Raw genomic sequence first — 142634 nt, 5'->3', positions numbered from 1 at the left:
GGTACAAATCCCAGCTCTGCTACTCACTATCGCTGTGGCTGCTCTGTGCCTCAGTTTCCCCGTCTGTAAATTTGCAATGATTATAAAGGTACCGGTCACACAGCGTCCTTGTAAAGCCTCAGTGCTCAGTAGATGTTAGCTTTTACTGCTCTTTGTTTGTGTGGCGATAATGACTGTCACTTTGCTAGCACTTCCTTCAGCTGCTCTGAGTGCTTTGCTTCTCCTCACAATTCTATGATGTCAGTACCACATTGTGCCCGGCTTACAGAGAGGCGAGGACAGCTGGCAAGGGGAAGTTGGACCGGCTGAGGCGCCCGGCCCTCCGGCCCCTCGACTTCCTTGTGCACCTGTGCGGCCAGGCCAGGGAGGTGCTCATTGACCCATCCGACATGAGTGGGATGAAAATGAGAGGTAATGGTGCCAGAAGGGAGCACCAGATGAAGAGTCCAGAGGCCTGGACTTCACCCAGACTCACTGTGGGAATCGGAAGTCATGAGCCTCTCTGGCCCTTAAATTCCTTAGACCTGGAGCAGAGACCTGGACCTGGAGAGACCCGGCCGTCTCTATGTTCTTGATACCCCTCTCCCTCCTGACCCTTTGTGGGTGAGCCAAGACTCACACCCAGGCCCCTGGACTCCATCTACAGTGCTCACCTGACACAGGGCTTATAAGATGGGATTGGAAAGACACTGTTAAGAAGCCACCCGGCGCCCCTTTGGAAAGAGATGTGTGCGGCTGGAGTCTCCTGCTGGGTTTCCACCAAGAACACAGGCAGGTGCGCCTGGATGGCTCTCGGGGACAAAGGAGGCTCACACATGACAGGCAGAGGGAGGAGGGCCGGCACAAGGCAGCAGGCCTCTCGTCCCTGCCTACAGTTTCTATGCATGGCTCCGTGCACCGGTGACAGACTAACACGGGTCACTGACCCCTTTCACTGCCATCCTACCTGCCCGGATACAAGGTCCCGGAAGGCTGTGTGTGCCAGGGGACACTGCTGCCTCAGTGCTTCGTGGCCTGGGCCACTGAAAGTCCCTTCTACGGTCTGGCCTGAGTGCCTCACACTGGAATCCGAATTTGGTCTGGACTTGGGGGAAACAGCTTCTGATTTCTCGCCCCTGACCCAGCTCTGGTGGGATCCCAAGGGCACTGGGGGGTGGCTTTTGTCCCTCCCTGGGCCTGGGTCTTCTCATTATGCCTTTCTTGGGGGATAAAGCAGGTCTTAGAGGGGCGCCGGGGTGGCTCAGTCAGTTGAGCGTCCGACTTCAGCTCAGGTCATGATCTCACGGTTCGTGGGTTCAAGCCCCACATCAGGCTCTATGCTGACAGCTCAGAGCCTAGAGCCTGCTCCCTGTGTCCCTCTCTCTGCCCCTCTCCCGCTCACAATCTGTCTCTCTGTCTCTCAAAAATAAGTAAACATTAATCTTCCCATGAACCCCAGAAATCTAGCTCCAGGTCTGTGCTAGACATGTCTTCCCCCAGCACACGTGTGTGCACACATCCCCATCCTGCACGGTCGCATGTACGTGTACAGGCTGGGCGGCCACACTGTATGCACACACTAGGCTTGTGCCATGGCACTTGCACACGTACCAGTCAGCACATGTGCTGACACTCAAGTACACACATGGGCACATTTCCGTGAATTCTCGGGCTTACACGCAGACACACACATGCAACAGCAGCCACTCACACCAACCTGTGCCCACAAGACAGGCACGCCATGCACACGCACATGCGTGGTAGACAGGACATATGCCCTCACTCATTAGAACTTGGTCAGACGTGATCTGGGGGCCAGGGACACCCGGCCCAAGAGATAAAATCCAGGTCCCCGTGGGGTTTTGAGTTCACAGATCCACACACACGGACACACGGAAGACCCCAGTAGCACACCTCTTACCGTAGCTCAGTGCAGCCTTGTTGAGCCTGACCACTGTGCCTGGCAGGGAGGCACCGACCGCGAGCAGCAGCAGGGACAGTAACAGGCCCAGCCTGCATGCCGGAGCCATGGCTGTCCTGGCCCTTGCCCCCCCCGAGATCTGTGGGTCAGGGTGGGGACAAGCATCAGAGAACTTGTCCTGAACGTGCCCCCCCCCCCCACTCCAGCTGTTTGATCCCCACCCCAGCCTGGAGGTCGCAAGCCCTGAGTGGTGATCCCAGCCCTGCCCAAGACCCTTGCATGTCAGTTTTGCATCTCTGCATTGGGAGGTATCACCTTCCCAGCCTGCTTCCTCAGGAACCACAGCAAGATCTTGTCTGGAAGTAGCCCCAAGGCCCAGAGAAGACATGGACTTGCCTAAGGCCACACAGCAAACTAAGGCTGGTGTAGGACCCAAGCCATGCCAGAGGAGGCAGAGGAGATTCCTGGTTAGGGAGATCAAGAGCAGCTTCTGACCCCGAGGAGAGAGCCCGAGCCCACCACCCCAAGGCCCAGGGCCGTGCTTCCTGATGCCAGGAGTCCAGCGCCCTGTGACAGCCCATCCTAGGGTCCAGCTGCTTGAACCCAGCCAGGGGAAGACCCGGGGTGGCTCCTGTCCTCATCCTATCCTGGACCAGGTGAGGAGTGTCCTAAACGCAGGCCTCTAGCATGGCCCCCCAGCCCCTCCAGCCCCAGCCCAGCCAAGTGGACGGATCTGTGTCTGACTTAGCAACGAGGGGCCACTGCTGAGATGGGCTCGTGGAGGCCCAGCGAGGTGGCACTTGCCCAAAGTCCCACGACAAGACTGGGGACGGACCCTTCTGTAGAAGGCGCTTGGAAGTAGTATTCCCATTAAACAGATGGGGAAGTCGAGGCTCCACCCTGGAGGGGTGCCAGCCCCATTCCCATTCCTACCTCAGGTGGTTTTCTGGGACTGGTGGATTCTCAGCCCTTAGCAGGCGTGGGAGCTGTTTTATGAGGCTCTCAGGTATGCAGCGCCCACTGCGAAGGGACCCAGGGAGGGGCAGGTTTGCTTGTGGATTGTGCGTGTTTTCCCTGCAAACATGGCCGTTGCCAAAATGTTTCATCCTCTCTGTGGTGGGGCTGCCACGTAACCGGGCTGCTGCCGAGCGCTGCAGGACCCTGGAGGTGGCCGCCCTGGGCCCCCTCAGCCAGGAGATCTCTGGAAAGAGGGCCGCTCTTAGGAGGGCCCCCTCAGCACCCCAGCCGGGCCTGGCCAGGTCCAGGAGGATGTGGGTGCCCCAAGTCAGGGATACCACTCACTGCCCTCTCAGGCCAGGGGCTCTAAGCTCTCTCAGAAACATGGCCCTTTCAGCAAGAACAGGGGGCTACCTGAGCCCTGACCCCAGTCACTGACTGAGCCCTGCTCCTGGCCCCACATTGAACCCTAACTCAAAGGGCAACGGATGAGAGGGTGCGTGGGTGGCCGAGTCCTTACTACCTACCACCTCAGGCTCTCTCCAAATGCGTACTTCCCTCGTCATGGATGTGGCCCACCGCCTCTTCCTGCATTAGAAACTCCAGGCTCCACCTTGGCCATCTGGGGCCCACGGGCTGTGTGTCCACATGAAGAAGCTTGTATATATATGTATATATGTTGTATGTATATGTGTTGTATATATGTATGAGGGTTACGTGTGTGTGTGTAGTCATGCATACACATGTGCGTTACGTAATAATAACATCAGAGGACAGTGTGTGTGTATGTGTGTGTGTGTGAGTGTGTACCTGAAGTGGGCACGTTGGCATCTTGGTTTATGATGTTACCTGCCCGTTTACATGAACCCACGTGAGTGAGGTACGGGGTTTTGTGTACGGTATGTACACGTGAGCTTGGTATACTGAGTGTGTCTGTGAGTGTAGGTATCGGGTGCAGGCGTGAGTACGTGTGTATGATGGGTGAGTAGCTGACTGCTTCCTGGAACTGGGAGGCTGTGATGTGTTTGTGTGTGTGCATACACACGCCCACGGGAAGTGATAGCATAACCGCGGGGAAAGCCCCTCTGTTCCTCTGTGTGGATCAGCTGGGGAGGCTCCAACTCCAGAGCCCTGCACGGCTCCCACCGACTCCACGCAGCCCAACACCAGGCCCAGAGCCACGCCCACCCCGGGCTGGATCCCCACCAGGGCCCACAGGACTGGCAGGGACCACAGACATCAGTGAGCCCTCCCCTGAAAAGACAGAGCCCCCCTGCCCTATGCATATGCCAGCCACAGGCTCCCTAATGCCCTACTCCTGGCCTCAGGGCCTCGCTGTAGCCGGGGCAAACAGCAGACTCAGAGGAGAGGGACACAAATATTGACCAAAGCCACTCTCGGTGTTTGCTCTCAGCACAGACACTTCCTCTTCCTCAACACATCCAGCACGGGGGATAATGACTGACAACCTGTGGATACAGATGAGGGAGAGTCTCACCAGCCCCTCCTCCCTACAGCAATGGCGAGCGTGGGCAGGCACCTGCTATGTGCGTGGGGTTCAGCCAGCCCCTTTACCCTCCTCCCTGGTGATGGGAGCTGGTTCTGCTCACCTCTGTAGCCAGTGCCTGGAACATAGTAGGTGCTCAGTAAACATCTGTGGAATGAATGCATGCACGTACAATTGAAAGACCCTTGGAACAGTTATAGGGGCAGCATTTCAGGGCTTCCCCTTCACCGGGTATTCTTAAGGGCACTGTATTCGTTTCCTATTGCTGCTATAACAAATGACTACAAACGTCGTGACTTAAAACACAGCTTCCTTGTCTCATATCTCGGGAAGTCAGAAGCCCAAAATGGATCTCGCTGGGCTGAAGTCAAGGTATTGGCAGAACTTTGTTACTTTCCTGAAACTCTAGGGGAGGATTCATTTCTCTGCCTTTTCCAGCCTCCAGAGGCTATTTTCACTGCATGACTTATAGTCTCTCACTCCACCTTCAGATCAGCAAGTTGGGCTGAGGGCTCCTCGTGCGGCCACCCTTTCCCATCTGCTTCCCTCCAGCATGTACAGGACCGATTCCACTGCGTCCGCCTGGGTGACCTAGGATATTCTCCTATCTCAAGGGCAGTTAATTAGCAACCTTAACCCCATCTGCTAGTGTCAGATCTTTGTTCTGGAACCTCACACATGAACATGTTCTGGTTTTAGTATGCCGGCCTCCCTGAGGGCCCGTTACTCTGCAGACCGCAGGAACTTAGCCTACAATTTGCACAACGACCAGCAAGGGGCACAAGTGAGTTCCTTTTAGCTCCACAATCCAAATAAGCTCTCCATAGGCAGGGCTGACGGAGACAAACATATAGCCAGACATTTCCACTCTGCTCTGCTTTTATTGTTCTCCAGGAAAAGTAGAACTTGATTAAAACAACCCCATATACACTATTTTGTGTATTTTGCCAAAGCAGGTGGTGAGGCTGGGAAGCGGGAGGCAGGAAGAGGTCTGGGGGCATGGCCTGGGTACGGGAGCCTCAGTTCTCACCCCTGCCCAGGCCCTGAGATCCCGGTGTGGCCTTTTCCATCTGTGGCCTCAATTTCCTCATCTTAAAAGTAGGAAGGAGGTCAGAATGGGCTCATCCGAGGGGAAGCTCTGGAGCCAAGCTGGAGACCGGGCAGAGCCCCCCGCCCCACCCCCTGCTCTGTGAGGTCACAGTGCCCACGGCTCCACTTGACTCGGCTACATGCCGCATGGTACCTTCCAAGGCACGCTAGGAGGTGGCAGCAGTGACTGCCTCTGCCCCCTCGCCGACTAACGGAGAGCCTCAGCACCGCTTCCTCTAGAGTTCCCAGACCAGGAGATTGATGCCGCGGTTCTCCAGGAGCCCCGGGGATCCGTGTAACCCGCCTCAGGATGCCAGACCCAGGAGGTGAGGACGGCAGCCCCCATCTCTGCCCAGTTCTTTGCGGTGTACAAAATGCTGCCCCTTTGCCCTCTCCTTGGAGGTGAGCGGGCATCACCAGCTGCCTGTGACAGAGGCAGCTGCTGAGGTCAGAGAGGTCTGACTGTGGCTTTCCTAAAGTCTCCCAGCCAAGCGAGTGGTGGGGCAGTCACCCTTCAACACATGTTTATTGAGCACCTACTGTGTGTGGGCACTGAGCAGGGGGCTGCGGGCATAGGGCTGCGCCAGGTGGACATGCTTCCTGCCCTCATGGAGGTCACAGTCCAGCAAGGGAGACGGTAAATGGACGCACCTCTGCTGTCCGTCTGCCTACTCTGGGCCCCCAACATGGGGTGTATGTCCCAAGAGAGTATACAAAACAGGGGAGCCAGTCAGTTAAGCCTCTGACTTCGGCTCAGGTCATGATCTTATGGTTTGTGGGTTTGAGCCACGCATCGGGCTCTGTGCTGACAGCCAGCTCAGAGCCTGGAGCCTGTTTCAGATTCTGTGCCTCCCTCTCTCTCTGTCCCTCCCCTGCTCACGCTCTGTCTCTCTTAAAAAATAAAATAAAAACATTAAAACTCTTTTTTAAAAGTGGGTATACAAAACAATCCCTCTAGGGATTTGGGCTGGCATACTAAAAAAAATGAGGGCGCAAAGCATTAGAACCTCAGCGTATATTTTTAGCTCATCCTCTTTTAATTCATAGTTCTTGAGAATGTACAAATACTGGAAAAAGTAAATAACATGTTAGCACAGTTGTACACATACATATGTACATATGATATTACATATATAATGGTCCCATAAATAAACATAAACACAGCGGGGGGGGGTATGATTATCACTGTTGGGGGACCATGGCCTAAAGAAATAAAGACAGTTTGTTATCTCACATACCAAGAAGTCCCAAGATGTGTGTGGCTCCAGAACGCGTTAATTCTGCAGATCTGCAGTGTCTCTTGAGATCCAGGTCCCTGCTGTCATTTGCTCTTCCTGCTGGCCTCCTGGCCGTCACAGGCGGCCACCACGGTTCCGGGGGCACAGGGAAGCATGGCGGCATAGGGTGCGCGGAGGGTGGGCATTGCTTCCTGCGGGTCTCACTTTAGCAATGAGAAAGCCTCTCCCCCAAGTACCAGACCTCCAAACCCAGCGCACCCCCACAGCTCACCCCGCGGAGCTTCCCCTGGCGCCTGCCACAGCAGAGAGACCCGGACAAGGACAGCAGGGCTTAGAGCCATCGGGATTGCCTAAAATCACACGGGGCGGGAGCGGCCACGGGACCTAAGTCAGCCTTCCGCTGGCCGGCGAGGGGAGCAACTGGCTTTGAGGTGATAGCAGCACACTGGGTCCCCTCCTCAAAAGAGACTTGCGTTTGGGGTTGGTCAGACCCGGGTATGTCCCTGATTCGCAGGCTGGTAGTCTTGGGCGAACCTGTCTGCAACTCAGTCTCTCAACGTAGAACGTGAGGACACCATGTTTCTTGCAAAATTATCAGATGCAATTGTGAGTCTTGTTACCCCCAGGGCGGCCCAGCGAGGCCGGAACACCTGCAGGATGGCGGGGGACGCCGTGTCAAACACACGTGAGCAGGGAGGGAAGAGGGGAGCCCTGGGGTCTTCGTGAGCAGTGGGGGGCGGAGGCTCAGAGATGTCAGATGGGCAGCCCAGAGTCTCCTGGCAAAGGGCAGGCTAGGGGGCGGGGATGGCCGCAGCGAGCTCTGGGTGTCTGCAGGCACTGACGTGACAGCCCCGTGCTCTCCGCAGGTGATTCCATTGTGCTGCCCATCCGCATCAGTACCCCGGCCCCGAACCTGGCCCAGTGCGTGCTGGCGTGTATATGTACGTATGTACTGAAGAGGCGCCCTGGCCATCAACGTGGGCCTGGGGAGAGGGCCCAGCCTCAGGCCAGGCAGACCTGGGTGGGTAAGGCCTGCACTGGGCTGCAAGGGAGGGAGGGAACCCTGGAGGTCTTCCCAGCAAAGGTGGTAGGTGTGTCATTCCTTTGGTGGTTGGAGAGAGGGAGCAGGAGGGAGGCGTGCTGCTTGGAGGAGCTAACTGTCAGCCCTCCCTACTCTCCTGCCAGCCTGGCCCCTGGGCCGGGAGGCCACTGGTGAAGCCACGGAATGGTGTGATGTGGTGCACCCTTACTTCGGGCACGTGGTCTGCCCACCCCCTAAAGATCAGCCTTCTATGTTAGTGTTCACCCACTCGCCCCTCCGTTTACTCATCACTCGGTCATTTCTCCAGCCCTCTGTCCTCGTATCCATCTGTTGTAATATCCATGCACCCCATTTGTTCACTAAGGGAGCCATCGGGTCACCCATACCCTTATTTGTTAATACTCACACCCATCCAGTTACCCACCCACCCTTCCGTCTGCCCATCTTCTCATCCGCCTTCCTATTCATCCACCTTCCAAACCATTCTCTCAGCATTCTTCTGTCCGTTCACGTATCTCCCACCTACTCGTCCATCCTGAATCCCCACTTTTTACTTAGCTCCAATGGTGGGCAGCACTGGGCACCGGGGATGAATGGGACACGGACCCTGCCCTTGAGAAGCCCCCAGTGTCTGGGAACGGGCATTGGCACATCCCAGACTTCGTGTGCTCCGGAGTCACTGCTAGGTGGTTGTTAACTGCCGGGCGCAAGCAGTGCCCACCTCTGGGCCCTGCCCTCCCTCTGAGCTGGTGTTTACCCGGGAGCAGAGCAGGGCTACCCTGGGCTCCATTACAAGACTGAGAGGGTGTCCCAGCGTAGGGCACCGCCTCCTGCAAGGCTTGGTAGATGAGAACACGGCTGCAGCGACTCCTGCTCTCCTGCCTCCTCTGCAGCCTGGATCACCTGTCTGGCCTGCTTCCTGAGGACTCAGGCTCACCACATCCTGTTCAACAACTGCAGGTGGGCAGGGGAAGGCGAGGGGAGGGTGGCGGAGGCTGGGAGCATGCAGCCCGCTACCATGGCAGCCTCCTCACTGGTCTGAATGTCCCCGTGATCACCAGACCAGATCAGCCAGCCCAAACCTGGATTTTAGCGTATTCCCTCGCCTCAGAACCCACTATGGCTCCCCAGTGCTCTAGCACCTTGGCCTGCAGCCTTCTGGAATCCTGCCCCGCCTTCCTTTCCATGCTGCCCTCCCTCTGCATCCTGCTGTGGACCCACTGGCCAGCAAGACGAGGCTCTCCCCCCCGGGCCCGCCGTTCCCGCCCCCACCTCAGCACCTTGGCGCATGCTGTTTTTATTTCCTGGAATGCCTGTCCCATCCTTCCCCTTCAGTCGTCTGTCCCACACCAGCCCCTCCCAAGTGCTGCAAAGCTTTCCCCCTCATTCATTCATTTAGAGCGTGCATCCTAAACATCTCACTGCCTACTCTGGGCCCAGCCTTGACCCTCACCACTCCTGGGCTCCCAGAAAGGAAGGCAGGCAGACACCAAACCCAGTGTTAAGGGTGGGGGTGGGCAGCGCTGACTCTGGAGGTCATAGGAGGAGGGGACGTTTGTCCGAGCTGAACTCCGAAGGGTGCGCTCACCAGGACAGACGGGAGGGAACAGCCAGTACGTAGCTGGAGACAGGGTGTGAAGAGGATGGGGTGGACCTCAGTGAGTGGATCTCTGATGGCCCCACATGCTGGGGTAAGAGCTCCCTTTCCTCGGGAAGGCTGTGCGGGCACAGCACGAGGTCAGCATCATGGAGGGGGTATCACTTCCCAGGAGGGTCCTGCCCTTCAGGGATAGAAGAGGGCAAGGGCCAGGCCAGGACTTGTTAGCCTATGCAAAGCCCCACTTCACCTTGACTGCTGCTTCTCTCTCTTCCAGATGCAGGCTGCTCTTCCAGAAGCTCATGGAAAAGACAGGTGTTCTCATCCTCTGTGCTTTTGGTATGTCTCCGGGGCCCTGGCCCATCCCAGGTGGAGGTGTCCCTGTGCTCTCGCCCAACCTGGGGAGGGAAAGAGTGAAGGCTGTGGCACTATGTGACACTGGGCAAGACACGGCCCCTCTATGAGTCTCAGTTTCCCCTCTGTCTAATGAGTGTTGCTGTGAGGATAAAATGAACTGATGACCAAGGACATTTTTTGAAAACTACAAAAAGCATTGAAAATTGTAAAGTTCTCCAACCACGGTATGATCATTATTACACATTTCTGATCTTCCGTGACACCTCCCACGTCACAGCTTTGCTTTCTCAAGCAGAGGAGTCTCCTCCCTCCCCTCAGTCAAATACACTGGCCCAGCAAGCAGGGGAGCGGGGTGGGTGGAGAGAATGTCTTAAGAAATTAGAAATTCCTAGGAAACTTAACCCAACAAATAAGATTTTTTTAAATAACAGCTTTGTTGAGATACAGTTCACCTACCAGAAAGATCACCATTTTAAAGTATACAATTCAGTGGTTTTTGGTATATTCACAAAGTTTTGCAGCCATCACCATTATCAAATTCCATATTTTCACTACTCCCCCCAAAAATCCTCACCCATCCCAGACAGTCGTTCCCCATCCCCCCTCACCGCAGTCTTAGGCGACCAACCACGAATCTATTTTCTCTGTCTCTATGGATTTGCCTGTTCTGGACATTTAATATAAATAGAATCATACAATATGTGGTCTTGTGACTTTTTTCACTTGTCATAATGTTTTCAAAGTTCATCCGTGGTATAGCATACATCTGCATTTCATCCTTTTTTATGGCTGAAAATATTCCATTGTATGGACATGCCACATTTTACCTATGTATCCAACGGTTGATAGACATTAGGATTGTTTCTGCTTTTTGACTACCGTTAATGCTGCTGTGGATGATCCTATAAAACGTTTGTGTGGACATGTGTGTTAAATTCTCTTGGGCATCTATTTAGAAGTGGAATTTCCGGGTCTTGTGGCAATTGTATGCTTAACTATCTAAGGACTTGCCAAACTTTCCCCCAAAGTAGTTGCACCATCTTACATTCCTACCAGGATGTATGAGAGTTCCAGTTTCTCCACCTCCTCATCAATACTGGTTATTATCTGTCTTTTATTTTAGCCATGAAGTGCGGTACCTCATTGTGGTTTTTGTTTCATTTCTCTAATGACTAATGATGTTAAGCATCTTTCCATGTGCTTATGGGTCAACTGTAGATCTTCTTTGGAGAGATGTCTAAATTTCTTGACCCATTTTTAAATTGGGTTGTCTTTTTATTTTTGAGTTATGAGAGTTCTTTGTATGGTCTGGATATAGGTCCCTTATCAGATACACAATTTGCAACTATTTTCTCCCATTCTGTGGCTTGTCTTTTCTCTTTCTATTGATGGTGTCCTTTGAGGCACAACTTTTTAAAATTTTGATTGAAGTCCAATTTATCTGTTTTCTTTTGCCATATGTACTTTGATGTCAGATGCAAGAAACCAGTGCCTAACTCAAAGCTATACAAATTTACTCCCACTTTTTCTTCCAAGATTTGTATAGTTTTAGCCTTTACATTTAGGTCCATGATCCATTTTTTTTTGAGTTAATTTTTGCATCTGGTGTGAGGTAAGAGTCCAATTTCATTATTTTGAATGTAGATATCCAGTTGTTCCATTTATTGAAAAGACTATTCTTTCCCTTATTCAATTGTCTGGCACCCTCACTGAAAATCAATTGGCCATAAATGTGAGAGTTTACTTCTGGACTCTTAATTTTACTCCTTTGATCTATAGGTCTACCACTTTGCCAGTACTGCCCTGGATTAATTGCTGTAACTCTGTAATAAGTTGAAGTCCAGAAGTATGAGCTCTCTAACTTTGTTCTTTTTAATTATAGTCCCTACACTTCCATACGAATTTTAGGATCAATTTTTCCATTTCTTAAAAATAAAGGCCTCAGGTATTTTGAGGGAGCTTGCATTGATTCATAAATGAATTTGGGGAGTCGTCTCACCTAAACAATATTAGGTTTTCCACCATGAACATGGGCTGTCTTTCTATTATTAATAGATATCTCTATGTCATCTTTAATTTCTTCTAATGATGTTTTGTATTTTTCAGAGTGCAAGGTTTACACTTATGTTGAATTTATTTCAAGTATTTTATTCTTTGAGATGCTAATGTAAATGGAATTGTTTTCTTATCATTTTCAGATTATTTATTGCTTGTGTTTAAAAATATAACTGATTTTCATACACTGATCTTGTATCCTGAAACCTTGTCATTTATTACTTTGACACTGGGCAAAACACTCAGTCTTAGATACTCTAAGGTTCTATGTGCAAGATTATGTCATCTGCCTTTTCTTTCTTTTTCTTGGCTAATTGACCTGACTAGAACCTCCAGGACAATGTTAAATAGAAATGGCAAGAGTAGACATAATTGTTCTGTTCCTGATTTTAGGAAGAAAGCATTCAGTCTTTTACCATTAAGTATGTTATTAGCTGGGGGGCGGGGGATGTTCATAAATGAGCTTTATCAGACTGTGGGAGTTCTATTTCTGGTTTGTTGTTTTATCATAAACAATGAATAGGTTTTAAAGAGTTTTAATAATGGCTTGAATGGTAGGATTTCAGGTAACACAGAGATCATAAAATGCAGGGAACACCATCCCATTTTCTTCTCTTCATCGATTATCCCCAGTAGAATTGGAACAGGGGCAAGAGAGGGGACATGGATTATTTGGTTTACATGAGACACTTTACATATATGATATCATTTGATCACGAAGTGGATATTACTGTTATTCCCATTTTAGGAGGAGGAAATTCCCAGAGGAGGAAATTGAGGTCTAGGGAGATTAACTAAATTCTTCCAAAGTTGCACAATGTTAGTAAGTGCCAAAGCTGGGATTTGAATCTAGATGCCTTAACTCCAGAGCCTCAGCTTTTAACCTTCTATCTTAAATGGCCCACTCTCATTCTCTTGGCCCCACAGCATTCTGGATGTTTTCTATGCACGTACCATCTAAAATGGAAGTCTGGCAGGTAAGTGTGTGCTCTCTTCAGGCCTCAGCACTGACTGGCCTCACCCCAACTAGCTGTTGCCTACAACAGCTTCTCACTCTGACCACATCTGGACCTTGATCAGTTCCTGACTCATCCCAGCCCCAAACCTCTGTCTTTGCAATGCCACCCACCTGGAACCTATCTCTCCCACCAAAATGTGACTTTAAAAGACCAGACACAGTAGTCCATCCTACAGAATGGCTCTCCTGTCTCTCCCTCCCAGAGGTGACCTATCTTTCCTTTATCAAGGCTCCTTCCTAAAGCAGAATAGTGAGGATGGAACACAATTCTCTCTGTACTCAAGGAAGTTTGTTCTTCTGCTCAAATGAAATGAGACCATTTGCTTTGTGGATCCTGGGGAGAAAAGAGGAGGAAATCATGGCTAGAGCTCCCTGTCAGAGGACAGCAAAGAGTCTTAGAATGCCTAAAAAGAATGAAGATCTGATGAACTTTTCCCTCCCTCTCCCCTTTTCCCCTTATAAACTCCTTCATATCCTTCAAGATCCAGCTAAAATGTCACTTCCCCCAGAAATATCAGGTGAAGGTGGTGACATTCCCCTTTCCTCCCACAATTTTCTCTAATCGTGAATGCAATCATGACTATTTTCCCAACTATTTTGGGAGCTATTGAAGGTAGAGCCAGGTCTAATTCACTCCAGTGATGTCCACCTTAGGGTCAGGCAGAAAGTTGCCACTATCAGTGTTGGTTAACTGGATGATCAGTGTTGGTTAACTGGAATGGAGGGAGAATGGATGGGAAAATAGAAGTGATGGATGTAGGGATAGATGTATGGATGGATGGAAGACTGAATGGATGAGAAATGGACAGATGGACAGATGGAAGGGCAGAATAGATATATGGATGGGTGGATGGATGGATGGATGAATAGACAGATGGTTAATGGGAGGTTGGATAGATGGGAGGGTGGGTAGATGGGAGGATGAATTGATTCGTGAAAGGGTCAATATATAAGGTAAGTTAGATGAGTAGGAAGGTAGATGGATGAGGAAGGTTGGATAAATGGAGGAATAGATGGGTAGGAAAGGGTGGTTGGATGGGATGTGGATAGTTGGAAGGGTGGATGGATGTGGATTTGGATGGATGGATTTAAAATGGAGGATATACTGGATTTTGGATAGATGGTGGGTGAGTGGATGGATGGAAGAGTAAATGGGAAAGCAGATGAATGGATGGATTTATGGTTGTGGGAGAATGAATGGAGGAGTTTCTATTGGGCCCAGATGAGGCCATCTGAAAAAGATCCCTTGTTTCCTCAACACCCTACCAGGACGACAGCATAAATAGTCCACTGCAGAGCTTGCGGTAAGAAGAATCTACTAAATAGTCTTATTATCACCCAAAAACCAGAACTGCATCAAGGACCTGTAATATATTGGCTAAGAATGTATTGGCTCCACAGTCAGATCAACCTAGGTTTAAATCCCAGCTCCCATACTGCCTACCTGGCTAAACTTTTGCAAGTCACTTCACCTGTCTAGGCCTTTGACTCCTCATTTATGAGATGAAGCATAACATCCATCTTGCTCTGGGTAATTATGAACATTAAATATGTCAGCTGTCCTGAATAATTACTGGTCTATAGTTCACACTCAGCAAGTGGAAGCTGAGAAGAAACTTTAACCAACAAGATACCACCTGGTGGCATCATCCTTAATTGCAAGCAAAATACTCAGGAATATTTCGAAGGAATAAGTTGAATTAAAGATATTCCAAGTAGGAGGAAGACCATGAGTAATGCTTTAGAGATAAGAACCTACTGGGTAGGGCCAGGATGGGCCCAGAAGAGTAAGGAAATGTGTAGCTAGTTCTCTGTAGGCTGATTGGTGAAGGTAGAAGCTGAGGGTGACAATAGCAGCATCACAAATCAGTCAGTCCATGTTCTACTCCCTCCTTGTAAGAATGTACCAGGAGAAGGTGCGGCATCACACTGGGGAAATCCAGGACCTCCGAGGTAACATGACCCAACTCATTGCCAAGCTCCAGTTGATGGAAGCCATGTCAGATGAGGTGAGATACTGGCCATTCCACTCCAAAACACCTGACTTCTTTGATGACCTTTTCCCTATTTCCCAAGTTTTGGTGGAGCACATCCTCCAATAATTTCCTAGGAAAGAGTGAAATAAGAGGCATATTAATTTGTTTAGAACTTGCACATTTGAAAGTATTTTTATTCTACCCTTTCATTTGATTGATAGTTTGGTTGGGTATAGAATTCTAGATAGAAAAGATTCCCCTGAAAATTTTGAGAGAATTCCACTATTGTGTTCTAGTTGTATTGTTGCTGTTAAGAAGTCTAATAGTTCTCTTATTATTGATGCTATGAGTGTGATCTGTTTGTTTGTTTGTTTGTTTTTTAACCTCTGGGTGTTTGTATGATGTTCTTTTTATCCACAATGTCACATATTTAACCTGCTTGGGATGGGGTTGCTGAGCTTATTGGATTTATAGTATTTTTTCAATAGTTGTTAAAAATTCTTAGCTATTATTTCTTAAAATATTGTTTCTTGCCCATTATCTATGTCCCCTCCTGGAACTCCAGTTATATCTATGCTAGATTGTTAGAATGTGTTCCACACAATTCTTATGCTATTACCTGGTGTGCTTGATTTTCATCCTTTTTCTCTATGTGTTCAAGTTTTGATATTTTCTATTCACATTTCTTCAAGTTCACCTATAATCCTGTATTCTGTCCTGTCCAATCTACTGTTAAAATTTTCCATTAAGTTCTTAATTTCACATACGGCATTGTTCTAGAATATATAGTTGATTCTTTTTCATAAATTTTAATTCTATGATGAAATTCTCCAACACCTTACCTATGTCGTCCATTTTTTCTTTTCTGTTATTGAACTTATTGTCCTAGCTATTTTTAAATCCTTATCTGCTAAATCCAATACCTAGATCATCTATGATCTTTTTCTATTGTTGTTTTTCTTTGGAGTATCGATCATATGGTCTTGTCTTTTCATGTCCAGTAATTTTTCAGCGTTTTTCTGGACTTTGTATACAAAAGAGCTCTGTGCTCCAGATAGGTATAACTTCAACTAGAGTTCCCCCTGAGGAAGACGAATACCCTGATCACTTCTATCTAGATGTTCATTGAGCTGTTTCAGACCTGGATTGCAATTTGTGTAAGATTTGGTCAGAAGGTTTCAGCTTAATCCTTTAGTGCCCTTACCATGAAGCTTCAAATTTTTGGTAGATGTCTTGATGGGAAAGACTGACCATATGTCTGAGGCTTCTCAAGTCTCCAATTAATTTTTTTTAAGTTTTTGTTTGTTCTAAGTTTATTTATTTAATTTGAGAGAGAAAGGGAGTGAGCACGAGTGGAGGAGGGGCAGAGAGAGTGGGAGCCAAGCAGGTGCCACACTGTCAGCACAGAGTCTGATGCTGGGCTTGAACTCACACACTGTGAGATCACAACCTGAGCCGAAATCAAGAGTTGGATGCTTAACAGACTGAGCCACTCAGGCGCCCCTCTCAAGTCTCCAATGTCGTCTCCTAGCCCTGCATGAGTGCAAAATCTCCCGCCCTAGTGGTAACCTTCTCTGCCAGGGGCAAGCGTGGATTCTCAGGCTCTGATTGTGTCCATAATTGGTGTAGTGCCCCCAGGTCCAGCTACAGCCTCTCTCTCAATATTCACCACTCCTTCTAGAGCAGCAGTTCTCAAAGTGTGGCTCCCATACCAGCAGCATCAGCATTACCTGGGAAAATGTTAGAAATTCAAATTAATGGGCCCCCTCAGACCTACTGAGGGTGGGAGCCAACCATCTGCATTTCAACAAGCCCTGCACATGATTCTGATATATACCAAGATGTTTGTAAGGTTTTAATCTCTCGCTTATTTTGTTTTGGGGTCTCCTCATGGAAAGGGGCTTGGTTTCCAAGCCTTGTGAGACTGGAAGTTTTAATACGTCTTTCAGAAGCTCTCAAGTTAGCTCTTCAGCCTCTTCCATAGTTCTGGGTTTCAGTTAACATCTTATGGGGAAAACTGTTCAGGGTTGAGGCTCATCAAGTCTCCAATTTTGTCCTTTTAGTCCCATGTGGCTATTAAAATCTTTGCTGCTATCTCTGACTCCAGACCCCCTGTCCTTAACTTCACTGAGACTCTGGTCCCATCTGTGACCCTGTCGTGTGCACTGGAGGCACTGAGTAAACCCAGTGGGTGGGGCAGGGATGACACTGTGTCACCTGGGTGGTCTTGTGCCAGGACCAGCCATGGCCTCCACAGGCAGGGGTAAGCAGTCAGGGACAAGGGGCTACCTGCAGCCACCTGTCACCTGGTGCCAACGCACATGTGGGCGGGTCTGTAAGAACACACAGCACACGGCTTGTGTGTGTTTTCTGCCTTCTCAGCAAAAAATGGCCCAGAAAATCATGAAGATGATACAAGGAGATTATATTGAAAAGCCAGACTTTGCCCTAAAGTCTATAGGTAAGCAACTCCCCCTCACCGCCCCCACCCTACAATCCACCTGCCTCAGGTTCCTCAAAAACTCCTCAGTGAGTGGATTTCAGTTCTGGTCTGGTGTCCTCTCTGCTCCAGGGAAGTTCATGCTCAGAGCTAACCGTCCCCCGCCCCAGATAACTTTTTTTGCTGCAATTTTCTGTTTCCTCTGTCAGTCTAAAGACTGGCCATATAAAACACCCACACAGGCCCAGCTGTGGTTGGGAATCAGCGTTGCAGAAAACCGAAGCAGGGGGCTGGGATGGGAAGGACTGGGCAGAGGCCTGTGCGGGAGAGTGTTTGAGTTGAGGCCTGGCGAGGAGGGAAAAGTGCTCCAGACCCAGGGAAACCCACGGGAACGGGCCCCCTGTGAGGGGCACAGCAGGAGTGGGGGGGGCGGCACATGGAAGGAGGAGCGGTGGGGGCGGTCAGGCAGCACCCGCTGCTCCGGCCGAGGGGCACGTGGGGTCGGAGGCCAGAGGCTTAAGCTCTTGGGGCCTCAGTCTCCCCCTCAGAGCCAGGCTGTCCTCCTCTGTGAAACAGGCATAACACCAGCCATGGCAATGAGAACGAGGCTGGCTGGAAGACCTTGATGTATTAACTCATTTCAATCTCACAGCAACCCTGTGAGGTAGGTGGGTGTTATCATTATTATGGCTTCTATTATTCTTCCCCATCACCCAGGGAATGTCTGAAGTTTGGAGAGGGCCAGTGACTCTGGAGTGTTCGCCCGGCGCAGAGTCACTGCCCAGTTTGACACCCTCACTCCCACACAGGGGCCTCTATCGACTTTGAGCAAACGTCCAGCACATACAACTACGACAAGGCTCGCTCCTGCTGGAACTGGATCCGGCTCTGGAACTACGCGCAGCCCCCCGACGTGATCCTTGAGGCAGGAGGGGTGGGGGGTGGGGGGGTCAGGGTCCTGGGGCCAGCACCCGGAAGCAGACACTGGGGGTGCACACAAAGCGGGTGGGGGCCCAGGGGGGGTCTAGTGATAGGAACAGGAGAGGGAGACGCGAGGAGGGCAGGAAGCAAGAATAGACAGCAGGAAACACTGGCGGGGGGGGGGGGGGCGGGGCAGGAGCAGGGGCAACTGTAAGAGGGCCCTGCAAGACTTGAGAGCCAAGGAACCCTCACAGCCCCAAGCAGACCCCTGCCTTCCCGGCACTGGGCCGACGGGAAGATTCATTCTTACTGCCAGCAATCAGGGGAGCTTCCTGGAGTTGGTGGCGCTAAAGGAAGCTTTGTAGATGGAAGGATCTGGCTCACCCAGGAGGCAAAGGAGGTCTAGGGAAGCCAGGGTGGGATGAGGAATTCACCTTCACCCACCTGCCCAGCATATCCTCTCGCATCTGCCCCGTCCAGCCCAATGTGACACCTGGCAATTGCTGGGCCTTCTCCGGTGACCGAGGCCAGGTGACCATCCGAATGGCCCAGAAGGTCTACCTGTCCAACCTGACGCTGCAGCATATCCCCAAGACCATCTCGCTGTCGGGCAACCTGGACACCGCCCCCAAGGACTTCGTCATTTATGTGAGCGCCCCCGCGGGGAGCAGCGCTTAACTAAGGGGACAGCCTCATCTGGTGGGGCTCCAGGCACCCTGTCTGCACAAGCAGGCTAGAGGGGCTGGAGGAGGCTTGGTTAAGGCTGAGAATGACCAGCTTCCGGGGCTGATCATAGCCTTTAAGGATAGGAGATAAACAGCCGCTTTATTTCAACCTAAGCCTTTCAGAGCCAATTCAGTCTTCAGAGATATTGATAAGGACACTGAGGTCCAGAAAAGGGTCAGGGAAACACCCAATCCTACAACTCAGTGTCATAGTTAGAAGAGAGCCCTCAGCCTTTTGATCCCCAGTCCAGTGCTCTTGCCTATCCATTCCTCTGTGCTGCACTGGAATGGTGCCCAAAGAGATAGGGAGTTCCCCATCCTAGGAGGTATGCAAGTCTCAGCTGGAGAGGGGCAGTACCCTCTGAAGGCCCTGCCCATACCTGACACTTTCTCCTTGGTTCTGATTCCACAGGGCATGGAAGGCTCTCCCAAGGAGGAGGTGTTCCTGGGGGCATTTCAGTTTCAGCCGGAAAACATCATTCAGATGTTCCCACTCCAGGTGCCAGAGAAAGGCTGCCCGTGATGAGCAATAGCGAATGTGCCCCACGTGCAGGGCCTTCCCCAGGGAACCCCGGTTCTTCCCCCATCAGCCTTGCAGTGCACACTTGCCACTAACTCCCTTGACAAATGAGGAAACGGAGGCTCAGAGCATGGAGCCACTGCCAGGGCCAAAAGGGAGGCCCCCGAGGAGACCCGTCCAGCTGCTAGCCGTGCGTCATCTCCCTGACCTGCTCAGGAGTGCCTCCGCTGCAAGTCCTCCCACGGACAGGAGATCTTGAATGGGGGACCCACTGGGCCAGGGTTGCTGGCTTTCAACTTAGCATCTCCATACTGGGAGGCCCTGTTGTCAGCACCTGATCTAACCACAGCAGGGGAAACTGAGGCCTGAAGGGAAGGGAGTCGGGGACAGAAGCAGGACACGGGGGTGGCTGCCAGAATGGCCCTGAGACTCAGTGGAATGTCTACACTTTGGAATCAGGCTGACATGGACACAAATCCTGACGCCACAAATCTGCATGATCTTAGACCATTCCCTTCATCTCTGGGCCTCTGTTTACCTTTGTATAATTCCCTGGAACATTAAGAGCATCCAGTGAGATCTCAGAGGCCAAGGCCTCAGCTTTTGCACCAGGCTCTATCCTCTCTCAGGGAGGAGGCATGCTCACCAAATAGCTACTACAGGCCACCTAGCTCCAGGACCTTGCTTCATGCTCACAGCAAAACTGGAAAGCAGATATTACCCTTCCCCCAACCCATCTTAAGGGGGTGGGGGGTGGGGGGTGGGCGGGAACTGAAGCCCCAGGAGGGACAGAGACTTGCTCTGGGGTCCCACAGCCAACTGTTCAGGGCCCCAAGGCCAGAATACTTTCCCCATCACAGTATATCCTTCTTTCTGACCTCAGCACCTTCCATCCCAGTCCCTGAGTATCAACTTCCTGTGTGGCTTCAGGACAGTTCATTCCCTTCTCTGAGCCTCAGTTTCTCCACCCATGAAACAGGAGGGTTCCCTTCTACCCCCAAACACCCGTCTGGACAGGCAGAGTGGAGGCCACCGGCCTCATGTCTGTGACTCTTCCAGAATCAGCCTGTCCGAGCATTTGGTGCCGTCAAGGTGAAGATATCGAGCAACTGGGGGAACCCACGGTTCACCTGCCTGTACCGAGTGCGCGTGCACGGTTCTGTGACCCCACCCGCCAGAGAGCAGGCGGATCAGAGCCCCTACCCGGAGAGAGATTAAAGTTTATTCTTCACAGTCCAGCCCAAGTCTGAATGTCTTTCAGCTCCAAAGAGTGAGGATAGGCCAGCATGTGATGTCTGAGGCCACATTTAGCAATTCTCAGTCGTGTCCTAAGTGTCCAGGCATCCTCACAACAGCCCCATGGGGCCCCATTTCACAGATGGGGACAGTGAAGGCTCTGAGAAAAAATTTGCCAGAGCTCACAACTCACAAAGGGCAGCACCAGGATTCAAACCCAGGCAGTCTCATACCTGTACATATGTCATCTCCCCAGCTTCAAGTCACACTCTGCCCTGGACCCAGGGGTGACTTTGGGCAAGACCCAGCCCTCCAGGGCCTCACTCTCCCCATCTGTACAATGGGAACAAGATGATGGCTGTTGTATTAGATGAGATGGGAGATGAGAAGTCCCACCCTGCCAAGCACAGAGTATTTCAACATCACACAGACCATTTACTCCATTTACCTGGAGCCTGTTTCAGATTCTGTGTCTCCCTGTCTCTCTGACCCTCCCCTGCTCACGCTCTGTCTCTGTCTCTGTCTCTCTCTGTCTCAGAAATAAAAACATTTTTAAAAAATGGGCAAAGGACTTGAATAGACATTTCTCCAAAGAAATATGCAAATGGCCTATAGCACATGCAACATCACTAATTATTAGTGAAATGCAAATCAAAACTCCAGTGAGATCCCACCTCACACCCATTAGGACGGCCACTATAAAATAAAACAAAATCAGCACTTATTGTTGATGAGGATGTGGAGAAATCAGAACCCTTATGCACTGCTGATGAGAATGTAGAATGATATAGTCAGTGGAAAATAGTGTGGTCATTCCTCAAAATATTAAAAATAGAATTATCAGGGGGCACTTGGGTGGCTCAGCCCATTAAGCATCCAACTCTTGATTTTGGCTCAGGTCTCCATCTCTCGGTTTGTTGAGTTTGAGCCCCGCCCCGCGTTGGGCTCTGCACTGACAGCAAGAAACCTGCCTGAGATTCTCTCTTTCCCGATCTCTCTCTGCTCCTCCCTCGCGTGCTCTCTCTCTCTCTCAAAATAGATAAAATAAACTTAAAAAACATAGAATTACTGTATGACCCAGCAATCCTGCTTCCAGGTTTATACCCCAAAGGAAAGCAGGGTCTCAAGGAAGTATTTGAACACCCATGTTCATCACGCATTGTTTGCAACAGTTAAAATATGGAAGCAACCCTAGCGTCCAACAGCAGGTGGACAGATAAAATATGACGTATACGTACAATGGGATATTCTTCAGCTTTAAAGAGGAAGGACACTGACACATGCTGCAACATGGATGAACCTTGAGGACATGCCAAATGAAATACGGCTGTCACAAAAAGACAAACGCGGTATGTATGATTCCACTTATATGAGATACTTAGCCAAATTCACAGAGACAGGAAGTAGAATGGCTGCCGGGGGCTGGGGGAAGGGGAGAACGGAGAATTAATGGTCTCATGATAGTTTCGATTGTACAAAATGGACAGAGCTGTGGAGACGGCTGGCGGAGACGGTTGCACATTATTACGAATATAGTTAATACCACTGAACTGTACATTTTAAAAGTCAAGATGGTAAAGTTTATATTACACATATTTTACCACAATAAAAATTTGGAAAAAAAAAAAAAGAAATACCTTAAGTCCTTTAACGGAGAAAATCTGAGAAACTTCAGAAACAAGAAAATCCTATAAATTCTGATAGCACATTCCGTCTTCACTGTATACTATTAAAATGCAGGTGTAAATTTTTTAAAGCCTCTGTTCCCTGAAGCAGTCACTCATATTTTGCATGCATTGCCTGTGCCTCAGCTGAGTCTCACCTGTTCAGCATTTACTCACGAGCTTACAGAAATGCTGAAAACAGTGCCTACCATGACTCCGTCCACAGAGCTCTCAGCACAGAGCGTGGCACACAGTCGGTGCTGGGTAAATGATCACCAAGGCAACTGTCAGCCTCTATCGCCATGCAGGTGATAGGAGGCCCGGTCCTAAGCAGGGCCCCAGAAGGGGACAGGCTGGCCAAACCGGAAAGCGCACAGGGACTGGAGTCTGCCAGGGAGGGAATTCATACAAGGGGCAGGCAGGTGTAAAGGCTGGCGGAGGTCCAGCTGGGCATTAGAAGGACGGATAGATCGGAAATGTGCTTGTCTCCTGGGAGGTGCCGTTGGACCGGCACCTGCCCCGTGCCAGAGTCTGTCCCTCTGGCCATCTGCCAGACTCCTCACCAGCACCTGGCCCCGGGACCTGCCATCCGAAGGTCTCCATGGGGGGATGGGCTTCCAGGGGTCACCTCAGACTCTTGCCACTCTCTGGCTGCTAGTGGTCGGCAGTCAGTGGACCAGGGCAAGTACCCAGCCTGGAATTATTTCTGTAGATTTCATGAGACCCATTCTTGGGGTACCTGGGTGGCTCAGTCAGTTAAGCATCCAACTTCGGCTCGGGTCATGATCTTGCGGTTTGTGGGTTCGAGCCCCACATCGGGCTCTGTGCTGACAGCTCAGAGCCTGGAGCCTGCTTCACATTCTGTGTCTCCATCTCTCTCTCCCCCTCCCCTGCCCATGCTCTGTCTCTCTCTATCTCTCAAAAATAAATATTTTTTTTAAAAAAAGAGAGAGAACCATTCTTGTTGTTAAAAAGCCGTTCCATATGGAGGTTTGATGAAAAGCAGAGTCACAGACTCCTCACTTCCTCCTCCAAACGCCCCTCCCAGCCTCACTCTGCTGCTCTACATGTTTTCTTCCAGTAATTGGTCTTTTAACTTTGTATAAAGTGTATTTTGTTCAGCAGAGACTTTTGAAAATTTTCTGTAGTTAAATCATCTTTTCCTTTATAGATTCTAAGTTGTATGCTTCTCAGGAAGGACCTGCCCCATTCCAAAATTAGAGCAATATATCCTACTCCCTCTTCTACCAATATTATATGTATTACATTTGTAAGAATAGATACGTGATAGACAGATGATGGATATGCTCTTTGGTGCACACACGCAAGGTTCCAATGTATAAAAGCTCTTTAACGCATCTGGAATTTATTTTCGTGTATGGCGTGAGGTAGGGGTCTAGTTTAATTTTTGCTAAATTGCTACCCAACGACCACAGTATGGTACCATTATTGGACAGACCATCTTCCCTCTGCTTGCAGCCAGACTCTGTGCACAGCCTCTGGTCTCTTCTTCACTTCACCGAGCCCCCCGCCTCATGCTGCACCAACACCACACCTTCCGAATTACTCCAGCTTTGGAGCACGTGTTGGTGTGTGCTGTCGCGAGCACCTCGCTCTTTATTTCTGTCTCTCAGATTCTTCCTCTGTCAGGCAAGCTTTCCAATCAGCTTGTCCGTCCAGTTGCATTATTTTTTCTAGCCGCTGGGCTTGCAGGGGTCCTGTGGACCCATGAACGGAGAAGACGCCCCTTGCCCATTCCTGCAACGTGGAATCTTCTCTCCATGTCTTCCGATTTTCCTTCAGCAGCTTTAGTAATGTGTCATTGCTTTCTTGTCAGATTTAATCCTGGATATTTTACCAGCAGTAGGGTGACTGTGGATGGGACCTTTACCCTCGGTGACGATTTCCACAGTTAGAGCAGCTATGGAGGAAGCCCCTGCTGTTTGACACTCATGTGGCGCTCCTCCCCTCCACGGTCCCCACCATCTGGAGGATTCCAGTAGATTCTCCTCAGTGTCCTGGAGGGACACTCACATCACCCCCACAAACATTCCATAAAGCACAAGTGTGCTCACTCCCACCCCTCCTCTCGTCCCCCCAGCACCCCTGCAGACGAGAAACTGGGCCCAGGAGAGGCAGAACCACTTCCTCAGGCCACACAGTCAGTTATGGGGGAGCTGTGACACCAGCCCGGCCCCCGGGCCCCAAAGCGCCCGCTCTCCCTTCAACCCTTCCCACAGCAATTTCAAATTCCAGCGCATTTGGGTGAACGGACTATGGAACTATGAGTAGAGGACAGGATTCCTGCATTTTGTCCCCTCTGGGCCCTGAGAGCTGTCCGGCCCCCTCATCCCACCCAGGTCCCTGTGCAGTCACAGCAATGGCCTGAAAGGGTGACGCCTGAGACATGTGACCCACGGGGAGTCCTGTTCTTCAGGAGGGGCACCCGCTGCTTCAGCCCAGCCCCCCGCCTATAAGATCAGGCTTCCTTTATTCACCATGGTCTCCCCTTCACCTGCTGCACAGCCCATTCTCCAAGGTCGATGGGCTCTGGGTTGGGTGGCACAGTCCACAGGGTGCTTAGAGGCACTGATAAGGAGAGAGGCCCTGAGAGAGACCCAGCCTCATCCAAGACCCACTGCACAAACCTATTCAGCCCAGCAGGGGGCCAGGGGCTGTCTCTTCCCTGGAGGGGCTCCTTGCTTGGTGGCATCCTGCAGAAGAACAAAGGCCACCTCTAGGCCTCGCTCCCCCTCACCCCCCGCCAGGTCCACAGTGCATGGGGCTGCCCACCCGCCACCCGGCCCACCCATGGGACTGGAGCAGAGGAGTGGGCAGCCGGCCAGGGTGGGAGTCCACTCTGTCGCAACCAAGGCAGAACCGGAGGTACAGAGTGCCAAACCTCTCCGCTAAGGCCCCCAGAATGGCGCCTCCGCCTCCGATAAGCCTAGCTCCAGCCTCAGGATTTGAGTTAATTCCACTAATCCCCGGACACCAGGCCAAGTAGGGCAGATGGGATGGGCCTTGGCTTCTCCAAGGCTCAGAAACCCCAGGGCCAGTGATAATACAAAGCCCTGGTCCCCACCCCTGCCTTGTGCTCCCTCACTGTGTAACTGGAAGAAATCACCTTGTTAGCCTCAGTTTCCCCATATGCACCCAGGAGAGGCTAGTCCCAGCCAGAGGTGGCCTGAGGCCCCCCAAATGCTGGTCCTCATTGACTGTGGTGGTGGGTATGAGCCCCTCGCATACAGAGTGAAGGAAGTACCACATTATTTCCTCAAGTCAAATCTGGCTCCAAGCTCCCGTGCATTTTTCAGGTCACTGTCACCCTATCAGGACTCTGGGGATGACTTCGCCCAAAAAGGAGGAGCCAATGCTGCTAGTATGCCACCAGCCAGCCATGTGCCCGAGTGAGGGCCTGGACCTCCAGAAGGCCCCTCTGGGTCAGGACAGAAGTTCCCAGATGGTTCTTCCCACTCGGCACAGATGTGCCAGGTGCCATTCCAGGAGGCTTGGAGACCCTGGGCTTTGCGAGGCTGGGTGAGCATACAAAGGACAAATGACAAGCACCCTTCATGGAGGGCAGGCCCTCCTGGGCCTGGAGCTGGGCACCTACTGTGTGCCTTCATGTCCACACGAGGGAGGTGCCATCAGAGGAATGGACGGGAACGTGGCCTGCGTGTGGTCACACGGCTTGTGAGCCACAGAGCCGGAATTCAAGGCTGGCTCTCTAGCTCTGGAGTCCCTGCTGGAGGCACATCTAGGAGGGGAGGGCTGGTAGTGACAGGGGTCCGTGGCCGTGGGTCCACAGGGAGGGTGAGGCAGGGGGTGCTGGGCCCCCGCAAGCTGGCGTGGCTGGTTCTCTCCCACCGCCCCTGTGAGAAACTGAGGGAAACCCCCCCACACCCCACATGGGCAGAGTTGGGCCAGAGCAGGAGGCAGAAGTGGATGCTACCCAAGGAAGGACTTTCTAATAGGCCAACTCTGTAGGGACAGAGCCCCCGTCCCAGGAGGTTTGCGAGCCCAGGTGGGTGTGGGGTTACTCCCCAGCCCAGAACCCTGTGGATTCTCAGACCTGGTGTTAGAAGTGGCTCCCTCTTCCTCCTCCCTGAGGGGCCCTCAGCCCCGGACTGTCTATCGAGTGCCACCCATTGGATGTTGGCATTTCTTATTTGAATCACCAGGAGGGGCTGCTTCACCTTTCAGATGAGGCTGGAAGAGATTTAGCTACTGGCCCACGGTCACCTAGGCAGCTCGGGGCAGAACCAGGAAGGCATGCCAGAGGCCCTGGGGGCGGGGAGGCAGGGGTAGGGGTCGGCCTGGCCTGGATGCAAATCCCATTCTGGTTTCTGTGCTGGGTGACCTTGGCAAGTCCCTTCCCCACCCTGAGCCACTATTCTTCTATAAAATGGGAGGAAGACCACCCACCTCTCTGGGAGCTCAGGGGCCCTTGCAGTGCACAGGGCGTCAGGACAAACACCAGGGATGTCAGTGAGATGCCTCCCTTCTCCACACTTCACTCCTGCAAATGGGTCCAGCCTGCCTCCACCTCCTGAATACCTCCCCCTGCCTCACCCCTCTGCACAGGGCTCTACCTTCGCTGCTCACAGCAGCCTCCTTCCTGACTCCCCTCCATTCTGACCAAACGCCTCTTACCTGGAGTAACCTCCAAACTCGTGATCCGCAAGGCCCTGCCTGCCTGGCTGACCTCCTCTCCTCACCTGCTCTCCCCTTCCACCACCACCCCTGCTCGCTCTGCGTCAGACACCTTGCTGCTGCTTGAAACCGGCCTCACTCCTGTAGCAGTGATGTCTCGGCGATGCCGCTCCTGAACTTCTCTGCCCTTGAACTTCACCCAGCTGGCTGCTCAGTCCTGCAGGTCGCCACTCACCTGCTCAGAGATACCTTCCCTGGTCGTGTGTCCAAGCTAACTCTCTGTCGCCTCCCACCTCGTCATTGCCTTGAACCCCCTACCCCCAGCTATTTATGGGCATCTACATTATTTGATCATTTTTACTCTGCTCCCTCGTTTGCTGCATGTGAGGCCCGTGTTCGTCTTACCCTGCTGTGTCCCCAGAGCCAGCACAAAGCCTCTACATGTGGGCGCTCCAGAAACAAAGTCGGTTGAGTGAACCTCACACAGGAGGGGTGCTGACACCCTGAACTGCCCAGCGGTGGGGACAGCACAGGCTCAGACTCTGGGAATCTGGTACCAAACAAGGGCATTTACTTGCAACAGGGCACTGGGGTAGCATGAGGCCCATTAAGGATGGGCAGGGTTGGCACGGCCTGGCTTCTGCCAGGTCTCAAGGGGACACTCCCTGAGGGTCCTCACCAAGCCTAGGGCCAGTAGCATTCCCTGGAGAGCATGGGGCTCACCACAAACGGGCAGGACCCTCAGGAGGGAGGCCTGGGGTCCAGCCACTTCCCCTCTGGGCCTCAGTCACTGCACCACTAGAGGGCATGCTGCTTTCTGCCCTCTGGCCTCCTCTGGGTGATGCGAGGTAGGAAAGGCCTTTAGAGACGCAGCGAGCTGTCACTTGTCACCCAGGAGGACTGAGGTGTGGCAGGCCAGGGCCCTAAGACAGTCCCGAGCTCTTGCACGCAAGCAGGCCAGGAGTCAGGGGGTGCCCATGCCTGGGGGCTCACTTGGGTAATCTTCATGGTGACGCCACCAGCTCAATACCTGGGACATGAGCCTGGGTCCTTGGCACCAGGCAGCTGGCGGGACTCGGCTGCCCTGCCCAGCTCTCGGCAGTGGTAAGAGATAGTGCCCCTGTGACAAGCCAAGCCTGTCACCTGCCCATCTCCCCGCCCCAGGATGTCCATGCTTCTGCTTTCCTCCATGTGACAGATGAGGCCACTGAGGCCCACAGAAGCACAGTAACCTGCCCATGTCACACAGCAACTCAGGATTTAGACCCAGATCAGTCAGGCGTCAAAGCCTGTGTTCTTAAGCCACAGGACACAAAGCCCACCTCCCCCCAAACCCTACAAGTGGCATCGGGACAAGTGTCTATACCCTGCAGTGGGTAGGGAGGGGTCCCCTGTCTCAGCAGGTTTGGAAGAACATGTGGCTTCACCCAAGTTCCTGGGAGTCTGGCAACAAAAGGGCAGGCAGGAGGTAGGTCTGGAGACTGATGTGTCCATGGTGACCATGAGTTTGCACTCAGACGTCATACACTTGACTTTGAGGACGGGGTCCTGCAAAGGAGGGCGGGTCAAGGCAAAGAGGCTCCAGAGTGATGCCCCATCCCTCAGGGCCCTCCCCGGCCTCAGTTTCCTGTGGGATTTCCCATGATCTGCCTAGAGGTACAGCTCCCTGCGCCTGCACTGTGTGGCTCTCAGCCACTCGCACCTCGGTGGGGAAGGGTCGAGCAGAGCCTTTCCTAAGGGCTGCTGAGGCAGGGATGGTGAGGGAAGGAGCAGGAAGATGGGGTGCCCCTGTGCACCTGGAGACTGAGCAGCAGGACCAGAGAGCCACTGGCCACTCGCTGGCTTCCCCAGGGTCATATCTTCATAGCCACCCAGCTCTCCTCCAACACTCCCTGCTCTAGCGCCAGAGTCCCCAGGGGCGGGCCCAAAGGGCACGGAGGGCCATCCACCGCCGACCTCAAACTCTATGAGGACCCAGAGGCTCTGCTGCCAGGTCAGGTCCCCTTCCCCTTCCCTCCTGGGAATTCGACCACCAAATGTTCATCCTCATTTTGTAAAGATGGAAACTTAGGTTCTGGGAGGTTTTGTCACTGGCCTCGAGTCATTGCAGGAATGAATAGAGAAGCTAAGATTTGAGCCCAACTTGGTCCTGCTCTGTGGCTCACATTCCGCAGAGCCTCAGGTCAATCCTGAGACACCACTGATTCCCGGGTCCTTACGGTGCATCCCACCCCTCACTTCCAGCACCTCTAATGCCTTAGGGAGCTGGACAAAACCCACATAACTCCTCAGAGCCTCAGTTTCCTCATCTAATAATTAGAGAGCAGAAAAATGCCCATGAGGGCGGAGTCCATGTAATATGCCCAGTCAGGGATAACAGGTGGGTTTTCCTCACCTAATGATGTCCCTTCCTGGACCCTCTCCCCACAAACACCCACGCACTTGAGACTACCTCTTCTACCACCGCCTTACCCTCTAGACTCCCACAAACCTTTCACCACTTCCCAGCCCCCCAGCAGAGCCCCAGGACCCACTTACCAAGGCAGGGACATCCCGAAGATAACATTCTTAAGTGAGTCATGGTCAGGGCGCTGTTGGGGACAAGCCAGTGTTGCTGTCTTCAGGGCCCAGGACCTCATGGTGCAAACCCATGTCCTGCCCTTTCCCAGGCAGGAAGACAGGGTGCCCAGGGCCAGGGACTCCAGCCCTGGCTAGTGAGATCAGCTGACTCGGTGGCCCTCACTGCAGCCATTCCTTTGGGCAAGTCTGTGAGCTACCTCTCTTCTTGCTAACTCAATAGTTGTGTGTTTTTTTTTTTTTTTACACAGACTATTGCCCTTTTTATTTAAATAAATTTGTTTTTAAAGGGAACTGCAGCTGCCTAGTGTGAATGGAAAATCTCTACAGAGAATCATTCTCTAGAGATACAAAGCAAACTGAAGAGTGAATAAACTTTTCCCAAAATGTGATTAAACTGTAGCTGGATGCTAAAGGCTCTGACCTGATTGCTCACCCTCTCCCCCTCTCTCCCTCTTCCTCCCTCCCCCTCCCTCCACCTCCCTCTTTAAAAAGGCAAGCAGTGAACATTAGAGCTATTTTTGAAGTACTGCCAGCACCATAGACTTTCTTTTCAGCTTCATGAGAAGGATTAAAGTAAAATTGAAAACGAATGCCTCTACCTCTTCTGATCAAGGGGAAAGAGAAGATACAGATTACCAATATAAAAATTTACACAGGACATCACTACATATCCTACAGACATCAAAAGGAAAATAAGGGAATATCATGAACAATTTTATGCCAATAAATTCAACAACTTAGATGAAATGGATATATTTCTTTAACATAAGTAATGAAAACTAACTCAAGAAGAAATAGAAAATATGAATGTTCATTATCAAAGAAAGTAAGTTTCTAGTCCAAATGTTTTCACTGGTAAAATCTATGAAACATTTAAGGAAGATATATCAGTTCTGACAACATACAGTCATGATTAAAAAGCCTCAATAAAGTAGGTTTAGAGGGAATATACCTCAACATAATAAAGCCCTTATATGAAAAACCCACAGCTAACACCTTTTATTCAACATAGTACTGGAAGTTCTAGCCACAGCAATCAGACAAGAAAAAGAAATAAAAGGCATCCAAATTGTTAAGGAAAAGAAGTAAAATTCACTGTACTTGCAGAAGACATGATACTATATATAGAAAACCCTAAGGGCTCCATCAAAAGAATTCTAGAACTGATAAATGAATTCAGTAAGTCGCAGGATACAAAATCATATACAGAAATCTGTTGTATTCCTATACACATAATGAAGCAGCAGAAAGTGCAATTAAGAAAGCAATCCCCTTTATGATTGCACCAAAAACAATACAATATCTAGGAATAAAATTAACCAAACAGGTGAAAACTATAAAACACCGATGGAAGAAATTCAAGATGACGCAAAGAAATGGAAAGATACTTCATGCTCATGGGTTGGAAAAACAAATACTGTTAAAATGTCTACACTACTCAAAGCAAACTACAGATTTAATGCAATCCCTATCAAAATACCAATAGCATCCTTGACAGAACTAGAACAAATAATCCTAAAATTTGTGGGGAACCACAAAAGATCCTGAAGAACCAACAACATTGCAACTTGAAAACAACAACAACAACAAAACTAGAGGTGTGACAATTCCAGACTTCAAGTCATATTACAAAGCTGTAGCAATCAAAACAATATAGTACTGGCATAAAAATGGACATATAGATCAATGGAACAGAACAGAAAATCCAGAAATAAAGCCACAATTATATGGTCAGTTAATCTTTGAGGCAACAATATGCAAGGGGAAAAAGAGTCTCTTCAACAAATGGTGTTGGGAAAACTGGACAGCTACATGCAAAAAAGAAAAAAGAAAAGAAAAGAAACTGGACCACTTTCTTTCACCATACACAAAAATAAACTCAAAATGGTTTGAAGACCTAAACGTGAGACCTCTTCTCCTAGAAGAGAGCACAGGCAGTAATTTCTCTGACATTGGCCATGGCAACATCTTTCTAGATATGTCTCCTGAGGCAAGGGAAACAAAAGCAAAAATAAACTACCGGGACTACATCAAAACAAAAAAGCTTCTGCATGGCAAAGGAAGCAATCAACAAAACCAAAAGACAAATAGGAGAAGATGTTTGCAAACGACATATCCAATAAAGGGTTAGTACCCAAAATATATAAAGAACGTATACAACTCAACACACAAAAAACAAATAATGTAATTTAAAAATGGGCAGAACTGTAAACCAACCTGACAATAAACTATTTAAGAAAAAATAATAATAAAAATAAAAATGGGCATAGAGGAGGGCACTTGTTGGGAAGAGCACTGGGTGTTATATGTAAACCAACTTGACTATAAACTATAAAAAAATAAAAAATTAAAGTGGGCAGAACACTTGAACATACATTTCTCCAAAGAAGACATATAGATGGCCAACAGATACATGAAAAAATGCTCAACATCACTTATCATCAGGAGGAGCGAATCAAAACTACAATGAGGTATCGCCTCACATCTGTCAGAATGGCTAAAATAAAAGACACAAGAAACAAGTGTTGATAAGAATGTGGAAAAAAAAGGAACCTTTGTGCACTGTTGTTCGCAATGCAAACTGGAGTAGCCACTGTGGAAAACAGAATGGAGGTCCCTCAAAGTTAGGACTAGAACTACTCTATGACCAGTAATTACACTATTGGGTATTTACTGCCAAAATAAAAACACTAATTCAGAGAGATACATGCACCCCTATGTTTGTTGCAGCATTATTTATAAGAGCCAAATTATAGAAACAACCCACGCGTCCATCTATAGATGAATGAATAAAGAAGATGTGGTATGGGGTGGCCCAGTCAGTTAAGCATCCAGCTCTTGGTTTTGGCTCAGGTCATGATCTCGCTATTTGTAGGTTTGAGCCCCACGTCAGGATCCACGCTGTCAATGCCAAACCTGCTTGGGATTCTCTCTCACCCTCTCTCTGCTCTTCCTCTGCTCTCTATCTCTCTCTCAAAATAAATTTAGTGGGCACCTGGGTGGCTCAGTCAGTTGGGCATCTGACTTTGGCTCAGGTCACGATCTCATGGTTCGTGGGTTTGAGCCCCGTGTCAGACTCTGTGCTGGCAGCTAGCTCAGAGCCTGGAGCCTGCTTTGGATTCTGTGTCTCCCTCTCTCTCTGACCCTCCCCTGCTCACGCTGTCTCTCTCTCTCAAAAATAATTTAAAAAAAAAAAGATAAATTATTTTTAAAAAGAGAAGACGTGGTTACTGTATACAATGGAATATTATTCAGCCATAGAAAAGAATGAAATCTTGGCATTTGTAATAACATGGATGGAGCTGGAGGGTATAATGCTAAGTGAAAGAAGTAAGTCAGAGAAAAACCATTTGATTTCACTCATAGGTGGAATTTAAGAAACAAAATAAATGAGCAAAGGCGAAAAAAGGAGGAGAGACAAACCAAGAAACAGACTCATAACTATAGAGAACCAACTGGTGATTACCAGAGGGCAGGTGGGGGGGATGGGTGGAGGCGGCGAAGTACACTTATCATGATGAGCACTGAGTAATGCATAGAGTTGTTGAATCACTATATTGTACACCTGAAACTAATAGAATGCTGCATGTTAACTCTTCTGGAATTAAAAGCCTTAATAAAAAAAAAACAGAAATATCATTTCTATGCAAATCTTTTAAATGAGAAAAGTAAAAACAAAATATTTGTTCTAACTGTACATCAGCTGTTATTTAACCCCATATCCACCTGAAATCATCTCACGTACCGTGTACGGTTCAAGGTCCTCACTCTGAGAAACGTGAATCTAATTTAAGCCTTGCATGGTAAACTGAGGCTGAGAGAGGCCCAGAGCTTGCCCGAGGACGCCCAGGACGTCTGGCAAAAATGGACATGAAGCCAGACCTCCTTGGGCCTTTACTTCCTGTGATTCTGTCACTGGGATAAAGAATTCAAGGAGTCTGGAAACGAAACATGCCAGGCCCTAATAGTCAATCCCTGCCTGGGCCTCGACAACATCAGGTTACAGCAGCGGCAAAGACCCAGGCCTTGGTGTACCCCATGCCTGTGAAGGCAGAGTAGCTACGCCCCACGTTGGGTGTGTGAGCATTCCAGTCTGGGGGTGGAAGTCTGTGCAGGGAGCCAGAGTGCCACTGGACAAGTCAAACTCCTCTCTGGGCCTCTGTTTCCTAATCTGTAAGATGGAGTAATCATTTTGCCTGGCAAGGGCTGTTCTGAGGCTCCGACAAGACTGCAGCCATTAGGCCGCGTAAAGAGGTACACCAGAGGGGCGCTGTCACCCATGTGAATTTCCACGTCAATTTCCTGCCCTCAGGGGTCCAGCTCGGCAGTGCCACGTCTCTGTTTATTCTGTCTTGATGGAATTCTTTCCAGAAAGGAGGTGGCTCCGGCCACACAGAGGAGCTGTTAACCCCTTCCCCACTGAACCGTGGGACCATTTTCTGCCCACACACCTGATTCTTTCAGGGTGTAGGTGCCCTCTAGTCAACTTGCCCCTCTCCCCAAACCTCCCGCCTGTGCCTGTGATAACAGTGTAGTCACAATAATAGCTCACAATGACGGGGCATTAAGTCCCTTCAGAGAATCAAGATAATGTGCTGCTCAAAAACATGGGCTGTTTAAAACAAAACAGGCTCTGCCGCCAGGCTTTTTCCCGGGTTCGAATCCCAACCCTACCACGAATCAGCAAGACACTTCTCTGTGCCTCTCTGTGCCTCAGTCTCCTCATGTAGCAGATTGGAATGATATCAGCATCCACTTGTTTGAATTGCTGGGAAGATTTTAAGTAAAGACTTTAGAGAGTCTGGGTGGCTCAGTCAGTTAAGTGTCCGACTTCAGCTCAGGACATGATCTTGCAGTTTGTGGGTTCAAGCCCCATGTTGGTGTTGCAGAATTCTTGCACAGAGAGTCGTGACACTGAGGCTTTTCTTTCCAGGAATCAACTTTATTCGTGCCAGCACCACTCAGTTGGGTTCGTACCCAAAGAACTGAGCAGCCCACATCACATGGCATAGTTTTTTAATGCATTTTCTATTTCTTTGTCTCCCATATATGGTAACACACTTAAACCTGCAGTCTGATTAAGTTGTCTCAGTTTACAAGGCCATGGGGAATGTAGGCACCTAGGCACATATCTAGGTGACCTTGAAGTCTTCTCTCCTCTCTTTCTCTCTCCTTAGGGAGGGGTCCCTACCCCATTGGGCTCTGTGCTGACAGCTAGCTCAGAGCCTGAAGCCTGCTTCAGATTCTGTGTCTCCCTCTCTCTGCCCCTCCCATGCTCATGTTCTGTCTCTCTCTCTCAAAAGTAAATATTAAAAAAAAATTTTAAAGTAAAGACTTTAGAACATATGAAGTCTTTTGCACAGTTCCTGGCACAAAGTAGGTACTCAGTAAATGTCAGTCATTATTATTACCACAGAGGCAGGATAGAGGGCTGGTTAGGAGTATAGCTACTTCCTAGCTGTGTGACCTTAGCCAGTTATTCAATTTCTCTGAGTCCTATCATCCTAACGGTTAAATGTGATCATGCCTGGTACAAAATAATTACTCAATAAAAAGCTGTTACTCTGGCCAAGTGGGGTATGTTAGGCAGTTGGGATAACTGAGTTGAATCCCAAGTGCCGGCTGGGATTGCCTGGGAAAAAGATTCTGAGGTCACATGCAGCTCAGCGAGGAAGTGCATGATCCAGTAGTGTTGTCTTCCAATGGTCAGAGGGGGAGGGAAGGGGTACAACACATGCCACCTATTCATGCCCACCCTTCACCCTGGAACAAATAAAATCTAAAGGGCTCGGGGAATTTTACTATTCCTTAATTCTGCATGTTAAGAAGTAGCAACTGAGAGGGGCACCTGGGAGGCTCAGTTGGTTGAGCGTCCAACTTCGGCTCAGGTCATGATCTCATGGTTCGTGGGTTCGAGCCCTGCATCAGGCTCTGTGCTGACAGCTAGCTCAGAGCCTGGAGCCTGCTTCAGATTCTGTGTCTCCCCATCTCTCTGACCCTCCCCTGCTCACGCTCTCTCTCTCTCTCTCTCTCTCAGAAATAAACATTTAAAACTTAAAAAAAAAAAGTAGCAACTGAGAAGGCTGGGAGAAGAGAACCTTTCTGTCCAGTTCTTCTGGCCCCTGTGACGGAGTGGGGCAAGGAGACCATTGAGGCTGGATGGGCCAGATGGGCTGGGGGCTCCCTCCTCAACTCAAATCAGAAGCCTGGCCTGGGGACTCAGAGTCCCCTCCGCTGAGGGGAATGACTGATGGGACAGTCTCCATCTACCACGACTTCCCCTCAGCCCTCTCCACACATGCCCCACCCCCACCCCCACCCCCAAGGAAAGTGCCCCAGCCTAGAGGTCAGGAGGACAGACAAAATGCTCTCTCAGGGAAAGCCAGGGACTTGCTCACCCAGCGAGCTGGAAAGTTTGAATAGCATTTTGGGGCAACAAGACGCTCCCTCTCCTGACTTTGACCTTGTCTGCCACAGGAGGTGGAGGTCTCCTGTCACAAGGAATCTTTCCACCACTTTTCTGTCTCCAGTGTCCAAGGGACGCCCCACCCAAATGCAACACCCCAAATCCTAAGGATCTTGGCCCAGCAGTGGCAGAAACACCTAAGCTCCCTGGTTGGAAACCTAGCTCTGACATTTCCAGGTTGGGTGACCCTGGGCAACTCATCATTCTGTGTGAGCCTCCGTTTTCTCATCTGTAAAATGGAGATAGATGGTCTATAGCATGGGAACTTTGTGAGAAACTGTGTGTAAAACATCTGGCAAATTGGAAAGTTTCTTTGCCACCCCCCCCCACCCCGTCACATCCTTTCAACAGACTCCAAGGAGAACGACAGGTTCCCCACCACCCTCAGTCCCCACCACTAGTCCAACTCCTGTCCAAGGGAAGGAATCCCCTCCTCTGGGCCTCTGAACCCACTGGGGGTGTGACCGCGTCTCCTTCCACCAGGGGGCGCTCCCCCACCCCAGCAGGCATGTCCTCACAGCCTTGTTCCTATCAAAGTAACACCAGCTTTGCAAGGGGGAAAACAAAACCAATGAATTATGAGACACATCGCAATTTCTGAAACCTTTTTGAAACTGTTTTTAAATACAATTTAAAAATTATGTCTGAGAGTTAAAGAAATAGGATAGTTTTTAAAAGCTCTTGAAATAAAAAGGGGGAAAAAGGGTGTTGAAGGAAAAGCAGCCCAGAGCAGCCCAGAGCTCCTGTCCTGCACAGCTCAGAGGCTCCCACGGCCAGTCCCTGGCCATGAGGCTCTGCCCCACTCTGGTCCAGGCCACCCCAATCTCCCAGAGCCACTCCTGCTCCACAGTCCATCCCCACTAGGCAGCCGGAGGAAGCTTTTCAAAACACTGGTGAGACTGTGTTGCACCTTTTATGAAAATGCCCTCAGGATTCCCAAGAGAAAAAAAGCCCTATGTCACTGGCCCCTCAGGGTCTCTTCCCACGGCCCCTCCCTCCTGTTCACTCTACTGAACCACACTGGCCTCCAAATGTGCCAATTCATTCCTATCTGGGGGCTTCTTCCCTGGCTGTTCTCTCTGCCGGAAGACCCCCTCCCTTCCGCCCCCCCCCCCCGGCACTGGTCTGGAAACAGGTCACAAAGCCCAGACCCCACTGCTCAATATTAAAGGCCCGGTGACCCTGGGCAAGACACCTACCCTCCCTGGGACCCTGGCTGCCACTCAGGATGGGCACATGACGGATGTGGTGTGTGTAGAGGGGGTGGGTGACACATCATTCCGGATCTGCAGCTCGCTCCCCCAGCCCAGGACAAGGTGGCGCCATGTCCACGGTGCACTTGGCATGCTCAACACCCAGGCTCGGTCAAGCCCAAGGGACCCCCAGCCCAGCTCCCCGACTCCCCTCATTGCCCCACTCTCGCCTCTGCCCCAGCGGTTTCCCTTGACCGACACCACCACCAGCCAACCCGAGACCTGCCCACCCTCCCCGACCCTGGTCACAATGCATTCAGCGTAGAATCCAGAGAAGCCCAGATACCAGAACCAGGCAGGACCTCAAGGCCCCCAGTCCTCTGCCCCTTCCCAGCAGCCCCTTGGGGCTGAGAGACAGGGTCTGCCATCCCCCACTGGGGAGGGACGTCCCATAGTCCAGAAAGGCCCAGAAGAGAGAAAACCAGGGTGAGATCAATCTCAGAGGACCTCCTGGTGGGTGGACTTTGAGCTAACAGTGACGGCTCTGTACTGGACAAATAGTCACCCAATGCCTGCTGTGTGCCAAGTCCTGTGCCAGGCGTGGGAAGAAGGGAGACGCGGGCCTGCCCTGGGGGAGGGGGTACAGGGGTAAATAGACACACAAAGAAATACTGTGGTGAGAATAAAGCAGGGCAGGGGTAAAGAGTGCAGAGGTGTCAGGCCCTGAAGGGATATTTGAGGAGGGCTTGGAGGAGAGGCCCTGTGATCTGCCAGAAGCCCTTCTCAGGCAGAGCAGACAACAAACAACAAAGGTCTTGGCTGGCTTGGGGCTAAAGGCCCCCTCCTCCAGGAAGCCACTTCAGATTGCTTCCCCCAGTCCCCACTGCATCTGCACACTGTCCCACGAGCCCCACCTGCCACCCCATGGATGCCCAATCCTTGTCCTCAGTAAGAGAAGCTATCAGATTAACCAGTGAGAAGATGCATCCACGTTACAGAGGAGCAGTCTGTGCCCCCAGTAGGCAGAGGCTGGGCGTTCTTCTTTCTGGTGTCCCGTGTCCAGGGCAGAGCCCGGCATACTGCAGGTGCTCAGTAAGTGTTGAACAAGTGTGAAATAGGGAAGCGATGCCAGAAAACAAGGTCAAGGATGGCTTTTCCCCGAGGACAGGGCTGTCTCCACACTCCTCAGTGTGGCACAGGGGCCCTAAATCCTGAAGAAGGTGACCCAGGGCGGGGGCCGAATGCAGCCATTACTGGCGAGGTTCGCAAGGAATTATGGCGACAGGCTGCATTCAAAGCCGGGATGCCGAGGTTATGGGCTGTGTGGGTGTGAGTGTATGAGGAGGGAGTGAGCGTGAGGGAATTGAGGGTGTGAGCGCACACGTGTGCAGAAAGACAGGAAAACATCTAGAGGAAAATGTGCCAAACTGATCTCTGGGAAATAGAATCCAGATGGTTTTTATGGGCTCTTACGCTTTTTGGTATTTTCTTGATTTTTCTATACTCAGCTTGGGCTACTTTTAGAATCAGAGGAGAGCTAAATATAAGTAGTTTTTTTTTCAGGCCATTGATGCAGAAGGCGGAGAACAGGCAGAGAGGAGACTGGTGTGGCTGTGTAGACACCTGGGCCTGAGGGGTGAAGGGGGGTGCTCAGGGAAGGACAGGTGAGGTGAAGAGGGGCGCTCAGGGAAGCACAGATGACCAGGAGACAGGACATTGGGCCACCAACCCGGCTTCCTCACTCACCAACTTGTGTGACACTGGCCTCCAGTTCTCCATCTGGGTTCTAAGCTCCTAACCCCGATGCTCCAGAATTGTCTAGGGAGTGGGCCTGGAGGGGCTGGGTGTGAGCAGCAGGAGACACAAAGGGTCGCTCGCATCGCCACAGGTAGAACTCAGCCCTGCCGTGCCTACTGGGCCTGGGGTTCGGCATCGTGGGTGCCTGATGGTTGGAGGGGCAGCCAGCAAGTCCCCACAGCCAGAGCCACATCCCCACAGTCAGCAGCGTCCAGGCTAGGAGTGGACACTCGCACTATTGTTTTCTTAAGTGCCTACACTGTGCTTTAACTGAAACACGTGGGCAAAGGCAGTAAAGTGTTCCCATAAGGGGCTGGGTCCTATGGAGAGGAGGATTCACTGAGCCCCAGAGTCATGCAGAAGCTTCCCCTGAGGCTGACCTGTCCTGACCCCTGGTGTCCAGCCAGATGGCCCCTAAGTCAGGATCTCAGGTCTCAGAGGGGACCCTGAATCTCCTTCCAGGTAAGGGCCGTGCACAAGCCTTTATGAAAATTCCCTGAGACCTGGTAATTGCTACATCCTGTCCCTACCCCTCTCTACTCACCCCTAATGTCCTTCCCTCAGGCAGAGGTCTCGGCCCTGCTTTTACCAATGCCCTGAGTTCTCCACCCAAGTCGCTGCCCAGAGCAGCACACAGCAGAAGGTCCAAGGGGCTTTGGCTCAGAAAAACCTGGGTCCAAAGCGCCCATCGCAGAGCCAGGCCAGGGTGCCCTCCACCACGCTTGGGGGACAGACAGTCGGTGAGCGCAGGGTTCCCAGGGGCGGAGTGCCTGACGGTGGGGAGAACGGGCACGCAGCAGGGCAGGGGACAAACCACCTCCGGATGGCGGCGGGGCCTCACTGCAGCCATAAGGCTGAACCAGCTCTTGGGAGCAAACGGCTCACCCCAGCGGCGCAACCCTCTGGCCACGCCACCAGGGAGACTTCCAGGCCCTGTCCCTGTGCTTCACCTGCTGGACAGCCGTGCCGGGCGTCCTGGGGGCTGCATCCAGCCAGGCAGGGCCCCATCAGGGTAACGCGGCCTCGTCTTTACTTTCTTACCTAAGGGGGTAAAGGGACACAGCCCACCTTCTAGCCCGTGGGACTCTGATGTCTGCCAATATTTATTTTCTTCTCCAGGACTAGTGAAGAAAGGGGTCAACAGAAGGAGGTCTATAGCCTCTGGGTCTGGCAGGGGTGAGCCAAGGACAGACAGGACCAGCCCCGAGGGCCTGGTGACCGTGCTAGAGGACTGGAGAGACGGTGGGCCACCTCAGAACCTGATGTGGGAGCTCTTCGCGGAGGACAGAAGGGTGGCCTTCAGAGGTCTTGAGAGCTGCTTGATGGACGAGGGAACGGGCATGGGGGTCGCTGACCTCTGCGCGTCATACCTGGATGCCTGGGACAAGGCCGACATGGGGGACTGGAGGTGCAGGGAGGTGGACAAGGTGGCCTCCAGGAAGCCGGAGCCTGAGGCCGTCCAAGAGAGGGAGTCGCTGGGAGAGAGGGAGACAGTGGGTGAGCTGGTCACGGTGTTGGGCGTGGTCTCCCTGTAGGCATCCAGGTCCTTCTGGCAGTTGTGGGTGGGCGGGCAGGTGCGCTGGCCATGCTGCTCCAGGATGCTGTGCAGCACGAGGTCAGGCGTGTGGGTGGGCGACAGGTTGTTGAAGTGCAGGCTTTGGTAGACCTGAGGTGAAATCTGTGGGGATCAGAGCAGGGGAGTCTGCAGGGTTCACCCAGGACGCGGCGCAGGCGCACGGGGAGGACACGCCCTGGGCTCGTCCGTACAAGTGTGTGTCCAGAGTAGCGTGGTTGCCACCGATGTCCACAGCCGACCGGAACTGTGTGTGCACCGTGCGCCGGGCCCGGCAGCAACACTTTGAGGTCAGCACTGGACTGTTCCCATCTGAGAATGAGGCCCCAAGCTGGACCCGAGCGGGGCTCAGCTGTGAGGAGCCCCCAGACAAGGCCCCTCCTCTCCTGTCGGCAGTCACCACGCTGCGCTTCGAGGCTCATCTCTAGAAGGCAGGGAGGCGGGCCCCCTTCCCACTGACCTCTCCCAGCCCGGGACAGAGGGGTTCTCTCGCTTCACTCAGTGCCCACCACGGAGGGAGGAAGCCCTCATAAATGCCCTGATGGCAGATGTCTCTGGAAGAGGCTGGAGTCTGCACAAGCAAGAGGCTTGCGTGAAGGGGCTCAAAGCCGTCTTGCAAAGCCCCCGGCTCCCTCTTTCTTTCCCCAAGCAGAGCACCCCTTCCATGCCTTCCGTCTCTCTTGTGGCACCAGCAGCCCACAGTGTGCACACTAGGCAACCAAACGAACAGCCACGGACTCTGGGACAGTCTTTGAAGGCTTTCAAAAGTCCCAGGTCCACAGGGGTGCCTGGGTGGCTTAGTCGGTTAAGCGTCCGACTTTCGCTTAGGTCATGATCTCGCGGTTCGTGGGTTCGAGCCCCGCGTCGGGCTCTGTGCTGACTGCCAGCTCAGAGCCTGGAGCCTGTTTCAGTCTGTGACTCCCTCTCTCTCTGACCCTCCCCTGCTCACGCTGTCTCTCTCTCTCTCAACTAGGAAAAAAAAAAAAAAAAAGTCCCAGGTCCACAGAGAACCTGCTCCCACAGGCTCGATGAGGTGTGTCCTCAAAGAGAAAACCCGTGTCCATGGCCTCAACCAGGGCCTTGGCAAATACACCAACCTGACTGGCTTCATGCCAGAATTCTGTTAAAGGGCCGATGCTCCCCTCGCCCCCACTGGGCGGCCCTGTGGGTTCAAGCGTGGCCGTCGATGGAGATGGGATGCCCAGAGGCTCCGGCCCCGCAGAGGGCAAGCCCCACCATGCCTCACCTGGTACTTCATCCAGCCGTACCGCACGTTGGCGGACAGGAGGCTGGGACTCCGTGACCGCTCCTTGGGCTTGTATGCCGCTCCCACAATGCTGCTCTCCTGCAGGAGTCAGGGGCAAGAGTGAGGCCTCGGGGGTGACAGCTGAGGGTCCCTCTCTGCCCCTGGGGCCCCCACCCAGCCTCACCTGCTTGCCCTTGGACTCCCACTTGCGCCAGCTGCTCTCAATGTCTTCCGGGGAGCGCTCTCCAGCCCACGGGGACGTCTGGGTTATCTTCTGCAGGTTAGCCCAAGCCTCAGCCTCCGTGTCCGCCTTCCCCTTCAGGAGCGCCAGGAGCGCTGCCTGCTCCCGCCGCTGGTACACCAGGGCCTCGGCAAGAGCCCGCTCCTCCCTGATGGAAGGCGCTGTCTCTCAGATGCCCCCACGCCAAAGGTGGGCCAGCCTTCCCAGGGACCACAAAGGGCCTCTCCCTCCTGCGCCCAGTCTTCTTCTACCTTCTTATCCCTCTCCTGAGCCCACACTGCCCAGGACCCCGCTCTAAACAGGTGTCCAGTTAACATTAGCAAAGACCAAACTGACCCCCAACAAGTCCCGAGCCCTTTCCTACCACCCTGAGCTCTTCCCATGGAGGCCTAACACCCCACCTTGATCTCACCTGGACCTCCCCACGTGGCCTGTTTAAGCCTCCTCTCCCTCCCAGGGACTCCCCGCCTCTGCCGTGTTTGATAACCCCACGCAGGTCTGTAAAGATGTATGCCTTGACAAGAGACTAGGAGCCACAAGGACTCTATGGGTGCCTGGAAAACTCCTACGTACACACCAAAACCCAATTCCAGAATCGCTTCTCGTATGAAGCTTTTTTTTTTTTTTTAACTTGATCCATCCAATGAGGTGATTGTCCTCTGAGCCATTCCCGTTCTTATTAGTCCCATCGCTTATCGGATAAAACAACAACCATGAGGTTGCGTGTCCATCTCCCAAGTGGACTGTGAGCTCTCTGAGGCAGGACTCGTATTTGGGTTGTTCTGGATCTCTTAGAGCCTAGCACAGAGGCTGGTGGGCAGCAGCCCCTCACTACTTTTTGGAATGACCCCAAATCATCTGAGACTTGGTCAGGAATGCGACTGGAACATGGATGGAGAAGGAACGTGTGAAGGAAAGCAGCAGCAAGCAGCCAGATGTCCCCATGGATCAGGGAAATAACATAAGTGTCTGTTCGGGACCAGAGCCCTGGACACTCTCCTACCAGGGGCCTCCAGGCACAGAGAAATGGCCTCGGCAGGGAAGCCAGCTCGGGCAAATCTGAACCTGGCTCTGAGGCACAGGCTCACCTAAGGGCTTGCGTTTTCATATTTTCTGCTGGTTTGTACCACTCAAACTTTCGGCTGACCTGGGTTCTCAGGCCATAGCTGCCACCTGTAGAGTCAAGTTGCCTGCAGGTCCCAAGCCTTTGGCCTTCGCCAAATATGCCCGGTGCTACCCAACCCAGATGAGGCTGCCTGGGGCCTGGGCCAGTAGATACCAGGTGGGCTGTGATAACTCACTGTGGCTCTGAGTGGAAGGCCTTCTGGGCAGCAACTGTAGAGTCATCCTCCTCCTTTGACTCTTTTCTCAGTTCAGAATCACCAACCATCCGAATATCCTGCAACCTTTTCCAGACACTCAGGCCAAACGTCCCTGTGATTTAAGCAGATCCAACTCAGTCACAAGAACTGGCCTACCTCCCTCTCTATGAACCTTCTGCCCCTCATTCTCCACCCTCAAGACTCAGCTAGCAACCCCTTACCCTTGGCCTGTACCTCATGATGCTTACTGCATGCCAGGCATTGTGCTGGCTACTTAACAAATACGTGGAGGAACTAGCCCTGGCCCTACAGTACACTTGGAGCTCAGGCCAGAGCATCCTGCCCCATGTGAGATGGAAAGACCACTATGGCAATGACTGAGTGATCCTCAGTTGGGCTTAAGTAGCTCATGTGTAAAGCATCAATGACACAAAGCGATCAGGCAGCCATCAGATGTGAGATCAGGGTGGCACCGTGGGATTGAGCCCCATGTCAGGCTCCGCACTGGGTGTGGGGCAGGGCACCTGAGTGGTTCAATCAGTTAAGCGTCTGACTTCAGCTCTGGCCATGATCTCACATTTCATGAGTTCAAACCCTGCATCGAGCTCTCTGCTGTCAGCACAGAGCCCACTTCTGATACTCTGTCCCCTGCCCCTCCCCTGCTTGCTCTCTCTCGCTGTCAAAATAAATATTTAAAATTTTTAATAAAAAATAAAATTACAGAGAGGGAAGGGCCCTTCCAAGAAGAACTTAAACTGAGATCTGATTCCCTCTCTGGGAGCCTTTTCTGAGTCTGGGCAGAGGCTAAGTGAGAATCAAGCTCTGCTTAGGCAGCAGAAAGCACTGGAAGGAAAAGAAACCATCAGAGCTTCTGCTAGCCATTCTGGCTGGCAGGATGGATCAGGTCTAGTAGAGTCACAAGTGCATAGCTGTGTTTTCCACAGGACATTTGCTGAGCACTGGGGAGCCGAGGGCCTGGAATTTGGGTCAGGCAGATAGAATGAGGCTGTTGGGAGACAAATCCCACTAGAGGAAAAAAAAACTTTGACAAACACAACAGACTTCACCCTTGAGCCGGACTTCACAATGGAAGACGGAAGCAAACTGAGTCTTCTTAACACTGCAGCCCGGACCCAACCCAGCTCCGTTCCTGCCTGCAGTGAGATAAGTCACACAGAGGAACAAGCACATGTGCTAGAGGAAAATCACATCATTTTCAGTCTCTGTGGTTCTTTTATACAAAGTCCCAAAAGTCTTGGCTTCGGTTTAGGGGGGTGTTGTTTTTGTTTTGGGAGGTTTTGGAGGGGTAGATTTTTTTATGTATATAATATATAAAAAGACAGGAAAGTATAACCAATAATAAAGAGAAGAAATAAGCATTAGAATCAGACCCACAGATAATTCTGACACTGGAATTAGCAGATAAAACTTTACCTATTGTAAATAGTTATATAAAATAAAGGAAAGTACAAACAAAATGAAGGAAAAGAAGGAGAATTTCAACAATGAATTGGAGTCTACAGGAGAGAACCAAATCGGTATTTGAGAACTAAAAAAAGTACAAAATTAAGAATTAACTAAGTAGGTTTAATAGCAGGCTGCATACAGAAGAAGACAGAACTAATGAACTGGAAGGCAGGTCCACAGAAGATGTACAAACTAGAATGCAGAGATAAAAAACAAAAACAAAAAACAAACACAAAAGGACAGAATAGAGCATAAGAGACATATGGGACAGAGTCAAATGTTCTAACATGCATATAATTGGAACTCCATAATGGGAGGAGGAAGAGATGGGCAAAAGCAGTATTGAAGAGACAATATTTACCCACTTTTCAAAACTGATGAAAAATATCAACCCACAGACTAAAAGAGATCAGTGAACTCCAAACAGGATGAATATGAATAAAAGCACACTCAGGCACATCATAGTCAAACATATAAAAAGGGCAGAGATAGTTTGAAAAGTCATGTTGGCAAAGGTAATGAACTTCCAGTTGTCAGATGAATAAGTTCTGGGGATCTAATGTATAGCATGGCAACTGTAGTTAACAATACTATATTGTATACTTGAAATTTGCTAAGAGAGTAGATTTTAAGAATTCTCACCACACACACACAGATACTATGTGAGGTGATAGATATATCAGTTACCTTGATTGTGGTGATAATTTCACAGTGTATACATATACACTGCATATACAAATCATCATGTTATACACATACAATACCAGTTGACTCGGTCTTTTTTCCTATGTTTCTATTACTATGTCTTCATAGTCACCAGTCTCTTCTTTTGTAGTGTCTAATCTTCTATTAATCCCAACCAGTTTATTGTTACCTCAGACATTATTTTAAATTTCTAATTTCAATTTGAGTCTTTATATATATATATATATATATATATATGTATATTCGAGTTCTCTCCTTAACATGTTGACATTTTCTTCTACCTTTTGTAACACATGAAGTGTATTCATAATATTATAGATTTGCTAATATTATATATTATATTTATACTATATTATGTAGTATATTATATATAGTATAAATATATTTATAAATATAAATAGTATAAATATGTAGTATAAATATATACTTATTAAATATATATACTATATAATACAGTATATAATTTATAATATTACAAATATATATAACATGTACTAATATATTACACATATTATTTATGTATAAATTATAATATCTCAGGGATTACTATTCTCGCTGCCTGCTGTCTAATGTCTGGAAGCTGTTACATATATTTTGCTCATGTTTTGAGTTGTTTAAAGCGAGGATGTAAATCCAGTCCTTGTACTCTATCACGTCTGGAACCAACAGAAATGATAGGTAAGAGAAACAGACCCAGAAGTGGACCAGATATTGTTGTTATCAATGACTTTAAAACAACATTGGCAACATTTTCAAGAATATAAAGTGTAAAGTGAGGAGTTCCATCATAGAACAAGAATAAATTAAAAATAATCAAAAAGGTTTTTACCCATAAAAGAGCAGAAAATGCAAGGAAAGGAACAAGCCTTTGACAAGAGACAAGCGACCAAGGCTGCTTTCAGTCCTGGATAAACCCAGATGAGTCCTTAGTGAACTGTGAACAGCCTCACATGACCTGACAGATTATAATCCAGGATGTTCAAGCCACAGGGCAAGTCTTTAGCTGCCCATGAACAATTTCCCTCAGACCTTCACAGGGTATATGGTGGCAGTCCACTGAAGGTTGGGGGCAGGGTAGAAGAGCTGAGAGATAGACAATGCAAGTATTAAGTGTAAGAAAGTATAAGGTGCTTTTTCAGTGATGGCTATAAGGATATATGTATACTTTCTGAAAATTCACCAAGCTGAATCCTTTTGGTTTGTGTGCTTTACTTTATATAGGTTATAACTCAACAATTATTATTTAGTTTGAGAGAGAGAGAGAGAGAGCACATGAGTGTGCTGGAGGGGAAGAGAGGGAGAATCCCGATGCGGGCTCGAACTCACAAACTGTGAGATCAGGACCTGAGCCAAAATCAAGAGTCAGATGCTTAACCAACTGAGCCACCCAGGCGCCCCAAGGTTATTTTTAAAAAGAGAAAAGAATGTGCCTTCTCAGATACATGATTTGTAAAACCAACACAGGCAAATAATGTTGGGTGGATGGGTGAGGGGTAGATGGACAGCTGATGCATGAATGGACAGGCTGCTGACAGGACAATTGGAAAGACTCATATCCTGTGACATTATGTGAGCAAAGGCAGCTGCTGTAGCCTGAAACTCCACCCCACAGGACAGAAGGTTTGTGCCAGCTTGTGCTCTAACAGGGACAGGGCCACGATTAGCCATGTGACACAGCTGAGCTTCAGCAGGACCCATACCAATGGTGTCACCAGAGAGTTTCCAGGCCTTGGCGTTACAGTCTTGGCCAGCACTGACAACCAGCTGGAAGCTATCCACATACAAGACGTCTGCCACACTGTCCAAATGGCCCTTCCAGGAATTGAGAAGCTTGGGAGGAACCAAGGAAATGGTCTGGCCAGCCACGACCTACAGGGGACAACACAGGAGAACTACTTATCCCAAGTCATAGGTTCATTAGAAGGCATGTGAGACTGGAGGCAGCAGCGCCTTCTGGAAGGATCCTGGGACACGGGACCTAGTTCTAGCCATGTCCCCACATTTGCTTCCTGGTGACCACAGGTAAATCCTGGTACTTCTCTGGGCCTCACTGATCCCTTTGGTAAAATCATAAAAAAGCATTCACATATTGCTATACTGTTTACCAACTGTGTCTACACAGATGATTCCGTTTGAACATCGTAACAACCTTACAGGATGTGTATGCGTCTCACCATTTCGTTGAGGAGAGAACTGAGCCCAGAGCCACATGGTGGTGAGGATAGGACAAGGAAAATGGACAAAGGATGTGAAGAGACAATTCCCAAGACTCTACATGGCCAATAAAATAAGATGTCAACATCACTAATAAGAAAGATAGCTTCGTTAAAATCAAAGGAAATCACTTGTATCTAAAAATCGGCCAAAGGTCTTTTTTTTTTTATTTCAACCATTTATTTATTGAATGCCTTCTCTAAGTGAGGCACTCTGATAGACCCAAGGAACCCTCACTTGGATAAATACCGCTAATAATAAATACTTTATGTTGGCAAGGATAAAGTAAAATAGGCTAGTAAAATGCAAAACTATATAAACTTTCTGGAGTGCAGTTTGGCCGTACAGATTAAAAGCCTTAGAAAGATTTATGCTTTCTTCTCCTGCTACTTTCCATGAGATAAATTACCAGCTGCACAGATAAACAGCTACAAATAAACAAACCAAAAAAGATTTGTGAAAGAGAAAAATTGTTCTACCATTTTTCTAGCTTTTCAACGCAGCTTTATTGAAATATAATTCAATTCACCCATTTGAAGTGCTCGCTTAGTATATTCACAGAGTTTACAACCACCGTCACGTTCAATTTTAGATCATCTTACACCCCACCGGTGGTATAAATGGAATCCTGCGATATGTGGTTGCTTATGACTGGCTTCTGTCACTTGGCATGTTTTCAAGGCACATCATGGTGTGGTGTGGACCAGCAGGTCATTACACTGGGGTTGTTCTCACTTCCAGGCTGTTATAAATAATGCTGCTATAAACACTCATATATAAGGTTTTGCATGGATGCCTCTTCGTTACTCTTGGGTGTATATTTAGAGGTGGAATTCCTGGGTCATATGGTAACCCTACGTTGAACTTTCCGAGCAACTGTTAAATTGTTTTCCAAAGTGGCTGCACCACCTTACATGTTTGCCAGCATTGTATGAGAGTTCCAATTTGCCCACGTCTTAGCCAACACTTATTATCTACAGCCATCCTAATGAGTGTGAAGTGGGATCTCATTACGGTTTTGATATACATTTCCCTAATGGCTAACGATGTTCGGCATCTTTTCATATACTTCTTGGCAATGTGTAGATCTTCTTGAAGAAATGTAATAGGTAATAGGTAAAAAGTAACGGTGGCCTCATAGAAAACTCTTTGGCAAGAATTCTTGAAGAACTGACATTAATTCTTCTCTAATTACTTGGTAGAATTCACCGGTAAAGTCATCTGTACCTGGGCTTTTCTTTGTGGGAAGTTTTATTACTAATTCGATCTCTTGCGATATTCAGTTTTGTATTTCTTTAGATTTTCTATTTCTTTTTGAGCCCATTCTGGCAGTTCATCTCTCTCTAAGAATGTATCCATTTTCTATCACTTTTTTGATAATGAAAAATTAAAAACTGCTCTAATGTCTGACAATAATAAGTTAAATAAATGACTGTACCTCTATATAGTGAAATATTACTTTATCATTAGAAAGTCTGATTTTCAGGAATGTTTGATAATTTGGGAAATTCTAGTTACGTACAGTATAATCCCAATTTGTTTATAATGTATCATTATAACACTAAGAGAAGACAGATCCTGGAGTCAGACTTGAGTTTACTCCCAGGTCCAACATGGGTAGTTGTGTGAACTTAGATCCCTACAACTCTTCAGTTTTATCTTCCTCAGCAGAAAAGTAACATCTCCCTCCCAGAGCAATGACAGAGAGTCAGTAAGAGAATACATAAAAGCAGTGATCACAATTCCTGAAACACAGTAAACACTAAATAAATGAGGCTGACTGTTATTATAACGATAGTATTAACTTTATAGATTCCTCATATATTGAACCCATGGGTGACTTATTCCCAACGGATCTGAATGCAGTGAAATTTTCATCTTACTAAAACCAGGCTAGACATCATATCTTTGTGCAGAGATTCAAAAGGCACCTAAGACTGCAAGATGGCTATCAAAACTGCAAATGCATACAACCCTTTAATCTAGACATCCCCACTTCCAAGAATTTATCCTTCATACATATTTCTCACACATAGGAAATAACATTCACTCGTCACTTTTGTTTAAGAACAAAAGATTGAAAACAACCTCAATTTCCCTTCCAAGGGAGTTACATCAATAACATACCCTATGGCTTGCTACACCGCTACGTACTCGTATGCAAAGATCTCCAAGATATATTATGGAATAAGAAATACAAGGTGAGCACCAGTGTGTATAACATGCTACCTTCATGGAGAAACAACAGGAGAGAACTTTGCACATTTCTGTTTGCATAAACAAACACTGGAAGAGTCACCAAAAATCAACAGAACAAGATTTGGCTGAACAAGAAGAATTGGTTTTGGGGGAGGGGGAAGAGGAGTAAGACTGAGTCCTTACTAGAGGCCTTTTGCCACCCTGAGATTTTAAATCTTCAGTAGTGTAGGGGCACCTGGGTGGCTCAGTCAGTTAAGCGTCTGACTTTGGCTCAGGTCATGATCTCACGGTTCGTGGGTTCGAGCCCAGCGTCAGGCTCTGTGCTGACAGCTCAGAGCCTGGAGCCTGTTTCGGATTCTGTCTCCCTCTCTCTCTGACCCTCCCCTGCTCACGCTGCCTCTCTCCCTCTCTCTGAAATAAATAAAAAACATTAAAAAAGAAATTTAAATCTTCACTAGTATATAACATATAGAAAAGCGTACTTATGATAAATGTCGTGAATAAATTTTCACAGACTGAACACAACTGTATGACCAGACCAGGTTATGAAACAGGGCACTGTCCATCCCCCAGAAGTCCCCCTCAGGACTCCTTCCAACCACTCCCTGCCCCCACAAAGATAATCACTTCTACTAGGGTACGTTTGCTTTGTCTGGTTTTGCACTTTATATAGATGGAACTCTAAAACTTTACAATATGTATTCTTTTGTTGTCTGACTTGCTTAACTTACATTGTTCAAATAATTACCCATTTTGTAATGAATCGTTGCAAATCATTCATTTCTCATGCTGGATATTATTCCATACGTTGCGTATAGCACAATTTATTTTTCCAGTCTACACTGATGGGCATTTGGGTTGTTTCAGATGTGGGGTTATTAATTCTATCAATGTTCTTAGTTACTATCTTTCAGAGCACAGGCTTCTCCTGGATATAGCCCTAGCAGTGGACTTGCCAGATCATAGTGTAGACATATATTCATATATTCAAGTGGGTGGCACCAAATGGTTCCCCAAAGTGGTTGGACAAGTCTGCATTCCTGCCAGCAATGGAAATTCCAGTTCATCTACATCCTTGCCAACATCCGGGGCTGTCTGGCTCGTTAGTGTTAGTCATTCTGGTGGGTATGTAGTGGTATCACACTGTGGTTTTAATTTGCATTTGCTTGATAATTAAGGAGAAGTTTCTCAGCTTCCTTAGTCATTAGAGAAATATCAAGTGATTTTTGAACCATGGAAATATATTACCTACTCAAGAAAATACATAAACATTTTCATTATTTTAAAAAGAATTCATGAATCCAGGGTCTGCATTGCAAAGATTAAAGCCCATAGAAGGTGTGTGTGTGTGTGTGCGCGCGCGCGCGCATGTGTGTATACATGTGCATGTATATGCATGGGTACATACTTGTGTTTTACTGATTAATGGTGACTTCGGGCTAGCAGAAATGTTTCTGCATCAACCAGACAACATTGAACAAGAAACATGAAAGACCCAGAATCTCAGGAAGAGAGCCACAGCCCTGGATCATTAGTGGGGTTCAAATTCCCCCAGAATCTTCCTACCTCCTTCTCCTTCAAGGGGGTGTAGTGTGGGAGGTTGATCTGGGCCTGTTCAGGAATTAAGAGCCGGAATTTGTTTGTTCCATTGGGTTGAAGTGGCCAGTTGTCACTGAATGTGCAATAATCTTTGATGTCCCAGATCTAGGCACAAAATGTGGGTTAGTGGCCCGGCATCCCTTGACACCAACACCAACTCACGCTGTGGACCCCTCCCAAGCTACTTCTCTTCACTCTGAGGTGCGAGTGAGGCAGGTCTCACTCACACCTCTGAGATACCCAGACGCTCAGGGTCAGAAGGGACCCAAGGGAACTTGTCGGCCAGACCCATGAGCTGGCACACAGAGAGGGTGTGACTGGCCCATGGACAAGAGATTCTTGCCTCATGTCTCACCCCAAAGCATAGAGTTGGCTCCTGAGACAGCTGTTCACAGAGAGATGCATAGCTGGGGGTGAGGGAGTTGTAGGAAGAGAACAATGGAACAGGGGACCTACTGGGGGGTCCTTTTGGAACCATGTCCTCACTTGTGGGTTTTACTGCCCACTGTTTTACAAATGAAACCAGTACCCAAAAGGAGATGAGACAAGGCTAGCGCCACATGGAGCCAAGAGGTGACCGGAGCTTGGCAGACGCCAGCCCCTCAATCTCAAGCCCGTGCCTCCTCACCTTGATGTATCCTTTACAGTCCCCTGTGACAAGGATCAAGTCTTTCTCATCTGTGGCCATGGCGCCCACAACCACATCCTCCTTGTCTTCAAAGCCCACAGGGAACTTCCCCAGCAGGCCTCCGTCTCCGTGGATGGACCAGGCATAGATGTGGCCGTCCGTGCAGCTGCTCAGCAGCGCGGCTGTGTGTGGCAGGCGGGGCCTGGTCTGCAGGAAGATGATCTGTGCAAGAGAGGCGGGCCCGCTCAACAGTGCTGTGAGCTGGGGCTCACCCCGGCCACTGTCACACACAGTGCTGAGGGGCTCGGGCAAGTCACCACACCCCCTCGCTCCCCCAACTTCCTAGACGCCCAGTTAGAAAGGTGATGATCTACCACACTTCCCACGTAGCTGGTTACAAGGAATATTTGCTGCACTATGAGCTACTTGAGGGCAGAAGTTTGTGCCTTTTTTTTTTTTTTTTTTGCTCACTCTTTTTACCCTTAGCAACTACCATGGTGCTGACACATGGTACATAATCAGTGAACATTTATTGAATGAAGGCATACAAATCTGATGCATCCTAAGGCTCAAACAAGATTTTCTAAGACCTATAACTCCACTCAAAGAGATCTGAAGACCATACTCATTTTCCTTCCATTCTGCTTCACATACGTCTACAGTAAAATGCCATATTTTCCAGCCAGTTGCCAAGAAAGCATTTTAACCAAATTCTTGTTCAAGTCTTGTTTTGATCACGCCCCTCTGCTCACTTTCACCCTACATGTCACTGCTGTGGCCCAGGCAGGGGTGATGGGGGGCTGACAGTTACCATGCATGCCTGGAATGAGGAGAGAGCTGCTCTCCTGACCCCCACCTTGCATGAGAGGACAGGCAGTAGAGTGAATCAGGCCAGACAGGGGAAATTGGAGGCCTTCCATTCATGCTATGTGAGAAACTGCAGTGTGGTGGCTTATGTGTCACCAACAATAAAAATGCTCAAATATCCCAACTGACATACATGTCCAAAACAAAACACTTACCCTGCTTCCTGCTGGCCCAAATGGCAGGGTCAGAGAACCAGGAGTCCCTAAACCAGAGACAAAGGACAAGCATTTCCCCCACTTTATGCATGTGTACTTGCACATACTACAAGATGTGGACAGCAAAAATGAGAAGAAATTTAAATCACCCCCCCCCAAAATGCCAATACCCAGAAATAATCACCATGAAGGTTTTAATGCATTGTCTTTTTAAAAAAATTTTTAGGGGCGCCTGAGTGGCTCAGTCAGTTGAGTGGCCAACTTCGGCTCAGGTCATGATCTCACAGTTCGTGGGTTCGAGCCCCGTGTTGGGCTCTGTGCTGACAGCCAGCTCAGAGCATGGAGCCTGTTTCAGATTCTGTGTCTCCCTCTCTCTCTGACCCTCCCCTGCTCATGCTGTCTCTCTCTCTCTCTCTCAGAAATAAATTTTAAAAAATATTTAAAAAATATTTTAAAATACTTAAAATTTTTTTAATGCTTTTATTTTTTTTAGAGAGAGAGACAGAGTGCAAGTTGGGAAGGGGCAGAGAGAGAGGAAGACACAGAATCCGAAGCAGGCTCCAGGCTCTGAGCTGTTAGCACAGAGCCCGGTGCGGGGCTCGAACTCACAAACTCCGAGATCATTACCTGAGATGAAGCTGGACGCTCAACTGACTGGGCCGCCCAGGCGCCCCTAATGCATTGCCTTTAAAGACTTTCATTATATTTTTAAAATATAAAATATACATGTAAAAATAGACAAAAATACCAATGGAAGAAGAGAGATCCCAGAAATAGATTATAAAAGACTCTACTATTATATAAGAATAGAATTTCAAGCCAGTGGAGAAAAGATAAACTATGCAATAAGTGGCATTTGAACAAGTAGCTATCGATTTAGAAAAAATATTTTTAGATTCATGTATCACACCATACACAAAACTACTTAGATGGAACAAGAAGATGACTAAATATATATACAATTATAAATGTCTAGAAGAAAATACGACAAATTTTTCTGTGATCCTGGGATAAATAATGCCTTTCTCTATTGTCACAAAGGAAAATAACAAACATGGCTAGATAAAGACTAAAACTTCAATGTGCTATCACAAAGACAGATGAAGTGAAAATATCTGCAATACACCCTGGGCAAAGGATTCACTTTGCAAAGCACATCTAAGGAGCTGTAAGAAATTAATGCAAAAAAGAATAGACAAGGGATATAAATGGATGTTTAATTCATGGAAGAAATACAAACGTCTAGCAAACATATAGAAAGCTCAATATTACAAATAGTCAAAGAAACATTTTTTAAAAAATTCCAGGGGCGCCTGGGTGGCTCGGTCAGTTGGGCGTCCAACTTCAGCTCAGGTCATGATCTCACGGTTTGTGGGTTCGAGCCCTGTGTCGGGCTCTGTTGGAGCCTGCTTTGGATTCTTTGTCTCCCTCTCTCTCTGACCCTCCCCTGTTCATGCTGCCTCTCTCTCTTTTTCTCTCTCTCTCTCAGAAATAAATAAAACATTAAAAAATTTAAAATAAAATTCCACCCACCAGGCTGGCAGGAATTAAGAATAGGCTAATATCCATTCCTGGCTTAGTGTAAGAACAAAGGCAGACTCACACACTGTTGGAGGGAAGTCTTCTTGGAGAGCAAAACGGCTTCATCCATTAAAATGTAAACTGTGTTCAGTTGGTCGACCCATCAATCATACTTCTGGAAAATCTAGCATAACTGCACAGACAGATCTATAAGGATCTCAATCACACCTTTGTTTATAATAGCAAACAACTAGGAACAGCTTAAACGTCTAATCAACTGGGCATTCATTAAGTAAATTATAGTGAATCTGAAGAAATACACTGCAGCCAGGGGTAGACTTACCAGTGAAGTTCATAAAGCTTAAGGCAAAGTTCAAGGTCAAGTTCAAGGCCCTTCCAAGGTCCCAGGAGGAATTAGCAACTTGTGGTGACTATTGTGATGATCAGTTGTAAGTTTGAAAATTTATTGCCCTTTCTCACTCAGATGGTTAAGAGACACATGAAAAAATGCTCAACATCACTCATCATCAGGGAAATACAAATCAAAACCATAAGGAGATACCGCCTCACACCTGTCAGAATGGCTAAAATTAACAACTCAGGCAACAACAGATATTGGCGAGGATGCAGAGAATGAGGAACTCTCTTGCACTGCTGGTGGGAATGCAAACTGGTGCAGGCACTCTGGAAAACAGTACAGAGGTTCCTCAAAAAATTTTAAATAGAACTATAGCCAAAGTATGGAAAGAGCCCAAATGTTCATCAACTGATGAATGAGTAAAGACGATGTGGTTTACTGGGGGCACCTGGGTGGCTTAGTCAGTTAAGTATCTGACTGGATTTCAGCTCAGGTCACGATCTCACAGTTCATGAGATAGGGCTCTGGTGCTGACAGCGTGGAGTCTGCTTGGGATTCTCTGTCTCCTTCTTTCTCTGCCCCTCCCCTGCTTGCACCATACTCTGTGTGTGTGTGTGTGTGTGTGTGTGTGTGTGTGTGTGTGTGTGTGAGAGAGAGAGAGAGAGAGAGAGAGAGAGAGAGAGAGAGAGAGAGAGAGAGAAATAAATCTCTGTGCTGACAGCTCAGAGCCTGGAGCCTGTTTGGGATTCTGTGTCCCCCCCCCCCCCCCGCCACCCCTCCCCTGCTTGTATGCACTCTCTGTAAATAAATAAAAACCATTTTTTAAAAATCTCATTATTTATCACTCTTAAAGTAAATTTTGTCATAATCATACTCCATATCAAGCATTCTCTTACAACGTGATTCCTCATAGCTGCACAGGATTCACTAGAATGACGTGCCACAAAGATCTCCAACTTCTGAACTGGGGAAAACTGAAGCTTCCTCCTCAACCCTGGGACAGCTTGAATGGGCAGGCTGAAGCTATGTGATGGGCAGAGACCTTTGCAGCTCAGAGAGGGCCGTGGGCCTGCCTGCGAGAGCACTCGGTCAGGGCTGTGTGGCCAGTGTTGGGAGTGGACAAAGTGAAGGGGCCACAGTAGGATACCCCACCCTGGACAGGACGGAGCAGGATCCCTGTGGGTGGAGGGCAGGTAACCCACGCTCTGCCTTTTGCACTCTGTACCTGGCCCCTGAAACCTCAAAGACAGTCCCCTGCCCACTTCGGAAAGAGCCTCAGGACTGATGTTGGATATTCTAGCCTCACTCAACCCAGTGGTCCCAGACAGTTCTCAAGTGCAGAGGGCCTAAAGGTCTGCCTGGAGACCCCATCAGCAGAAGCTGAAGCTGCCCATGTGTTTCAGAGGGATTTGCACTCCCCACCCATCTGGTCCTTCCCCACTAAGGAAAGGGCCAAGGACCGAGGTTCATCTACAGACCTTAAGAGACACAGCTGTGTCTGGATCTATTCCCTTGTCTCCTTCCAAGTGTCCTTTCTGCCATACCCTGCCATCTCCTGAGATGGCCAGACAGAAATAGTGGCAAAGGAGACCTGACAGGTAAGAGTCCCCCAGGCGTTCTTGCCCCAGTCCACCCTCTCTCTCATCCACAAAGGAAAGGCTGGGACTGAGGGTGACCCAGGAGCTCCGGACCCTCTCCAGGACACCATCCGGAAAAGCTCCCCTGTTTGCCACCCAATTCCCCAGAGGGAAAGGACTTTGCTGCCTAAGAAACAATGGGGGTGGAAGACAGAGCATTTGGAAGCCAGGAAGGAGAGCCGGCGTCCGGAGGGGGCCAGCCTAACATGGACAACTCAGGAAACTACAGATGCTGGTGCGGATGTGGAGAAACGGGAACCCTCTTGCACTGTGGGTGGGAATGCAAACTGGTGCAGCCACTCTGGAAAACAGTGTGGAGGTTCCTCAAAAAACTAAAAAAAAACAAAAACTACCTACCACCCAGCAATAGCACTACTAGGAATTTATCCAAAGGATACAGGAGTGCTGATGCATAGGGGTACGTATACCCCAATGTTTATAGCAGCGCTTTCAACAATAGCCAAATCATGGAAAGAGCCTAAACATCCATCAACTGATGAATGGATAAAGAAGATGTGGTTTATATACTCAGTGGAATACTACTTGGTGATGAGAAAGAATGAAATACTGCCATTTGCAGCTACATGGTGGAACTGGAAGGTACTATGCTGAGTGAAATAAGTCAGTCAGAGAAAGACAGATATCATATGTTTTCACATATGTGGATCTTGAGAAACTTAACAGAAGACCATGGGGGAAGGGAAAGGGAAAAAATAGTTAAAAACAGAGAGGGAGGAAGGCAAACTATAAAAGACTCTTAAATACAGAGAATAAGATGCCTGGGTGGCTCAGTTGGTTAAGTGTCTGACTTCGGCTTAGGTCATGATCTTACTGCTCATGAGTTTGTGCTGACAGCCTGGAGCTTGCTTCAGATTCTGTCTCTTCTCTGCTCCTCCCCTGCTTGTGCACACACTCTCTCTCTCTCTAACATAAAATAAAATAAAACTTAAATACAGAGAACAAATACCAATATTTGAGGGGGGATAGGGGGAGAGGGGAAGGGAGGTGATGGGCATTGAGGAGAGCAGTTGTTGGGATGAGCACTGGGTGTTGTATGTAAGCTATGAACCACAGGAATCTACCCCAAAAAGCAAGAGCACACTGTATATACACTATATGTTAGCCAATTTGACAATAAATCATATTTAAAAAAAAAAAAGTAGGCCAGCCTTAGACATGACTGCCAGGACCCTCCCCCCACCCGCCACCAGCCATAGTACCTGGAATTTCACCAATAGACATTTAGCCCTTTGCATACAATCTCCAAAGATTCTGCCAAGATTCATGATACAAATAATATCATACTCAGATCACCAGGCCAGATTACAAAAGCCAAGGAATTGCCAATGGTAGCAGTATAAATAGTCAAGGACACAAATGTTAAAAACAAACAGATCTGGAATCAGGCCTTAGCTCAGCCATTTTCTGATAGTGAGAATCTTGGTAAAGTCACCTTACCTCATTGAACCCCAGTCTCTTTAGCCACAAAATGGAAATTATAATAGTACATACCCACCAGGGCTGTTTGAGAGAGAAAAATAATTCATGTAAATGTTGCAACTCACATCTACTTAGAGCTCAGGCAATATTAACTACTGCTGATACTATTCATAGGCTGGAACATAATGCAACATATCAAAAGCTTCCTAAGAGTGCATTTCTAATCTTGGGAAATAGACAAGAGAGCCAACAAATTCGTGTACAAAGATGTTCATAGCAATGTTAGCTATAGAGGCAAAACCTGGAAATCTAACCACCTTCCAGCAACAGCAGGCCGGCTGGATAAATCGGGTACTATATACACCAAAATACCACGCGGCTGCTACGAGAGGGCCGTGGCTTCCCAAACATGGGCAGGAAGAGATGCCATGAGGTGTTGTGTGAAAAAAAACAAATTGCAGAGCCGTGTATGTATAATATGATACTATTTGCTGAAAAAATATTTATCGGTACATATATGCATTCGTACACATATATGATTGTGTACGCACAGACAAATGTCTACAAGGATACAACATGCGTTAACACTAGTCACCCCTGGAGACTGGGGAAGAAGGTGAGTCATTCTTTTACTTCATACACCCCTATAAGGCTTGAACTTTTCATTTTAAATGAAGGACAGGTACCACTTCCTAATTAGAGAGAAAGAGAGAGAGAGAGAGAAGTGCTCTTTCTTGAACATTCCAAATAAGCTCTCCTGTGAGGGCCTTTGTGCCTGCTGCTCCCTCTGCCAGGGGCACCATCCTTCCAAATAACATCAGGCTTCAGGCTCTGTGCAAGTGCCACCTCCTCTGTGAAGCCTTCCCTGATCCCCCTATGTAAACAGCCACACCCTCTCTACCTCCCATGCCACTCCCCCTACCCTGGCCTTGGCTTTCTGGTTCTCTGCTGCACTTGCTCCCCTTGTGACCTACAGTTTATTTTACTAGCTAGTTAATTGTCTCACCCCCAACTAGAATGTCAGCTCCGTGAGGGCACAGGTTTGTTTCTGCTATGTGCTGCTGCCTCCCCAGGGCCTGGAGCATGGGAAACACTCAATGAATAACTGTCTGGGCCCTGAGCGGACTAGGTCACAGTCAAAGGTCAGGCTTTGAGTCATCTACTTTGGTGGGATCAGAGGCTGAAAAGGATGGGATCTTTTGAGCAACTCTGGTTCTGGGAATCCACCTTTTTGATGCACTCGCGCAGGCGCACAGAGGCATAGGCACAGGGATTTACGATGCAGAGCTGCTCAAAGTTGAAAACTGAGACCAACCTACATGTCTATCAAGAGAAGCCTGGCTTAAGAGTGTGATACATCCACACTAGGGGGCGCTATGCAATTGTTACAAAAAAAGTTAAGAATAAGATGAGTTTAAATTACTGAGATGAAAACATATTCATGCCATATAGTTAAATTTTTAAAAAGCAAATGGCAGGACATAGCTATAATTTTACATCACTGGTCTAAAAATACAAAGGATGAAGGCGAACCCAGCCTACCAATTCGGCGGTGGTGACTAGGGCTGCTACTGTTGGGTGCCATGTGGCTGCTACCGCTTCTTCTTCTTCTTTTTTTTTTTTTAACCAACTGGGAGTACTTCTTTTAAAAGGTTTTTTAAAAAGCTTTTTGAAAAGTAATCTCTATACCCAATGTGGGGCTCGAACTCACAACCCCAAGATCAAGAGTCACATGCTCTACTGACTGAGCCAGCCAGGCGCCCCTCAGGCACTTTTTTAAAAGAGGGGAGAGCACATTCAGAACCTGGAGGAGAGACTGCCCAGCCTCTCGCAGCTCTCCACTCTGCAGGCGCGGGGCCCAGCTCTGCTGGGCACTGCCCCCGTTCCCAAGTCCCTGGCGCCCTGGAGCTGCAGAAGGGGGAGGTCCTGCCACGCCCTAACACGGCTACGGTTTGGATTTTCACTGGGCCCTTGGTAGAAACCCAGAGAGTCTCCAAATTACCTTGTGTTTGCAGATCGAAGCTAGAAGGAGCCTGAACGGTCACCTGGTCTAGTGGTGACAGCAGAGTGAGGGGCGTCCAGGGTCAGAAGGGGGAAAGGGGCAGGAGGAAGGGAGAAGAGCAGAGATGACCCAGACCCCTCTCCCCTGTTGTGCAAGACATCCTCCCAGAGCAGGGGTGGGGGTTACCAGCAGGTCCCAGCAATGCTGCTTCTCCTCCGACCCAGGCCAGCCCCAGGCCAGCCCACCAAAGGGAGGGGGGGGGGACCCTGCACACCCCTCTTCCCCAGACACAGCAGCCCCAAAGCCAGCATCCTGAGTGGTGCCTTCACCTCCACCACGCCCCTCCGGGTCCAGGGAGAAGGGGCTGGCGCCTTAGGCCCTGCCCTTCCCAGCGCATTGACCCCAGCTCGGCTCACACCCCAGACGCTGCCTGAGCGTGGCCCACCTTCTCCACCGAAGCACTGGACTGCAGCAGCACCTTCTTCCGGAACTCCCCTCCTCTCTTCTGAGCCTCTCTGAGGACTGACCATCTGCCATAGGGTATTCGGAACAGCTTAGGGCTTTCAGCACGGAAAGGTTTCTGGAAAGCAAAATGGGCCCCCCAAGTCATCATGGGGTGGGGTCGGGGGTGTCTCCCCATCCTGTGGGGGACAGAGACCGGAGACAGACGCTGAAAGAGGGAGCACTGCGGCCGCCCTCAGGAGACCCACCGCCCTGGGAAAGGGACAGCCAGGTGTCTAATGGGTCCCACCATAAAGACACTTGGAAGCCGTGGAGACTCCTCTCGCGCTACCAGGAGCTTCCGCTCTCAGGGCAGAGAACTCATGCCTTTGGGGAAACCCCCTCTTTGTTCTGGAGGAGATACCCCGTCCAAAGGGGAGGCCTGGGGAGCGCATACTCGTGGCTCTGGGAAACGTGCAGGCGGTGGCGCCACCCCGAGGCTCTGTCCGCGTGTCCTGGAGTCACGCACTGTGCGAGTGTCTTCGAGTGAGGGGGCTGCGCAGGACAGAAGTGTGCGCGGCTTTCACCTGATGGGCCTCGAGTGTTCGGGGAAGACAGGGCTCCTCTTCCAAGGCTCAGTTCCCAGAACAGGAATCAGGCTTCAGTTGCTCACGTTTTCTGACCCCGGACCCACACAAGACATACTGCATCCACTGCTGAGTGCGGAGGCCAAACCACCCTGCTCTGTCTCCTACTCCCCCAACACGAGACTGTCTGACAAGCCTGGGAGGGTACATCCTGCAGCAGAGCTGAGGGCTCAGAGAAGGGAAGTAGTCCGCCTCTGTGGAGGCCTCAGACCACTGGAGCCTGGCCTCCAGGGAGATGAGGCTTGGTGGGGGTGGCTGGCGGGCCCCAGTGGCTCATCTCTGCCAGGTTACACTCGCTGGAGGAACTAGGAAGTAGCCCAGGATCGGGCCTGTGACTCTAGGATGCCTGGACTGTCTTCCCTCCAGCTTCTGCCCGCAAGCTTAGAGACGTGGGTCCATCTTAGCCATGTTCTGGGAAGGGACCGTGCCCAGGCTTGAGGCAGCGAGAGGGGTGGATGAGGTGAATTCAGCCAGGGAGATGGCCTGTCTGCAGTGCTCAAAAGGAGCTGGAAACAGTGCCTCCGTGTAAGAACATACACACACCGCGCAGCCAGCGGGCCAGCTCCCGTCCCTACCTGGGGGGGCAGGGGCCCCTCTGGCTCCTTGTCTCTGGGGCATTTCATCAGCGGGGGAGCCGACGCCAGGTTCCGCTGCAGGCTGGCACTGGCCGTGGTCTTGGCCCCGGGGCGCGGGCGCCGTACTGAGGGTTCATGTGCCCACTTCTCGTGCTCCGCACAGGGCCTGCTGGACCTGAAACCCTCTGCCGGGGGGTTGTCCACTTGTTGGATCTGTGCCGGGGAGACAAGCGCCCTTGCGCACTGCAGTGTCCCCGAGGGAAACGTGGGGTTTCCTTGGCCAGTGCTAACACTGCAGCCCCCCAGGCGCCCCAGGGCTTGCTCCCTAGGAACCCAGCACCTTTACAGGCATCAACCAGAGCTTATAACCCTGTCCGTGGGCCAACTGCAAACGCCCAGAGTACCCAAAGGCAGAAGACTGCTCCCGTGAGGGACTCGGTCTCCCCATCCATAAAATGGTCTCCAAACATTTTGGAGGGTTTTGTTTTTTTTTTAATCTTAAGGGAAGCTCTAAAGTATAAAGTAGGTAAAAAGCTGAGAAGCCACTGCAGTAGCCTCAGAGCATTTCTCTGCAGCATGTTTGGAAAATTATTGGACGAGGTTACCCCAAAGTCCCCTTCCAGCTTTAATCTGCAGAGAGAGGGTAATTCAGAGAAGGTGTGGGTTTCCTAAGCCCCTACCATGGGCCCGATGAGCCCACAGTGGTGATGCGTGAGAGTGATGGGTAAGAGATGAGCTGCCTTCAGGAAGGGAGTCATCTATGAGACAGAACAGGATCAGCAGTGCACTGGCTCCACAGTCAAGACTACCTGGGTCTGGACCTATCCCTTCTTGGCTGTGCAACCTCAGGCAAGATGCTTAACCTCTCTGTGCCTCAGTTCCCTTGTCTGTCAAATGAGGATAATTACAGACACTAGCACCCACTTGTGTGGCTCCCAGCCTCCTCCCAAAGTGGTGGTCCCATGCCCTCTCCTTCCTGGGGGTCCTTCCTACCCCCGGGGCCCTACAGCTGATTCTGGCCCACCTCAGAGAGACAGTGAGGGGTGCTTCTGTTGACCATACCTTCGTGGGCAGTGAAGGCAAGGGGCCCTTGGAGGCGTTGAAGTTGAGGATGGGCTTGAACAGGCTGACGCTCCAGAGGAAAACGTCCCCGTTGTACGAGGAGGTCCCGAGGAACTGGTTCTGGTACCTGGCCATGCTCAGCACATCCTCCTTGTGCGAATGCTGCCAGTGGTGGTACAGGACCATCGGCTTGGTCTTGCGGAGCCTGCGCACAGGGCCGGGGGCGGAGGGGGGGCAGAGTGCTCAGCCTTAGCGGTGCACGGGGTGGGGGTGGGGGTCCTCGAGGCCTTCAGATTCCAGGCAGAGCGCTTGGCCTTAGTGTGGTATGGGGTGGGGGTAGGGGGTCCCCGAGGCCTTCAGATTCTGGGAGGCAGCTGAGAAGAGGACACTCAGGTTGAAGCTCTGCTCCGCTGACCTCTTTCACTAAGCACCTACTATGTGACTACTACAAAGGGCCTGGCCTAGGGGTTTACATCAACTAATCTTACAGATTCGCCTTATTCAGACCGCTGAGTAAGGCTTAAAGGAGGGGAGCCATGGCCCAGGAAAGGCCCTCTGAAGAGGAAGAGGACTCGTACCTTCTGTTCCTTCTGCCTGGAATGTTCCTCCTACCACAAGCCCTTTGCTGCTTCACTGAGAAGACACCACTCCACCCACAACATTCTCAGATGAGTGCTTCCTGACCATCCCTGAGACTAGATCAGATTTCCATTCCCTTCCCGTAGAAACCTATGCTTTGGGGGCATCTGGATGGCTCAGTTGGTTAAATGTCTGACTTCGGCTCCAGTCACAATCTCGTGGTTTGTGAGTTCAAGAGCCACATCAGGCTCTGTACTGTCAGCACGGAGCTCGCTTCGGAACCTCTGTCCCCCTCTCTCTGCCCCTCCCCTGCTCACTCTGCCTCTCTCTCTCTCTCAAGAATATTAAAAAACAAAACAAAACAACAAAACAAACCTGTACTTTTTCCCCACCACAGCACTCAATAGACTTTACCATTATAAATGAAGTTATTCGATTAGCATATGCCTCCACTAGGAAGATGGAGACCCCACCATTCTTGTTTACACCCACCCCCAGCACATAGCACAAAGCCTAGAACACGTTAGCCTCAAGGAACCATGGACAAACAATGGATGAGCAGATGAAGCAAGGGACGTTACCCACCATGAATTTCTTGCTTGTCTTCCTGCCGCTAGCGAAACTAGGAACAGGGGACCCACCTGAAGCAGAGAGAACCACCAGCCGCCCTTAGCTGCCCCACACCCTTGCTACTCACATGAAACAACTGATTCTCTTACTCCACCCAGTCACGTAGAACACCTTGTTCATAGGGACAATCCCGCTAACCTGTTGACGATGAAAGAAAATAGAGCCCTAAGGTGCCAGAGAAAATGGTCCTGGGCCCCAAATCTCTTCCGCATTGGACCAAGCAAGAAGTCAACCTTTTCCATGATGCTAAGAGTCCTCATATATTTCTCAGAGCGCTCTCACATCACATGATTCACTTGATAGACTCAGAGGAGGTAGACAGGGTATGTATCCATGACCATTCAATAGAAGGATGACTGGGAAGGCCAAATAACTGATAGGCTCTGGACCAGTACTCAGATCCCTGGCTACATGGCCGAGTGCTCCTTCTGAGTTGGTTCAAGGACTTTCATAAGACTTAGTAATGGGCTCAGGTCCCAACGTGAGACTGCTGGCTTTGCCCCACACCACACCCACAGGCTGTCCTTATAACCCTGTCCCTCTGACCCGGCATTTCCCCGACAGGAGTGAGCGTGGGGCTCACCCGGCCCCGCCGTTAGGAACGCCATCCACAGCTCTCCTACTTGGGGAAGGGAGTGCCCACAAATTAAAAGAACAAGAGTAGCTAGCATTTGTAGAATCCTTTTTAAGGGCAGATGCTGTTCCCTAGCTTCACCTTACAGGCAAGAATGCAAGGGCTCAGGGAGGCAAGAAGCCAGGCCGTCCGTAGGCACAGCCTTAGAAGGAGGCATAAAAAAAGACAGTGCACCCCCAGGGTCATGAGAGGTGTGGTTTGCTTCTCACAAGGCAGCCCTGGAGCCGGTTGACCGGCCAGACTGACCTCCAGCTGGTCCGGGTTGGGGAAGGTCAGCAGGCACTCGCCCATGGTGTAGTTCCACATCTTTATGGTGCCGTCGCGCAAACCTGTGAGCAGCCGCCGCTCTGGCTCGTCCAGGCACATGGCAGTCAGCTCCACGCGCTGCTCCCCGGTCACAGAGAACTCCATCATCCGCCTGCCCGTCGCCATCTCCCACACACTCACCAGGCTGCCCAGGCAGCCGCTCACCACCTGTGAGGAGCACACAGCTGGGGCTTCTGGAGAGGAGAGCGTCCCAACTCCCAAGGGTGGCCTCCACCTGTCATGGCTGGGACCAGCCCAGCCCCCCGCCTCCCTGCAATGCACTGAGAAGACAGACATTCGAGGCATTCCTGCTGTTGGATAAGCCTCTCTTGAAAACAGGCCTTCCTCTGCTCTGTAACACAGGCCAGTGCAAACAGCCACAACTCTTTCAGAAGGAACCACATTGGTGAAATCCCCTTGAACTCAGAATCTATCCAGATAAAATAATCTCTTAAATCAGAAAAGATGTTTACTGAAGCATCATGAATCGTGGAGGGAGAAAACAACAGGAAATGCACTAACTACTCTCTATGAAAGGAAATACTGAGAACAAAGGATAGTCACTCCACTACAATGTAACAGTAGCAGGTGAGCCTCTTTCAGACCAACCCTCCTGCTACAAAAGCTGGGTTTTTGTTTCTTTTTTTTTTAACTGTTTGAAGGCCTCTAAGAGCCTTAAGGCATGCGGGGTGGTGGTGCCAGGAACCACCAGAGAGGTAAGCGATGGCCAAAGGCCATCCCTGCAGCAAATACAGCCTGTCCCGCTCAGAGCCCAGGCCAGAAAAGGGGTCCCAGTGAAAGTGGGAAGACGGCCTGGGAGCCCCTTCTGTCCCCACCGCTCAAAAACCACATGCCCAGTTGTTCTGCTCCACCCGGAGATCTCTACTCCGGACCAGGGCACTAGTCTTCCCTGGACTAGGGCCTTCCTGGATAAGGACACCCACCCCGGGAACCTCGCAGGGTGGCCCACACATTGTGCTCCATCTCCTACTCTGCGTACAGAAGGCCGCGCGTGCAGAAGTGGCCTGCAGCAGTGGCCAGGGGCTCGCAGGCTCAGGGAGTGAGGTGATCCGCTAACAAAGTGGTAGAGCTCCCGGTCCCCCCTCGGGCCACTGACCCCTCTGCGGGGCTGCTTCTCACCCCCAAGCCGCTGTCCCACACCACCATCAACGCTATGACTTGCAGCCCACCCCCTCACTGTGCTGACTGCTGCTTGGACGCAGCTCCGGGCACAGCGGGAGGTCTGGGTCCTACCCTGTGTCACCTGGCACTCCTGGCAGCCGAGGGACGGCCAGCTCCAGCCCACTCACCTGCTTAAAGATCTTACTGTAGAGGACGGCGCACAAGGGTGTGCTGTAAGTTGAGGTCTTCTCCCCTCCTTTCTCAGGCCCCTCGGTCTCCAAGTACCCTTTTAGGATCCCAATCTGCAGGTGAGGAGAGGGGCAGGCAGCTGGGCAGTCAGAAGGGCTCTGCCCTCAGGGACTGGCCCCAGGGCAAAACTTCCAATAAACTGCAACATTAAGACATCCTGACTGAGTGTGGGCCTGAGTCCAGCGAAGCCTCCTGGCTCCTCAGCATGCCTGCCGATACCTCTCACCCCTACTCCGTGGGGTCCCTCATAACTTCTGGGGAGCACAAAGCCTCAATCTGGTGTCCCCTCCTCTAGGGAGACTTCCCTGACTACACCCCACTTAAGGCTAGGCTAAGGATTCTTTCTCTATGCTCCAAGAAGCACCTGGCATAAATCTCCATCACAACACGAAGCATTTTCTCAGACATTCTCTGTTCGTCTACCTCACAGGCTCCTCGAGGGATGGGACGGTGTCTAAAGAACGTGTTCTCTGCTCCCTGCCTCCCTCCTGCGCAGCACTCACGGAATAGGTGGTGCAGATGAGGCTGTCTTCATTCTTGTGGAAGTAGACGCTGGTGATGGGGCAGTTTCCTAGGGCAATAAGCCTCCCGCAAAAGGACTGGAGGCATATGTAGTCCTGCATGTCCCACACACGGATATTCTGGGGGGTGGGAAGCGGGCAGAGAGGCCGAAAGTGGGCCCGGGGGTGCGGCCGGCACACCCACTGCGCGATCCCCACCGCCCAACAGAGATGCCGGTCTTAGGCTCCGAGGAGGGAACTGAGGCAATCCCTCCATGGGCCTCCCTCCATGGCCTCCACTCAACATGCGCCCCTGCAGACGCAGTGATGCTGTTGGTGGTTATGGTCACTGATTGGCAGCACTTACTCTATGGAGATGGTTCTAATCTAGTTCCTTTATTCTGAGTTTTTCTACCCCAGAGTGAATTCCTTCCCTCCCCTCCCCTCCCCTCCCCTCCCCTCCCCTCCCCTTTTCTCTTCTCCCTTTCACAATAGGTATTGTGCTGATCCACTCTGGCTGCCTCAGCTAACGCCAGGCAGGACGCACAGTGGCTACCAACATAGTTGCCAAGAGACCCCACCTGTCCCCAGGGCAGCCCCTTGAGTTCAAGGGTGAGGAGCTGTCCCTGGAGAGGCCCCACGGAGGTCCCCGGGGACACTGGTTGCTTGGAGACAGCAGCAGCAAGTAGGAAAGGGCAGGGACTGGGATGGACAGGTTCCGCTCCATACCCTGGCTCTGCCCAGCGCTACTGTGAGGACTGGGACCTGCCCCACCTGCCCCCTGACCCCCCCCCACCCCCAGCCTCAGATCCTTCAGCACAGCCCATGACACCCAGTTCTGGGGGCTGCCAGGAGGATGCCAGACAATAGCCAGCGTGGGCTGTGTCGGGGGGGGTGGCCTGGGTGACCCAAGGGTTCCGCAATTCTCAATCTACTGAATCCCAGGAGACACAAACAGCAGATGGGGCAATCCTCTGAACCGGTCGATGCAGGGCCACAAAGTGACAGGCCCTGAGCGAGGAGCCCCGGGCACTGGAGAAGGTCCAGTCAGGCCCTGAGATCCTGGGTGGCTGAGGAGGGGCCCCTGGGAGAACAGAGGTGTGAGTTTGGGTCTGGGGGCAGGGGGAGGGCGAAGGAATGGCCTGCATGTATTATACACCTACTGTGTGCCAGACACGCCCCAGCTGCTTTACCGCCAGCCCTGCTCTCAGCCTCCCAAAAACCCATCCTGTGGGTGAGGGCACTGAGGCTCAGAAGAGGGCAGGGCCTTGCCCAGGAGCAGAGAGTAAGAAGCCAGGCTGGGCTACATGGGAGCGCAGCTCTGGCGGACTGCTCAGAGCAGGCACAGGCCTGGGGGAGGGGGGCTGCTATCAGAGCACCACAGGCCCCTCTTGGCGACTCCTCCCTCTACGCCCCAGGCTGGGTGTGGAGCCATGGGCAGGGAGGTCACGCCACTCCCCTGGGCCCCAGGCTGCTGCCAACCGGCGCCCCCTGGCCACCGAGCCAGGTCATCATCCCAGGGTCAGCGTCCTGCCCGAACAGGAGCTGTGGGTGTAAGAGCCACGCCACACGAGGACAGCACCTTGTCCTTGGAGACGCTGAGGAGGATGCTGCCGTTTCTGTTGTTCACAAGGATGTGCGTCACGGAGGTCTGATGCCCCTTCATCAGCCACACGGGCCTTTTTGAGAAGAAGGGGTTCCACAGGCGGATGAGGGGGTCATAGCCACCAGTCACTGGGGTCAAAAACCGGGCATCAGGCACTGGGGTCCTCTGCTGAGAACTCCTCCTGGGATCACGCCTTGGACCCCAGGCAGGTGTGGCAGATGGTGGGGGGTGGGGGGCGGTCCCAACGATCCACCCCTCTGCTGCTCCTGCCCCACTACCTCCCCTTCCACACGAGCAGAGACTGAGTCACCACGCTGCCCCAGGTGCCCGCGAGCAGGGACCGGAGCAGCAGGAGAGCAAGCTGGGCCCTGCAAGGCCCCCTCCTCAGCCCCGGTGGTCCCCACGCCCCCAGCAGCCCGCACCCCCGTTTCTGCCAGGCCAGCGGTTTCTGTGTGCCATGAGGCTTACTTACCCACCAAGTTCTTGTCTGGGCAGTAATCAAAGCAGAGAATCCCTTTCCTCAAGTTCAGTACTGATAACCTACAAGAAGGGGATTCCCTAAGGTGCCCGAGGGGCTTGTGGGTTAAGCATCTGACTCTTGATTTCAGCTCAGGTCATGATCTCAGGGTTTGTGAGTTCAAGCCCCACATCTGGCTCTGCCCTTGACAACATGGAGCCTGACTGAGATGCTCTCTTCCTCTCTGTCTCTGCCCCTCTCCCACTTGCTCCCATGTTCTCTCCCTCTCTAAATAAATAAATAAATAAATAAATAAATAAATAAATAAATTGACTTAAAATAACTTAAAGGAAAAGAAGAATGGGGCACCTGGATGGCTGAATCAGTTAAGTATCCAGCTTCAGCTCAGCTCATGATCTCACGGTTCGTGGGTTCGAGCCCCACATCGGGCTCTGTGCTGACAGCTAGCTCAGAGCCTGGAGCCTGCTTTGGATTCTGTGTCTCCTTCTCTCTCTGCCCCTCACCCACTCACCCTGTCTCTCTCTCAAAAATAAATAAGCATTAAAAAAAATTAAGCAGACGGAAAGCAGACATTAAGGAGTTTGCCCAAGGCCATGAGGCTGGCCATGTGGGGACATCAGGATTCATACCCAGGGTGGGTGTGGCAGGAGGGAAAGATGGGGTTCAAGAGGGCCAGGGTGACCCAGGTGAGGGCTTCAGGGAGGTCAGGCCCAAGAGTACTTTGCATCTGCTGTTCCCTCTTACCCATCCATCCTGCCCTGCTGGCTCCTTCTACTCATACTCTCCCTTCAAAACTCAACTCAGAGGCCCCCATTGTATGGTACCCAAGCCCTCAATCACAGTTCGCCTTCCTTGAACTTGTCCCTGACCTGGTTCCTTTGCCACCCCCTCTCCAGCATTCCCATTACCAGCTGGGCCCCAAACCCTCATTGCCCACATTCCACCATCATCCTGGCCTTGGCTTAGTTCAGGCCCCCTTCATTTCTATGCCAGCCTCCTGGCATATCTCTTGACCTCTAGTCCTACACCCCCTCCAAACCTGCCCTCCCTTCTACTGCCAGAAGATTTCCTCAAAAATTTGAAACTTTCAAGAAGAACGTATCAAATAAACATATTTCATTTGTTGCCAAACCAGATACATCTTCCTCTGTGCATATACGCACAGAGAAATCTTCTGGAAGAAATGTCACCAAGGGGCGCCTGGGTGGCTCAGTCAGTTAAACATCTGACTTTGGCTCAGGTCATGATCTCACAGTTCGTGGGTTCCAGCCCCGTGTCAGGCTCTGTGCTGACAACTAGCTCAGAGCCTGGAGCCTATTTCGGATTCTGTGTCTCCTTCTCTCTCTGACTCTCCCCTGCTCTCTCTCTCTCTCTCTCAGAAATAAATAAAACACTAAAAGAAAAAAAAAGAAATGTCATCAAAACATCACCAGAAATTATTTCAGGCTGACTCTCTCATTCGTGCAACAAAGATTTACTGGCTCCTATGCCCTCCCAGGATTACTGGGGACACAGATGTGATGGCCCTGCCTTCATGGAGCTTTCCTTCCAGAGAGAAGCAGCAGGAGCAAATAAATGAACAGAGAGACAAGGAGATGGACATGCACAAATTATGGCAGGTCCCGCAGGGAAATAAACAGGTGGCCTTGACAGGTTAGCTGACGGAGACCAGTCTGCAGATGGCTGGGGGGCAGAGAAGGGACTGGAAGGTCAGAGGGGATTCAGGGGAGGAGGCCATGGCAAGCAGCTCAGGTGGCTTCAACTAGGTGGCGGAGGCAGAAGTGAGAGAAGAGGGGGGCAAGCGGGGGAGAGGCTGTGGGTCAGTCACGGGCTCCCTCGGGCTCCACCCAGGCCGTCCGCTCAGATTCACTGCTGGCTGCAAGCGCCTCAAGAGCTCAGCCCAGGCTGGCTGCCAGGGAGCCAACTCTCAGGCCCACACTGCCTCGGAAGCTGAGGCAGAGTCTGGGGTGACAATGCCAGACCCCACCAGTGGAGGCCACGCCCTAAGAGGTGCTTGCCTGGAACTGAAGACCAGCAATCAGTCAATAGTGCCACCTGCCGGCTGACATTTGTACTGCATGCAGGCAACCCGAAGGGTATGTGCAGGTATGTGTATGAATACATTCTCCAGCCCGCCCCCAAAATACATCTCAGGTCCCCTGTCTCCTCTCCATCGCCCGTGTCCAGGCCATCACCATGTGCAGCCTGAATTATTACAATGGTGCCCCCACTGGAGTCCCCATCTCCATGCCTGCCCACTCCATTTGCAACAGAGTGACCAAAAGGATCCCGTATGCATCAGACCACACCGTTCCCGTGCTCACGATCTAGACACTTATTCATATCTCTTTCCAAATAATTGTAAAAATATATGTTTGAGACAAATGGGGGAAGATTAACTTGGTACTAATGATATTAAAGCATTATACAATTGGGGTCCCTGGGTGGCTCAGTCGGTAAATTTGGCTCAGGTCATGACCTCACAGTTCATGAGTTTGAGCCCTGCGTCAGGCTCTGTGCTGACAGCTCAAAGCCTGGAGTCTGCTTTGGATTCCATGTCTCCCTCTCTCTCTGTCCATTCCCTGCTTATGCTCACTCTCTCTCGTTCTCTCTCTCAAAAATAAATAAAACACCTTAAAAAAAACATTTAAAAATAAAGCATTACACTATTTTGTCTCCTTTGGTGTGAGTGTGAAATTTTTAGTAATGAAATGTTTGAAAAAATAAAAACAGACAACATACAACAAAAAACAAGGGTGTACCAGACAGAGAGGAGCAATTCAAAGGCCCTGAGGCAGGAGAACACCTGAACCACAGGGGGGCCATGTAGCTGGAGTGGGACAGTAGAAGGGGAGGGATTAGGGATAGACCATGGAGACCTTCACGGCCAGGATGAGGTGATCCTGTGATATCCACCTGCCATTTAGACCCAATAAAACAAGAAGTTGAATGAAACACATATCGCAGACATGAGGGAATACTTCCATCAGAACAGAGAAATGAGTCTCTGCTGCAAACCAGCGCCAAGTGAAGCCCCGCCACACTGCCCTGCTCCAGGCATGGAGGCTCCATGCACAGAAGCCCCAAGCGAACCCTGCCACACTGCCCCGCTCCAGGCACGGAAGCCAAGACTGAAACCTCCCACCACATCAGCCTTCTCCGAGGCCCTTGGCCCAACCAGTAGTTAGCTCCAGGGCTTGGGTGAGGGTGTGCGCAGAGTACTCTGGTTAATAGGACACTGGGCGTGCAGTGAGGCCCGGGACACGTCCCCAGCTCAAACGTCTGCTCTAAGACAATCACTTCCTCCCCGAGTCTCAAGTTTCCAATCTGTAGAATGAGGAGTTTAGCCTAAATTAGCCCTACCACCCCAGGATTGAATTTCCCTCTGGCAAGCAACTGGGACAGGAAGGGACAGAGATGGGACCTAAGTGGCCCTCTGTCTTCCAGCTGTGCCTCACCCAGCTGCTCCCCCAGCAAGGCCTTGAATCTCCTGCTGTTCCCATGGGAAGACGGGGCTGCACCTCCTGGTTCCACCTGCCCAGGAGCAAAATGTCACAGACCTAAAGGGCCCAAGGGTCTCCCTGTGAAATGCACAGGGAGAGGTACACACGAAAATGATAGAAGCAGGACATCTGAGAGCAGAGTGAGACATGGGGACTGGGCAAGGGGAGGAGTGCAGGGTTATTTATAATGTTTTTACTTTTTTACAGGGACAACATGTGTACATAGACTTGTGGGACTAATCACTATTGTGAAAGAAGGAAGGGAAGGGAAGGGAAGGGAAGGGAGGGAATAGAGGGAGGGAGGGAAGAAAGAAAGGGAGGAGAGGAAAGGAAAGGAAAGGAAGGAAAAGAATTCACTCTGGGGTAGAAAAACTCAGAATAAAGGAACTAGATTAGAACCATCTCCATAAGTAAGTGCTGCCAATCACTGACCATACACCACCAACAGCATCACTTCGCTAAGCCTTGAGACTAGACTGAGGGAAGGAAGCTATCACCACCTTCTACAGACGGGGACACCGAGTGAGGAACATGGGGGTAAAGCAACTCACATTCATTCCTTCATTGAGAAAATATCTTCCCGACACCAGCCCACACTGTGCGCCGGCTCCTGTGCTGAGTGTTGTGTATAAACCGGACAAAAGAGGCCTATTACGTTTTTGCCGCTGGTGGCGATGATTAAAACCAGACTCCATAAAAGTTTTTGTAGCAGGAAAAAGCAATGGTAACTGTGTGCTGGTGGCTGCTAACTAGGCTTATTGTGCTGATCGTTTCCCAGTATATACAAATACCAAATCATTACGTGGTACACCTGAAACTAACCTAATGCTATTGGTCAGTTACAGCTCAATTTAAAAAATAATAGACCGTAGAGCCCAGTTGCTAACCACCAGCCCCCACTGCTGGCCCACAGGACCACGCTGCTTCCCTGGACCCAGCAAGATCCGCAGGATGCCACCGTCCTGAGGGCGGGCCCACTCTCAGCAGGGACGGCCACCTGTGGCTGAGGTGAAGCTAGACCCTCTGAGGCACCGTCACACCCACCCCCTCCCCACCCCACCACCCCAGGCTGGAGAGAGATGCTCCTCACTTGGGGCTCTCTAGATCTTTGGATGGCAATAATGTCAGCACCAGAGAGGACTTCTCAATGGCCGAACAGGAAGCCACCATGTTCAGCTGGGGGATGAACTTGACCTGCTGGCACCAGTTGGGATGAAGAGCCTGGGAAGAGAGGGACGGTGGTAGGGGCTGGAAGGGCCAGGAAGCCACCACATCTCGTGCCCGCTAGGGATCATGGCTCTAACACAGCGACACGGCCCTATGGTCCCAGCCCAATCCTGTGCCATCACTGGTCAGTGAGACAGGCGAAAAGCGCCCAAGTCCGCTATCACGTGGACTCTTGTTTCTAAGTTAGAGGACAGGCAAGGTCAGGCCCATGTGACATCACCATCACCTCATCCCACGCGGGAGAAAGGATGGATTGGAGGTAGCGGAGCCTTCAGTTCCTCCTATCCACAGGGGGCCTTGGATACTTCCCCTGGGAATGTTTTCCGGTGCTAGTTGAGCAACAAAAAGCAGAGAGCCACTAAACAGAGGGCAGCCTTGACGGCCCAGGCTCAGAATTCTCTAGGTTCTGGCTCCACGGTTCAGCCCATGCTTGGCCTCCCAATTGGAGATCTCCCTCTTCAGGACAACAGAGGGGGCTGTCTGGCGCTGGGCTAGGTTTTACGTGCACTGCCTCACTGGGCATCTATCATGGTGAAGGCGCCGAACGGACCGGGGACACTCAGCAACTGGGGTGGAAAACCAAGCCCAAGACGAAATTCCCACAGAAGATGGAAAAGAAAGTGTTTGTGAGGGACTCTTCCTGATGGTCCGAGGGCCTGAAGGAGCCACCCTGCTGGCGGGGCAAGAAGCATTTAAGAGCCTGGGACCACACAACCCGGGCTGCCCTGAGTGTCAGGTTCATTACTTCATTCATTTAGCTGTTCAACAAGTGTCCTGGAAGCCCGCTGAGGCCCAGCCCTTTAGGCACTGTCCTCCATGGAGACAAGACAACACACGGAGTGCCTGTCCTTAGAAGCTGCCAGCCTGAGATGGTAACAGGGTGAGAAACCAGTGGGTGAACAATAGGAAGTTGGGGGGTGGTGAGCTGTGATGTCGTGATTTGTAATAAAAGATATATATTTAGGGGTACCTGGGGGGCTCAGTTGGTTAAGCATCCAACTACGGCTCAGATCATGAGCTCAAGCTCTGCTCTGGCTCCACACTCTCTCCCTCTCACTCTGCACCTCATGGGATTCTCTTTCTCTCTGCCCTCACTCACATGCTCTCTCTCTCTCAAAAATAAATTAATTAATTAAAAAAAAAGAAGTCTATATTTGGTCTTCATGCCCATTTCTGGCACAGAGCTCCTAAATCCCTCGGAACTTCCTGATAAGAAAGTGTTCGTATTTAGGCTCTTTCCATGTTTTAGCTATTGTTGAGAGTGCTGCTATGAACATTGGGGTACATGTGCTCCTATGCATCAGCATTTCTCTATCCCTTGGGTAAATTGCTAGCAGTGCTATTGCTGGGTCATAGGGGAGTTCTACTGTTAGTTTCCTGAGGAACCTCCACACTGTTTTCCAGAGGGGCTGCACCAGCTTACATTCCCACCAACAGTGTAGGAGGGTGCCCGACGAATGGATCAAGAAGATGTGCTTTATCTATACCATGGAATACTACATGGCAATGAGAAACAATGAAATCTGGCCATGTGTAGCAACATGGATGGACCTTGAGGATGTTATGCTAAGCGAAATAAGTCAGGCAGAGAAGGACAAATATCATATGTTTGCACGTATAGGAGGATTAGGAGGAACTTAACTGAGGAACAAGGGGGAGAAGAAGGGGGGAAATGGTGGGTGAAAGGGAGAGAGGCAAACCATGAGAGACTCTTGAATGCTGACAAAAACTGAGGACTGATGGATGTGGGGGGGAGAGGGGGGATGGGCATGGAGGAGGGCACTTGTGGGGATGAGCACTGGGTGTTATGTGGAAACTAATTTGACAATAAACTATTTGTAAAAAAAAAAAAAAGAATATAAACATTTATTTCAAAAATAAATGTTAAACTTTAAAAAAAAAAAAGTGTTCATATTCGTAACAAACCCCTGTCAACCACTCGAGTTTACATTAATGAGGTGACTTTTGGAAAGGCCTTGAGGATTGGTTGCCAGGTAAAGCAGCCACGACACTGGAGGGTTGGAACTTTCAGCCCCACCCCCCTGGCCCCTGGGGTGAAGAGAGGAGCTGGAGACTGAATTGGTCGCCAAGGGCCAGTGCTACGTGATGAAACTCCACAACAACCCAAAAGAACAGGGCTCAGAGAGAGCTTCTGGGCTGGTAAACATGTGCAGGTGTGGGGTGAGCCTTGTACCAGAGATAGGAGGGAAGCTCCACACCCCTGCTCCCCATACCTTGCCCTGTGCATCTCTTCCATCTCGCTGTTCCTAAGTTGTATCCTTTCATAATAAACTGGTGATCTAGTCGTAAAATGTTTCTCCAAGTTCTGTGAGCCACTCTAGCAGTTTAATCGAACCCAGAGAGTGATGGGAAGCTCTCGTTTGTAACCAGTGGGTCAGAAACACCGGTGACAACCTGACCTTGTAACCGGCCTCTGAGGTGGAGGGCGGTCTTGAGGGACTGACCCTTACCCCGAAGGATCTGACGCTGACCCCGGCCAGACAGTGCCAGAACCGAGCTGAATTGTAGGTCACCCAGCTGAGGCCTGAGAACTGCACGGTGGTTTGGGAAAATCACCTTGCAGTTGGTGTCAGTCATACAAGCGCTGCCACGTGAAGGGCCACGGGCAGAGGCGGGCAGCAGGGCTGTTCCGGGATGGCCAGTAGGGCCCTGAAGGAGCAGGGGAGGGACAGAGACAAGGGCAGACACAGAATCCGAAGCAGGCTCCAGGCTCTGAGCTGCCAGCGCAGAGCCCGACACGGGGCTCGAACTCAGGAACGGCGAGACCGTGACCTGAGCCGAAGTCGGACGCTCAACCGACTGAGCCGCCCAGGTGCCTACTGGGGGTTTGCAGCAAAGGAGTGACTTGGCTGTTTCTTGCTCATAATTCCTCCGGCTGCTGAATGGAGTCAAGCACTGCATGGAAAAAGGAAGTGTGGAAACAGCCGGAAGCCACTACAGCCATCCAGGAGAGAGGTGGTGTCTGCCAGGGCCGGGCTTGAGCAACAGCGAGAGGCGAGCCACCCCGGGGACACCTTGTTCTCCGCACAGAGAGCTGCAGGATCCAATAGCTGCCTCCGCACTCCCGGAGACGGAGCCTCAAGGCCTAAGACTGAGCCCAGAGGGCAAATCTACTTCCTATATTTATTGTCAAGTGGTGCTGGGGTGCAGATAATTACCATGGTAACGGGTCAAGGAAAGCTACGACTTACCTTTAACCGGTAACTTCTATACAAAGGGGACTTTTCATTTAGGAGCTTCTGTGCAGAAACCCTGATGCAGTGATCTAATAAGAGAAAAACCGAGGTCCACATCACCAGCTCCCCACCTTGCCAGACCAGCAAAGCCCTGCCAGGGGACACCTCGAGTTGCTCTGTAACTCCTGCATGTCCCAACACTTTTCCATCCAAATGCTCATTCCAGCCGTCCTGTGTCCTGGTGAGTTCAGTGGGGTGAACTCGACACAGAGCACAGACATGGGCAGGTAAACACTGTGCTCAGAGCCCAGAGCTGGCCCCACATCTTGGGCCTCCTCCCTCTCCCCGCCTGCTGCAGTCTAAACAAGGTGATGCTCTCACTCTGTCATTTTTTGTTTTTAGTTTTTATATATTCATTTATGTTTTCAAGTTTATTTTATTTATTTTGAGAGAGAGAGAAAGGGAGCACAAGTGAGGGAGGGGCAGAGAGGGAGGAAGGGGGAGAATCCCAAGCAGGCTCTGTGCTGATAGCATGGAGCCTGACTGGGGGCTCGATCTCACAAACTGAACCATGAGATCATGACCTGAGCCGAAATCAAGAGTCGGACACTCAACTGACCGAGCCGCCTAGGTGGCCCCCAAGGTGATTCTCATTTAGGGACCTCCAAGTCTGCTGGAGTAGAGAACAAATTGAGACCCTTGGCCCTATTTATTCTGTAAAGGATCATTTGGAAGTTTACCAGCCTGCTTCAAACTACACGCCTCGCCTTGTCCAGCAAACACAAGTTCCAAGGAGGGCAACTGTGCCCAGAGCAATCACACTGTGCACAGCCTGGCCCTCGTGGCATCCAGGGGGGTCTCCTGGCCCCCGAAACCTTCCACAGCCAGCTGGTGGCCTGGGAGCCTCCAAGGAGAGCCCCGGGGTGCAGGAAGAAAGGCTTGGCACAGACAGACGGAGCCAGCGGTGACGGGGACAAGCCTGGGCCTCCCTCTAGAGCAGGGTTTAAGGAGGTGGGGCCGAAAGACTGGGACAGGCTGGGCTCAAGTCTGAGAGAAGCTCCCAGGGGCCTGGGGGCCTATGCCAAGCACTTTGTGCTGCAAAGTCACCAGCCCCACCTTGTAAGGGCAGGAAGAAGCCTGAAAAGGAAGTACCAAGGGGTAGAGTGTTGCGGAAGTGGGGCGGGCGCAGGAAGGAGGAAGCTTAGCCAGGGGCCTCACTAGAAACACGTCTGCCTCTCCGTCTGCCTCTCCCGTGTGCTGGGAGAGCCCCAGGGGGTCAGCCGAAGGATCCCCTGGTCCTTACTGTGTGCCTCACACTGTAGGCCCTCCTTCCACCTTGCAGAAAAGCCTCTAATTGAGCATGCTCATCCCTGTTTTAAAGGGAACTGAGGTACAGAGGGGTCAATGGTCAACACACCAGTGAGCCCACCTTCATGTTCACCCCCAGCCTTCAGGCAGCGTGTGGCATGGAAGGACTCCCATCCCACGCCCCAGCTTCATCCATACCCGCTCCAACCTCCCATCCAACACATAACTCAAAGACCACCACCACCTCCCACGCCCTTTCCCAGGCTGACACAACACAACTGCAGCCGGGCAAGGCAAGTGGGTTGGGGCCGAGCCGGGCAGGCTCCAGGGGCAGAGGCCGATGGGAAAGGATGCAGGAGGGTGGCGCCCCACTGCTGTATCCCGGGCAGGATCTATCTCCTAGCCAGCGGGGGGTTGGGATGGGTGGGGGGGGGGGGATGTCACCAAGGCCTGGGAGCCCTTGCAGAGTGTCCTGCTCAGGGACTCTGGAAGCCCCAGGGGCTGCTCTGGTGTCCTGAATGGAATGGGAGTCAGTGTCCCCATGGCTGGGCCCCTGGTGGCCCGGGCCTCCTCTAGATGGATATGAAGCAGCCTGGAGGCCTGACACCATGCACCGAAGCCTCGATCCTGGACAGGGTCCAGTTCAGACGCGTCCCCGACACTCAGGACCTAGTTCCCTGGGCAGAACAGCCCCAAACAGTGTCCTTCCGTGTTTAGCGAGTTTGGGATACAGCCCGGCTAGGGGTTAAGGTGCAGACTCTGAGGCAGACGGCCTGCTTCGGGACACTTACCCTGTGGGGCCTATGCAAGTGCTTCACCCCCTAAACTTCCATTCTTCCTCTCTTCCTGAGCTTAACAACAGCAGCTCCCTCCTAGCTGTGGGCAGGGGGCCATGTGCAGGAAGCACTCAGTGTGCAAGTGCACAGTAAATGTCACGGGGCTTATGCAGGTTTTGTCCACGCTGAGCCAGGTCTTCCCCCAGGCCCCACTGAGCCCACCTCCAGGGCAGCCCTCCTGCCTCACCCCTACCCACCAAAGGTGGCTCCCAGCCAAGGAGAGCAGAACCCTCCCCACAACCTTGGAGGAGGTTAGTGCCGTCATCCCAAGACCCAGAGGGTGTGATTCACTTGCACAAGGTCACACAGCTGGCAAGGTTGGTTTTTGCTGGGATGAGGCGGGTCCTGAGCCTCTCCTCCCTCCTCACCTGTGCAACCTCCCGTCATCAGAGAGACTGCCCCGCTTCTCCTCAGGCCCCTTCCCCCACGCTCCTGAGGTCACCTCATCACCTCACATCCCACGGGTCACTCTGAGCTGAGCTGAAGTCGCCAGAGGCTCCTGATCTCCCCACCGCCACCTTCCCCAGCGTCTTAGCTACCCCATTTGGAGGTCCTGGGGAGGATTCGGGGGTTGAACAGCCCGTGGGTCACATTGTCGGAGGTGAAGACGATGACATTGCCTTTGGTGTCCCCGTAGCAGAACACACCTCTGTGATAGTCAGACCTGAGGGAACGTGGAGACAGAAGGGGCTGGGCTGGGCATACCGACTGCAACCCTCCGCCCTCCCGGACCCCAACAGCCCCCTCCACCTCCTTCTCCACCAGGAGCGAGGCCAGTGCCCACACATTTTCCAGGCTTGCCCTTTCCAGCTGACAAACGTGGGCCCAGCTGCCCACACCCAGGTTATTGGCAAACCAGGTCCAAAAGAAATCAGTATTTTTTTTCATTTAAAGCTAAAATAGGGGCACCTGGGTGGCTCAGTTGGTCAAGTGTCCAACTTCGGGTCAGATCATGATCTCATGGTTCATGGGTTTAAGCCCCGCATCAGGCTCTGTGCTGACAGCTCAGAGCCTGGAGCCTGCTTCAGATTCTGTGTCTCCCTCTCTCTCTGCCCCTCCCCTGCTCGAGTTCTGTCTCTCTCTGTGCCAAAAGTAAATAAACTATAAAAATAAATAAAATTAAAATTAAAATAAAGTTAAAACAAATGAATCCCTGGTCCTCCAGCTGCTTGCTACCAACTCACCCCTACTGCTGGACCATGGCATTCCCAGAGCCCTCGGCCACAGTGGGACAAGCCTCTGCCAGGGTTCAGTGGCTGACTTGGTTGGGTAGTGGGAGGAAGAGGGGCAGGTGACTGAGTGACCCCCCCAAGGCAGGGCAGCTCGGCGAGGAGGACACAAGCGCACAGGGTGGGAATCGCTCCAGGGCTGTTTCCAGAGAGGCTTTCTGGGAGTCCCGCCCACACTGAGTGCCATGGTTGCTGCCCAGCCTGCATGCATCTCCTGAGACTCACCAGTAGTCCATGGCCAGGACACAGCTGTCCAGATCCATGAGGGTGAAGGCCTGGGCACAATTATGGTTGCTGATATCAAAGAACTCTGGGGAAGAGACGGAGGGGGAGGGCAGGCATGGAACCCAAGCCCGCACCCCAGGCCTCGGGGGCCTCCGGCGACAACGTGCAGCCTCTGCTTACCAGCCACAGTCCCCCCAGAGGGCGCTAACCCATGCCCACAGTTGGCTTGGTGACAGGTCCTCCAAGGACAGTCCGCCTGGGGTGGGGCATCAGGGACTCACCTATCTTCTGGTGAGTAGATGCAATCGCAATCAGGTTCATGTTGTGGAGACACACCATGTCGATGACCCACATCTGCTGGTTGTGGAGCTGCTGGATCTGGTTAAGCTGGCCAGAGGGAGAGCAGAGGAGGCTCGGGCTGGGGAGGCTTGCCTGGCAGGGCATGCCAGGGCATGGGACCCCGTGAACCTTCTCCCGCCACCCGAGGCCCTGGAGTGGGCCACAGAGCTGGTGTGGAGCCCAGCACTCCCACCAGCTACTGACAGGACCTTGGATAAGTTCCCTAACCTCTCTGAGTCTCAGTTTCCACATCTGTGAAATGGGCTTAAAGAACACCCATCCTCACAGCCCCTTTTGAGAGTCATTTAACAAGCTCATCAAAGTTGTAAATGTGCATGGCTTGTGATCCAGGGATCTACTTCCAAGACACATCTAGGGATGTGTTCGCACGTGCTCACAGAGAAGTGCGTGTGAAGGCAGGCCCTACCACACTGCTGTGATGCAACAGGCCAGAGACCGCTTGGAAAGGAGAGCAGATCTAAATCCACACCATAGGATGCCATCCAGACATTACAAACCAGGGGGCTGTCCCCATGCCAGGATCTATTATTAAGTGAAAGGCACAGTGGAAAGCAGCACTATAATGTGCTACCATGTGTATGTTTTAAAACAAAGGGGCGAGGAGGGTGTACGTGCAGGCTAACCACAGAAAAGTGCCCCAAAACTGGTCATAGCAATTGCCTCCAGGAGAGAATTCGGGTCTGGGAGAGGGAGACTGACTTTCCATTGATTGCCCCCCTGCATGTCTGACTCTTCCCCCCACCCCAGTTTTACTGAGCTATAATGAACATATGACATTGTATTAGTTTGTGTTCGTTTTGTCTGCATCTCGTTTACTGTCTGTGGGTGTCACCTGGTTCAAGTGACCTTAGTAACAAGAAATCACCCTGCCAGGCTGCGAGGTGCCAGCCTCACGTAAGACCCATGCAGACAGAATCTGAATGGGCATTCCAGGCGCAGGACCCTCCACACAAAGTCATGGCAGCAGAAATGGGCTCTGGTGTCCAGGGAAAAGAGGGGGCCGGCCCGACAGGCTCAGGGTCAGAGAGGATGAGGGAGGAGTTAGGGGTGGCCGGCTAAGGAATTTGTGTTTTGCTCCCTGAAATACACTCTGAACTGAAGAAAGCGCGGACAGGAGCACAGTCTGAAACAGAAGGGAGGGGGAAGGTTTAAGGTAGCAACCCCTGGAGAATGCGCAGAAGGGATGGCAAAGGCAGGGGCAGGAAGTGGACTATTCCATCAGGACTCAGAAACACAAGAGCAGGGAGGCCCCTGCCGGCAGCTGGGCACCTGGTCAGCGAGGACAGTGGGCCAGGCGCCTCTACTCCCCACACAACGGAAGGGATGGTACGCCCAGCACCTCCATGTTCCTTCGAGAAACCCAGAGCCCTGGGGGGTCTCAGTGACTTGCCCAAGCTGTAACAGCTGGGAAGTAAAGCCCAGGCACCGCCCCCACCCACACACACACCAAGCTCCAGGGCTTTCCATCTACATGACCACGGATGGTGTTTAGTGGATCGCTCTTGCCAACATCTACTTTCCCAAGCAGCCCCTCAGACAGGAATGCTGGGCCTCCTGGGGAGCCTCTCTCAGTGCTCCTCATCCCTCCCAGATTGGCCTCTGAGGGGCGCTGAGGTGACTGCGTAGCAGCTACACCCAGGAGCTCAGGCTATAATGTGGCCTCCCACACACACCAAAATAAACACACAGAAAGAAAAAGGGTGGAAGGTGCCAGAAACCCTAGCCTCAGGGACTCGGGTGTGAGTCCCCCCTTGGTCCTGAGCTACCAAGTACTCTCAAGAGAGTCATTGGGCCACCATGGACCTCAGGTGCCTGAGAGCCCTCCGGCCCCAGGGGGCAACCCCTGATGCGCCTATGAAACACTCTGCTGTCTCACGGGCAAAGCCCTCATGCTGCTGGCCGTGTGCTCAGTAAGCCTTCCTCATTTGCTGGCAGACTCTGGGCTGGGTCGGCAGCACTAAGGACACTAAGAGCTGGGAATTTCCTCACTCACCACGCTTGGCCAGGAGCTGACGGCACACAGACAGTGATGTCAGCTTGCGTGTGTCGGGTATGTGCTGTATGCCTTGTCCTACTCTGAGTACCGTATGTGGATTATGTCATCATACTCTCCCAACAGCCTGAGGGGGTTACTGTGACCCCACTTGACAGATGAGGAAACTGAGGCATGGAGGGCTATCTACAAAGTGTCCAAGGTCACAGAGCTGGAAGGTGGTGGTACAGTCAGGTTCTAAGTGGGGCTCCGGAGCCCCCACAACCACTGCAATTTCCTGCCTGGTCCAGGTAAAGGATCTGAATCAGCAACACTTGGGGACAGAGGGGACGTGACAGGGAAAGGAAAGGAAGCAGACTGCTAACACGGGAACCTTGGTGGACAGTGACACCATGCACTGGGATGGGGGGGCAGGGCTGGCAGCCACGGCTGCAGTGACGTCCTCTCTGGACAGCGGGGGTGTGAGGTGTCTGCTGGACACCCAAGGCAAATGGGCATCCAGGTGCGGTTCTGCTTCCAGAAGAGAAACGCAAGGGTCGCGGTCCCACAGCAAAGCCAGGACTTGGCCCCAGGAGCAGTGACTTGGCATGCAGGCTGCTTAGACTATGAACCCCAGCATGAGCCCACTCTGGACCCGGGTCACCTTCACTGCCAGGGTACAAAGGCAAAGGCTCTCTGACCAGCCCATGTGTGTTCCACGTGTGGGCCCCCCTCACCCTAAAGGAGCTAATCAGTGAGAAGGCCTCAGACCAGATCTGCAAGATCCCATCCTTGGTGACTGTCAGGAGGTGCCCAATCTTCTTGAACCGCTGGATTAAAATCTGCACCTTCACAATCTCACTTCCATGGTTCCTGTGGAAGGTGACAGGAGAGAGAAGGACCCAAACAAAAACAGAACAAGGAGCACAGAGGGGGAAGGACGAAGGAAACCCCACTCACACACACACACCCACACCCACGCACGCACGTGGACCCACACACACACACACACCACCGAGAACTCAAGCTGTCTCCTCCAGACGCAGGGCTCTGCTGGGCAGGCTTCTGTCATTACCAGCTGTGGCCCAAAGAAAAAGAGACCGCTGGTGAGAGACAGGGCTCCATAAGCAGTGGGCTTCTCCTATGAAACAGCCAGCCGGCTTCCTCGTGACGGGATGGGGTCAGAGAAGGCAGAGAACAGAGGTCTTTTGCAAACCTTCTTTTAGAAGAAAAAGTCTACAGGAGGTGAGGGGAGGGGGGATCGTGACTGAAACCTTTAAAATAACACAGTTTCCGGCAACTCAGGGTAGAGAAGGGGATACAAGCCAAGCGTGAGGTGGAAGTGGACGAGGGGACAAAGTATCAATAGAGCCCCACGCACCCAACTCCTCAACCCCAAGGCCCTGTGCTGAGCCCAGCAAACAGCTCCTACAGCAGGCCGGGACTTGCAGGAAGCCACCAAGCAGCCTTCCCAGCAAGCGGCAGTCATGCCTTCCAGTGCCTTCTGTCCTACCCCAAGATGGCTAAGCTGGCTATCTGACTAGGAAAGGGCACCGCCATTTTAACTTCTGGACATGGCACAGCACAAACTCCTGGTGTTCCCACACCTCCAGGCCCCGGAGGGGCAGGTAATGTCCCCTCACCTCACAGGGACCCAGGGATAAGCATTGCCCCAGAGTTATATCCTGGCTGTGGGTAGAGCTTCACCTAGAACATGGGAATCTTGGTCCCTACTCCAGCCACAGCCCTTTCCAAATGTTGCTGTGGACACCATGTGACCCGCGGCTGAGGGCTACCCCACACTGTGAAATTCTGCCTCGAAACACTGTCAGCAGGAGAGAGGAGGATGCTGTGTCTGCATACGGCTCCTCCCTCTCCCACCCGCAGCCCCCAGCTCTGCCCCGTCTGCCCTCTATCACTCCCACTGCCACCTGCCGCGTCAGGCCCACCAAGACTCTGAGGGGTAGATGCCATGAGAGATGAGGGGAGCCCTCGGGAGACCAGCACCTGGGAGATGGGTGCTTGGTGAGCTTGGCCCAGGCTCACGAAAGGGGAGCCGACTTTCAAGATGACTTTTTCGTGAAGATAATTAAAGATGATTTGGCTATTTTCTCTGTCCAGCTGGAAATGCTCTCTGGGTTTGTAGGTTGAGCAAATAAATAGGGGGAAACAGGGACAGGCTCCTTGATGTTTTTGGTTCTGGCCCTTTCAGCACCGTGGAATCAAAATGTCCCCAAGGAAATAGAAAGACCCGTGAAGGCTTGGCTACCTCAAGCAAAGTTTTAGGCCAAAACATATTGCTATAAAATCCTTCATCATTCATATTTACTGGCTATTCCTCAATTAAATCTTGACCAAAAAATTTTAGTTGCCCATTCATGGTTTTCATTACCATCCTTCTGAATCTCCAGCTGCTCCAGGGCAGAGACTGCCTCTGGTTCATGGTCTTCCCCGCAGCCTGCTCCGGGGGTGGTCCCCTGAGGACCACAGCCCCTCCTAACCAGGCTGCTGATGGAGGTCACCAAGCACTGGGCCAGAGGACCCAGATCCCTAGCCATGGCCACCTACACGAGGCAGGAGGTGTGCAAACCCAAGGTGGGCTCCGGGAAAAGACCTGGGCCATTGGCCAGAGCCACTGGAGGGCACCTCATTCTTGGGGAGTTCAGGCGGGAGGGGGCAGACAGGGCCATGGCACAGAAGGAAGATGAGGTGAAGGTCCAGAGGGCATGGGGTACAGGAGCTACGAGGAGGAGCAAACAGGCAGGGTCGAGGCAGTCAAGCTGTGGCCAGAGCCACATGCTCCAGGAGTGACCAACGCCCGTTCTGGAGGCCCAGTGTGGCCTCCAGGAGCAGTCTCCTGTGATGGCGTTTACGCCCTGCCCTGTGAGCCATTTGTGCCCTGACCCACTGGCAGCAGGGGTGGGAGGAAGCAGAAGGAGCTATGCTGCAAGGAGGGGGGTGGGGGGGGTGGGGGTCGGACACAGCAACCCCACTGCTGTCCTCTGACCTCTCGGAACCTTTGTTTCCTTGTCTGTAAAGTGGGGACACATCATCTACCTTCGTGCTCAGGCTGCCTGCAGGGTTGGGGGGCCAAAATGAGCCCAGTGCCAGACCCTTGGTGGCCCCACAGAGAGTGGCTCAGGGACTAGGGAGGGGCGGTCCCAGCAGAGCCGGCCCCCGCCCTGTTCACACACACCCCTTCAGTCCCAGGAGAGCCTCCTTACAGGGGGATGATCCTCATGGGGAGGCGAAAGTGCAGGCGGTACTGGCTCGTCCTCATCAGCTCCTTCCTCTGGAACTCACTCATCATGTAATCCATGTACTTCTGCTGCCTCAGGAAGAAATGCCAGGCAGGATGGCACTGGCCAAGCGGTCAGCGCACCGGGCTTCAGGAACCCACTCCCGGCTTCCAGCTTCTCCCCTATCTTTACCAACCCCTTCCAAGGGGCTCCGGTCGCTGCTTCCTGAGGGTGGCCAAGGGAAGTAGCCAAGCCAACTAAGCTATTCCGGAATCTGGGATGTGTGAAGGGCCTACCAGTAAGTACACAGCAGCACCTCCCTCCTTAATTTGATCCTTAATGCTAAATACATCTCCGCATCACCCCCATACCCCGCACTTTGTTTGACTCTCTTTATTCATCCCCAGTTTATGGATAATAAGACTGAGGCTCGTAACAGTAGAGATGAGTTGCCTCAACTCATATAAGAAGTTAACAGCAGCAGAAGTGGCCAGGGCAATAGGGCAATTCTAGAATCTATTAACCAGCCTCACAAAGGCCAAAATCAGACATCTATTTGAAACTACACAAGAAAGAGGGAGTTATTAAGAAAGATCATTGTGTAGATAGCAGAGAATTCTGAAAACACATTTATTGTACAATATTAAGAGAAATGGAAAAAAAAAAAAAAGAAGAAACAAAAACCAACCAACCAACCAACCAGAATGTGTACCTAAGCCGATGGGGAGGAAGGACAGAGTAGTTAACACATGACTTCTTTAAATAAACTCCTCAGGGCTGGAGACTAGCTCAGCTGCTAACCAGCTCTATAACCTTGGACAAGTTTCTTAACTACTTCATACCTCAGTTTCTCAATCTGTCAAATTAAGGTACATAACAACACCTATCTCATAGGATTCCCATGAAGTCAAATAATACACTGTAAAACCTTGGTTTGCGAGCATAATCTGTTTTGGACACATGCTTGTAATCCAAAGCACTTGTGTATCAAAGCAAATTTTCCCATAAGAAATAATGGAAACTCAGATGATTCATTATACAACCCAAAAATATTCATATAAAAATGATCACAATACTATAATATACAGAATAATAATGAAAATACAAAATATGAAGAAAAATAAGCAAATTAACCTGTATATACCTTTGAAACCTTTGCGGCTGGTGTGAGGGAGACGAGAGAAAGGGGGGTTATTGAGTAGGACAACTTTCACGATTACTAATGGATGGTGACTGCAGTACAGTGTTAATAAATTTTTAAAAAATTTTTTAAATGTTTTTATTTATTTCTGAGAGAAAGAGAGACAGCATGGGCAGGGGAGGATCAGAGAGAGAGGGAGACATAGAATCTGAAACAGGCTCCAGGCTCTGAGCTAGCTGTCAGCGCAGAGCCTGATGCAGAGCTCGAACCCACGAACCATGAGATCATGACCTGAGCTGAAGTCGGATGTTCAACCGACTGAGCCACCCAGGCACCCCAATAAATTGTATCCTATATTGTAATTAATGTAACTGGCAATAAGGCAGCAGAGGAAAGGGTCTCTATCTGCAGGCAGCCTGACCTAGAATGAAGCAAACATTCCTAAGCTTACTCTTGTGTGGAAAAGCAAAGGACTGTCCACAGGTGCTTTGAAGTGACAAAAAACACTCTAGCGCCTGTAGTGGGCACCTTCCAACATTCCGAAAAATTAACGATTTCTACCAAACACCATGGCCTGAGACCAAGCATCTGAGCATAGGAGATGATCACCCACAATCCCACAGTGAGTGAGCAAGAGAGAACCACTGGCTCAGTTGTGATCATGTGACATTCAGTGTCACGTAGTACTCGTATTGCAAGACATCACTCATTTATCAAGTTCAAATGTATTAGAAATGTTTGCTTGTCTTGTGGAACACTTGCAGAACAAGTTACTCGCAATCCAAGGTTTTACTATACAAAGACCTGACTTAGCACAGTGCCTCGTATAAAGGCTAGTTATCACTGTCGGCTTTGCTGGGTTAATATGTCAGACAATTTTTTTGTGCTTTTCTGTATCCTTCTGTATTCTCTATTCTTTTTTTTTTTTTTTTTTTTTTTTTTTTTAATGTTTTATTTATTTCTAGGAGAGAGAGAGAGCGTGAGCAGGGGAGGGTCAGAGAGAGAGGGAGTCACAGACTGAAACAGGCTCCAGGCTCTGAGCTGGCAGTCAGCACAGAGCCCGACGCGGGGCTCGAACCCACGAACCGCGAGATCATGACCCAAGCGAAAGTCGGACGCTTAACCGACTAAGCCACCCAGGCGCCCCTTCTCTATTCTTTTTTAAAATTTTTTTATGTTTGTTTATTTTTGAGAGGGAAAAAGAACACATGTGGGAAGGAGCAGAGAGAGAGGGAGAAAGAGTATCTGAAGAAGGCTCCAGGTTCCGAGCTGTTAGCACAGAGCCTGATGTGGGGCTTGAACCCACAAACTGTGAGATCATGACCTGAGCCGAGTCGGACTCTTAACCGACTGAACCATGCAGGCACCCCTGTATTCTGTATTCTTAAATGCTACGTCTGCTCTTCATAGAACATGTAGGATCTCTAAAAAAAAAAAAAAAAAAAAAAAAATTTGCTAAAACTCTGACATTTTTGTATTGAACATCCACAGGTTTGCCTGTTGGCCTGGTGACCATAAAGGGCAGGGCCACAGGATGGCCGCGGCACCTGCTGGAGCCGAGCGGGAGGCCGGTGTGCAGGAAGGCCACCTGACAGGCGGGCAGTGCCCTTGTTGCCCACCGCTGTGCGCTGGGGTGTCTCAAGCGAAGGTCGTGGACATGGAGCTGCAATGAGCCCCCCTACAGAAGTCTCAGGAGGCTTCCCTCTAGCAAGCAGCCCAGAATCCACAGGAGGCTGATGCCTTGACCACCTCCCCACTTTCCACCCTCCCCGTGTTCTACGATGGGCCACACCTGGACCCTCCCGCCTCCCTGCAGCTGCCCGAGGCAGCAGGGCCCTGTCCTCACCCAGGTGATGGAGCCATTACAGTCTGTGTCCACCTTCAGAAACAGCATCTCGAGCATCTCATCTGACACATTGCTCAGAATCTTCTTCACGGCCTTAATGAAAGCCTGCATGTCCAGGGCTTCAAGAGAGAGGAAAGAGTATCACCCGCCGCACAGCTAGTCTCAGGGCCCATCAGTGGCTATGGTGTTCTCGGGTGTCCCGGCACTGAGGGAGGCCACACAGAAAACCCTGTTTGCAGGCTTGTCTCCTGCATGCCACCTGCTCAGCATTCGCTCAGCGCACAGATACCGGCCACACACCTTCCAGGCCAGGGCACTGTGTTGACCCCACAGCACCGCTGGGTGAGAAAAGATCTGATCCCATTCCTGAATGAGGAAGGCAGGCATTGAGACAAAGGAAAGAGATGAAAACTCAGAACAAAAGAAAAATGAATAATGGCAACAAAGAGACAGAAATTAATTCAGATACACAGAGGGAGAGGTGAAGTCTTTCAAAGGCAGTTAAAATACAAACTTTGGCTGGAGGGCAAGATGGGGAGGGGAGGGCAGCAGAGGGGAGGGATGAGATATTCTCCCCATGCTGGATTTTGTGACTATAAGGGAATCTGTCTGCCTGTGGGCCAATATCACTGCCTAGATTTTATCTTTTTATAATCACAGTCTAAAAAAAAGTGCTTCTACAGTCCCCAACAGTATCTAGAATCCTCACCACAGTGTGAAGGCCGTGCGTTTTCTGTCTCCTCTCAGACCTCACCTCCCACTGCCATTTCCTACATTCTTGACTCGAACCATAATGTCCCCACGCCACTTCTCACACGACCGAGGGTACTCCCACCTCAAGGCCTTTACACCCTCCGGTCCCCTCTGCAGGGAAGGCTTCCAGGGGAATATCTAGGGAGGCCCCCGCCCACGACCTTCTTATTACCACCCTCGCCCATGGTTTCTGCGAGGGCAGGGGGAGCCTGTGCCCTCCATGACTGGGTCCATGGCACACAGCAGACGCTTGTCCCCAAGTGTTACTGTGGACACTGGGATGTGGACGCGATGACACTGGGTGCTTCTGTATGTATTCAAACTGATCGTGTAATGAGAGGCACTCGTGAGGAAGCTGTGACGCACGGCGGTGAGCTCCTATGCCCAAGGTCACAGGGTGGCACCTGAGGCTGACCCCGGCAATCTGGTCCTTCTGGGTATGGGTTGGGCGTCCATCAGATGGCAGTCCGTGACACAGAACCTTCCATTTGGGAGGGAGCCAGGGGGCCAAAGAGCCTCTATGCAGCTTTGAATGAACAAATTCCCCTTGAGAGCACCACAGGGACCAGCCCCTCCCTCAGGTGTCTAAGAAGCCATATATATCGTTCCCACCATGTTATTTTAATACACTTCTTATAAACAGTTTATCAGCTATTTTTCTGAGAATAGCAATAGACATAAAGGTATTTTGGAAAGGAAACATACACTGTGGGGGTCCAGGCAGGGCCCCTGTTCCCCCCTAAAAAGCAGCTCTCACCCACCTCAAACCAAGGTGGTTTTCGATTAACCAAGGTTAATCGATAAAAACTTGCAGGTGAAAATATGACTTCCCTGGGGAGGGGGCCACCACTAGAATCAGTCAAGACACTCTGTGGGGGCAGGAAATGTTCTATGGCTTGATCTAGGTGGTACTTACGTGAATGTGTGCACGGGAAGGAGTCCCTGGGCTGGACCCTAAAGACCCATGCATTTTGTGGCAGGAGAATTACGCCTCAGTGTAAAGATGCATGTATTTAACTTCTGAACTGCACTCAGTGTGAACTCTCTAGCCACCTTTCCCTGTGCCTCTAAGCTTAGCCACCCATCCAGCTCAGAAGATGGGGCGGGGAGGGGGTGTTCTGACGGCCAACTCTCCCGTCTCAGTGGTCCTGGGCCCTTTCCTCAGGGGAGGGTCCACCCTCATTCCCGCCCTTCCATCTTCCACCTGCACCCCACTGGCAAGTTCCCTCCAGCGCCCAGCACACCCCGACTTGTACCCGCTCACTGTCCTGAACCACCAGGGACCTTGGACCACCCCTGATGGCACCCTTCCTTGCCGTTGGGGCCTCCTGCCTTCAAGCAGAGACCGCACTGGTCACTCTCGTCTCCCCCAGGCTCCGTGGCCTGCCCTGCCCTGTCATTTGGCATCTGCCTCCACTTCTTGCCACTGTCCCCTTGCTTCTCTGACACTCTCTAGTGACTTCACCTATTCACCCATCTCTGCATCTCAGGAGACAATGTCTCTCCCATGTCTCTGACTCTGCTCCCAAGTGTCCCCCTGGCCCCTTCAACTCAGCATGTTTAAAATCCCGTTTATTATCTTCATCCCAACACGTGCTGGCCTTTCCTGTGTTTGCCATCTCAGCTAATGGTGTCACCTCCAGCTAGTCACCCGGGCTGCAGACTTGAGGGCAGCACCCAGTGTCCTCCCTCCTGCATCCTCACAAGGATCCTCTGGTTCTTGAGGGTAGGTACTGGCATTCTCCCCATCTCGCAGGTGAGGACACAGAGGCACAGAGACATTCTGGGCTTACTCAAGAACACATAATGGCGCTGGGAGGATGTGAGGCCAGAAGACTTCCCTCCCCTCCATCGGAATGTCCACTACCCTCCACAGGGCAGCCGTGCGAGCAGCCAGTCCCCTGCCTCCCACGCCCGTCCGTCCCGCTGGCCGAGACACCTCTCCTTCTCCAGCAGCTCCAGGTGTGTTAGGTCCCCACCAGCCCAGGGCTGGGGCTCGGGGCCCCTCCTGTGCATCCTCTGTGGCCGCTGCCCTCCCAGCCTTGCCTCCCGACACCCCTCACTGCCCCAGCACAGTGACACCCCTGCACCTCTCCTCAGCCATTCCCTGCCGAGATCTGTCCTCCCCATCTCCTGGGAAACTCCCACTTGCCCTTTCTTTCTTTGTAATGCCAAGAGGTAGGATTATGGACTGTTTACCTCTATTCTTCTAGACACTTACAAGCATTTTTAAAAACAACTGCTATATTTAAAATATTTAAGAAGACAGTGTTTCCTAGCCTCCCCTCTGCTGTGCAGGAGGGAGGATGCCTGTGCTCCCACAGGGCTTGCATTCCTGGAAGGCGGTCACCAAGCTGGAGCACTGCATGGTCATAACCCCTGGCTCTCCTGGGAAGAGGACTTCCTTCAATTTGGTGTCTGAAGTGCTACATGCAGTGTGGGCTGCCTACGGAAGCAGTTTCCATGTCAGGGCGCCCAGGCCCCTGCATTTGGGCCTGTCATCTGTATCTGCCCCTCCTGTATAAAGTCACAGGGAAAGCCACGGGGCTTCGTGACAACTGAATCAAATCCCACAGAGGGCTTGGTAATCTAGGAAGCTCTGTGCCAACACTAATTCTTTTTAAAAAGTATTCCTTTAGGGGCACCTTAGTAGCTCAGGTCATGACCTCATGGTTCAGGAGTTCGAGCCTCGTGTTCGGCTCGCTGCTGTCAGTGTGGAGCCCACTTTGAATCCTCTGTCTCCTTCTCTCTCTCTGCCCCTGTCCCACTCAAGTGCACCCGTGCATGCACTCTCTTTCTCTCTCTCAAAAATAAACATCTTTTAATTTAAAAAAAATTGTTTTTAATTTATATTTTAAAGTAATCTCTACACCAAACATGAGGCTTGAACTCACAACCCGAGATCAAGAGTCACACACTCTACTGACTGAGCTGGCCAGGTGCCCCTTGACACTAATTCTCACTGTGCCTGGCAGTGCTTGATGAAATGTTCCGTTGGCGAAAGTGGAGTGTGCCATCCGTGTCCCTCAGGAGCACCTGTATGGAAGGTCAGTGCCCCACTGGCTCACAGGCTTGGGGTTGCAGGGTCCCCAGCTCAGTGGCTCACCCTCGACCCCCACCCCCAGCAGCCCACAGGCTCCCCCAGGCAGGCCCCAGAGGCGAGGGCCACGGGCACATGAACACTTTGAAGACGTCCTGGGAGATGCCTGGGCACTCCCTTAAGAACCATAGAGCTTCAGGGTGCCTGGCTGGCTCAGCCATGGAGCATGCAATTCTTGATCTCAGGGTTGTGAGTTCAAACCCCACACTGGGTATGGAGATTACTTAAAAATAAAATCTTAAAAAAAAAAAAAAAAAAAAAAGAACCACAGACCCTTCTCAAAGACTTCCAATCAACAAATAAAAAAAAACTAAGGCTCCAAAAGGGAACTTGCAGAACAGAGAGGAGAACCCCGGTACCTCCCCTTTTCCCTCTGAGGCAGTCACTTATGCTCAGGGTTCCTAAGAAAGGTTTTGGAGCCCTTGTTTATAATCCACCTCTTTCAAAGACTCAATTTTGAAAGAGAAAAATGATCTTATTTTCTTTTACCCTGTATCAACGAAAGGTGAATTTCCTTTCCTCCATTTAAAACGTGGCCAGGTTGTTGTTTTTATGAGGAAGTACTTTTTATACTGATATGACAAGATTTCAAGACATACTACGTAAAAAGCAACAGGGGAAACATGATAAAAATTATTTTTTTAAAGAGCAGGAGTGGACAATTGTGGAGATCCTTTCTCAATCCATACGGATATCGAATCGGCATGGCGGGCACTTCAAATGTATTACAAAGTTACGTCAATTATAGCCCAATAAAGCTAAAATAAAAAAAGCAAGGTGTAGAACGGCATGGACGGGAGGCTGCCACTGCATTAGAAAGCGGGGCAGGGACTACCCACCTTCTGTGCCTCTCCCAGTCGCAGGAAACTGAGAGCAGTAACCAACTGAGGGAACAGAACTGGGCAGCTGAGGGCCGGGCCCAGGGGGACATTTTCACTTAGACCAAAACAGTATCATGGGAAAAGCACTTTTTGACTTGTGAACCGCATGAATCTATTGCCTCCTTCAAACAAAACACAGTAAAAATCGCAGACACATTTGGTGCACTTGGGGTCCTCAAAGACACGGTGGTGGCAACTCCCAGCTGCCAAACACCGACCTCTAACAGCTCCAGTCAGAAACCACCTCATTGTTGGGTCAGACACGCAGCACTCCTCCCTGCCCCTCACTTCTGTCCATTTGTCCACGGGGCATGTGTTATCCTTCCCCGCCCACATCACGGCATGGCTGTAAAACTCAACTCGATGGGGCAAGGAGCTATGTCCCCAGAGTTGATACTCAGAGCCCAGTGGATATAAACAAAGATGCTTTAAGTAGTCCTATTATTTACCTTGATGTGTCTCAGCCCCAGGAGAAAAATTAAGCTTGAGAGAGAGAAAAAGTGTGATGCACAAAGGATGTTGTTAACAGTGTTATTTAAACTCAATGGAACCTAAATGTCCAGCTATAGGGGAATGGCTTAGTCCACCAGCAGAACACTTGCGTCCATTCGTAATGGTGGTTTGGAAGACTACACAGCAGTATGTAAAAGCCCTTCATGTATTGCACATTAAGAAAAAGGTGGGTCTGAAGTTACATATAGTACAATTATAGACACGTGAAAACACACATAATCATCTGTGGCATCTTAAGATACTTAAGGTGGCCCCAGGATGCCCACCTCCCGGTGTTCATTCCCTCCCATGATCCTCTCCTCTCGAGTAAGGCAGAAGGCATGACTTGCTTCTAACCAACAGAATACGGCAGAGGTGACAGGGGTATGGGGTACACGTTCATAACTGCATACTTACAAGACTGTGGTACACATCTTGCTGGATTTGCGAGCTCCCTGGTTACCCTGAGCCTTGAAACCCGCCATGTCAGTGAGTCCCACATGGCCAGGAATAAAGGGGCAGATGTAGGAGTTGAGAGCAATTGTTGGCCAATAGCCAGGAAGCAACCGAGGCCCTCAGTTCTGCAGTTGCAAAGGACTGAATCCTGCTAACAACCTGAGTGAACTTGGAAGTGGACCCTTTCCCCTTCAAGCCCCAGATGATACCACAGCCCCAGCCTAGTGAGCAGAGGAGCCAGCTAAGCCATGTCCAGACTCCTGACCCACCGAAACTGAGAGACAATAAACCCCTGGGTTAAGCCTCAAAGTTTGTGGGAATACTGTTACACAGAAATAAATAATAAACCATACTTGTGAAACTGTTTGGAAGAAAATACACCAAAATGCTGACAGTTCGTTACATCTGGGTGGTTGGATTAGGGGTATTTTTTTTCTAGATATGAAATAGCCTCCAATATGCTTATAATATTTATATAATGACCAAGTTTTAAAGGAGACACTGAAGGCAAAACCCGCTTGTCAAATCTGAACCCTTCACACACCCAGGTATGGGTCCCGCCCTGTGCAAAAACCAAAGACAGAACCTACAAGGCGGCTTTACCTCCGGTTGGGTCAACATTATCCTCAAACATTTTCTCCATCTTGGCCATGGGTAGCTGGGCAAACAGTTGAGACTCATGTTGGCTAAGGGTGACGGATGGTGCTGGCGAGCTAAGAACCTCCTCGCTCTTCTGGAATCCACCTCGGGTGGGTGCCTGGAACAAACATGACTACAGGAACCAGGGACTGAGAAGATTCATTTCCTGAGCTGAACATTTCTAAGCACATCACATTGAACAGACACTCTGGGGATGGACAGGGTATGCAGGGTGATAGTGAGGTCATCAAATAAATCTTAACCACTCCAGACCTAAGAAGACCAAGACAGATCTAGATGGCCTCTCCTGACTTTGGGGGGCTCCCATTTTGAAGTCTCATGACTGAGGCTCAGTGAGGTTAGCCAGCACAGCCAAGGTCTCTTACCTCCCACATACCGGGACTCCAATTTATAACACTTCTGTTCAGTAACTATGCTGTTTCGATCTTCAGTGCTTAGAATTCAAGACCCCAAGGAATCCAGCTCTCTCTTCCCCAGCCAATTTGATTTGGTCCTGAGCGCCCCAGACACCTGCCTGGGTCAAGGTCAGATCAGATCTGTCTGCACACAGAGCTCCCGCAGACACCCCTGACAGGGAAGTTTGGCTTCCTCCTCCCACTTCCCCAAGTCTCCCACATAGCCAATCCCACCCCTTCAGTCCTCAACAATGAATGCTTCCCCTCTGCGGGACTCATTTGGACACTTAGCACAATGTTTCAGGTCACAAAAGGCTCAGGTCATCAAAGATTCCAAGAGTGGACCATTAACCATTGAGTGTTTATTGTTCACTGAAATGTACTGCTTTGGGTCTTGGGCACTCAAGAAGACTGGTTCAAAAAAGCCAAAAGACGAGGTGTAAGTTAAATGGCGCACTCTCCCTACACCAACCCCACCAAACGAGCAAATGTGCTCATCCTCCTGTGAAATGTCATTCATTCCCTCAGGGTCTACACACATTTGCTGAGTGCCGGCCACTGTGGATACACGAGTGAACAGAGTGAAGACTTGCTTTCGTGGAGCCCAAGAGATGAGCTCGTTAATACTCCCACAGCCACGCAGGCCCTGTGTTAGACATCTCAGCATTATCTCTGGCTTGTCCCTTCTCCTACACATTCTTACCATCCCTCCTGTTGATTCTTACTGTGATCTTTTTCCTACACCTAAGCCCTCCTCCTCTACATCTCCAGCTTACCCCAGACACTGGCCTTGTGCTGGGACAAGTAGAAGGATGTCCCCTAACTGGGACAAGAGTTTGGCCTTCCTTTCCAATCCACCTGCCAACATTGGCATCAATCATCTTTCTGGAAGGCAGATCTGATTATGACTTTACTCCTGGCTCTGATACTTTCCAGGCTACTCCACCAACAGCCCCTCCTGAGTGTGCCACTCAAAGCCCTTGGCATTGTGGCCCTGACCTCTCTAGTTTTGATGCACACACCATTGACCTAGGCACACCAACTCCTCCCCACCATCCCCAAACACAACAACCCACTTTTACTCACATATTCCCTCTATGCAATGCAGACCATCTCTCCTGGATATGAACTCCCACTCATTCTTCAAAGCCTGGCTCAAATGACACCTCTTCCAAGGAGCTTTTCCCTAACTTTCAGGTGACATTCATCATTGCCACCTCCATGCTCCCAAACTGTTCCTATCTGTCATGCGTGCATGATGCTTTGCATGTCTCTCTGTACATGCAGACAGCAAGGTGTGACAGGAAACACATGGCTGTAGCGGCCCAGAGCTCTGGGTTCAAATTCTGCCTGACTCTCTACTTCCCAGCTAATTTATCTGAGACAGATCACATCACTTCTCTGAGCCACAAGCTTCTCATCTGCAAAACTGAGATCTGCAGTGCCCTCCATGCAGGGCTGTGGTGAGGCCGAAACGGCCCCCGGACGTGTTGGAAGGCTCAGCAAACTGTAGTTACACGAGAAATGACAGCTTCTGTTACTACTCCTGTCTTAGAGTGAGCTCTTTGAAGGTAAGGGCCTAGTTATCTTAATTTAATCTTCATTTAATTTGTACTAATTATCTCTCTATTCCCCAGCCCCAAGCATACAATAGATGCTAAATACTTATCTGGCTTGATAGTAATTTGTACAGCGTACCCCGCCGTTGCCACAACTTGACTGGACAAAAGGAAGGATAGTCCATATGGAGACTGAATCGGTAGCCTCAGATCTGTTGCATTTGGCCAATACAGTCCTTTCAAAAGGGAAGAGAAGCCTGGAACAGTGCCCAGATAAGTACCTACATGGCCTCGTGAATATCGGAGTTTGCTACCCTGGTAGAGACCTTTCTTACCTTTTGAGACTGAGAGTTTTCTCTTAAGTCCTCGGAAGACACTGGCTTTGACCTAGAATAAGGAATCATGGTCACTTTAACCTTGTAAGACCATGTGGGAGGCTGACCTAGCCAGGTCACAGGAAGGTGGAAAAGAATTTAGGGCCGGGATCGGGGTAGGGGTGGGGTGCTGCCCTATACCCAGGGACACCCCAGCACACATCTGAAGAGCGTCCCTTTCCCCACGGAGCTTCTCCAGCAGGAAGCTGTTTCCCTGTGAGCCTTTTTCCCCTGATGGGAGGAGTTGTCATATTGAAGCCCTGGGGCTTCCCAAGTGAATGCCAGAGGCTTCCCAAAGCAGGCCACACCTTCCAGAGTGGGAATGGGCTTAAGAGGCCATGCAGTGAGACCATGTGGACTACAATTCATGTATCATGAGAATAAGCTGCAGGATGGGCATTTGTCCAAAGGGTCAAATTCTTGCCCCACTTGCCACCACATATACCCCCTGCCCTCATCTGCCCTCCAGTGCACCTAGAGACAAGACTTCTTTGGGAGAATGGACAGAGCCCTCCTCACTGCAACACAGGATCCCATGACAGCGTGGGAGCAGTCTAGTCCACAGAGTTCTGCTCTGAGAATATGAAGGGCATATTTCTACTGGGTCAGTGGCTCCTCCGTGTAAGATGGAAGAGAGCACTTTGTTAGGATTATTAGAGCGTCAGTCTGCCCCACCAGCTAGAATCGGAAAAGCACTTAAAGATGGTGGGGGGAATGAATGGCCAGGAAAGAGTCAAGCCCCAGACATGCTCAGGAGACAGAGCTCAAGAGCCAGCCTGGCTTGACAAAGGGCTGTGGGGGCTGAGGGGAAAGGAAGAGTACTAGGAGAGAAGAGAGAAAAGAAAAATGGAAGCAGAATGTAGAATCTCCAGTATTTTGCCAGGGAGTCTGAGCAGAATGAAGGGCAATTACGGAAATTCATCAGCATAAGTGGAGGGAAGATTGAAGACTGGCCAACAGTGTTCCAACCTAAACTGGGTTGACGACAGCTCACATTTAAAAACCAAAGGCGAGATAACAGCCAAAGGAAAGGAGATTTGAAAGCCAAGAAACAGGGTAACTGAGGCAAATGCCAGGAACATTTCCAGGAAAGGAAGCAAGTAGGGAAAATGGCTTCATGCATATGACGTTGGGCTGTCCACTTAGAAATGAAAAACAACCTGGAAATATGAGGCCTGAAACTGAGAATTGGCTACATTTAAGGGATAGAAAGAGGAGGGGAAACACACAAAAGACAGGAGGAAGGGATGCCACAGACTGGACCAAGATGGTAGAAAAAGACAAAGCCTCTGAACATGGCCATTAAAGGTCACCAAGGACAAAAGCTGCAGAAGTGCATTTATAAGTCTACTCTGTCAAGAATATTAGGGGGGGCGCCTGGGTGGCTTAGTCGGTTAAGTGTCCGACTTTCGCTTAGGTCATGATCTCGCGGTTCGTGGGTTCAAGCCCCGCATCGGGCTCTGTGCTGTCTGCCAGCTCAGAGCTTGGAGCCTGTTTCAGAGTCTGTGACTCCCTCTCTCTCTGACCCTCCCCTGCTCACGCTGTCTCTCTCTCTCTCCTAGAAATAAATAAAACATTAAAATAAATTAAAAAAAAAAAAAAGAATATTAGGTACATATGTGTTGGCACATGCGTAGAAAGAGCCTGCAAAAATATACTCCAAATTTAATGGTGGTCATCTCTGGCAGGTAGGTTGTGGACAATTTCTATAGTCTAAAATGCATTTCACATTTAAAAAAACTTTTTTAAAATGTTTATTTTTGAGACAGAGCATGGTCAGGAGAGGAGCAGAGAGAGAAGGGAACGCAGAATCTGAAACAGGCTCCAGACTCCGAGCTGTCAGCACAGAGCTTGATGTGGGGCTCGAACCCACGAACCATGAGATCATGACCTGAGCCGAAGTCGGGTGTTTAACTGACTGAGCCACCCAGGTGCCCCGCATTTCTCTATTTTTAATTCAAAAAAATTTTCACAGCAATCTTTAGGACTTATTTCACTGGAAGTGGATCAAGTGGTGGGTAGTGATTTACATCACTCACCTGTGAAAGACAGCATCTTTGGTAGTAACAAAAAATACGGTGAATGGCTATGGAAGAGGAATGGCTGAGTAAATCAATACACCTGCACTCAGATCATCCCCGAAAAACTCTAAAGGATGAATCTGGCCTTCAGCAAACAACTAGCAGGGATTTCCATGAGTTACTAATAAGTAAGATGCAAAAAAAAAAAAAAAAAAAACCAACACATAATATAACGCCAATTTTTATAAATGATAAATAGGTATGTATTTACACACATAAGAACATGTGTCTCTGTACATACACACATTTATAAACAACTACCCTTAACAATTATGGGACCAAGGACAAGAGAACAAAAAGAAGTCCACATAGCAAGTCGTTTTAAGTACTTATAAATCAAGTTACTATAATATTAAATAAAACACATTCTATTCCCCTACCTTGACCAATACTTTCATAGCAACCTGGAAAAACAGGTTCAAATTTAGAATTATTCCTCTAGAAACTAAAATAGAACTACCTTAAAATCCAGCAATTGCACTATTCGGTATTTACCCAAAGGATACGAAAATATAGATTCGAAGAGGTACAAGCACCCTAACGTTTACAGCAGCATTATCGACCATAGCCAAACTATGGAGAGCGCCCAAATGTCCATCCACTGATGAATGGATAAAGATGTGGTGTGTGTACATATATTTATATACATACACATGCACACACATACATACAATGGAATATTACTCAGCCATCAAAAAGAATGAAATCTTGCCATTTGCAATGACATGGATAGAGCTAGAATGTATTATGCTAAGCAGAATAAGTCAATCAGAGAAAGACACATACTATATGATATCATTCATATCTGAAATTAAGAAAACAACACAGATGGACATATGGGAAGAGGGGGGAGAAGAGAGGGAAACAAACCACAAGAGGCCCTTATTGATAGAGAACAAACTATGGGTTGGTGGAAGGAGGCAGGGAGGTGGGAGATGAGCTAGATGGATGATGGGTACTTAAGGTGGGTACTTGTGATGAGCACTGGGTATTGTATGCAAGTAATGAATCGCTGAATTCTACTCCTGAAACCAATACTGCACTGTCTGTTAACATTTAAATTTTTTTAAAAAATTAGAATTCTGAACTCCTCTAAGTGCCAGAATTTGACAGTGGGGAGAAAGCCATCCTCCAAGACCTCTGTGCAACTATCATGCCCAACCCATCCTGGACAAAGGGCTTATGGCTGAGGGCATGTGGACGGCCACCTCACCGCCACTGCCCCACGGCTCCCTCAAACCTACGGGGCTGTCCTCAGAGGTGATGCGCTGGAGAACAGGCCCACAAGGAATCAGATTCAGAGCACTTTGGGCAGGGATTCCAGCATTGAGAGCTGGGGGGCTGGAGGGCAGGGGGTTCTAAGGCCCATTAGTAGGTCCTTAATGTTGTTTCCTGCTTTTGACTACTGTACTGTGGTTGTAAGAGAGAATGTCTTTATTCTTAGGAAATACACACTTGAGTATTTATGAGCAAACGGGCACAGTGTGATTTATTCTCAAATGTTCAATAAACATATATAATGATAAAGCAAAATGTTCACAATCATTTTGGACAAAGGGGAATTCTTACAACTAGTTAAATATTTTTAATTACTCCAAATTACTAAAGTTTCACGAGAGAGAAGCGTGTGTCTGGCCAACACACTGTTCTGTGTATGTTTGTGGACTGAAACAATAAGAGGAAAACACTGGATGAAGGCAAGAGATATCCAAAAGAAAAGGTCAAGGGTAAGAGTAAGAAGCAGAGAGTAGTCCTCTAATACCGGAGGAAGAAGAAACTGAGGTGGAGCGTGTTCTGTGTAGAATCAGAGGTCAGAAGAAGTACCCCCACGAGCACTGTCACAGCTACCTGCTTTGGGGGAGGCGGCGGGGTGGGGCACGGCACACGCTAGGCAAGGGAGAGAACCGCTGGTTTGCTGAATTCCCTTGTAAGAATTCGCAGGGGCCCCCGAGCAGCTCAACCAGTTGGGTTGAGGGTCCGACTCTTAGTTTCTGCTCAGGTCATGATCCCAGGGTCGTGGGATCAAGCCCCGCATTGGGCTCCACACTGAGCATGGTGCCTGCTTGGGATTCTCTCTCTCCCCCTCTGCCCCTCTCCCCAGCTCATGCTCTAAAATTAAAAAAAGAAAAAAAAAAAAAAAAGAATCTCGTAGGGGCAGGTGACTTAAGGCCAAAAGCAGTTACAGCTGCCCTGGAAACAGCTTGGAGATGCCCTCCTGCTCAGCCTTTGGTTGCAGGCAAATCCATCTTAGGGCCCAGGTGTCCGATCTCTGGGAAACAACTTCAATCCCAAACCCTCACTCACCCTGGCCCAATCTGTTCTCCCCAGGTAACCTTGCTGGCTATTTTTGACAGAGGTATAGTGGTATTTGACTTCCATTTCAACTGAGGCATCTTGGCAACTGTCCCTGAGTCCAAAGTAGCTCCTCTATGAAGTCATCGTGGAACTCCGAGGGCTTCCACCTGACTGCAGAGTCAGCTGGCCATGGTTAGAAGAACCAGGAAGATGGGACAATTCCATGTACAGAACACAAAATGGAACATCAGACTCCAGCCCACAAACCATACCATGCAGCCATCTTTCATCCAATTTGAGACATTCTTTTTATTGATAAAGTTGAACTTACAGCAATGACAGGAGCTACAGCACACACAGCCAGGACGAGGAGGAGTACAAAATGACCCACAGGACATATACACAGCACAGTGCCCACCTCTCACAGAAACTGTGGAAAACCCCAGGGAGCCAGATGATAAAGCAGGATTCACCAAAACCGAACGGCCAACTGGCCCCCAGAGCTGGGACACCGGAAGGCACAGCAGCTCTCTACACTGTCCTCTGCACGAGCCCCAATTCTTTGGGAAGAGGAAGGTTACCAGGGCACGGTGGATGGGGGTCCTTCAGTCAGCCTGAGAGAGGCCTGGACTAGGCGCAACACTGTTCAATCTTGACCCACGGCACAACGCAACAGGGTGACTCGGTCACAGGCAGAGCTCTTGGGAAGATTTCACCCAGGGACACGGATTCCAGGTCTAAAGATGCCCAGCTAAATCACATTTCACGACCGAGATGCCACCAAGACGTTAATTTACCACCAAACAAGACCTCCCGAGACCAATGCCACAAAGACAACACCAACATACAAAAAAGGTCTGCTCCCATTTCATCAGTAATGGAAACACGATCTTGTCACATTGTAGAACATTAAACGTAGAGTGGTTCAATGCAAGGCCATAAAAGGTGCACAATATCTTTAAAATCAGAGTTTTATTGAACTAAATATTAATAAACTAAGAGGATTTATTGAAATTAAAAAAAAACATGGCTAATGCCCCAACATTTAACTGCTTCCCACTCATTTTGGAGGGAATTTTCATTCTCCAGCCCAATGTTAACCATTTCTACTCACAGTAGCTCCTGCACTTATCACTGTTTCTATGTGGGACTAAAATATGCTAAATTTTAATAATAATAATAACAATAAATATACTTCTCCTTCCCTGGGAAGAGACAGGAGGAAAAAAATGGGAACTGTTAAGATGCATTTCACTTTTTAGGTAAAGAAAGTTCAGAAAACTTCTACCTAAAAAGAGTGAAAATGATCATCAGTAACTCAGGTTAAAAAAACAAAAGACAAAACAAAACAAAGCAAAACCCAAAAAAACCAAAAACAGAGGTGGAAGAGAAGATGTGTAGAAGTAAAATCTCCTCAATCAATCTCTGCACAAAAAATACTTCTGGAAAAAGCTTGAATAAATTCTGGAAAAAGCTACCTGCAACTAGCTCAGGACCCCTGCCAATCCTAAGGAGACAGTGGTCCCCTACGCAGAGATGCCAGGGTGCTGCTGGAAGGAGCAACCCCAGGGCCAGGGCTGTGGTGACAAATGTGAGAACCCACTGTGGAAACGGCACCTCCGCTCCACTGAGCAGCCGGGTCAACGAGCTGTACCACTGCAGGGGCTCAAAGCAGCAAAACCCATATCCTAATTCTATGTGTCAGTTATTCCTCGACAGAGTCAAACACACACACACACACACACACACACACCAACCTGTATTCTTCTCCACTTTATGTAATTTGTCAACAATTTTCATATGCAACCTGACAGCCAAAAAGAGAGGCTTTTCCTTTTCGAACGTGAATAAACAAGAGGTAAGTGAGTGACTGCTGGGACTGGAGGGGACCCTGAAGATTAGTATCAAGTTCAAGACCACGCCTTAGTTGAGTCAACAACTCTACCCACTCATGTGACACTTAAAACAATGCTCTTCCTCTCCACACCAGTGCCAAACTCAGGTTCAAACACCAGAGACTTCAAAATACCATGATTCAAGGAAAAAGGCAGGTTGTCAATGTGGTTCAGTAACTACTTACCCACCTCCTGCCCCCAAAAAGAAAAACACTTCTTAAAGATTGGGGGGAGGGGGATATTAAGTCATAGAATTAGAAATTCTTAGGAATTTTTAAAAATTATTTTTATTTCATTCGACATTGAATTATTTCTTCTCTCAGCCTTTAAAATTAATAGGGACGGAGGTGCACACAGAGCAAGCTGGGATAGCCTAGAGTTACCTGTAAAAAACACAAACAATTTATTCCATTCAACCATGCAGGATTTAAATTTTAAACTAAAAACAGCAGTCATATATAATCGTATGTTTTAACTCACATCATTTTGTAGAAAAACATAAAATACAAAAAAATGAGTATTGGGTAAGAAACCTCTAGAATGCTAAAGTCCAAATGACCATGAGGTGTGACAAACCTTAAAAAAATCACTAGAACTACTTCAAAATCTATCAGTGGGCCCCACTACAAGAAATATGAATACGAACACAATAAAACAACTGCCAAGAGAGCTACAGCGGGAAGGAACCTGTAGTTAACTCATGCCTGACTGGGATAAGCCATGGCAGGTCCTGGGTGCGGGGTGTTTAGACTCTTGTACTACAGGGCGATACAGCTGCCCCCTCTCTGCAGCCCCTGTCACCCACCGTCATCTGTGTCCTCCTCCTGACATACCCTCAGAAGGTCAATGGTAGCCAAAGGCTACGTCACAGCGCCTGTGTCATTCCCCTGTCTTCATTTCACTACGTGGGCGGTTCATCATGTCACATCGTCACTGGAAGGGTGTGTACGGTACATAAATATACTGAGACCACGTTCATTTAACTTTTATTACAGCATACTGTTCCATCTGTTCTACTAATTGTTGCTAATCTCTTCCTGTGCCTAATCTGTAAATCACTCCATCATAAGTGAATCTGTACAGGAAAAAACATGGTACATGTGGAGATCAGTACCAGCCACAGTTTCAGGCAGCCACTGGGGTCTTGCAGACGTGTCCCCCGAGGGTAAAGAGGGGCCTGCCGCACTACTAGCAAAGTTCTTCCTGAAGCTTGCAGCCAAACATGTGTTGAACCACTTGTGACCACTTCTGTCAAAGCTCCTTCCTTTAGAGTCAAAACTTATAGTAAAACACAGAAGTTGTACACTTCAGAATTTCGTAAGATTTTTTTTTTAAACTTCGCATGCAAAATGTACGTAGCTGATGGTGAGAAACATTGTGCTTTTTCTCTGAACAAATCCTGTCCCTCTCCAGATGAAAACTGGCCTCCAGGTGCAAGCCACATTTGCGAGAACTTGGGCCCTCTTCCATTCTTCTCTGCTCTGGTGTCCTATCAGCTTTCTGCAGACCTAAGTAACTCTGGCCCAGAAGAGATCTTGGGGAAACCACCCGTGCTCCAACCCTCACTGAGTCAAGGGAAAGCTGTACTCTGCAGACCCCAGATGCAGGACCCTGGAGGAGGGCCATGGTTTCTCAGCTCCTGGGTCCTGACCTCCTGACCGCAGTAGTGACTCCCATGTTCATTTTGGAAAAGGTCAGAGAAGGACTATGGCCACACCCTCCCTTTATATATTCAGTCTACCTACTTGTATGCTTGACCTTGGCCTTAACTTTAATAGTATACACTGCAATCTGTGAGTCATCCATTAAGGCTGAATCTTAGAAACTCATCTCTGCCCCCATTGGAAATGAGTAAGAACCACCCAGCTCTGTCAGAACGTACTCAGATGGGCTGAATCACACCTATCCACTCCCCAAGTCTCATTCTACAACCAGAACTGAAAGTTAAAAGACAGCAGTAAATGAAATAAATTCCTCTTCCTCCTTCTTCCTCCTACCTGCATCCACCTCACCAACAATTCCTGCAGACTGGAAAACATTCAAAATAAACCAGGAAAAAGGAGGATTTTTTTTTTTTTTAATTTTTAAAGACAGACATCTGACAGAATTGTAAACCGCTGACAGATCACTTTGCAATACTCTCTCTCCTGATACCATCTACAAAGTTCTAAGCTTTGGTGGTTAACCTGGTTTGCTTTCAAACAGTCACAGGACAAAGATTTGCCTCTCCTACCTGCAGAAACTGGTCTCTGCAGGCTATTTTCATTTTACAATTCAGAACCTCAAACCCTCCGGTATAAAGAATATACGTTATTTAAATTTTACTTTTTATGGCCCTGACTTTAAGGTCTCGGATTAAGGGGCCTACAGAATCCAATTCTAAGGGCAGGCCTGCTTATCTACATGACCAAATTAATGAAGCTAGCCTACCACCTCTGTGTTCCAGGACTAAGATAACATTTCTTTCTAATTCAAATTAAGCCCAAAGGGAAAGAGACCTTCAACAGTTATAACTGCCTAACAATCTGGCTGAAGTCATCTGGGTTAATGGCTCTAACTACAGTCAAGTTGAATGTGTTAAGTACAGAGTCCCTCCATGGGGTTTCTTTCAGACAAAAGACTCTATACTCAATTATATCCTCAAATGTTAAAACAGTAAGAAAAAAAGCAAGTATCAGAACTAAATATGAACTCATCCGGTCTTAAAATTTTATAAATGCAATGTGTGAATTCAAAAGTATGACACAGTCCTAATTTTAAGTCAACACTGACCACAGGCTAGGGTTCAGTGTGGTTCAAAGAAATTACTTCCACTTCCACTCTTTCTGCTGACACCAGTCAGGTTTGGGTCACCCACACCCTATGTAGCAAGCTAATCTGATTAGGTTCAACAGGCTTGGAGCCTAGGTTTTGTTTGTGGGCTGTGGTGAACTGGGGCAAACATCACAAAGGGAGCTCCTCATACCAAACCTTACAGAAAACCCTATGAAATCCTCACAGAAAAACTTCTCTAGAGTCACTCTGGTTACAGCAAAAGAGAACTGCTTCCTTTCCAAAACCACATTACATTCCAGAGAGTATACCTTGAAGAAAGTACAAGTTTTTAAATCCATGAATCTGAATTACTGAATCAGCGAGCCTTTATTTAAAAGACAATGGTGAAATGTGTGTTTATAGACTTCAGGAAAAACAGGGTCAAAATCATGGTCTGAAAACCTAAAGGAGATGGACTCCTCAATACCACCAACAAGCTGAAACAGAAACAATAAAAGAACTTGTTACTTATTTTACAAAGTATTCCAAGCATATCCTAAGCAATGTCCTCCTGGATTTTCAGGACACAAAAACCCTGTCTAAACTTTTCTCATCTAGAAATTCTAGAGAATGTCAGCCAGAGCTGAAAAACCTATGTAGGTTTTTCTTACACTGGGGCTGCTTTTTCTGTCAGCTCATTCTGATCTCAACAGGAGCCCGGCAAGGGAGGCACTTTGGCCAACCTCATCATCCCCATTTTGCAGGTCAGAAGAGAGATCTATTAGCTCAGAAGTCACAGAGTTAAGAGGGGCCTGCAAGGACTCACACCAGGTGTTCCCGCCTGTCAGAAGTAGACTTGAACTTGCAGGCTACATCAAGCCCAGGTCACCCGAAGCACACAGTAAAAATTTCAATCTTCCAACTCAGAATTTCTAGAGATAGGCTTCAGAAACACGTTATGTCAGTCAAGTTCCCCAGGTGATTCTGAAGCCCACCCATCGGAGGACCACCTGCCTGAGCAAATCCAGCCAGAGGACCCGTCTGTTTACTAATCCTCAAACAACACAGAACATGCCAAGCAAACCAAGCAGCTTATTCAAGTTAACTGCACATGACCTAACCTGAACTAGTCAGATCAAAAGACTTTATAGGCCTCAGCCAAAAGAACACGGTCAACAGATTTAGGTCAGAGGTACACACAGCAGCAGCTTCACTGCTTCCAGGGTAACTTAGTGCACATTACCCAACACGTCGTCACAAACTCCAAGCATGCCCGGAGGTATCTTCCAGTAGATTACCAACACGGGGGTATCAAATTCCTTCTGAACAGTGCGTACTATTAACTTCTAGAGGAAGTGACATGGATTTAACCCTAAGCAAAATCATCAAGCTGGGTTTATAGAGTGTCTATAATTGTAGCAGGTACCCTAAAGATCATACAGAAAATTACCTCCTATCCATTTACTTCATACTGAAAATGGCAGCGAAGTCTCCCTTTGAATTCATTTTTTATGGCATAGAATTTTTTAAAAGGAGGGGAAAATGATGACAATTTCAGGTTATTTCATAGATTCAGACTGTGTTCACTGCCTTTGAAACATACTTTCAGCAGGAAAAAAAGTTATCTCCCCATGGTATCCAGCAAGCACTATCCAGCCGTATGTTTCTCTGGTGGAATCGGCCTGAAAAGACTTCAAGGCAGATGGGCCAAGCCTTGGGCTTCTCAAAGACCTCTCACAGTAACATGAGAATGTCTAACAGCAGGAAGCGGAGAAATAAATGTAATGTCAAGAACAGAGAAAAAAGAAACAGGCTTAGAAATAAGCACATTTGAAACAGCGAAAGGTTTGAAAGGATCAGTCCAAATTTAAGAAAGAAGAATTGGTACCTTACCATTTGAACCTAAAAGAATATACTCAGGGCAAGACAAACTTCAGAAGACATGACACTCTTGAAATACAGAATTTTATTTAGAAACTGTTTAAAGTAGAAAAAAACCCTGTCAAGAAAGACCAGGTGGAAAATGGGTTCCCAATAAAATGGAATTTTAGGGCAACAAAAGTCTAAAAGGCCACACAAGAGAAATAGCACCACTGTCATTTGAACAATGGCTCGTTACTTGCATTTTTTGGCATTGTTAATCACTGAATCTGGGTTTTCCTCTGAATCCCACACAGAGCATGCACTACACAACAATTTTATCATAAAATATCTGCTTTCTACACACATTTTAGGACAAGCTACCACCAGAAACAAATCAATACAAATACATCAGGGGCTGAACAATCTCAGTAGTGGGTGACACACATTTTGCAGAATTCTGCCAAACAAAGGAACTGAACAGGCTAGGGGCAAAGCAAATGAGGAAGAGTTAAGGAATGAAATATTTTAAATATTAATAATTAATTCAGACACGGTACTGTATTTTCTGCAAAAGAAAATTAACATTAGTAACACACTAATGAATTTGATCTCCAAAGAGACTAGTGCACTGGCAAAGTATTCCGGTAACAGTGGAGGGCTGTGGACAGCAGGTCCCGAGAACACCCAGCCTTGCAGAGCCCAAGGTAGCGACGGCCTTCACTGGTCACTCCCTCTGCCAGGGGTCCAGAAAGAACTTGCAGCATGACCACCTGCCTGCTGAACTTACACTCTAAGCAGCAAACTTTAAGGAGCCAAAGAGGAGTCCCCAGTGGGCAAGGGGAGCAGAGAAGAGAAACAAGTTCAAGGTAAACTCAAAAGACAGTAAAATAGGACATGACCCCCATTCTAATCCCAGAGATGTGGGCAAGTCCCCAAAAGTAGTTGTTAGATTTAAAAACTGGACACACCTCATTTCCCAAAAAACACAATACACAGAAATTTCGGGGATAACTGGAAAAATCGTCAGAGAAATGTTCACTGAAATTGAAGCTCTACAACTCAAACATGGCAGGGCTGAAACATACCCTCTATTCGTTCAGGCAACAATGCCTCTTGCTTCTTAGAGCAGGGATACAATTGGTCAAGGACACCAAATGGCTTTACAGAGCAACTTTTTATACTTTCCTTCTGGGCCAAGGTCTAGGCCTTTGCAGATTCAAACAGCCCTGCAAGGCCTGTGAACAGCAGATTCCAAAGGTCCAGAGGTCTGGTCCTTCCTTCCCAGACACAATGTCAAAGACATAAAATTTGTCATGTTACATTTTATATTTTGAAATATGGAAGCATATTTTAAATACTCTTAAGGCATTTATTTATTAAAACGTTCTCTGCCAAGATTTCACATTTGCTTAAAATTCAAATCAGTCTTTACATTTCTCTACTGAGGTATCCACCACCTCAGTGCTTTACATAAAAACACCTTCTCCAGCAATCAGTGTTACCAGCATCCACACGGGGAGCCCCATGGTCGGACTCTCTGCTCCTGGGTAAGCCAGCTAGGTGTTAATACTGCTCTGCTACAAGGTGAAAGCTCCTAACTCAAACTCATTGGAAAAAGAGTGAAACTTCTGCAAAGTGCACTTTAAGAAGAGGTACTTTTTGCTCATGAAAAGAAACCAGTGAGTCCTCTAAGAATAATAAAAGGGAATATTTTACAGTTAAGCACATGATTTGGAGTGAAGAATCCGGATGTTGCTCTGCTGGTCCAGGCTGTTAATACTCCTCTTGCTCCTCCTGTGGACCCCCTTCATCAGGTATCACAAAGCCTTCCTAAAATGGGGAAATGAGAGGGGAAAGCTGTTATTCAGCACCAAATGAACAGTTTCTACTGTGGGGTCACTTTCCTCATATTTAAAGCCTCTCAAAGTCTATGGCTCTTCCTGTCTCTACCACACCCTTGACATTTAATAGCACAAGGCCAGCGACCACTACTTTTATTAGACGGTGGAAACACATGTTACAAAAGACAAACGCTAAGCACAAATTTACTCCCAAAAGTTGATTTCTTGATGATGGTGGTGATTTCACACATCAAGTTGTACTTAAATGTGTACAATTCATTATGCAATTATACCTCAATAAGGTTGTTAAAAAACAAGAAAAGTGACCCTCAAAAGCCCCTGAGGTCATGATGAAGTCCAGCAGGACACCATCTCTGGCCAGCAGCTGTCCTACAGCCTGCTCTTCCCTTCTGCGTTCTTCTGACCACACTTAGGAACCACGCATGCAATTGTGGGTGCTGCAGTTCACCCAGGATGCTCATCATGCCCACAATACCCACCAGAGCCATAAGACTGACTCAACCTCAGCAGCACGGGACAACTACAGGCTCACACTCCGGCCTCATTCTCGCTCCAGGCCATTCTGGCATCTGACAGTGGCTACACCACCATAAAGATCAGTCTTTCCCTTCAACTACCATCTTTTTTTTAAAAAAACTAAGTCTCTACAGCTGAATTTACCTCAGATATGACACCACTAAAGTACTACTCAGACCAGCCCAAGGAACCCTATATCTTCATCCCCTTTGTTTTCACGAGCTGGCACAGAGCAAGCCCAGAATAAGGGTTTACTGAACAAAGTTATTTTTTTAATCATCTGTCTTCATCCCCCAAAATTCACTTGATATGTTTAGAGAACAGTGTTAACGACAATATTAACATTACCTTCTACTTGTATACTGCTATACAGACACATTACAAAACACTTAGATATACACTGTAGCTTGATCCTACAGACCTTGCTAGGTATGCAGACTTACACAAAAGTAAAGCCATTAAACAGTGGACACAGCAAGATACCAAATCCTAAATCTAGGGAAAATCAGTCTTCCCTGATCAGCTAATATGTCATGATTAATATCAGCAGCTTCGGCTGTGTAATAATACACATGGATCCCAAGAAACGGGACCATAAAGTACTGTGAGGAAAGAGGAACCAGGCACACTCCTGGGAAGGAGGAACAAAACTACAATCTCACAGGTGTGGGCAGAGAACATCAAACTGGTTCCCAGGTCATGCCTGGGACCCTGATAAAATGGAGATAGCACCTCAGGCTGAGGGGTCCATGCTGTAGGGGGTGGAACGGGATGGTGGTGTTAAGAGCATTTTGTAGCACTCATCACCTATCAGTGGTCATAAACTACAGAAGCAGGGCAAGCCAGCCACCTCCGTGTCCTATTCCTGCCTCAAAGGCTCACAGACCTCAAGGCAGAGGCTGAGGTTGAGCAGAGATGCCCTCCAGGTGACTCTGAGGGGTCAAAGTTAAAGTCTTTTGATAACTGCTATGCTGGAACACAACAAGCATCAGCACTGAGTCTGCTGACACCAACCAGATAACACATTTCCTCTGGTGGCAAATGGCAAGAAAACATCCTCATGTCAACACATACGTCTGTAGCGTAGAGAATGTCCACGATCCTCTGCAATACAGGGTTGTTTTCCCCCTCGTTCTCCTGGCAAATCAATTCAATGTTCCTTAGCTTTCCAAAGTAGAAATCTCTCTCTTTCTCCAAGTCTTCGACAGTAAGTTTCAATACGTTGACCTGTATAAGACATTGAAACGGGTGAGATACTTGGCGCTTATATATCAATAACATCTCAGACCACCTGCTAACCCAAAGGAGAGGTGGCCTTCCATCAAACTCTCTAGCAGGGACAAACCGCCACTTTAGTTCAGTATCAGTTTTCTTCAGTTCCAAGTAAATAAAGTGGGCCTGTTCATGGCCACCTTGACTCTAACAGCCCCAAGGGAAAGGCAAGCCACACCATGGAACATGAGGAACTTCTCAGGGACTGAGAAAAGATCAAGGAGAAAAAACTAGGGGATCTGGAGGGGATCTGGAGACAAATACCGAAGCAGACTCCACAACCTAGCACGGCAAGGTGGCTGACAATCATAAACCGCATGCCACTGCTCAAATTCAGTCTTTCTGCATGTGGAGGTCAATGGAAAGAGAGGGTCCGGTCCAAAGAAGTGGGAAGAAATGGCGAGCCAGGAGGAGAAGACTACAGATGACTACTGCTAGCCGAACACAGCTGGAAGTGACAGAGGCCTGGGCATGGAAAACTCAATGGTTCTTGCTGGGCTGCCGCATGTTGGGGTTGGGGAAAGAGATCCATGACTCAAAAGAGGAGAGGATCTTGGCACCTGTCTCTCTCCCAAGAGAGTTTCAAAAGGGAGACAGGACCCGGAAGCAAGGAGCAGACCCAACACGTTCCACAGCTAGCTCCATGAGCATCTCATCGGCTTGTCGCACGTGCTACAGGGTCCTCCGGGTGCCCCGCTGGGGGGCTCTCCTTCCCCACAAAAGGCCAATGAAGAAACAGATCTCAGTGCTTAAGCCAGATCTATCTAATCGGAGTAACAAAGTCCTAACAACTCTCATGGCCCTTTGTGTATTTGAAGCATGGTGCACATCTTCATTCCAGCATATTCAAATCTATGACATGTGCATTTGATTTAACTCTCATGAAATGCACATTACATGACATACCATGCAGCATAAAATCCTCACGGGACACACAGGCTGGGGCCACAGGGAAGGCCAAGCCAGGAAACCAAAGGTGCAGCTGCAGAGAACAACTGGGTAGCAGGGAATTCTGAGGGCCAGAAAGGCACTGCAGAAAACTAGTCCAGCCTTCTGAGCAAGCTGCAAAATCTGAAGCAAGCCACTTCTTTAGCTTCCCTACCGCCTCACAGGCAGCCAGCTACAGCCAAAGGGATCAAGTCCTGTCCCAGGGTGGAAGAAAACTCCCCCTTCAGAAGCAGGTGTCAAGAAGCCTCCAGAAATGAGAAGCAGGTGACAAGGACCACAGGACCTTCTGTCAACTACTTAATTTCAATGTTCATCACCAAAGGCCTGAACAGACCAAACCAGAATCAAGGTTCTAAACAGCCTTTCACTCTTCCTTTATCAATCACAGAAATCACTTTTAAAAATAATTGAGAATTTCAATGAAGTACTACCAGCAAAACTAAATCATCTGACACGTCCCCTTCTCTCCACCCTTGTTTTTACCACTGCTTGTTGCCTTCTCTAAACTATCAGCCCCAAAGTAGAATATGACAGGGGATAGAAGGGCAAGAGCTGACCAACGCCAGCAGTAGGAAGCTGCCTTAAATCCTCAGTGCCAAGATCCAAGGGCCAGGCAAGAGGTCTTCTGATCACATTAGGGACTGAGGATGAAAAGGAAGTCAAAATAGCTTCAAAAAGTATGCTACACTTTGGAGTCTACCACTCATGAGTCACTAGCACCTCACTCACAACCCCACTCAAACCTCCTGAGGCCTACAAATCATCCAGGGCACCACGAGCCAGCATTCTGGGCCCTACCTGTGGGGCCAAACCAGCACCCCTCTACAATATCACTCAATAACTATGTATCCACAAGAAACACACACAAACAATCAGCACACACTAATAAATCACTGGCTTTCACTCCTCACTCCTCAAAATGCTTACTAATGAGGTTATTAAAACTCTGTGACTAGTAATCAATGCCACTCTTAAACCTTCTCTTGTAGAAAAGTAATAGCCATAACCTAGGAAACCCAAGGAGAATGCTTTGGGCCTACACTGGCCAGTACGGTAGCTAGGAGCCACAAGTGGTTATTTGGACACTTGAAATGTGGCCAATGCAACTGCGACAGGCTGTAAATATTAAACACACACTGGATTTCAAAGATGAGTAACAGTCTTCAAACGTAAAATATCTCATTGATTTGTATTGACCACATGTTAAAAAGTTAACACTTTAGATATATTCAGTAATGGCGGTGGCTACTAGAATATTTTAAATTATAGATATGCTTTCTGGTTTGCATCCTACTTCTTTTGAACAGTGCTGCTTTGGACTCAAATCAACCAAAAGTAAATTTCTCCAGGATACCTTAAGAATGTGGAATCACTGCAGCTCTCCTAAGGAATCGAATACTATGAGGTAATCTGTGTAAAAATACACTGTTGTCCTCTTACCCTAAGAAGCGCATCTGGCTCTATTTCCCACATCAGTCATGTCCCCCAGACCTCCACACCTTCATCAAGGGCCACAAATTCAAATACTTCCAAGGGGCCAGACAGATCATGTGAATGAGCCAAGGAAGCAGTAACAGGGTGTTACAGGTAAGGACTCTGGCAACCTGGAGAGAATCTAAAAAATCCTTCACATTACAAAATATTAAAATGGAAACCCTGTGCAAGCCAAAGTACTCCTGAGGTAGGGCTGAGGCAGCTGGCTCACACTCCAGCGCAGGTCACATAACCTCCCCAGGCACACTGTCCTGGTTTGTACGGCCTCACAGCACTAATGCAAAAGTGAAACCCAAGTACTCGGTACAGCAATGGCAAACCACTCTAAGAACGTCAGCCATTTTTGTTATTATTAACATCTGTATATTTCACCAAAACAATTTGTCTCACATGAACTTTTTAAAAAAACAATTCAAGGGGTGTCTGGGTGGCTCAGTCGTTTAAGCGTCTGACCTCGGCTCAGGTCATGATCTCTCGGTTCATGGGTTCAAGCCCTGCGTCGGGCTCTGTGCTGATAGCTGACCTGGAGCCAGCTTCAGATTCTGGGTCTCCCTCTCTCTCTTTCCCTCCCCCACTCATGCTCTGTCTCTGTCTCAAAAGTAAATAAAACCAAAAAAAAAAAAAGTATTTTAGGAAAAGTAATTCAGAATCTATTTCACTCTCTTAAGACCATGGACAAAAACTATAATAATTACAATGGTCTTTTATCCACTGCCATTTCCCCGTTTATCCCAGACCCCACTCTAGGAACCGGACAGAACATCAGCTCATGTAGTCCACTCAACTACCATGAGCCAAATATGAGCCCTACTTCACACGACACAGTTCAGAGGGGCTAAGTGACCCCAAGAAGAAGTAAAGTGGCAGAGCCCAGAAAATCCCCAAATCCATACAACCCACAGCCTGTGCCCCATCGCACAGGACTCGAGCTGAGCCAGGAGCAGCTGTCCCACAGAAGCCGCTGTGTCCCCTCCAGAGTCCGAGATCAACCCTGTGCTGGCCACCCAGCCTGGGGCTGAGCAGCACGGCTGTTCTCTCAGACTGCTGCCTGCATCCATCCTTGCCAGAAAACCAACAGTTTCCGGGAAGTCTTATTCTCCGGGACTTCTGTACTTCACGGTGACCATGCCCAGAGGGCACTCAAGGCAGCCACACTAATGGGGATGGTGACCCAGTCACCTTGATGTTCCTATGTCACCTAGGGGCACAGGGCACACACAAATCGAAGACTGAAAAAAAAAACCCAAAACAAACAAACAAACACCTGTGCTCTCTGGGCAGGCTCTCATGTCCTGATCTCCAAGGAGCAGGGTATGGGTCACGAGATGTTCCAGGTCAAAGTGAGGCCACTGCATCAGGTTTTAAGGTTTGGCTCTTAGAAAAGTAAAAGGATTCAATCCCAAATGCACAGGAATCATAGAGCATCCCTGATTGTAAAACCAGAATGAATCAAGAGAATCATCCAAAAGCAAACAAACAACTCTAAGGACTGGTGAGAAAATGTCTGAAAAGTCTAAACTCTGTTCAGAGCTGCAGACACCTCTGACGGGGGCCTTCAGGTGCTTAACCCTGAAGAACGCATTTCAAGTCACTGAACTGACAAGAAAGGAAGAGCAACAGCAGGCTTCCCAGACCAGCTCCCCTCTCACTTGGCTCTTCAGTGACCCAGGACTGCAGCAGAGAGCCTGTGCTATCTTCTTTTTAATTACTATTTAGAAAGACTCTCCTTTACCTTTTGTCAGAGCCAAATTCAAGAGACTTTCTCTGAATCCCACAGAACCCTAACAGTTCTGGAAACCTTCCACAGGGTTCTAGCACAGCGGGGGGTCTTCAAAGACATCGGTTTCTGTCACACTCAAAGACCTTAGACATGCCCGACCCCGCTCTTCCCCCTCCACGTGCACACTCACACCCCCACACCGCGCCCCAAGTGCTCCCACGTCACAAGGACGGCTTCAGCAGGGGGACGAGGCAGGTCTTTCCACAAGAGCACAGACAGCCCTCCCATGCTCAGTGCTGCCAAGGGTCCTTTCCTCCGAAGTGACTCCCGTCTTGCACACAGGAGGCGCCTACCTGTTGCATCAATTCAGCTGCTTCATCGTCCCCGTTGCCCACACCAGGGTTCTTTCGCACCATGCCGGGGCCAGACTTAGGGGTTGCAGTAGTTCTGTGGGTCGCAATGGGCCTCTGTGGAGCTGAGAGAGGAGCGGAGCTTTTTTTAAGAGGAGAAATTTCAAGACCCAAGGAACCCAAGGGGCAAGAGGAGGCTGTGACCACCTGCGATCCACAGCTGTGCAGGGAAGGGACCCAGTGTAGAGAGCCCAGCATGCAAGACAGCACTCCATGATTGCCCAGAGTGGTTTTTATCCTGGCAGCAGAGATAAGTACCAAGTTTAGCCACCATTTTGTGTGCTGGGAATGAGCCCTTCTGTGAGGGCTTTTTTCTGCTGGGGTTAAGAGGACTATCACCTGAAAGACACCGCCATTCTGGTGCATACAGATGGTCCACCTTAACTGAGCTCCAACCAAATCCACAAACGGGGCAACTTCATGGAGCAGAGGCAAACTTCATGCCAGGAGTGAGCTCACAGTCCCAGCTGCTGCCAGGTGCCCAAGGTTTCCCATCTGGGAAGGAAGCTGCCCCCCACCTTAGAACCTCAAGCTCCTTGACTTGGGAAGGGGAGGGTGGTAGAGACTGCTATGACCCCCAATGATCTCATAACCCACACCCTGTTTGCCTTTTAGAAGGTGTGTAAGAGGGTTATGAGAGAAAAGCAGCGCCCTGCCTAGGATATACAGACTTCTCTGAAGTATGCGCTCGCCTCAGCGGCACACACACAGACTTCTCTGTAAGCAAAGCTGAAAGAGTAGTAAAGTTAAAACATGGAAGGATTAGTAAAGTTAAAACAATCAAGGATGGGCTACCTCAAGGTAAATGTGTCACCCACGTTTTTAATCATGTATCCAGCAACTATTTTGTAAGGCTGCGCATTATGCCAGGCTTAAAAATATCTGACCTTCCTAACACCCCAAACTATTTACTACCCATAAGGCCTTTCACCCAGAGGTACAGGCAGTTCCTCTGGATGATTTCTAGTCTGCGTTCATCCCCAAGACTGAATCTTACTCCAAGTCTCCACTTCCTGTTACCAGCATCTGAAATACGAAATGCACAGGGTTACCTGCACAGATCCCCCTCTAAGAAGCTAACACTTAGTATCTGGAGAAATCAGAACCCTCATACATTCTGCTGATGGGAATGTAAAACAGTGCAGCCACTTTGGAGAATAGGTGGTTCTGCAAAAGGTCACACAGAGTAACCATATGACCCAAGAACTATGTCCCGCAAGTATACACCTTTGGATATATGCCCGAAAGAAATGAAAACATAGAACCACACAGAAAAGCCTATACAGAAATGTTCAAAGCAGCATTACTCATAACAGCTCAAGAGTGGAAACAACCCAAATGACCAACTGATGAATCAAATGTGGTTCGGCCATACAATGGAGTATATTTTAGCCATTAAAAAACACAAAGTACTGCCACATGCTATGATGTGGATGAACTGGGGAAACATTAATGCTAAATGAAAGAAGCCACACACAAAGACCACATATTCTATGATCCTACTTATGTGAAATGTCCAGAATGGATAAATCCACACAAAAAGTAGATCAGTGGGTTCCTGGGGCTGAGGGGAAGGGAAGAGCTGGGGGGAAACGGGAAGTGACCGCTATAGGGCACACACGAGGTTTCTTTTTGGGAGTAATAAAAAATACTCTAAAACTGGAAGTAGTAACAGTCGAACATATTTGTACATATGGTAAAAAGAACACAACTGTCTATTTTAAACGGACGAATTGTATGGCAAGTGAATCATATCTCAATAAAGCCGTATGTCAATAAAGCTATGAAAGAACACTCAATGTCCTTCTCTACCTACCAGATGGATCAGCCTCTCTCAAGGTCTATGGGACCTTAATATTCTTGCCACTTTCTGGCAAAGGAGGAGTCAGCATCTGTAGAACACCTGTTCTGTCCCAAAGCATATTTATGTCCCACGAATACACTACTGCAAACAGGTTTTGGGAAACCTACCAGGCCAAAACCATCTAGAGAAGGTTTCTAAAAACTGCCTCCCAGATTCTGCTGGCATCACAGCAAGCCAAAGCCACTTAGGAGCTCAAATTCTACGGAGGGCAGGGAAGCCTGAAGTAAGCAGAGGAAGCTGGTCTGCAGACAGAACCACGATGCAGAGAGCCAAGCACAGTCCCTAAGAGACCTAAAAGGCTTCTTCAGTTCCTGGGTTCTCACATCTGGTTCTAACTCCCCACCCCAGAGCCCTGTGAAATGTCCTTGTGTTCAAACTAAAGCTATCTTTTATGTGAGCTAACCTCAGTGTTGGCAAAATTAAGAAAGTAATCCATTCGGGCCTCCAGAATAACCCTCTGGGGCAAGTACTAAAATTCCCATTTTACAGGAGACACTGTGGGGCAGAGATGAAGTGGTTTAAACAGGGCTACAGCGACCCAAGAACAAACCACAGGTCACCTCATGCCCCAATCCATGCTCCTATCACGTGGCTGGGATTGTGCTCCTTAATCTCCCTAAACCTGTGGCTGCTCAGAAGATTCTGGCTGAAGGCTGAATGAAGGAATACCTAGAACACTATCATTGGTAAACGGTGTTTTTGTTCTGTTGCTTTACCTGCACTGCTAGAGCTGAGAGGTTTCTTCGGTTTGTTCAGAGCTGGAGCAACAAGGGAGGGAGCCACTGCGGTTTCTTGACCTTGTCTGGCAGCTACGGGGTCATAGTCTTTTCCATCATAGTTTGCATCAAAAAACTTCTTGAACCACTGAACAAATTCAAAATTGTCCTGAAACTTTCCTTTTACTAATTTGTCCACAGGAATTATCTGCAGAGAAATATCAAGACTATTTAGCCCAAAGCAAGAGGCTTTTGGCAAGCATCAAACTTGTCCATGCATCAAATCAGTATAAAGCTCTGCTGGAAGGAGAAAAAAAAATTCTTAGAGGCAAGAACTTCGTGTTAAGTAAGCCCCTGAAAGTTTATAGAGCAAGTTTAATTCAGTTTGCCTCCCACAAAGTACTTAATTAGACCTGCCAACCACCCTCCCAGTCCATCAAAAGGAATCAGAAAGGCAAAAGAATAAGGCTCATTTGTATCATATAGAGGTCACATACACACATCCAAAGGCATCTTAAGACGTGTCACTGCACTGTAAAGAGTATATCTCCTATGCAACCTGCATGGCCACAGTGCCTATCACAAAGTATGAAACCCAGAGCACAAACCAAGCACAAGTATCAACAATGAACTGTTAAAGACAATTCTGTCTTGTCAATCTATCTCAGTAAAGCTGGAAAAAAATTCATCTAGGAAAAAAAGGGGGAAAAATTTTGTCTTAAAAATCGCTCAAGGTACACAAGCAGTCCCAGAACAGATTTCTACAAAACGGTAGGTTTTTCAAGTAATTCCAATTCTATTAAAACATACTTTAAGGACCCTAGAAACTTTCTTATTGTACAGGGATACATGTTATCAGGTATTACTTCAAATTGTTGGACTGTTGGCCAGAGTGTAATTATCTGAACTCTTCAAGGATTCCAGTTACAACGGTGTTTTTATAAAAAAGAATGTATGTAATAATCTGAACTATATCTAACCCTCTATGCAAATAAACAGAATCTTAAGAAATTACTTTGTAATACTGAAACATTTACAAACAAAATGTTACATCTGAACTCACTTCTCAATACTCCCTGAGTGTGGAGCAGGTAGGATAAAGACAGCTGAAACAAAACTGGCCATGATTTGATTATTGCTGAGGTTCAAGAGGGATCATCATACTATTCACTCTTTTGTATGCTTTAGAATTTTACTTGTTGATGGGGCGCCTGGGTGGCTAAGTCGATTAAGTGTTCGACTTTGGCTCAGGTCATGATCTCGCGGTCCTTGGGTTCAAGCCTTGAATCGGGCTCTGTACTGACAGCTCAGAGCCTGCAGCCTGCTTCTGATTCTGTGTCTCCCTCTCTCTCTGCCCCTCCCCAATTTGTGCTCTGTCTCTCTCTGTCTCAAAAATAAATAAACTTTAAAAACAATTTAAAAATTTTTCCTTGTTGAAAAAAATAAAGTTGAGGGACACATGGGTGGTTCAGTCGACTAAGTATCCAACTTCAGCTCAGGTCATGATCTCACAGTTCGTGGGTTCGAGCTCTGCATCGGGCTCTGTGCTGACAGCTCAGAGCCTGGAGCTACCTCAGATTCTGTGTCTCCCTCTCTCTCTGCCCCTCCCCTGCTCACGCACTCTCTCTCTCAAAAAATAAACGTTAAAAAAATTTTTTAATAAAATAGAATTCTATAAAAAGAAAAATTACTGCATATAATAAGCTATACCTAGTTTTAACTATGCCTGGTAACAAAATGCTTTTCATTCAATACAAATGCATATTTTATATATTGTATAGAAACAAAAGTAAAATAAGACTGATTTCATAGTAAATACAGACCAGATACAATAGCAAGATAATGAGGGAGTGACTATAAACTTTACTAAAAAAAAGTTTTCCCTTAAAAATGACTTAAAAGAATAAGCCATTCTAGGGGATCCTGGGTCGCTCAACTGAGCATCTGACTTTGGCTCAGGTCATGATCTCACCATCTGCGGGTTCAAGACCTATATCAGGCTCTGTGCTGACAGCTCAGAGCCTGGAGCTTAGCTTGGATTCTGTGTTCTCCCTCCCTCTGCCCTTCCCCCACTCTCTCTCTCTCTCACTCAGAAATAAACATCAAAATTCTTTTAAAAATTAAAAAAAAATTAAAAATAAAAGAATAAACCATTCTAATGAGGGGGGAGGGGAAAAACTGCTTAATTTGCAATAATACATAATCTATTAAAACAGAGATAATATTTGTCCTAAAAAAGTCTGGTGGACTGTTTCTGGTACCGTCAAATATTGTTGGGGGCAAAAAGGAACTTGCCAGCACCCACAAGGTATCTTCCCTGTACCCTGCTAAAAAAACCAAGTATTTCTAGAATCTTTGCTATTAGAATTACTTATTCTACCATATGGTATGCTTTAGAGATGTAAATCCAGGGATAAAAAGGATTAGATCTCAGACTAATAAAGATTAAACAGTATTATTTAAAAAAAAAAAATCACGAGTACAGATTTACAGGTTGATTCCTCCAAACACTAGTAACTTCAAAATAAAGGAGAGACACCTGGGTGGTTCAGTCTGTTAAGTGGCTGACTTTGTCTCAGGACATGATCTTGTGGTTCACAAGTTCGAGCCTCATGTCGGGCTCTGTGCTGACAGCTAAGAGCCTGGGGCCTGCTTCAGATTCTGAGTTTCCATCTCTCTCTGCCCCTCCCTGTTCACACTCTCTTTGTCAAAAATAAATATTAAAAAAAATTTAAAAAAAAATTTTTTTTTTTAAATAAAGGAGAACAACAGCAAGGAAACCAAGGGTAAGAAGGTAGAGGGAAACTTTGCTCCCAGTAAATTCTATGTTAACTGGAGAAAAGATAACTATACAGACGGGGGGGGGGGGGGATCACGTCCAAAATTATGGGGCAGCATTCACTTCCTAAGTAACAATTACTAGTTAAGAAACAACCTAAATTAAAAAAAAGAAAAAGAAAAGAAAAATCTAAATGAAAGAATAAAATTTACTTACTTTGTCAACACCCATTCTCTTAAAACCTGCCTGCAGTATTTTGAAGTTCTGGATGTACTCGTGTTCTAGCTTAGCCTGGAATTTCACTTTCTTCAGGGCAATGGAGCCAGGGAACAGCATGTCCATAAACTGACAATAGGCAGCCCCTGGATGAACAACAAGAGAACAAAATACACACTTAGGTCATTAAATGCTCTGATTAAAGAAGCAGGATGAACTTTTTTTTTACTCAGACCTATATAACCCATGTACAATTCAAAAAATCATAACTTGGATCATATTGGGGTGTCTGGCTGGCTCCATTGATAGAGCATGCAACTCTTGATCTTGGTGTCGTGGGTTCAAGTCCCACATTGGGGGTAGAGTTTACTTAAAAAAAAACAACTAATTAATTAAAAAAAAATAGTAAGGTAGACCTATAAAACCCAAAAGCTTCATTACCACTTGACTTCAAAGTCAACTTCTCAAAATCAGTATCAAGACTGGTTTCACCTAAGTTCTAACACACTTAGAATGTGGAGAAAAGAAATGTTTCTATGAAATTTTAAAACTGTTCTTAATAACAAACCAGCATGACAATAAAATGACCACTACAAAGAAAAATGAACATCTAGGAGCACATTTGTGGCTCAGCTGGTTAAGTCCAACTTCAGCTCAGGTCATGATCTAAGGGTATGAGCTTCCAACAAAAATATACTGAAGGAATTCTAGGTACCAGGGACTGAATCAGCAATATTTATATTTTTAAAATAGGGATACCAATAGCTTCCTAAATTCTAGAGGGCAATGACCAAGTTTAACAAACTAAAAGCATAAATAAGGGTAATCTGTTACATTTAAAAAGAGTCATAATCAACAACTATAGTGTATAGATCTGATACATAAAAATCAACTTAAAATATGCACACCACACGCATAAACACACACACACACACACACACAGAAAATAATCTATTAAGTATCTATACCCACAATACTGCTTTATACATGAAAGATATTTTTCTGAAACCGCAAAATAATGTGCATTTACTAAATGCACACTATTCTCACGCCATCCATGGACTTCCAGCTAAAGTCAACCAAAACCACTTAAAAGCAGCAGTCATAAGCTTCTCAGAAAAAACCTGCTTGACGAACGATCACAGTTCCTTATTTTAGAGCCAGAAAAATCCCTAGAGCCGTTAAAAATTTAAAAACTGAGGACAAAAACCTGTGGCCCAACACCACAGAGGCCAGAGATCAAGATCAGAACCAGACCCCAGGTATCCTGACTCCCTGACCACGTTCTTTCCCACAGTGCCACCATGTGTCCTCTTAGAGCACTCTACGGTTGAATAAAGAAGCACTTCCTGGATGAGGGGAAAAGATACACCATGCTGCTACACTGTAACTGGCTGAAGCCAAGAAATGATAAAGAAAAACATTAACACCTCATAAAAATGGACAAGGTAATTGGACAATTCACAAAAGAAATATAATAGCTAATAAACACATGGGGGTCCAGTCTAAGGCAGCAATTTAAAAAAAATAGGGCAAAAATAGCAAAACTGGCTATGCTAACTTTATTCACAGGTGTTAAAAAAAAATGGAAGCAAGCTTTATGTCTAACAGTAAGAGCAATCAATCTGCACACCATCTGCCTGAGAGTTTATGCAAGTATTCAAAATAAATTTTGGGAGGATAGGGAGCCTGAGTGGCTCAGCTGGTTGGGTGTCTGACTTCCAGCTTCAGCTCAGGTCATGATCTCTTGGTTGACGGGTTTGAGCCCCACATCAGGCTCTGTACTGACAGCTCAGAGCCTGCAGCCTACTTTGGATTCTGTGTCTCCCTCTGTCTCTGCCCCTCCCCCACTCATGCTCTGTCTCTCAAAACATAAACATTAAAAATAAAAATACCTTTTTTTAAATTTGGGGAATGAAACTCAAGATTTAATATTAAAAGAAAAGATACAAAAACTTATCTATAAAATATCTTCATATATATAAAAAGCCATTTTAATATGTATGCATAGAAAAACAACTAGAAGAAAATATAACATATCAGGCTAAACCATATGAAATTACTGTTTTCTAGATCAAAAATGACTGAACAGTGGCCATCTCTGGGGGATGATACTAAATGCATTCTATTTTTTAAATATTTAATTATGTACTATGGTAAATATTATTTTTAAAATTTTTTTGTTTAATTTGGTTTTTAAGTAAACTCTAAACCGAACGTGGGGCTTGAACTCACAATCCTGAGATCAAGAGTCACACACTCTACTGAGTGAGCCGGCCAGGAGTCTCTGTAATTATTACTTTTATAATTAGAACATAAAAAAGAAGGTAAATGTTTAAAAGGAAAAAAAATTATCAGCCGCTTTTCACAAAAGGGCTGAAAACTCCTGGCCTATAAATGTCTCAACTGGATAGAGAACAGGTTAGAAGGGGCCTACGGTCCAGTCTGCCTTCATAACAAAGGCTGCAACACAAGCAGGGTCCTCTCAGAAGGCTGCTGGCCCAAAGATCTACAGCAGAACAGGCCCGCATAACCTGTGGCCTGAGGACGCAGACAGCCTTCGGGTAGAAGCAGCCCAGCCCTGTGTCACTGCGTTATCTACCAAGTCTCACCAACTGCCGTGGCCCCACCCTACCAAGGTCTGAGCTGCAAGCAGAAAACATGGAACAATGCAACCCCTGCTCCAAAAGCTTGCAAGAGCTCAAGTGCACTGGCTCTCAACCCTTTAGGGTGCGGAGACCCCTGAAGAATGAGACGAAAGGTGTAGCCAACATTCCACACAAGACGCTTCCCTGTCAGAAGACTCCGAATGAAGAGCTCCCACAGAACACACACTAACCACTACACGTAAGCATGTTCAGACCTTAGAGAATAGGTGAGGTGTGAGTCATCCTAAAGGAGGAATAAAATTTGGAAAAAGAAGGCTAGGAGGAGCCATTAATGCAGACATTACAAATCAGCCTCAGGGCGCCTGGGTGGTTCAGCTGGTTAAGCATCCAACTCTTGATTTTGGCTCCATTCATCATGGGTTCAAGCCCCATGTGGGGTTCCATGCAGATGGTGTAGAGAGCCACCCAGGCGCCCCATTTTTTGTTCTTTTTGAATTTTAAGCCATTTTTAAACCTTCAGTTATTCAAAAAATAAAAACTATAGGAGCGCCTGGGTGGCTCAGTCGGTTGAGCATCCGACTTCGGCTCAGGTCATGATTTCACCACTCATGGGTTCGAGCCCCTCTTCGGACTCTGTGCTGACAGCTCAGAGCCTGGAGCCTGCTTCAGATTCTGTGGTCTCTCTCTCTCTCTCTCTGCCCCTCCCATGCTCGTGCTGTCTCTGTTTCTCAATAATAAATAAATGTTTAAAGAAATATAAACTATACATATAGTGTATGTCAATTAGGTTTAACAATTATAGGAAAGTACTGAAAATACAGCTAAAATGAATAACTGGGCAAGCTGCTTAACCTTGCTATGTCTCAGTTTCTCCATGTATAAAATGGGGATAAAGTCCTTATCTCCCAGGTTATGTATGTAAAGCACTTTGGAAAGTGCTATAGCCTATGATAAGTGCTCAATAAATAAAGCCATAATTAAGGGAAAAAATACATTTAAAAGATAACAATAACTTGTGACATTACAGCAGATTATGGTTTTCTTAATGTTCCATAAGACCTAAATTACTTATATTAGAAAAAAATTTCTTGGGGCACATGGGTGGCTCAGGCAGTTAAGCGTCTGACTTCAGCTCAGGTCATGATCTCGCGGTTCGTGGGTTCGAGCCCCGCATCGGGCTCTGTGCTGACAGCCAGCTCAGAGCCTGGAGCCTGTTTCAGATTTTGTGTCTCCCTCTCTCTCTGACCCTCCCCTGCTCGCTCGCTCACTCTCTCTCTCAGAAATAAATTAAAAAAATATTTAAAAAATTTTTTTTTAATTTCTTTAGGTGTCTGGGTGGCTCAGTCAGTTGAACGCCTGACTTGGGCTCATAGTTCATGAGTTCTAACCCCACTTTGGGTTCTGTGCTGTCAGCATGGGGCCTGCTTCAGATCCTGTTTCCCTCTCTCTCTGCCCCTCCCCCAAGCACGTACACACACCCACATGCACACAGGCTTTCTCTCTGAAAAATAAACATTTAAAAAAATTTTCTTATCATTTTTGTTTTAATTGCAGCAAAGAAAAATCAAGGAGGTGCTTGAAGAGCAAAAAAGTTGAAAGAGACTTCCTTGAGCAGAGGTGTGACTCAATAAAAATGGTCTCAGGGCCCCTGGGTGGCTCAGTCATTTAAGCAACCAACTCTTTGGCTCAGGTTATGATTCCAGGGTTGTGGGATCAAGCCCCATGTTGGGTTCTGCACTGAGCATGGAGACTGCTTAAGATTCTCTCTCTCCCTCCCTCTCACTCTGCCCCGATCACCCACTCATGCACTATCTTTAAAAAAAAAAAAAAAAAAAGGAGACTGGGGTGGGGGGGAAGGGTCCTCCGAGAAACGGTGCAGACTGCTGTAGTACAAGTGAGAGAGTGCAGGCCGGGGAACCCGGAGGGAACCAGGAGGCCACTGTGGCAGCACTGAGCAAACTGAAAAGGGGCTGGATCCAAAACATCTCTCAGGAGACATACTGCACTTGGTGAATTAGCCTCTTCTGAGGCCTGAAACACTAGAAGAACGGTGGAATCGTGGCCCAAAATGGAGTGCCTGGGAAACCTGAGGAGAAAACAAAGCAGAGGTGGCCTGGTCACACCCCCAGCAGCATGAGCAAGCCTGACAGGCTGTTTTACAGAAACTCAAGGGCTCCTGCAACATGCTAAGGAAAACGAAGATCCAGCATTTGCCAGGGGGCGTCTGCACACCTCACACCTTTCCTATTCTGTGCAGCACAGGAACACGGAGGAGGCCAGGCCAGAGGGGAGAAGACAACTGGAGAAGGGGGAGACGAAAACGTTCAGTGAGGGCCACTCTACAGGTTCAAAGCACCATGCTGGACCCTTGGAAACACGCAGAGGGGCCTGAGTATGGAATGGAACAGAGGGAACAGGGCACTGGTTGACAAAAAGCAACCAGCATCCCCTCTCTGGCACAAGCAATCCCTCATCCAAACCATTCTCTGTGATCTGGGCTTTTTCCTTGATGACTATCCTTCCAAAATACTTGGTGAATAGCTCTCAAAAACAGGGAGACTATGGAATGGAAATAAATCTTTAAACAACCTGACAACTCTGTCACGGCAAGTTATCCTCGCCTTGGCTCACAAGAGCCAAGCAAAGGTGTGTTTCACTGTTGGGACAGGGAGGGGAGTGGGGGGTTCACAATGTTGACAAAACTCAACCATTTCACAGGCAACCAGCACATTAACTGTGTAGGACCTCAGAGCTTTGCCTTCTCGAGGGAAAAACCTATTCCTACCCTTCTAGGCTTGTGTTTGGAAGAAAATTCTAGTCAGCTTGATCCTCTGCTTATCAGAGGTAAGACCAGGAGGGACCAGGCACCAGCTCTGGTTAAAGGCTACGGGGAGACTGCTCAGGCCTTGGGAGAATTCACGAGTCCGAGGAGCCTCACTTTCCCTATGACTCCAGTCCCCTGGCAGCAGGCCTTCTCCAGGGACGTGGTTTCTGCAGCTCACCCTGTTTGGTCTCACACTAAAAGCCAAGACCTGGTTTTCTAAACATCAGTGTGAAACACAACGCAAACATCCACATACTTGGACAGAAGTCCTAAACAGCTCTCAAGAGGCAAACTAGCTGTGAATGAATGAAAGTTTGTTTACAAATCACAGTTAAGTGTCCTGTACTTAGCATTTTCTGCTGGGGAAAAGCACTTTATTCAGGATAAGAAAAATGGCAGGCAGCTTACAAAGTGGAAATTCTAGGGGCGCCTGGGTGGCTCAGCCGGTTGGGTATCCGGCTTCGGCTCAGGTCATGATCTCACGGTTCGTGGGTTCGAGCCCCGTGTCGGGCTCTGTGCTGACAGCTAGCTCAGAGGCTAGAGCCTGTTTCAGATTCTGTATCTCCCTCTCTCTCTGACCCTCCCCTGCTCATGTTGTCTCTCTCTGTCTCAGAAATAAATAAAACATTAAAAAAAAAAAGTAGAAATTCTTCACAGGAATTTTTAATGAGATAGTACCACTGTAATTAATGATATGCAATTCACATTTGTTTAACTCTCTTCCAAATGCTTCTTTTAAAAAATAGATCCTCATTTATGCAGCAAAAAGGGTGTAGGCTCTGTGGTCAGAAAGATCTGGGTTCAAAACCAGCTCTGTTAACGTGTAAGCTGTGCCCCACGGCAGCCTCCTTATCTGTAAGACGAGCAGGCACCTCCCCAGAGAGATCCACACTCACCTCCAGAGTCTGGCACAGAATCAGTATCTGAGAGCTATTTTTACAGGTGAGCCTTAGCACAGCCCAGCCCAGCAGGTGGGCCTGGCCCTACTTCCCCAGTTTACAACAGATGCGGAACTAGAACATTAAGGGACGGCTCAGAGCAGACTGAAGCCTCTTCAGGCCCAGTCCTGACTACCCACACAGCTCCCTGTCTGAATGAGATAAACCTGGAGCCAAATCATACAAGTACCACTCATCTACACATGAAAAGAGTTCTCATTTTCCAATTAAGTAAGTGGAATATACTTCAGAGCATATATACGGAAAGAGGTAAATTGTAGGGAGAAACTGCTGGTGAAAACGCCGACTCTGATGAAAATTAGGATGACCTCATCCCCATATTAGTCACAAATCACGGGGCAAACAAGTGTTTTAAGAGCCTCAAACAAATGGGGATGTGGTGACGGGACTGAGGAAGCGAACGGACACCGGGGGAAAGGCAGCAAAGACCTAAGCTAACAATCAGCACCTGCACCCAGCCTGTGCCCACTACGACCCAAGTAACTAATGAGAAACAAGCCTGACTCGTTGGCACCAACTCTGCCCAAAGCCTCCCTCTGACCACCTGAAAAACCCAGATCAAACATCCCAGGGGATACAATACAATGGGCAAGTGAAACCAAGAGCAAGACTAGAACCCAGCCATAAAATGAGGAAGTACAGAAGCTGAATTCGTGTGTTTTTTTAAATCACATAAATGAAAGCAGTCATTTTATTTTTAATGTTTATTTTTGAGAGAGAGAGAGAGAGAGAGAGAGAGCAGGGAAAGGGCAAAGAGAGAGGGAGACACAGAAACCAAAGCAGGCTCCAGGCTGAGCTAGCTGTCACCACAGAGATCACGACTTGAGCCGAAGGCACTTAACCGACTCAACCACCCAGGCTCCCCTGACAGCAGTCATTTTAAATCAGTCCAAATGGCACCAGTAAAGGAGGGGTGCAGAGCAAGGAGGGCACGGGGACCAAAGAACATCGGCTCTTGATTTAAACAAAGATTCAAGTCTCAATTCTGTTCTTGGTTGTATAACTGGGGACTTGTTACTCAAGATCTCTAAGCCCGTTTCCTCATCAGTAAACTGGAGTTAATAAACATTCTGTGTCACGGAAGTACAGTGAGAGTTACATGAAGAGATACTGGAAAAGCATTTACACGACTCTGGCACGTAAGTGTTCAACTAAACGACCGCTGTTGTTACTACCATGAGAAGCTGAGGGTTCTACTTCTCTATCCCACTAACAAGGTAACAACTGAAGGAGCAGCAGGATACTCATCTCACCCTTCTGGCATATTCTTGACCCCACCTCCTATCTGTAGTAGATCCAGTCTTGGTAACCCCAACACAATCCTTATCGTGTCAAGACAGGTAGGAGCAGGTAGCACAACCCTTAAAAGGTGAGACAGGAAGTCTTTAGGGGACGTAGAAACCAGTAACACCTTCATGAAAAATAACTACCAAGAGCCTAGAGCCTAAAGTCCATACCTTTAATCTAGTAATTCCATTTCTAGATATCACTATGGAAAATTGAGAAACCACCTAAATGTCCCTAAATCAGGAAGATATTAAACTCCAGCATAACCAGAGAAATAGTACACAGCCATTAAAAATAAGTCATATTTCAGACACCAGGGGTGGGGAAGGGGAGGGGGCTCAACTGGTTAAGGATTGGACTTTGGCTCCGGTCCCGATCTCATGGTTCGTGAGTTCAAGCCCCACATGAGGCTCTGCTGTCAGTGTAGAGCCCGCTTCAGATCCTCTGTCTCCCTCTCTCTCTGCCCCTCCCCCACTCATTCTCATTTTCTCTCTCTCTCTCAAAAATCACCATTTAAAAAAAATAAGTCATTTTTTGGGACACCTGGGTGGCTCAGTTGGTTAAGCACCTGGCTCTTAGTTTTGATGCAGGTCATGATCTCACGGTTTGTGAGTTCAAGCCTTGCGTCAGGCTCTCTGCTAACAGTGTACAGCCTCCTTGGGATTCTCTCTGCCACTCCCCTGCTCGCGTGTGCATGCTCACTTTCTCGCTCTTTCTCAAAATAAATAAACTTTAAAAAACAAAGTCATTTTTATGACAATGAATGACACTAGGGAATACCCATAATGTAGTTAACTGAAAAAAGCTGGGATATATGCAAATGTATATATGCAAGGAAAAGTGAAAGAAAATATCCCAACGGCAGCTTTCTCTTAATACTGAAACTAAGGGCATTTTTTTATTTTCTTCTTCCCAATTTTCTAAATGTCACTTTGTATACACAAAAACACAACATGTTTTTGTTCTTGTTTTAAATCATTAGCTCTCTGCCAAATCCTTATTAAACAGCAGTTCAATAAAACTGTGGCTGAAATGGCATTTGCCGGTTTTTAGTCTTGTGCTACTTGGGAATAAGAAAAGCAACTGATAATGTATAAAACTAGAACCATTATAATTGTCATCCTCAAATAAAATATTTCCAATCTGGATGCACAAGCGAGTAGCTGGAGAAGCCGGGCTGAGTGGCAGCCTCAGGATGTAGAGACGGCGGCACGGGGGACAGAAGCACACTCTCAGCATAGCTCTTTCTAGAAATGGAATGGGGGCAGGGCTGACACAGAACCTGAATGTGTGGCCTCTGCAGTCAGATAAAGACCTGTGCATTCCTAAAGGATCTGCAGGCTTTTCTGGAAAAATGTCATCATGGATCTCTCTTACCTGAGCACAACTGTTCGATCTTTGTCAGATTCAGCTGCAGAGACTCGTTGATCCAAGCCAGCATGTCATGTCGACTTAGGTTATCACTGGTGACGGACGTTGAGTATACGTTCACTGCCATCTTCTACAGCATGTGAGGAAAAGACAAGGGCTCACGTTATTAGGCATGCAAGGGAGGGCAAGCCGTTCCCTGGAGAATCACCCAGAGCAAACCTGTAGCAGACAATTTTTTTTTTAATTTTTTTTTAATGTTTTTTATTTATTTCTAGGAGAGAGAAAGACAGCGTGAGCAGGGGAGGATCAGAGAGAGAGAGTGACAGACTCTGAAACAGGCTCCAGGCTCTGAGCTGGCAGTCAGCACAGAGCCCGACGCGGGGCTCGAACCCATGAACCGCGAGATCATGACCTAAGCGAAAGTCGGACACTTAACCGACTAAGCCACCCAGGCGCCCCTGTAGCAGACAATTTTTAAGCCTCACATTCTTCCCCAAGAGGCCAAATCAAACACTACGATTCCACCCACCAGCTCAGAATGCCACACATAAGCATGACCCTGGATGAATGGCCCAAAACCCACCAGTCTAAAAGTTAGGCCCCACTCTAATGTGATTTGTATAAAATTTGAAGATACCAGAGACACTATATAAAGAGATGATTAAATGCTTTGTTAAAAGAGGCTAATGTACAAACAAGAATGTTCTCTGTTCAGAAAATGTCAGTCCAGCAACTCCTAAGTGGCTCAGTCAGTTAGGCGTCCGACTCTTACTCAGCTTCAGTCATGATTTCATGATTTGTGGGTTTGAGCCCTCCATCGGGCTCTGTGCTGACAGTGTGGAACCTGCTTGGGGTTCTGTCTCCCTCTCTCTGGCCCTCCCCTGCTCACATGCTCACTCGCTCACGCTCTCTCTCCAAATAAGGAAGGAAGGAAGGAAGGGAGAAAATGTCAGTCAGAACTTATCAATTACCATATCGAAAGGTTCACAGAAGTTTCCTTCAGAGTGGGCTTTTCTTTTTTAATGTTTATTTATTTTTGGGAGAGGGAGAGGGAGGGGGAGAGAGGGAGGGAGGGAGAGACAGAGAGAGGGAGAGGGAGAGAGAAAGCACACACTTGAGCAGAGAGAGGAGGGGCAGAGAGAGAAAGAGACAGGAAGGGAGGGAGAGAGAGAATCACAAAATCTGTGCTCTGTCAACACAGAGCCCAAAGTGGGGCTCGATCCCATGAACCGTTAGACCATGACTTGAGCCGAAATCAAGAGTCAGACGCTTAAATGACTGAGCTACCCAGACACCCCCAGATGGTAGGCTTTTATTAATTCTCTTTATAGTTTTTATTATTTTCCAAATTTTTTTTTAATATTTTTATTTATTTCTAGGAGAGAGAGAGAGAGAGAGAGAGACAGCGTGAGCAGGGGAGGGTCAGAGAGAGAGGGAGATACAGACTCTGAAATAGGCTCCAGGCTCTGAGCTGGCAGTCAGCACAGAGCCCGACATGGGGCTCGAACCCACGAACCGTGAGATCATGACCTAAGCGAAAGTCGGACGCTTAACCGACTAAGCCACCCAGGTGCCCCTTCCAAATTTTCTTTAAAGAGTATATCCACTTTTATAATCAAATAAAACTTTTCGAAAGTATATCCACTTTTATAATCAAATAAAACTTTTTGAAAACCCTAAGTACTACGAACATTACAGGAAATCACCTTACAGTGAAGAATCCTTGGTGCTACTCTCTGCTAAACCACCTGGGGACAGGAAGACATCTAAGGAGCTTCACAGACACTTGTCATTTACCCCGACAACTCTCTGCAAGGTTCACCTCATTCTCATTTTACAGATGAGAGGAGGCTCAACACGGAAACCCTGGGAACTGGCAGCCAAACCCATTCAGCCGCACCACGCACACTCTCTCCCAGCCACTAGAAAATGCTGCCCTTCAACCTTCTGCTAGGCTTTCAAGTTCAAAACAACACACAGAAACACAGTAACTTAAATTACTATTAAATGTGGAAGCCATAATCATCCTCCTTCAGTTAACAGTATACCAAGCACTGTTCGAGGCCAAAGAAATGGATAAGCAAGAAAACCAGTTGCCTGTCCACCGGTAGTTCACATTCTAGTGGTGGAAGTCTGACACTGACCAAACACACAAACAAATGTCACTTCTCATCAACCATTTAGGAAATGAGGGTGCTGGGGAATGTGGTCAGGGAAAGCCTCTCTGCTCTCTGACTTGATGTCTGAGCTTAAGAATCAGAAGGATGCAAACATACTGAGATGTGAAAGGTGACCGCGGCCCAGCGAGCAAGGAGAGTAGAAGGGGAAAAAGAAATGAAGAAGCCAGATCATGTCAGGACTCTGCAAGCCAAGATAAGGAATTTCAATTTTATTCTGTAATTGTTTAAATCCATCGTGGGGATTTAAACAGGGTAGCATCACACTCCCATTTAAGTTTGTGAAGGGGTTCAGGACAGCCCCCCCACCCCATGCCCCCAGAACATGCCACTTTGGCATGTGGATTATTTTGAGCTGAATGCACTTGAGACCCTGTGTGCATAAAAAACTTCTGTCCCTCCCTTAACCACACAGAAGAATCTAAACCGGGGGTCTGTCTCAAGAAAAAGGGTTATGGGGCACCTGGGTGGCTCAGTCAGTTAAGCGTCTGACTTTGGCTCAGGTCATGATCTCACGGTTCGTGGGTTTGAGCCCGGTGTTGGGCTCTATGCTGCCAGCGAGCTCAGAGCCTGGAGCCTGTTTCAGATTCTGTGTCTCCCTCTCTCTCTGCCCCTCCCCTGCTCATGCTGTCTCTCTCTCAGAAATAAATAAAACATTTAAAACAATTTTTAAATAAATTCAGATGATAAAACCATTTTATACAGGAAGCCAACACAATTTAGTTCCTGACTCCACTGGGAAATTAATTCCTGCTCCCACAGTACTTCATTCAAATCTCTACAATAGTTATTATTACACTGGATTGTCATTATCTCTTCATTTCTGAACCATTTCAGATTTGGGCCAGAAGGCAACATGCTCTATGAAAAGAGCTGAGGATTTCAAGCTAAGAAGACCTGGGTTGGGGTGTGAGGCTGTCACTCTTACCCTGTATGACCCGGGGCAAGTTATGTAACTTGCATACACCTCAGTTATCTTTCGAGTTAATACCACCCTCATCTAAAAATTATGATGTGAGGTTTAAATGAGATAAGGTACATAAAATACTCGGCATACGATCTGACACATAACAGATATTAAACAAACAAGATCCAGGCAGAGAGGGACCTCATCTCAGTCATCATCCTACCTGCAGTGCCAAAAACAGTGCCCAAGACCTGCCCCATCATCCGGACCCACTGCAGCAGCCTTCAGATTAGTCTCACAGTTTCAATCTGTCCTTACACAGCAACCACAAAGAATTTTCTGAATCATAAAACAGATCAAGTATCTCCCTCTTTAAAATCCCTGAATGAATGAAACTGTGCAAAATACTATCACCAGGTACCAAAGAGAGACACATCCAAACAAAAAACACGGTCGCAGGCTAAGCGCTTGTAATCTATTTTGGCGACATTCACACACACTCCGGGTATTGAATGTGTCATGCCACCATAAAATGTAAGCAGCTGGTTAAGCCACGTGTGTCTCCTGACCACACCCCAGCTCAGAAAACGTTAATGGCCTTTCATCATCATAGAATTTAAAACTCTTTCATTAGCAGTACATTAATACCTAGTCCCATGTGCTCCCATGTGCAGCCACTAAATACATGGGGCTAGGCACCCTGTGGATATGCAATAAACATCCACTGACTCAACCTATTAATTGGCTCTTCCAGGCAGTCAAAACAGAGCCTCGTTCTCAGAGCTACAGCTACCTCTGGCTTACCCCAGAATTCCATTGCTCGGCTTCAATGGAAGACCCCATGACCATCACGTAAGCCTCACCTTTAAAAGGCTCCATGACGACGTTTCGGCTGCCTTGAAAAAGCTCTTTTACCTCCCCAGGTATCTGTCCTCCTTCACAGCTCTCCTTGCAAGTTCTCAAATCCGTTCTAATTGGATGCTGGCTGAGGAACACCCTACTACTTTTAAGGCACACTGAGCCCTATGAAAAGACAGGGGAAGGTGCCACCAGAAAAAAAGGCACGTGACCCTTTCTGGATCACAAAGCTCACCTGTGAAAGGTGAACACTATAGTCTGCACAAGGTGGTGATGAGGATTACATGAGATCTCAGTGAAAACACTTCAGTGAAAAGCACATCACGTCTTAAGCTTCTCTGTGTGCCAGAAGCAGTGCCAGGCACTCTGACACACCACCACAAGGGGCACACTGGTACGAAACACACTAGCTCTCAGGGAGGGAGCACAATATACATGTTAACAACCTCGACTCTCACATCACAGATGCGTCTTCAGCCAACTGTTGGACAGCATAAAGCAAATCACTTGACCTCTAAGAGTCCCAGTCCCTTGTTTGTAAAATGAACATGGGATTGGAGAGCCTGGGTGGCTCAGTCGGTTCAGCGCCCGGCTTGTAGTTTCAGCTCAGGTCATGATCTCATGGTTCAGGAGTTCCTGCCTCCTGTCAGGGCTCAGCGATGACAGTGAAGAGCCTGCTTGCAATTCTCTCTCCCTCTAAGCCCCTCCCCCGTGCATGCATGAACTCTCATATGCAGATGATCTGTCTCCCCAACTCTCAAAATAAATAATCTTAAAAAATGATATTGCTTATCGGCCTTTTGACTAAGATCAAGTGTATGTGTAAAAAAATGAACAGGGGTACCTGGGTTAAGTTGGTTAAGCCTCCAACTTCAGCTCAGGTCATGATCTCACAGTTCATGAGTTGGAGCCCCGCATCCAGCTCTGTGCTGACAGCTCAGAACCTGGAGCCTGCTTCAGATTCTGTATCTCCCTCTCTCTGTCCCTAATGCACTCACACTGTCTCTCTCTTGCTCTCTCTCAGAAATAAACATTACAAGATTTTTAAAAATGAACATAGGAGCTCTTTGAGATAGTGAGATACTAAATGATACAATGCCACATCAAGCACTTAACACAATGCCCGGCACATAGCAAGTGCCCAACAAGCAAATGGCTGCTATTACTTTTACACTTCTTAGGGCACCCCAACAGGGAAATGAATGCCAGGTCTGGTGTATCTTCCCTTCAAAGGACCTTAGGATCTTCATCTTCAAAATGGGGCAGAGGCTCAACTCTGCCCTGAAGCACCTCAGGGCAGCTGTGAAGCAGAGACTAAAAAAGCACTGTTCCTATCGCCCTGTTATACTGTCTTCATAGTAATTATATGAAATTATCTTGTCCACATATTAATTTTCTTATTTCCTATCTGTCTCCCTACTACAATGGAGACGTCTGGATAGCAAGCCTTTGCCTCCTGCTCCCGGGTTATAGCTAACAGCACAGCACCTATCACTTAGTAGGCGCTCAACAATTACCGCATGAAGAAACGAAGGAGTCCATTGAGCTGGTCTACTTTTTGCCCCGTACTGGGATAAAAGCTTTCGGTAGTCTTATCATTGTCCCCATTTTACAGATGAGGAAACTGAGGCCGAGAGGTTCCAACACCTACCCAAGGTCACACAGCAAGGAATGGAATCCAGGTCTTAATTCAAAACCGAACTCTTGACCATCAGGAACAGCTTCCTACGGCGGCGGTCCCCAGAGCCCCTGACCAGATTCACTTCAACCACACACACCCCCTACACAGGCTGGCCAACCCGGAACCGCCCGCCACCGCTGTCCGGGTCGCACGCCTAGGCCGCGGCCCACAAGCCCCGACGCTGCCGAGAGGCAGCCCCCACTTCCGGCCCGAGGCCCCGCCCATGGCAGAATTCAGCGCGCGCCCCCAGCCCAGCCCGCGCGCGCCGGGTCACGGCCCCTCCCTTCCCCCCACCGGGCCCGATTCGCACGGCCTTGAGAAGCGGCCCAGGCACCGCCCGCAAGGCCCGCCGGTGCCTGTCCGGCCCGAAACCCACCCGGTCACCCCCCGGCCGCCCCCTCTTGCCCACTAGCCGGCTCACCGGCTCTCGGCGGAACCGCGTCCACTGCCTGTGCCCGGCTTCGGTTCCGTCTTCGTCTCGTTCAAACCGCTCGACCCCGCCCGCCCGGCCGCCCGCGCGATGACCTCACACGCACCCCCCGCCTCGTTACGCGCCGACGTACAGGCCCGTCATTCCCTGCCGGCTCCTTTTATAGAGAGGGACTCAGCCGCGCGCCAGGGGCGGGGCCCGACCAGTGATAGACGGCTGGGGAGCCCGAGGGGCGGGGCGCCGGCTGCCAGGGCCATCAGCCACGTGGTCTGCCGAAGCCAATGAGATCCCAACCCAGTCCGGGTTTGACTGCCTAGTAGGATTCCAGTTACAAATTCTCCACCCCAGGAGCCAAAAAAATCGGTTTTACAATGAATTTCTACAAAAATGGGCGATTGGATAAGAAAGATACTTGATAGGAGCTTTGAGGAAAGACTAAAAAGTCACCTCAGAGACACACTCTGTGATAATCCTGTAATCTCAGCATCCGTTTCTTTTCCTCTCAGTACCTGTGAAGTCCTCGTGTTTATTCGCTTATGCCTTTGTCTGCCTTTCCTTAAGTTCCACGGAAACAAGGATCTTCTCAGTCTGTGTCCCACTGCCTGACTTGCTGAAAAGACTGAATTACACCCACTTCACAAAAGAGGAAGCCGAGGTTCAGAGATGTCACTTGACTTGGCTAACATCACAGAAGCTGACCCAGGTTTTGAGCTGGGTTTTGTCTGGGTATCATTTATTCACGTGTTCCACATTTATTTTTTTCTGATCAATCAGACCCTAGGTATTTGATAGTAAGCTTTTTTTTTTTTTTCTTTTTAAGTCCGTCTCTTTGGGGGAGCCTTGGGTGGTTCAGTCCGTTAAGCATCTGACTTCAGCTCAGGTCCTTATCTCGTTAGTAAATTCCAGCATAGCCTGGGGCTCTGTTCAGAGACTGGAGTCCGCTTCGGATTCTGTGTCTCTCCCTCTCTCTGCCCCTCCCCTGCTTATGCTCGCTCTCTCTCAAAGATTAAAAAAAAAAAAAAAAAAAAAATGAAGTCAGCTCTATGCCCAAAGAGGGGCTGAAACCCTTGACCCAAGTTAAAAAGTCTCAGGCTCTACTGACTGAGCCAGCCACATGCACCTAGCCTTTGAACTTGTCTGTTTTAATCCTTTTTTAATGTTTATTTATTTTGAGAGAGAGAGCAAGCCAGAAAGGGGCAGCGAGAGAGGGAGAGAGAAATCCCAAGCAGGCCCCACACTGTCAGTGCAGGGTCTGACGTGGGGCTCAAACTCATGAACTGTGAGATCATGAGCTAAAAACATAAGTAAAACATTTAACTGACTGAGTTACCCAGGCGCCCCTAGCCTGAGCTCTTTTTTTTTTTTCTTGAGAGAGAGAGATAGAGACAGCATGAGCAGGGGAGGATCAGAGAGAGAGAGGGAGACACAGAATCTGAAACAGGCTCCAGGCTCTGAGCTAGCTGTCAGCACAGAGCCCGATGCGGGGCTGGAACCCACGAACCGCGAGATCATGACCTGAGCCGAAGTCGGACGCTCAACCGACTGAGCCACCCAGGTGCCCCTAGCCTCTGAGCTCTTAAAAGTTTCCAGTCTGGGTGTTGCTCAGGAGGGCACTAGCCAAGGTTATTTGGGTCAGATTAAGCCTTGACTGCAGAAGACCAGAGAATAAGGGGGGAAAGAAAGTTTCTATCCAGCAGGAGGAATAGCTTCGGAGACTTTAATATGTCTTAAATCAATTATTTTAACATGGGAGTGATCTCATTATTGCAGGTAGAAATTGTGAGTCCCCTCTCCAAAAACAAAATGAAACAAAAAACTATGACTTTTCAAGGCCTAAATTTTCCAAACGTATGACAAGTGAACTAAAAACTAGTGTTGGGAGGCCTCAGCTGCTTTAGGCACTTCACAAGTTCAAGGGAGAGGACTACAAAACTAAATTATAATACAGTGCGCTGTGTGCTAAGATAAATTCTCCTATCTATCCACAGAGAAGGGGGACTCAGATTAGGAAATGGCTTCTAATCCTGCCTAGAATAGGGGCAAAGAAGGCTTCCTGGGAGGTAAGAACTGAAGGGCCAATTTGGCAAGGAGGCTGTTCCAGACAGCATGTGAAAGATGCAAAGAAATAACCAACTCCAGTAATGCCCACCTCTATTTTCCTTCTACAATTGCTTAGACCTCAGGATGAAGCAAGGAGAACACACTAGGTTATAAGCCCTGAAATAAGGATGTATGCATGGCTCTGTAGATTTCACAAGTTTTAAAAATAAAAAATAACCAAGTGCAATGTGTGGTTCTAGAATGCATACTGGACCAGAAAATGTATTTCTGCGAGATCCCTTCCACAGGACTCTGGGGTGGCAGACCCCAAGGCCACCCCCGTCAACTCTCCCTAAGGGGCAAGGGGACCCTAACATGATGTGTATGTGCATGGGGTGGGGTGGGGGGGATGATGAGGACAACTTCAACACAAGATTTTGTTGCATCATCAGCCCAGCACCTGGGGGATTATTCCCCTGCCCTTCAAGACTTTAGGACTTATTAATACATATCGGATGTCACCATCACTACCAGTACCCTGGCATTAACACTGCACTGACTAGTGGCTTTTGTTATCACAATGCCATCCCGTACAGGATTACTGCCTGCCAGGAACCAGGCAAAGCTCTTTACCCAGATTATGCCCTTGAACACTCACAAGCAGCCCTGGGAAGTAAGCAGGATTTATGGTCCTTGCCTGTTAAAGATGCAGTCTTCCTGGATAGAGCCCCCAGACAACTGGAAGACTGTTCCAGAAAAGGACCACAGGTGGCACAAGGTCCAACCACTCCCCCAGGTCAGAATGTTCACTGCATTTTCCCTTCACCATTGGGCCTGGGGTCGTGTAGATACCAACCTAGCCCCCATCTCATGAAAAAAACAGCCTGGAGAGCCCCTCCAAAGCCAACCCCAACCTGTCCCACACACAGACCAGGCCACCCAAGGGCCCCTCACCTGGAGGGCTAGTCCAGCTCCTCTCTTGGGGTTTCGAGGCCGGGGCTGTTTATTTTGCTTCATCCTGTCCTGGTATTTGGTGCAGCACTGCACACTGAGATGGCTTAATAGGGCAGCCCAGGCCCCTGGGACCTCCACACCTCAGGAGCGCCAGCCCGCTTCTAACTGCCAACTGCCTCACCATGGTGACTCACATGCAAAACGTTTCTCATCCTCCACTACAATGGCCTTAATAAGGCACACAACCATAGTCATGGAGGTGGCCAACACTGGAACCCTTTTTATGTTGGAAGAAAGGGAGAGGCTCATGTAGTTGCCACATCCAGGTGACGGTCTATTAATTCATTAACATGTGCAACTTGTTTACATACCTTGTTCCCCGGCAAGCACCAGCTAACCACTGAAATCTTCATTGGCTCCTAGTCCCCTATCAAAGGCTAGACCTAGTGATACGACTATGGCATGATGGGCTGGGGTACTGAGACACCTGGCTGGCTGGCCCTGGGAAAAGTCCTGAACAGCAATGGGGACACTACTCAGAGTTGTGGCCACAGGCAACTAGGTTAGACTCCTGGGGCCATTACCATGAGTCCTGTGACTAAATGGAGACAGGACAACTTGGGGGCAGTGGAACCAGGTGCAAGGGAATCCAAAAAAGGTGTAGAGAACTGGGAGAAGCAGCCCTGGGATTCTGGGGTCATTAATCACCTTGATCAGCTACCCAAGAGCTAGAAGAAATAACCTGGAAGGGCACGTGGATGGTTCAGTCGGTTGAGCATAACTTGATTTTGGCCCAGGTCATGATCCCAGGGGAGTATAGTCCCTGCATCGGGATACAGGCTTGAGTGTGGAGCCTTGCCCTCTTCCTGAGGCTTAGGGTTCACTCTCACGTGCTCTCTGGGAAAAGGGAAAGCCTGAAGATGGCTGTTCCAGACCTCAAGCCTTTAAATGAACTCAAAGGCTCCACTCCTGAAGTTCTGAGAACCAGATTTAGAAACTCATTAACTAACCCACTGTGGTCCCTGGACCAGCAGCATCGAATTCTCAGTCTCTACTCCAGAGAATGAGTCAAACTCAAAATGGGGCCCAGAAATCTCCACTTGAACAAGCCTGACAGGGGAGGCTTGTACACTGGAGTTTGGGGACCGGTGCGTTAGACCATAAGCTCACTCCAGTATTCTACACTGTGCCTGCTGCATGAGCCAAGGGCCTACTTGAATGCCCACCTTCTCCGCTGGCATCAGGCCCTCCTCCCACATCCCACCCATCTGACCTGCAAAAGAAGGGACACCAGACTGTTAGAGAAATACTGATTTTAATTCAACATAAGGTAAACTCTAGGCATCTGTCATCTTTCAGCCTAAAAATTAGCAAGACTGTTGAAACAAGGCACAATTTTCCCCCATACTTGTTACGTGGCTCGTTACAAAAAAAAAATTTTTTATGAAAATGTTAAAACATAAAAATAGAAGTCTGTGATTAAAAAAAAAGTGTATAAAAAAATTCCCACAAAACCTATCAACGTTGTTCCTTATTCTACAAAATAGCACCAGTAAGAAGAGTAAAAGGTGTTAAAAACCATTACGACAGCATTTCTGAAATGCAGCTTTCCCGACCTCCCGTTCCCCCTAAAAACCACTTCTCATTGAATACAAAAGGACTTTAAAATCTCTGGAGGGAGGGACGAGCTTTTATTGCAGTTTCCCCCTGCAATCTCTTAGATGAGGGGAGAGTGCGGGCCATGTGCTTGTGCCCCGGCTGTCACTGCTTCTCAGTTTTAGGAAAAGGTTGAGGAATTTGGGGATCCTAATTCTAATGTGGGGGCCTGTGCCTGCAGAGTAGTCTGGAAGGGTGCATTTTGGGGGCGGGCGGGGATGTCTTCCCTAAGCCTACTCCTCTGCCCCCTTCTAGTGGGAAAGGAGGTAGTGAGAAGCCATACCCTTCCGCAGAGTATACGGCAGCTGATAACCCAGCCCACCCCTTCCTGAGCTCCCCGGAGGGTTCTGGGTTCTATTGCAGTCACCAGGGGGGGGATATTGCTAAGGGTGGCCCTCCCCTCGGGTTTGCGGGGGGGGGGGGGTAGCCCTGAACGTGATGATGAGGTCATCCCTGCTGAAATCATCATCGTTACGGAAAATACTCTACACGGGCCCCAACAGCGG

At 48.9% G+C, this 142634-nt stretch overlaps 4 protein-coding genes across 4 annotated transcripts in view; 1 reads left to right on the top strand and 3 right to left on the bottom strand.

The window, feature by feature from the left end:
• Positions 1 to 2009, bottom strand: part of BPIFB2 (BPI fold containing family B member 2) — a 15259-nt gene extending 13250 nt beyond the window's left edge. Inside the window, exon 1 of the mRNA XM_039237802.1 lies at positions 1901 to 2009. Coding sequence (XP_039093733.1) covers positions 1901 to 2009 — 109 coding nt within the window. The remainder of the gene's footprint in view (positions 1 to 1900) is intronic.
• Positions 2010 to 5607: 3598 nt separating this feature from the next.
• Positions 5608 to 20580, top strand: SUN5 (Sad1 and UNC84 domain containing 5). Its single transcript, XM_039237785.1, has 13 exons — positions 5608 to 5779; positions 7318 to 7376; positions 7558 to 7632; positions 8627 to 8693; positions 9608 to 9669; positions 12670 to 12719; positions 14030 to 14064; positions 14661 to 14769; positions 17119 to 17197; positions 17986 to 18101; positions 18578 to 18745; positions 19235 to 19321; positions 20402 to 20580. Exons 1-13 carry the CDS (start codon positions 5715 to 5717, stop codon positions 20558 to 20560), a joined length of 1131 nt encoding a protein of 376 aa, XP_039093716.1. The 5' UTR covers positions 5608 to 5714; the 3' UTR covers positions 20561 to 20580.
• Positions 20581 to 40021: 19441 nt separating this feature from the next.
• Positions 40022 to 97720, bottom strand: EFCAB8 (EF-hand calcium binding domain 8). Its single transcript, XM_039237719.1, has 26 exons — positions 97652 to 97720; positions 95306 to 95459; positions 89021 to 89139; positions 86019 to 86122; positions 83532 to 83667; positions 80744 to 80849; positions 80463 to 80547; positions 79548 to 79672; positions 76880 to 76953; positions 73531 to 73661; positions 68932 to 68999; positions 68436 to 68587; positions 66857 to 66994; positions 66293 to 66406; positions 64923 to 65150; positions 64110 to 64180; positions 62834 to 63038; positions 61772 to 61984; positions 60554 to 60688; positions 52129 to 52350; positions 51468 to 51605; positions 47189 to 47357; positions 43296 to 43428; positions 41938 to 42142; positions 41754 to 41852; positions 40022 to 40612 (listed from the first exon to the last, which is right to left on the bottom strand). The coding sequence occupies exons 1-26, from the start codon at positions 97718 to 97720 to the stop codon at positions 40187 to 40189; spliced, it is 3819 nt and encodes a 1272-aa protein (XP_039093650.1). The 3' UTR covers positions 40022 to 40186.
• A 10938-nt stretch (positions 97721 to 108658) lies between these two features.
• MAPRE1 (microtubule associated protein RP/EB family member 1) lies at positions 108659 to 137592 on the bottom strand. The gene is made up of 7 exons (XM_039237697.1): positions 137470 to 137592; positions 131432 to 131555; positions 122376 to 122521; positions 119381 to 119588; positions 116744 to 116865; positions 112031 to 112183; positions 108659 to 110408 (listed from the first exon to the last, which is right to left on the bottom strand). Exons 2-7 carry the CDS (start codon positions 131550 to 131552, stop codon positions 110352 to 110354), a joined length of 807 nt encoding a protein of 268 aa, XP_039093628.1. The 5' UTR covers positions 131553 to 131555; positions 137470 to 137592; the 3' UTR covers positions 108659 to 110351.
• Between the last annotated feature and the right edge of the window lie 5042 nt (positions 137593 to 142634).

Source organism: Hyaena hyaena, unplaced genomic scaffold (assembly GCF_003009895.1).
Source record: "Hyaena hyaena isolate Hyena2069 unplaced genomic scaffold, ASM300989v1 scaffold_131, whole genome shotgun sequence".
In the NCBI taxonomy this organism is placed as follows: domain Eukaryota; kingdom Metazoa; phylum Chordata; class Mammalia; order Carnivora; family Hyaenidae; genus Hyaena; species Hyaena hyaena.
The sequence above is the reverse complement of the archived record's forward strand: the minus strand, read 5'-3'. Positions and strand labels throughout refer to the sequence as shown.

Excerpts from the sequence above, each read along its gene's own strand:
- MAPRE1 (XM_039237697.1), bottom strand. The coding sequence starts at position 131,552 with ATGGCAGTGAACGTATACTCAACGTCCGTCACCAGTGATAACCTAAGT. Across the intron at positions 116,866-119,380 it reads TCTCAGCTCTAGCAGTGCAG|CTCCACAGAGGCCCATTGCG; the intron begins GTAAAGCAACAG and ends CTCCTCTCTCAG. Across the intron at positions 112,184-116,743 it reads CAGCTGAATTGATGCAACAG|GTCAACGTATTGAAACTTAC; the intron begins GTAGGCGCCTCC and ends TGTCTTATACAG.
- SUN5 (XM_039237785.1), top strand. The coding sequence starts at position 5,715 with ATGCCGCGGTTCTCCAGGAGCCCCGGGGATCCGTGTAACCCGCCTCAG. Across the intron at positions 17,198-17,985 it reads CTTTGCCCTAAAGTCTATAG|GGGCCTCTATCGACTTTGAG; the intron begins GTAAGCAACTCC and ends ACTCCCACACAG. Across the intron at positions 18,746-19,234 it reads CCAAGGACTTCGTCATTTAT|GGCATGGAAGGCTCTCCCAA; the intron begins GTGAGCGCCCCC and ends CTGATTCCACAG.
- EFCAB8 (XM_039237719.1), bottom strand. The coding sequence starts at position 97,720 with ATGATTCCTTATTCTAGGTCAAAGCCAGTGTCTTCCGAGGACTTAAGA. Across the intron at positions 80,850-83,531 it reads CACTGATTAGCTCCTTTAGG|CTTAACCAGATCCAGCAGCT; the intron begins GTGAGGGGGGCC and ends CCCTCTGGCCAG. Across the intron at positions 41,853-41,937 it reads GGGAGTCCAAGGGCAAGCAG|GAGAGCAGCATTGTGGGAGC; the intron begins GTGAGGCTGGGT and ends TGACTCCTGCAG.